Here is a 144,179-nt window from a genome sequence, read left to right on the forward strand (position 1 = left end):
TGCATGCCTCCAAACACCTTTGTGGCGGGTCTGCGTCCCAAATGGCCCCCTATTCCATTTATAGTGCACTGTTGTGCACTTCTTTCAACCAGAGCCCTATGGGGCCTGGTTAAATATAGTGCACCATAAAGGGAATAGGGTGCCATTTGGGACGTAACATATAAGTGGACCATGACTGAAATATACATGAACCTCAGTTGTTGCGCCGTAGCCTTGTCTTATTACCCAGGATCCCTTGTGTCTGTGCCAGGGGACAGCCTCCCCCGCTCCCCATTGTGTCACTCAGGCTGCCACCACCCCCTCCTCCATGTCAGCTGGAAAATGTCTCCACTAATAGAGAGTCCCTCTCTGGGCCTGGCCTCTGGCCCTTCGGCCCCCTACTAGCCTCCACACACATGCCACAGCTGCAGAGAGAGAGAGAGAGAGAGTCCACCTCGCAAACTACGCCACAACAACATAGTACTCTCTCCTCACCCTCCTCTGCTTTAGTGCTGAACACTATATTCACACAGCACAGGCCCCACTCGAGCAGATCACACTGCATGTTGTTCTCTTTAGCCTTTCTCTTTTACAGGGATAAGTCTAGCTTTTTATGTAATTGCATTGCTCAAATGCCTGTATGTTTCTTTTTCTGTTTTTGTGCTGCTATAAAAGATTTGGGTTAGCTGGTAGGTGGGGAGAGCCTGTATGGTGGGCGGCGTTAAAGAAAATACAATTATGAGTTCAAGAGTCAGAGATATAGGCCTACAGCATGAATATAGAACATTTTCTCCGAGTGTGTTGCTGAGTGCATACGGTTGTTGGAGAATATGTAAATTGTTGCTAACATGGGCCAAAGCATTGGACTTTCCCTCTTTGTAATTTGCAGAGCGGTCTGGCTCTGATCAGTGTCAGAAATGCTCTTGCGCACACTAGCACACACATGCATGCAGGGTTGGTAGGTTACTTTCTAAATGTAATCCGTTACAGTTACTAGTTACCTGTCCAAAATTGTAATCGCTAACGTAACTTTGGGATTGCCCAAACTCAGTAATGTAGTCTGATTACATTCAGTTACTTTTAGATTATTTTCCCCTTAAGAGGCATTGGAAGAAGACACAATATATGTTACCAATTGAACAACATCTATTAAAGGCTAAATCAATGTTAAAGTTTACATAGCTGGCCCTATTAATGTAACATTTTACTTTATGGGTTGGTTATGTAGGCTTCTTCTAACCCATCACTTTCTACTACATATAATAATATGATTAAATGATGTCTTTACATTTAAAACCAAAGTCTATCAGGATTCCAGTCATTCCAATAAATGTTATACCCCTTGATCTTCAAGAAATATGGAAGTATAGATCAGCCAAATTGTTTTACCTGAGCATAACCCCAAAACTAAGGATTTATAGGCCAGCCCTACTCTGTTGATTGATTTTCTTGTCACGGAGGACTGATTGGGCTCATTGATTCGAGTTGAAAAATAAATGCTGTGCTCATGGAATGGCAGTCACCGAACACTCCGGAAAAGTGCTATTTACGGTGCCTTGCAAAAGTATTCACCCCCTTTGGCGTTTTTCCTATTTTGTTTAGAAATAGAAAAACTAACCTAGACAACCCACCAACTCACGCCCTGACCATACTAAAACAAAGACATAACAAAAGAACTAAGGTCAGAATGTGACACATACTGTATGTACTGTACAGTATTCACCCCTTTGCTATGAAGCCCCTAAATAAGATCTGGTGCAACCAATTACCTTCAGAAGTCACGTAATTATGTTAAATAAAGTCCACCTGTGTGCAATCTAAGTGTCACATGATTTGTCACATGATCTCAGTATGTACAGTTGAAGACGGAGGTTTACATACACCTTAGCCAAATACATTTAAACTCAGTTTTTCACAAATCCTGATATTTAATCCAAGTAAAAATTCCCTGTCTTAGGTCTGTTAGGATTACCACTTTATTTTAAGAATGAGAAATGTCAGAATAATAGTAGAATGAATGATTTATTTCAGCTTTTATTTATTTTATCACATTCCCAGTGGGTCAGAAGTTTACATACTCTCAATAAGTATTAGGTAGCATTGCCTTTAAATTGTTTAACTTGGGTCAAACGTTTCGGGTGGCCTTCCACAAGCTTCCCACAATAAGTTGGGTGAATTTTGGCCCGTTCCTCCTGACAGAGCTGCTGTAACTGAGTCAGGTTTGTAGGCCTCCTTGCTCGCACACGCTTTTTCAGTTCTGCCCACAAATTTTCTATAGGATTGAGGTCAGGGCCTTGTGACGGCCACTCCAATACCTTGACTTTGTTGTCCTTAAGCAATTTTGACACAACTTTGGAAGTATGCTTGGGATCATTGTCCATTTGGAAGACCCATTTGCGACCAAGCTTTAATGTCTTGAGATGTTGCTTCAATATATATCCACATAATTTGCAGTTGCAAATTGTAGTCTGGCCTTTTTATGGCGGTTTTGGAGCAGTGGCTTCTTCCTTGCTGAGCGGCCTTTCAGGTTGACTGGTACTATATAAGTCCACAAAAGTCTATCAAAAGTGTGCTCCTTTGAGCATGTGTCCATTAGGCCTATGGATTTCTATTTTTTACCAGCATGAATTAGATTGAGCAATAAAAGCCCCACTTCTATTCCATAGGCTGGGATCTGCACTTTGCAGCTGTTGCAAGAGTGCATTTTTCACTGGCTGTCCACTGGTTTCAAAGACAATGATTGATAGGCAGCTTAACATTCTTGAATTAAACCATTATTGGTTTCAAATACACATTTAGATTTGTGAACAGCCATCCACAACAACCACAATCCGTAAGGTGCAAATAGCTCAATGAGAGCAGTAGTGTGATTCACATCAATGCGCATTATAGATATCATTAATAAGTGATATCCGTATTGCCGTAGACTACACCACCGCTGTCATCCTTACCTCAGAGTGTTTATTCAAGGTGGATAATCTTTGGATGCCGACAGCAGTCGTACCATTGGAAGACATAGCCTGGACTGTAGCCTACAAAAGCTGATTCCTGCTCTTTTCCCGCGATCCATCAAACACATTTGGTGTGTCATCATAGTGGTCTCTGACTTGTGGTTAGACTCACTCAGATGGAACAAACTTAAACTTGTGCCTTTTTTGTCAATGCTGATTTGAATGTCATTGAGAAGACAGAGAAGTGTCAACGGTTGTTTTAAAAGTAATCCTTCGAAGTAATCATCTCGTTTCTCAAAAGTATCTGTAATCTGATTACAATATTTTTGCTGGTAACGTAATGGATTACAGTTACTGTTTTTTGTTGTTCTGATCCCTCACATGTAATCCGTTACTCTCCAACCCTGCATGCATGCACGGATGCACGCACACACACGCATACACACACACACATTCTATCGGTTGTTCATCCATACACTTCCTTTACCGGTCTCATGGGCTTTGGGGACAGATTTTACTACAGTGCTTTGCTCCCATTTTCCAGTTTTGCATCCTATTAAGCTTTTATGGTCCTCCGGCCCAGCTTGAGCCCTTAGAATTACTTTATAAAGTGCGAGAGACCGGCTAGGCCGTTAGGCCTCTGACACACACACAGTTTCACACACACACACACACACACACACACACACACACACACACACACACACACACACACAGAGAGAGAGAACAAGGAGGTATATTATGGGTCCGTATTCTGCCTTTACATCTGTTGCCTCTAGTAGGCTATAACCTTGTCCAGTACTATTGGCCATCAATCAGTTGCACAAGCGTCTCTGGACTTTGGCAGGAGACGCTTCCTCCTTAGTCATTTTGTTCCATCGTCTTTGCAAAGCTGAATGCGTGGACTTGGATAGAATGGCAGCGAAGCAATTTTTCCTAGCTAGACTGGGAAACCGCTACTCTAGCCTCTGAAGGTTAATTAAAAGGGTTTTCGGCTATACTATACTGTATTCTCCCTTTGGCACCATCCACAACCTGTACCACAGGCAGCCTACTTACTGCATCATGTGTTAAAAATGTATCAAACTAAAAGTTTATAAAAAGAGGGGAGAAAGAGAGATGAGGAATGAGCCCAAACCTTTAGAGAAACACACAGAACACAGAGTCCTATCAGCCTATCAGGCTACGGAGTTCTACGTTTGCCAAACAGTTATTGCTTATCAGGCTTCTTTTTATGTGACTAGCCCTATTTGGGTTTTAACGAGCAGCTAGCAGAGAGGTGAGAACAGAAAGATTGAGGAAAAAGAAAAGGGGGAGAGAGGGAGTGAGAGAAGGCTTTTCAGAGCTTCTCTTCAGTCCTAATTGGGCTTGTGAGCGAGGGGCACGAGGGGTCCCACTTGAAACGGGAAGAACAGGCAGGTAGGCTTCCTCTCTCTCTCTCTTTCTTGTTTTCGTTCTCTCGCTCACTCTCAGGTGGAGTGCCTATCTCTTTCAGTGTCTAGTGTGAGGTCAATGTGTTCCCATGATATTTCTATATGTTCTGAATCACAAATCACTCCTGTCTACATCAAATACTGAAACTCTCCCTTCTGCCACGACAAAGGGAGGGATACCTGCAGTGTGTGTGTGTGTGTGTGTGTGTGTGTGTGTGTGTGTGTGTGTGTGTGTGTGTGTGTGTGTGTGTGTGTGTGTGTGTGTGTGTGTGTGTGTGTGTGTGTGAGACTGTGTGTTTGCCTTTGTGAGTGCATACTTGCGTGTTAAAGAACAACTCTCCAAATGTCTTTTGGCAAGTGAAACGTGAAACGTTCGTGAATCCTTGTACCATATCATTTGCCTACAACCAACCACCAGAGACTGATTGTATCTGTCTGTGTGGGTTTCATTCCTTCCTGATTGAACTCCCTTCGAAAAGCTCTGCTCAGTGTCTCATGCGGCAGCAGGAGATTGGCAGTTTGCAGTGGCCTGATAAAGTTACAGTATCAATCAGAGGCTGTTTTGGGGGAGGGGGGGGGGGGATGGGAGCATCTGGGGGTGGAAGGACACTTCAGGAAGGTTTTTGACAACAAGTTTCCGCTCTTTTCTGGTAGACAGCAAGGTGTGTGTGTGTGTGTGTGTGTGTGTGTGTGTGTAGCTCTACCATTTGCAGTAATAGCAGTCAGGCTCCAGTGTAATGTACTGTAGCTAGTCCCTGTTTTTTTGTGTCAGTGGGCTGCGTGTGTTTTATATTCTCTATCCCCTGTCTACCCCGACAACACAACACACACACACACACACACACACACACACATCTTCCTCAGGGACAGTTTTATGGCTGTGCTCTTTGGCCTCCTTGTCACTGGACCACAATGGGCCTTACATATATACAAGGAGGGTGAGAGATTGTGGTAGTGCTGTCGCTCCTCTGCTGACTCCCAGTTGAATCTGACAGAGACAGAGAGAGAGAGATAAACAGACATACAGGCAATGCGGGCTCACCTTATATTCACACACACACACGCGCTCGGCTGCCTTGGGAACACCACTATGCCTCAGGTCACTGAGCATGCCCAGTTTGGAACAAAATCACGAGAGATAAATAACCTTTAACAAAGGACAATTGGTTTGCGAAAACATCACGCACATGTGCTTTACATTGCTGTACGCTACAGGTTCATCATGCCTTCGGTCATGGTGTTACATTTGTGCTAGAGAGCCAGCGCAGGAGAGAGAGAGAGAGAGTGTGTGTGTGTGTGTGTGTGTGTGTGTGTGTGTGTGTGTGTGTGTGTGTGTGTGTGTGTGTGTGTGTGTGTGTGTGTGTGTGTGTGTGTGTGTGTGTGTGTGTGTGTGAGAGAGAGAGAGAGAGAGAGAGAGATAGGTGGAAAGAAATGCAAATTGAATTCAGTGGGCAGCATTGTGTTTGAAACATCTCATTAGCTTCGGCATCAGATTTAGCGTGGCCTGGTGAAATGTATTTCTGTAGCACTCTCTTAGAGGGAGTCCTGCTGCCGTGACAACAATGCTCACTGTTTCTCCCCTCTCAGCCCATAACACCTACTGTATCTCTCTCTGTGTGTGTGTGTGTGTGTGTGTGTGTGTGTGTGTGTGTGTGTGTGTGTGTGTGTGTGTGTGTGTGTGTGTGTGTGTGTGTGTGTGTGTGTGTGTGTGTGTGTGTGTGTGTGTACATGCATAGATCTCAGACAATGACCTAACACCTGGCCTCCCTCTCTATCTCCACAGTCAACTCAGGAGACGGCATCGACTACAGCCAGCAGAAGAGGGAGAACATCGGAGACCTGATCCAGGAGACCTTGGAGGTGTTTGAGCGCTACGGGGGTGAGGACGCCTTCATCAACATCAAATACATGGTGCCCACCTACGAGTCCTGCATGCTCAACTAGCTGGATGGACACCGCCGCGAAGACCCAACATCACTAACTCACCCCCCCAACCCTTTCTTCCCCCTCCCCAACTCATCCTAACTTGAGCCAACCTCTCTCTACGCTACCTTTTTTTTGACCCATTAAATGACTAACCGCAAGTCATTATTATTTTTTCACCTGTCTGTGTCATTTGGGAATGTGCACCGTATATTTCTACAACTGTCATACGCTTCTTTTGTCCGTTTCTTTGTCACTTCACTTGTGAACGGGGGTTCAGGTACGAAAACGGAACAAAAGAACAGTCGCTCAAATGAATTCTCATTAAAAAGCAATATTGTCAGATGCATCTTCCTACGTGTTGCTGTATTTGAATGGGTTTCTCGTTGGTGTAGACTAGACACTAAACGACCTACTCTTTTCTACTAGTTCCAGCTACTAGTTTTTGTTTTGTTCCTGTGAATGAGAGTACCTCTATGTACATGTACATTTGACCCTTTGGGCACAACTCAAAAAGACCTTTACATAACAGCTGCTGAAATAATATGCAGCTGGACCCAATTATTACAAAATAATCTTACAATATATCCCTGGAATTCAAATCCGAACCTCGAAACCAGTTCCACAGCTTTTTTTTCCCCCAGGTGGGTGCAATTAATTATCAGGTAGAACAGAGAACCAGGGGTAGTCCGGACTTTGTACGGTAAGATTTGAATACCCCTGCCATATATCATAGCAACGGGTTATGAATGTAATAACAATAATAATAGTAATACTTCTAATAATAGTGTTATTGTGTAGAACGGAAGGCAGACGGACCCCTACTACGACAGCTGCTGGAAAATCTCCACCCTCCTTCCCATGCTGGAGCGTGCCCAAACATGTTGGGAAATGCCTGGTGGAATGAGGGCTAGCAGCATTCCTAGGTGCCGCTCACTCGTTGTCACAGAACACAGTAACCTGCTTTTTTTGTGCCTTTGAACCGTATCCCAGACACACGCAGCGTGTGTGTTTCTGTGAGTGTGAGACTGTGTGAATGCGTACTTATGCATGCGTGTACTCATACCTGTGTGTACATGTGCACGTACGTGTGCATGGTGTTTACCTCCGACACACTCCGCCGTGACCCAGTAGGGAAGCAACACAAGTCCGTTTATTCTACAGCCTTGCCTCTCACACCAACCCAGTCACACCATCATTGTGTCTCGTCAGTCCTCTCTCTTAGGCTTGCCTTGTTGTAGCCTAGAGTACAGTACTTAATTAGATAGCTCACTCAATAAGAGCCTCTCCCCGACAACAATGGCCGAATTAGTCCCGACTGCTGCTCACATCACACCACGCCGACTCACCGGAGAAAGACACTCACAAAGACACTCGCCCCAGCTCTCGTTGTAACTGAGGTCCACCACCAAGCATCTTTACAGCTGCACAGAGAAAATAAGTTTGACACGAGACAACTTCATAACACCTTATTGCTCATGTGTTTGGGTGCTTTGTGTGTCTCTGCCAAAGGTTTATATGTTGTTGATGCTTAATACAGTAAGTCTATCATTCATGGTTTAAAAATATATCCCTTCCCATAACAGAATGTTTTCTCCACTACTCCATGACTGGATCAATTCACTGTGTACCCTGCAGCTCAGTGCTACAACTTCTTAATTTGAGTCCGACTCCACTTCTGTTCTCCACACAAAGGGTCTGTTTTGAGCTCGATTAGGTCACATCAAAGGAACTAATATGTGTCAAATAGAGTCTGTATTGTGTGTCGATCACTCTGGACCAATGCTCATTTAGGTAGGTGAGAGTGCAGAAGCGGAAATTGACATTGGCCTCCAGCTGGGCTGATCAGTAATGTAGACACACACACAAGTACACACACACACGCACACACACACGCACACACACACACACACACACACACATGTACACACACACACACACACACACTGGCATCCAATAGATCAGAGTAGTAACACACACATAAACCCTACTAGCATCAAATCTAGGCAGTCTATTGGCCTTCTACATCCAAACGTTTGTCAGGTGTGTGCGTACTGGGAGCGGAGTCAGGTGCAGGAGAGCAGAGAGTTGTGAACAGGCACACACTTTATTTAGGCAGGAGAAACCAACAGACGGACGCCACTGTGTCTAAAACCTCCAGCCCACAGGCAAAAGTGCAAAACACGCAAAACAGTCACAATAATTTATGTTTAACAATAAACACCTTCGTGAACAACACGGTATAAGCAAACCAGTCTGGCACGTCAACAATTAACACATAACACAAACAATTTCACACAAAGGCATGAGGGGGAACAGAGGAATAAATACGTGCAGTGTGATTGGGGAATGAAAACCAGGTGTGCAGGGAACAAGACAAAACAAATGGATCAATGAAAAATGGAGCGGCGATGGCTAGAAAGCCGGTGACGTCGACCACCGAATGCCGCCCAAACAAGGAGAGGAGCCGACTTCGGCGGAAGTCTTGACAACGTTAGAGCCAAGCAACAGAGCAGGAGCTGTTCATGCAAGGGGAATGCAAACTGAAACGACCACGAAAAGAGAGCATATAAGGCATTATTTGACCTCATCTGAAGCCTTGCACTAGACTGCGTCTGATTTGCCTCAGACCGGATCACTGGTGTGGAAGGCCCAGCTTGAAATGAAATGAGTTGAATTTTTGTTTTTGTGTTCTCGAAATGAAATGGGTCACCTTAAAAGAGCAACATTCATTTCCGAGACCACTGCTGCTGATCATAGTCTAACTTCCCTCTTGAAGTATAATGAGCTATTTTTCACTTTGTCACCCTGTGTGCCAATCCAAAAACCTAGAAGCGCTTTGTTCCCAAAACTGAGAAAATCGTTTGAAGCTGCAAGACATTGTCCTCTACAACTGATAGAAAAAAGGATTTGAATGTTTTTTATTACAGATGATTTTAGAGGGTTCGTTTTTATTCACTCACTGCCTATTGTGAAATTTCGGTCTGTTGGGTGTTTTGAAGTTTAATATTGATCACACTTCATTCAAACGTTTTGCAATATCTCTGTATTTGGGTGTTCAGGTTTTCATGATACCTTATATGTGTGTTGAGAATATTAAGGAAATTCTCTGGCTTTGCTAAAATAGCACAAGCCCCAAATCCAAGGTATGAAGTTTCTGATAGTATTTGTGCCGTGTAAGGTTTCCTATAATGTTAGCATTGTAAAGCTGTGTGTGTGTGTGTGTGTGTGTGTGTGTGTGTGTGTGTGTGTGTGTGTGTGTGTGTGTGTGTGTGTGTGTGTGTGTGTGTGTGTGTGTGTGTGCAAGAAAAGAAACACTGAAAAATGTGGGAGAGAAACTACAGTACTGTAAAGAAAGTACAGTACTGTAAAGAAAGCACTGATCTGGTTTGACAGACTTCAATATTTATGATTTATGTGTACAAACATTCAGCACAACCATGGAAAGAATTCAGAGCAAGGATCTGACACCTATGCAATGTGAGTGAAAGCCTTCCCATTGGGTCCTAATGTAACCGTCCCTCGAGTCCTACAACAACCCACTATAGGCATGCCCATTGCCCAATGAGTGCCCCGCCATTTCTGCTCTCTGGCCCTCTTCCACCTTTGGGACAGGGTTGTTAATGGAAGAGGGACGTTTTTTTATTTTTTTTTATTTTTTATTTCACCTTTATTTAACCAGGTAGGCAAAGTTGAGAACAAGTTCTCATTTACAATGCGACCTGGCCAAGATAAAGCAAAGCAGTTCGACATGTACAACAACACAGAGTTACACATGGAGTAAAACAAACATACAGTCAATAATACAGTAGAAAAATGAGTCTATATACAATGTGAGCAAATGAGGTAAAGGCAAAAAAAAGGCCATGGTGGTGAAGTAAATACAATATAGCAAGTAAAAAATTGCTTTCCCTAATCCCCAACCTGGCCTTATCCTTACTCTGTGCTGCAATGTGAGCCCCTGGAGGGTCACCCCAGACCCTGGGCATTCCTGGTGGGTGCAGTCACTCAGCGCTACCAACTTTGCCCTCGACAGCTGCCTCCGCGGATCACTGAGTGGCAATAAACCCTCTCTACAACTGGCCCAGCTAGAGCTAATGCCATGCTACGCTAGCCCTTCTGTTAACGCTTGTTCCATTAGCTCGCTGGCCGCTCTGCTGCAGAAGGTCACTTTCACAGAGCTCAAGTGTGTCCTTGGTGTGTCTCCGTCTTGCCGCATCATAGCGGTGGCAGGCGAACAAAGGCTTTTGTAACGGTGAGTCAACAGAGCGATGGAAATAGCCCAGTTGTGCGCTGTGAACGAATAGCAGTGTCTGAGAGAGAGAAAGAAGGGGGGAAAGAGAGCGCAAGATATGGAAAGAAGAGAGAAAGAATGAAAGGGGGAGAAACAGATAGAGAGACAAAGAAACTGTGAGGGAAAGAGAGCGAGAGAGAGAGAGAGCAAGAGACAGAGAGATTGCGGCAGAGTGTGTGTGTGTGTGTGTGTAAAGGCAGAGGTATAGAGACAGTGGCGAGGAGGACTCCTGGAAAGAGAGAAATGGATCCCGAAAGAGGGGGACAGGGTCTGTTGTGTCACCTGGTGGGGAGTGAGCTGTCTAGTCAGTCAGCTGCAGAATAGGACCGCAGGTTGCGCCCGGCCAGCTCCTCTCACACACTCAACCAGACGGGAAAATAGAACTAAGGTAGAGGAACGCTGACAACTGGACCTTTACGACACAAACTGTGTCTCACTTCTCTGCGCAAACAAACGGTGTGTGATTGAACCTGTTTCTGTCTGTATCTTTCTCCCTCTCTCTATTCATCTCATTGTTTGTTCTACACCATATTATAGAAACTTTTTTGCAATATCGCTAGGAGACAGGTAGCCTAGTGGTTAGAGCGTTGGGCCAGTAACTGAAAGGTTGCTGGCTTGAATCCCTGAGCTGACAAGGTAAAAATCTGATATTCTGCCCCTGAACAAGGCAGTTAACCCACTGTCCCCTAGTAGGCTGTCATTGTAAATAAGAATTTGTTGTTAACTGACTTGCCTAGTTAAATAAAAAAATGTTTAGTTGTGCTTACAAAGGTTTACCTACAATGACTACTGGCTGGTATTGTGGTGGTCCTAGCCAGTTGTGGCACACTCAAAACCCACTGACCTCCTTAATGCAGTTCAGTGCAGCAATGTGTCTCAGATAGCTGGTCTCAAAAGGCAGATAGAAATAACAATGACGGAAGGGGAGGGCGGCGCAATTGAAATAAACAGCCCACTGGGAAGAATTCATCTTGTTCAAGTAAGTCTGGCAGAGGCCACATGCTACGAGCAGAGCCTCTGAGCACGTGGACGTTTTTTCGTGGGCACAATGGAGATTTATTTATCTCCGGTGCCAATGCACCAGGTGTCAGATCTGCGGTTTAATTCAGTTCAAGAGTAGGATAAGGGGGAACACTTTCAAAGGAGGCTCGTATTACGTTCGCCTCCTAGTACATTCTGAAATGCCTCCTAAATATTAATAAACAGAGACGCCGCTATAACCAATACAATCTCTCCATCCTATTTATTTTTTGACCGACGTGTGTAGCAATATAGTGTGTTTTTCTTATCGGTGTAGAACAGTCTGTATGCAAATCTCACAGGAGACTTTACTACACGTTCAAACCTTCTTCTCCTTGGAAGGACGTGATCAATGAGGAGGCTCTCACTCCAGGTGCCCTCTCCCTCACCCGCAGGTCTTGTTAAATTTGGCACCTTGGCATTGGCCCCTAAGACTCTCATGAACTTCTACAGATGCACCATTGAGAGCATCCTGTCGGGCTATATCACCGCTTGGAACGGCAATTGCTCTGTCCGCAACCACAGGGCTCTCCAGAGGGTGGTGGGGTCAGCCTAGCGCATCACCGGGGGCACACTGCCTGCCATCCAGAACATCAGCACCTGGTGTCACAGGAAGGCCAAGAAGATCATCAAGGACCTCAGCCACCCGAGCCACAGTCTGTTCACCCTGCTACCATCTAGAAGGCGGAGACAACATAGGTGCATCAAAGCTGGGACGAAGAGACGAGAAAACAGCTTCTATCTCCAGGCCATCAGACTGTTAAATAGTCACCACTAGCTGGCCAGCAGCTAGTACCCTGCCCTGAACTTAGCCACTGTTACCACCCGGTATTCTACCCTGCAGCTGAGAGACTGCTGCCCTATGTACATAACCATTGAACACGGGTCACTTCAACAATGTTTACATATTGTTTTAACCACTTCATATGTATATACTGTATTCTAATCAAGCCTCATCCTATATAACTACTGCTGTACAAATCAAATGTACATGTATATATAGCACTTTTTACATCAGCAGATGTCACAAAATGCTGATACAGAAACCCAGCCTAAAACCCTAAACAACAAGCATTGCAGATGTAGAAAACAGTGGCTAGAAAAAACTCCCTAGAAAGGCAGGAGCCTAGGAAGAAACCTTGAAATCTAGCCTCTGAGGAGTTGCCAGTCCTCTTCTGGCTGTGCCAGGTGGAGATTAAGGCCATTAAGGCTAGATTGTTCTTCAAGATGTACACACCTTTTCTATTCATATACTGTCCATAATGTTTATACACACCACTATATACAGACACATACAGTTGAAGTCAGAACACACCTCAGCCAAATATATTTAAACTCAGTTTTTCACCATTTCTGGCATTTAATCCTAGTAAAAATTCCCTGTTTTAGGTCAGTTAGGATCACCACTTTATTTTAAGAATGTGAAATGTCAGAATAATAGTAGAGAGAATGATTTATTTCAGCTTTTATTTCTTTCATCACATTCCCAGTGGGTCAGAAGTTTACATCCACTCAATTAGAATGTGGTAGCATTGCCTTTAAATTGTTTAACTTGGGTGAATTTTGGCCCATTCCACCTGACAGAGCTGGTGTAGGCCTCCTTGCTCGAACACGCTTTTTCAGTTCTGCCCACAAATTTTCTATAGGATTGAGATCAGGGCTTTGTGATGGCCACTCCAATACCTTGCCTTTGTTGTCCTTAAGCCATTTTGCCACAACTTTGGAAGTATGCTTGGAGTCATTGTCCATTTGGAAGACCCATTTGCGACCAAGCTTTAACTTCCTGACTGATGTCTTGAGATGTTGCTTCAATATATCCACATAATTTTCCATCCTCATGATACCATCTATTTTGTGAAGTGCACCAGTACCTCCTGCAGCAAAGCACCCCCACAACATGATGCTGCCACCCCCGTGCTTCACGGTTGGGATGGTGTTATTCGGCATGCAAGCCTCCTCCTTTTTTCCTCCAAATTTAACGATGGTCATTATGGCCAGTTCAATTTTTGTTTCATCAGACCAGAGGACATTTCTCCAAAAAGTACGATCTTTGTGGAGGTCTACAATGTTTTTCTCTGTGTCATGCACAAAGAAGATGTCCTAACCGACTTGCCAAAACTATAGTTTGATAATTAGAAATTTGTGGAGTGGTTGATGGTTTAATGACTCCAACATAGGTATATGTAAACCTCCGACTTCAACTGTACATACAGTACCAGTCAATAGTTAGAACACACCTACTCATTCAAGGGGTTCTTTATTTTTACTATTTTCTACATTGTAGACTAATTGTGAAGACATCAAAACTATGAAATTAAACATGGAATCATGTAGTATCCAAAAAAGTTTTAACCACATCAAAATATATTTGAGATGTCACGATCGTCGTAAAGACGAGACCAAGGCGCAGCGTGAGTAGAGTTCCACATAATTGTAATCAACTGAAACTCACCTAACAAAAACAACAACCAAACAAACGTGAAGCTACAGGTGTGCACTCAGGCAACTCAATGTAGACAAGATCCCAAAAAAGGGCTGCCTAAACATGATCCCCAATCAGAGACAACGATAAATGGCTGTCTCCGATTGGGAACCATATCAGGCCAACATAGACATACAAAAAACCTAGAGTACCCACCCTAGTCACACCCTGACCTAACCAAAATATACAGAAAACAGAGATATCTAAGGTCAGGGCGGGACAGTACCCCCCCCAAAAGGTGCGGACTCCCGGTCGCAAACCTGAACCTATAGGGGAGGGTCCGGGTGGGCATCCACCCTCGGTGGCGGCTCCGGTTCTGGACGCAGTCCCCGCTCCCTACACTGATCCCTCCGTTTCTGTGAAACAGGACCGTGGATCGTTGTCGGAGGAACCGGACCGTGGAACATCGCCTGAGGCTCAGAACTGGGAACCACCGCTGGAGGATCTGGACTGCAGCTCGTCGCTGGCGACCCCGGACTGGGAACCGTCGTCGGAGGTTCCGGACTGGGGACTGTGGCCGGAGGTTCCGCACAGTGGAACTGTCGCCGGAGGTTCCGGACTGTGGAACTGTCTGTATTATTTTGTATTGTTTGGTGTTACTGCACTGTTGGAGTTAGAAACATAAGCTTTTTGCTGCACCTACGATAACATCTGCAAAATATGTCTACGCAACTAATACATTTTGATATGACTCACAAGCATTCTCCATACTCCTCTGCCTCATACAAACACACACACGCATGCATGCATGGACAACATACATACACACACACACACTCTCTCTTTCTTATCTGCTGTGGGGCTAGGAGTACCCCCACCCTGTTTACAATCATGATTACAGTTGTAGCATTGGCAGGATTTCCACCTGAGCTCTAGCCACTCGTAGACTTTTCAGATGTGCAACGAAAAGTTGTACGTGTTTCTCACAGTTTGTCAGAGTGACCCATGGTTTAGGATGCTGTAAGTCATTGGAGTGGCATTGGGCTGACTTTTGTCCCGCTGACTGATGAATGGCAGGCAGGTTGGGGGGAAATTTGTCCTATCAATGCTGTCCCTCAGAGGTGGCTGCAGCTGTTCTAGTTCTATCAACCTCCCTCCCTCCTCCCCCTGTGACAACAGCCACGCATGCCATTCCACCGAGTGGACGAACCACTAATAGAAAAAGGCACTGCGTCAAGGTGACCTTCAACAGAAGCGCTATTCCATGTAACATCTGAGGACTTTGGAACAATAACACTTGTTACACTTGCAAACCAAGCTTGCCACCTCTTCACCAAATCCTTCCATTCATCCAATGCCATGTCGGGATCAGCCCTGCTTTAGGGTGAAAAGGTGAAAAGACTCAAATATATCATTGAGAAGGTGCCAAGGAGGTTATGGCAAATCTTGCCTTAGAAAACAAAATAAACAGTCCTTGGCTTTACCCCTCCACTCTCAGCGACCAGCTGCGCCTGTGACCTGTGGCCTATGGCATTTACGGACAGACAGCGCCTGCCCGGGGGCTTGATTAGAGCGCTGCATTGGTGCCGGGGTAACCACATCCATCATGTGATATCTGTCGCCACGCTGCTGACTGGATTAGAGTCCTAATCCACCACCACCCAGGCTGACGGAGCTGCTGATTGCTGAGGATGGGTAAAAAACGAGAGGGTAAAAAAGAAAGGAAAGGAGCCGCTCCACTTTGAGCCTCCTCTGACCCCCCGACCTGTGGAGAATGGAGGAATACTATTGACCCCCATGCACTAACACACACTGCATCTAACCCCCTCCCCACCAAACATACAACCACACAGGCACACACTTGTAATCATCTCAGGTACTCAGAGGTCTTCTGGGGTTCATTTGTGTGTGTGTATTATGTACAGTATGCCTTGTTAAACCACCGCCAGCCTCTCAAACAATGTGCTCACTTCTCTTTTCTATTTCACCCTCTCTCTCTCTCCCATGGATTTGTCTGTAATTGACCCAGATTCAGGCAGCATATTTGCCTGTAGGTATCCAGTAGTAGGCTATAGAACACAAGAACACAAATGGGAAAGAAAATGTGTTTTGTTACGCACATTTTGTACTGTGTGTATGTTTGTTAACAGGGCCTTTGGGCCTCAGCATCACTACTGCTGTGATAGAGAATGTTACAACAGCTTTATCACAGTGTTATCTCAACCTAGCTGGAATAATTTCCTTGACTTGCTTGTGGCAGTGGCCTCTGATGCCAGGAACTGTGGCCCCTCAGTGGCCCTTTAACACCCTCTTCAAAAGGAGCTAAACGAACGCATGTTCACAAAATAATCCGGAGCCTCAATAATTGGATTAATTGTTAAAAGGAGCCTGTGTTATTAAATAAAATACAAAAACACAGGGGTTGGGGGTGCAATGGGGGTGATTAACACTATATCTCAGCTCTACACTAGCTCGCTGCCAAGACAGTCAATCTCTCTCATACACACACACACACACACATCCACACCACAAGCATGTGACCCAACTTAGAAACAAAGCCAGGCGCAAGGTACAAATTACCAGTGGAGATAAAAAAAATAAACACATTTTCAAAGCTTGAAATAAATGCCAGATCTTTTTGATTCCCGAAATCTGTGACTTTTCTCGATCACTTATGTTCAAATAGGGGAGGGGGTGAAAAAGGGAAACATAAAGCAAACACCATGAACAATTTGGCTATCTCTGAGTCACAGAAAATAAGGGTTTCTTTTTCTATCTTCCTAGTTTCCCCCCCTGTATTGCTCAGTGTGTTATCGCTCCTTTAAGTAAAAGGGACCTGATCCAGTTATCTATCCTTTAAAAATAAAAATCCAGATATTTGTGATGTGTTTTCACCGCCGGTATTGCGTACATTCACAGCAGTTCTTTGGTAATTGGAAGAGAGGGGGCACACATATCTTACCCCAGGCGTAAATTGCATGGTGGAGGCTTTTTTTCCCTCTGACGGATGGCAACACAATCATGTGGATAAATGTCTTAAGATCTGGTATGTCAGTGTTAATGATATTTCTACTTTGTTGTCTTCTTCGATGTACCACAGCTTGAGATGGCTAATTGTAGCAGCTTAGTGTGAGGGACAGATATAACAACAACACAATGTTTTAGAATTACAGGACATGTTTTGGAACATTCATATAGAAATATGTAATGTAGAACAAACAATGCTCTCCAACATGTAGAACAAGGAATTATGTCGGTGCTATTCACTGCATTTCTATCTGCAACGTTTGACAACGTTTAACAAACTGAACGTGGCCCTGGAAGGAAGTGTATCACTGAGGGCTGACACGATGGCTAAAGCAGGTCACAGTGCAGCTGGTTACTATTCATATGCCAAAGCAGAGGGACTACTTCCACAAAGGCCGATAGACTACAGTGAACCAATTGAATAGGGGCCCAGGTCAAATTTGCAGATTTAGGTGGGCCCCGCTCAGTCGACAGCTGCCAAAATTAGAACATGACAGGGTTTCTTTGAATTAGACAATTAGGGAACGACCCAGGTGGCTCCATTGTGTGGGCTATTGATCATCTGCATTGAGTTCGGCTTCAATGGATATGGAAAGGTCTGTCCAAGGAAGGGGTAGGCCTGTTATAATAGCCTAGGCATATACTGATTATTGTCACATTGATTAATTCATCCAATGCGGACCTTGAGAGGTATTTTAGGGAGCTGTTTTCGGTTTTAAATGTCATGACCCGTGTCTATTTTGGTCACACAACTAATAATACAACTGTTGGTTGTATGTCCAATATTAATAATTGTATTTATATCATATCACAGTTGAAGATGCAAGGGGGTGTACCATAATATTGAATATAATTATCTCCATCAAATTAAAACATGAATCATTATCTAAGTGTTTAGATGTAACAATGCTTAATTTGCAATATATAAAATAAAATAAAAGCATTACTATGCTTTTGATTTAGCTGTAAACTACCGAAATATCCTATTTAGGGCTCTGAATAGCACATATCGGTAGTTACAGAGAAACGTTAAAGAGAAACGACAAGGTACAACCTGTGTATGAAATCTGTAAATAAACGTCCACTGTATTGCATGCACTGTATTGGTTCTAATCTCTGTGTAGCTCGTGATACCTATTGGCACGTCACCGCCTTCATGGTGCAGTACCTTGTCATTATTGGTTATATCATCAGTCCCTTGAAAGCGATTCTGGCCAATAGGTGAAGAGGAGGACGAACGCTTTCGGTTAATACTCGCTCGCACTGACAGTGGTTAAATTGGTACGTCCCTGGGCGCACAGAGTAGAGGAGAGTACATCGCGAACGAACTCTTTGGGAGGAGATAGTGGTTATTTTTTCCCCCATCGAACAACAACAACTTCATTCATATATTGCACACAGGGTCGTCAAACTACAGCGATCGAAACTTGGGGGGGACCAAAGGATTTGATCTGCAAGTTTTTTTTTTTCTTGAGCCTTTTTATTTTTTAAACATTATTTTCATAAGAAAGGATTCTGTTGGAGGCTCGCTCGCACTCTCGACGCAAATATGATGGTCGGGGAGATCGAAGTGAAGGAGAGGCCGAGGCCGAGTCCCGACTATTTGATGCAATTGTTGAACGAAAAGAAGTTGATGACCAGCTTGCCAAATCTGTGCGGCATCTTTACACACCTTGAGAGGCTTCTCGATGAAGGTAAATGCCGCCTTGAGAAATGGAGGTTGGGAGGGAAAGCTTATTTCTCGAGCTCGGTGGGCATTGCTACAAAGAGCGCAGGCATGGTCGCTAAGCTACATAGCCCGGCTAACATGGCAGGCTAGCGAGTTACAGTATCGCAGAGCGCCACACAACTTCTTCTTTTAACTTTACAAATTGATAACTTCGAGGAAGTGAAACTAGTTTCGTGCACCAATCAACCAGGGTTTTTCTCTCCAACCAAACCTCAATTTATTTGTAGCTAAACATGTCGTTTGGCTATACATGTGACGACGAAGTAAAAGTTTTTAGCCCGCTAACTAGCTAGCCAGGACCGACACAACTAGCTCGACATTTTCTTACCAGTGTATATTCTATTGTAGCCTATCCTGTCAAGTTTGATTTACGGGTGAATAAGAGTTTGTTTTTAGAGAGCCAGTCTCCACTCATCGAACTCGTGTGAAATGGATTGGTTAAAAAAAAAAAGTCAGGATAAAACGTGCCAGCCTTCGTGGACAACCTTACGATAAAAGTTGCCTATCAAACACAATGCATCTGCCTGTATTCGCTCCATAACAGCTAGTTTTTGTTGGGATAAACACGCATACGCTACTTGTTTATCAGCTGCCTGATGGAATTGCGCCACATCGGAATGTTCCTCCACTGTTGCGGTTCGGATTTCGAAACAATGGCTCGGCAGTGGTTGTTTTCCCGTGAAAATATTTCTAGGTTCTTTAGATTTGCAGCTAATTGTGGTCTTTACGCTTTAAAAAAAATGGTTTTATTAACCGCGAAAAAATATTGACTGCCTAGGTAGGAATTGTGTCGTTTGTTCATTCTATGGTCGTGTTTTGTTACATGCCTTTGTCAGTGCCATCGTCTCAGCCACGTTGTCGCATGATATTTTCTAGTCTGCCACTTCAGATGCATAGTTTACATAACTATCTACTGCTATTGCGGCCTATTCCTGTTATATACAATCATGCAGTTTTGCCCTAACTACATTGCTGACTCAAATAACCATCTCATTTGAATAGGCTGTGTAGCAAAAAAAAACAACGTGCAAGACCGAGTTTGGGAAACCCTCCAATGTACTATTCATAACGGGAGTCGTGTGTGTTTTATGTAATTGAGTAGGTGACGCTAGAGAGCGCCACTTCCCCCTCACTGTCCTGCCCTTATCTATCTGATATGGACAGCTGACGTCTAGTCACTTTTCTGGAAATAAAGATTAGTGTGCGTTGATAATGCGAAAAGTATTCAGTTGAATCTAGTCTGGGAAAGTACGTTTTTGTAGACTTGAGTTTTATTCCAAATATAGAACCAAAATGTGTCATGTTTATCTCGTGGTGCACATTTTTACCAACCAGTTCAATCAAAGGAGTGTTGTCACCTGTAAAACAAGTTGTTTGCATTGTGACATCTGAAATACCTCCCCAGCCAGCTTCTACCCCTCCAGTCTACCATAAAGCCAGTTTAGATAAACTCACATCTTCCACTAAGCATTTCTAAACTGAATTCTGGAGAGGTTGTTTTGGAGGGAGAAAAAAAATCACAGGGAGTGGTTGGCAATGAGACATGTTTGCATATATTAGGCTGTCTGTTCTACCAACAACAAAAAATAATATATATATATATATATGGGATTTTTGTTGTTGCTTTAACCCCTGCTCACTCAACCCTTTCCTTCCCTCCCTGCTGTTTTTTTCAAGGGAGACAGGAAACTGTGGGGCCTCTTTTTTTCTCTCCTGAATTTCATCCTGCCTCCCTACCCCCACTATTGTACCCAAACTCCTCCATATAAAAGGGATCAGGCACCAGTCTCTCTTGCTGAATCGGTTTACCCAACCAGCTCTGGAAGCCTGGCTGCAGTGACCCCTTACCTAGCAGCCCAATGTGGCTGCACCACCCTGGGCTTGTTACTCAAAAGCATTGGGGGGAGGTTTAAGAGACTGGGGCTGAGCCCCCCCTACCCTGGCTGCACATGAGGTTTCACAATTCACATGTTGCCTACCTTCGTCTCTTTCCAGCTCTACAATTTACTGGGCTTACCAAAGCAGCCACCCAAATTTTACCCCACTGTCAAATGTTGAGTGTGTGAGGAAAATCACCCCAGAGCAGGAGGCTGTCTAGGAGCAGCCCTCTTTGCTCACTCTTTGGACTTGCACTTTCTGGTGTGAGCCCATCCCCATTTATAGTGCACTGCTGTAATATTGAGTACAAACGTCACCTGAGTGTAGGGAAATGCATTACCATGCCATAGCATGATGTTTATAGAGTAGACTGCTGCTATTAATCACAGTCGGAAGCTAGTTGTGTGGGGTACATTTGCGTGCCATTCAGGTTATGCAAATGCAGACCACGGTTTCAGTAGGTGGCGAGGATAAACGTTGCAGTTCATTATGATTTCTGTCTGAAAGGACAGCTTGCAGACTGCAGTGGTTTTGTTTATTTAACCTTGGGTTATTGTGTGAATAATTTGATTCCAATGAGGTGTCAGCAGATTTTTCCAGGAAGTAGTTTACAGCCTGGGATTCTATTTAGGTTGCATAGGAAGTGGCACTATAGGAATCACACCTGTCTAGTACATTTAGTCAAGGTGACCCTGGTACCTGCTGATGAGTGACTGAATGACAACGGGAGTTGGCTGAAGGACATACCCTTGAAAAACAAATGTTACATTTTTTAAAATGTTTCTGCAGCATTGTCTTTGTCAAGACTTATGGAGAAGTACACTGGAAAGTTCTCATATTGAGAATAATAATTTACTCACAGGTAGTGTTGCATGGTATGCTCAAACATCTGTACTTTTTGAATGCAAGAACATGTAAAATGGTTCTGTTGTAGAATTTTGCTACTTTTGTCAAATTTGTCTCGCTGATCAAGTCTGTATTAGAGCAGCCCATGTACTCTTTATAGCGCAAGTGCACCAAGTCTGCTCCAATTAACCTGCACTGGGAGTCTAGGCTGCATGTTAACTTTTGTTAAACATGAGTAGGGAGCTGAGGAAGAATGGGCTAGAACATTACAATGCAATGGGCCTTGGCTACATCTTGATTTACCCAGTCTGTCAATAGAATTTATATGAAGGGTAAATCTCTAACATAAATGCAGCTTTAGATTGGTAAAAGCAATGTATGCATGAATCAATTAAACTCTGCATAATGAATGTAAGTTTTTGAACGTAGTGATGTTAAACTTAGATGTCTGGTGATTGAATAGCATAGTAGCTGAGTTTGTCTGTATTAAGTGACTTGCTAATATGCTTTGTTTTACCATGATACGAAACCTGGTATTGAAGTCATTCTGGTATGCTGGCGCTACTCAACACTGTCTCATCTCACATACAAATGCACCGTGACCACATGACAAGATGCCCTCTGTCTAAATTGAACAGCTGAAGCAAAGTCGACTGGAAGGGAAAGGAAGTTAAGGTTCTCTCCTTCAGAGCTCTGCTGACAGCTGCGGACACACTCGTATACAACACACATTCCGGTGCCTTCAACTTGGTGTGTGTGCGTAGCTGTTTCCATGGCGAGGGAAAGCCAACATCATGAGCATTAGCCCCTGTGACCCCCTTGTGTAACAACTACTCCCGGTTCCCTGGTTTAGCTCGGCACCAAGATGCGTGTGTTGGCTAGGTCCTTTATATTGCTGGTGTGTATTGAGCCAGTCAAGGTCACTTGACAGGCATTTTTGAAAGCAGGTCATCTTTCTGTGGTGACACCTGCCATGTTTTTGTCTTTTATTATTATCATTTTTACATTGCTTGTTGGGGTGATGACAATGTAAACACTGCAATTTGTTTAAACAAGTTTTCTGTTGGCGTGGAGATCCTATAACATTTTCTAAGGCAGCTGAAGTACAGGCAATTGGTTTAGAGCGGGTAAGGGTAAGCACTAAATCAGTATAGACTGTTTAGTCATCTTTGGATGCCAAACCCGATGACTTTTTACTCAAACCGAATCTGTTTTGTTCAAAGGCCGTCTCTCTACAATCTCCATCTAACCCTTGTTGCTCAAGTCACGCGTTAGAGCAGACTGATTCCCCGCAAACTGAAGCACAATGGATAGAGTTTTGTGTTTACGGTTTGTTGCTGCTGTTTAATCAGATGCTTCCTTGTGATTTGTCATGTTTTTTTAGAGGAGTGAATCTGTTTAGGCACTGGAAGTCCCCTGGGACAGTTGGGGTTTAGAGTTGGCCCTTAATAAAGATTACAGGAGAGTATGCGGTTCTGTCGGTCTATACACAGTCCCTACCTGTTGCCGAGGCACTTCATTTCCTGCCGTAGGGTGACCCTTTGCAAGCACGGGGCAGGGCTAGATCTGCACTAACCTTCGACATGCAATCAATTTGCCATCAAACAAGATTGAGTGCTACTCGCAAAGTAAGACTGTGCCTGGGGCTTTCAGAGACAAAAGCTCTCAACTGGGGAGGGGGATCAGGGCATGGTTGTTGTGCAGGCTGAAACCTTTTATGGGTCTCTGTCACCCTCTCCTCCACACCCCTGCCTCTGATTCCCTCCCAAGGCACCACTTATAAGATAGAATTTAATTAACAAGACCATTCACTGAGCGACCAGTTGTAAAAGCTGAGTTGCAGGCCTGATTTTCTCAATTGCTCCCTTGTGCTCTCCGTGGGTAATAAAATGGGCAGCCAGAGGAGGCTGACAGGGTGAGTGCAAGGCTGTCCCAGGATCCATAGTGTCTCAGTCCCAGGAAGGGGGGGTATCTGATGCCCGCATGCTGTTGTCTGTGCTACAGCTGATGAAGTCATCCTCCAACAGGCCCTGCCTGCCCTGTTATCTCGGGGCCACAATCCCGTGAGTGCTGGGGCGGTCTTATCACAACCGCCTCTGCCCCAGTTGTCTGGCTTTTTCTGTCACCCAAGCCACTCTGCGTTTTGGCAGCCATTTATGGTATCTTACATTTTATTTTCTCTTTAATTTAAAATGGAGTTCAGTTTAGCTGTTCTCTGAACTTGAGCAACTCCAAGTTCCACAAGCAAGGTCACGGTACTTCCTGTCAGAAGGGAAATGGCACAGCATTTGGAACACTGGATAACAAATTATGCATGGTGCGAACAGGACATGACAGTTTAGAGACGTTGTAATCTGTAACGTAGCCAAGTTCGTTGTGTGTTTGGAAATTGGACCACTCAAATCATTGACTTATCATTAAATGCATAGGCTACTTTACTATTGCACTGCGCCACTTGATCGTACTCAAACCATTAACTTGATTTTTGAGGACCATATGTTTTTTTAGAATGTAAATTCATGGCTATGGTCTTAACTATATTTCAAATGATCAGAATAGCACAGAGTTTACTGTTCCAAAGGCGTGCATACACTAGGGCCCTAATAAAAACCCTGTTGTGTAAAGTGCAGGCCGATTCCAGACATTTAAAGCACAATGCAACTATTTTTCCATTTAATTTAGTTGGATAACCACTAAGTGTTTTGAACTTAATTTGCCAAACGTGATCATAAGACATTAACAGTATGCATCGGTGATGTTTTCATCTTTCCCGAAACGGAACAGGAATGCCTCTGCGCGTATGTCTGGTCTTCACTTTGTATAGAGTTTATAAAAATAAAGTTTAGTGTGAGAACCTGGAAAAAAATTAGAACGGACACCTGATAAAATGTAACAGAACTGAAAATAAATCGAACTGTTTTGATAGGACCCTAATACACCATCAGAATTCATAGCAGGCAGTGCACTGGGGGTATGTCGTTTTAGTGTATTTTTGGCTATCCGTAAGGTGAGTGTCAATGTCTTTCCAGTTACCCTGTTTTGTTATTTCATCAACTGACTAACCCAGTTTACTGCTAGCTATGGTTTCAATCAGATGGCGTGTGCATGTTTAGGTAAAGACAAATACTGTCCTGTTTGGAACACTGACAAGTAGTTATTTTTTTGCTCAATCTGATTTGATTGGGCCCATCCGTGCCTATGCGGCTGGTTGTAATACTTATGTCACAACAGCTGTCTTGGTTCTTTTGTTTTATTTTTGGAATGTTTTAGCTTGAGCTTATCCTCCCTAGACTTTGCCCTATCCCTTCTTCTGCTTAGTTTGTGCATGTGAGAAACGTGCCTAGCCAAAGGAAGTAACACCCATTTCAGGCAGAAAGGGTCGCCTAATTTTGGTTTTGTCTCTGGGAAAGACGACCAGCCTGTTTCGACGCTTCATAAAATGGCTGAAGGCAAAGCCCTGCTCCTTTATGTCCCTTTTCCTGTGTAATGGGTTTCACATGACTGGTTAGGGGAGCAGCAATAGGGGGGCATAGGCCCACCCACAGGGGAGCCAGGCCCAGCCAATCAGAATTAGTTTTTCCCCACAAGGACTTTATTACAGACAGAAATACTCAGCACGCCCCCGCAGACCATCCCGCAGGTGAAGAAGCCGGATGTAGAAGTCCTGGGCTGGCTACGTGTGGTCTGAGGTTGAGGCCCGTTGGATGCAACTGCCAAATTATCTCAAACAGAGGCGACTTCTAGTAACAGCTCTGACAATTGCACGCTCCCTCAACTTGAGACATCTGAGGCATTGTGTTTTGACAACACATTTTAGTGGCCTTTTGTCCCGAGCACAAGGTGTACCTGTTATGATCATGCTGTTTAACCCTCTAGAGCCAGGGATGGGGGTTCTAAGCTAAGACATGGAATTGTTTTAAGATGGTATGACCAAGAATCAGTTAGCTATTTTGAATTTTAAGACTCCCGGAGGCATCAAAATATAGAGGCATTTCTGCTATTAACCAATGGGTGCATTGAATAACAGATTCACTACATGGAACAACCAGCTGGCCAAACTAAATCTGTCCTAGTGTGTATCCTATATCTGAGAGATCAGTAAAGTTTTTTTTTTGCCTAGTTTAGTGTCTAAAAGGGATGTATCTCCATACTTTCATAGAAATAAACTGTTACTGGGAACCTTGATAAGAACCCTAGAGCAGAATCGAGAACGGCATTGTTCATGAGTCATCTTTCAGTAGAATGGTCGTAATACTTTGTAGGCCAAACCGTTGAGACACTAGACATTTTTGTGAATGCCTTTAGGGATGTCTCATGGTCTGACAAATACGGCTCTAGCTCTGCCACCTTTCACTGCAGATGCGGGGGGTTGAGATGCAGCCCATGCAAAAACTCTAGCTATGTTAATTTGATATCCGGGGGGGTTGCGGAAATTGTCGATTAAGGGTTAATCAGCTTCTCGATATGCCAAACCTGTCAGGTGGATGGATTATCTTGGCGAAGGAGAAATGCTCACTAATTGGGATGTGACAAAATTTCACAAGTTTTTTTTTTTTTTTTTTTGTGCATATCATTTATCTTTTTCAACACTTGGAACCAACATTTACATGTTATGTTTTTGTTCAGTATTGTTTCTCAGGGTGCTTCTGTGTCTCCCGTTTCCTGTGAGTTGTGAGAGTCCACCTGCGACTGCTAAAAAAATTAATCTCCATTCACTCCTCCCTCGTCCACACGACTCCTTCGAATAGCTCCCATCCCACTCCTTCCAACACTCTTTGTCTCATTTGTTTTTGCTCTAGTCTGAGTCAATTGAGTCAGATGCTCCTTCATCTGTTTCTACTGCCATACAGCTCCAGCAACCTGTTAACATTCTCCTTTCTATTGTCTGTGGAAGGGTGTGCCTGTCTTGTAAAGACTGACTTTACCTTGGTGGTTGAGTACGAATGTGGCTTAGTCCTCTCAATCTGTAAGCCTTAGCCTAGTTTCATCCTGGCAGTGAGTGTAGACCTCTGCTCAGCTGACAAAGGTGTTTTTTATTTTTTTATTCAGGTTTGTGTAAATCGAGACTTGCGGTTGAGGGTAAATGCAAGCGGTCAGGGTACCTTGAAGCAATTTGTGGTGATAGTTGCTGAATTCCACACTGCAGTTGCTCAAGTCAGTGCATCCTTGTCCCGTCTCCTACCCTGAACTTGCCCCCCCCCTCACAGCATCCGGTAATACCGGCAGAGCACCAGGAGGTTGACGGTAGCAGTGTTCTGCAAGTTTGCCTTCCTCTGCTCTCAATGTTGCCGACTGACAACTACAGTAGGGCCGTGAGCGCCTGTATGAAATTATAGAATTGCATATGGGCAGGTTGAATGATGGCTCTTTTTCTAGAAGTATTTGTTCTGATATTTTGCTGCTAGTTTGTTTTGCTGAAGGATTAGCCTGATTTATCAGTTTGAGATTTGACTAGATTACAAGCAAACACAATGGCTTTTTTTTTTTAGGTTTTAATTGGGGAAACAAAAGCTTATTTAACACCATTACACAAAATGAAAGCATAAACAACATTCCCAGGGGGAAAATAATGGGAAATCATTGTGGCCCTAATGAAAGGGTTAGTGTGTTTTCTAGGCACAGAGAATTGATTGTGTGCACTGAATGGAAAGGGGAGCAAGGCCGAGAGGGTGTGGGCGATAAAGAGAATGCATATGTGCTCTGAATGAGGTCTTCTCCCAGGCTGAGGGGAAGGTCAGTTGCCCTCCCTCCCCCCTCAGTTCCACACAATGATCCCTTGTGTTGTAGGGCCAACAACCCACTGTCACCAATGGTACTACCGTGCTAGTATCCACTACAACAGTTGTCCACTCTAAGTAGGGGCCGATGAAAGCAGTGGCCCTTCATAAAGATTACTAGGGAGGAGGGGAGAAAATGTGTTAGATAAGATTACTATAATGGGATATCTGTATACGATGCTCTTGCTGTGTGCAGCAGGCCAGAGTCCATATCCTCTGGGCGTCTGAATCGATGCAGAGGCACTGGCTGTACTGTCACATTCAGGTGAGGTATCGTCTTTGGGCCCTAATCTGCAGCGATAGACTGCTCCCTGTTTCTCCAGCTCGCCTGGTAGACTGTTTTTTTTTTTTTTTTTTTCCTTCCACCTTCATTTTCTCCTCTCGGAAGTTCACGGATTGCGCTTGACACTGGTTCAAACTGTCGGTGGTGTGAGTATTTCCTCAACCCTTTTCCTTAAATTTTTATTGACCATCTGACACACTCGATGAGCGGCTCTGGTTCCTTTTTCCTCCTCCCCTCACCACATGCCTCTGCTAGAATGAGTATTATTGCATTGTTTTGTGATCTGGTAAATTATGCACTTTTTTCCTCTCAAGAGGCATAACATGAATGTATCATACACTGATTTCTTATTGTGCAAAACACTAACATGCTGACTACACTGGACATGTGCATGTTGATTTTTGTCCATCCACACCAGATGTGATAATGACACGCAGGTTGAAATGTCAAAATGAACTCTGAACCATCTATTAATTTGGGGACTGGTCAAAACAAACATTCAGACATTTAGCTAGCTAGCTTGCTATTAGATAATTTGTTCTGGGATATAGACATTAAGTTATTTTACCAAAAATGCATACGGATTTCTAAATCTTTCTAGAATTGAGTCGCACAATTTTCTTTACGGACAATTAATCCACCGATACTGGAAACTAACTAGGTTTCCTTTTAATCTCTCCTCCAGCCTTCTTCTGTGGACTTTATATGACGGTTGGCAACTAAGTTTAAGGTGCGTTACTGTCACTAACTCGACTCGAGTGTGGTCCTCGTTTCATCTTTCAATCACCCACACGGGTATCTACTTGACGTGCGCAACAGGTTTGTATTAAATGATTGGATAACATTTGTGTGCGGTGCAAAATAAATGCGCACAACGCGGGCGGTGTGATCAGCATTTACGAATGCTCAGACCAGTGTCTAGTTTTCCATGGGAATTGTGAATGACTCCCATGTCCCTGACGCTGTCCTAAGCCGTTTTACATCGGCGTGGGGAGAAGTCCGTAACACTAACTTGCCAGCCTACCTTCTCCGCTCTGTCGAAGTCTGGCACATATAGAATGCTGCTTGCTATTTCCTCCTAGTGCTCTCTCTCTCCCTCTGTTTTCTCCTGTCTCTTGCATGGTAGTAATTCTGCCTGAGGGGTACATTTCCTCTTATCTGAAGACCAGTGCTGACATTAAAGGCCTGTTACGGGGCCTGTCTATTTGCATTAGCCCTGGGTCACCCATTCTTCAAACCAGCCTCCCCTGCTCTGGGTTTCTCTAGACAAACCAGACTGCCCTGCTTCTCTCTCATCCCTCCCATCCTCATCAGACAGCCAGCACTCTGAAAACAATCAATGCCTAAACCCTTAAGCATGCCCAGGGACTCTGATGGCTTTCCTGGCTCACTGCTGACTGATCAGGGTGGAAGTTGTTTGCTTGATACTATGATATCCTGACCCACTTCTGCACCCCCCCCCCCTTCCAAAACCTGATGAGTGCCTTGTTTCAGCGTCAACACGAACTGGTAGTTATGCTTACTAGGGGATGACCAGGCAAAGATCTGAGGCTGGTTTTCCATTCCACAATCCCCCATCACAGCCTGTTCATATACAGCCACTGTTGAGCCACAAGTTTTGGCAGGTTCAACCAGAGCTGCACAGTGATGTTACCACCTTGCACGCAGCATGTTATTCTGTGAAGTTGTCTAGCTTCCCCATGCCCCAAGGCATCATCACATATCACATTGCGGCCATTATGTCACTACCGGCATTTAGTCTGTTTCTCTCCGGCCCTGGTGTAAACCCTCCCTGTCATAGCATGACCTCTATCCCTGCTAATTGAAGCCAAAGAAATGCTGTTGTGCGTCATTGTCTCTTACCCTTCCCACCAATGTATGTGATGGAGAGAGCCCTCTGCTCCTCTACCCTTCACCATAACAGTAAGTCACAAGGCCGCCTTAATGACCGTTCGACTAACGACATCCAATGGGAAAGGCACAGATTGCTTTTGCCCGGCTCTATGGCGGGGGGAAAGCCCCATCGAGACAGTGACAATACGTGCCCTGCTCTGACCTCTGAGTGACTTCATTTTTTTTTCTATAGTGCTGCCTTTGAAGGTTTGTAAGAATGCAAGGTGCAAGCATCCTTCACTCTAGGGTAATATGAAGGATTGGTTACGGGGAGGTCTTGTGTAAAAAAAAAATGGGGTCCAGGAATAATTAGCCATCTGAGTGACAGGATGGCATAACCCCCCTTAGGATGTTATGAGGGTGCTTCAGGCTCGGCGGAAGCAGGACGGTTATCTTTTCTTCACACATTCCTTCCTCTTCTGACAGCTGGACACTTCCTGTCATTGTGGTGTGGCTGCTGTCTTCCTTGTTCTGTGTGTTTGTTTTCAGCCTGCTACTCTGCCCTGGCAAGCACCGAAAGGAAATTCTTCCTCTGGCTATCGTTACAGGCCTTCCAGTGGAAACATGTGGCCATGGCCTCTGTCTGCCTCTGTTCCCCTCAACAGACACATAATCAGCCCAACATCCCAGTCCTTTCCTGTTATTCCCCCCTGTTAACTCACATCCTAGAATGCTTAGCAGATGGCTTGTATTCTCTAAAGCAGTGTGGGTGAGCGCCTAAGGGCCAGACTGAAGGTGGGTGGTGCTTGCGTCTCCTGCTGGATCAGCCATCGCGATGAGGAAGTGGGTTAACATAAACAGGGGGTGAGTCGAGCACACAGCACGTGTTTATTTTTTTATTTGCTCACATTCCGTGGTATGTGAAGTCTGAAATGAGCTCCCTTGAAAAGAGAGAATAAAAGGGTGTGTGATTAATACCCCACTTTAAGTCTGCAGAGACACAATCTTACCATTTGTCTCTACAGAGTGGTTTGTTGGCTCTTTTGTTATGCTGCTGAAGGGTGGAGTTTCCCTCTTAACACCGCAGCCAAATGTAATGTTTTTTGGGAGTTTCTTTATCCCCCCCAGACCCCAATCCTCTTTCCAAGAAGTATCCCCAAAGATGGATGGAAACATTTTAAAGCACTTTCCAATTTAACACTACATAACCCATCCCCTTTTTGTGATGGTAGAAAAGCAGCAATAATGTTTCTTTATTTTGGTTTTATTAAACTGGTGGGTGCATTAGAATTACTAATTGGTGAATTGCATCATTTGCAGGATTTGCTGAGTGGACCATTGACATCAAGCACTACCCTTTTCTCCTTACATTACTGTTATGCTACATGAATGTTGGCATGTGGTTGCCAATGGGAGGGATCCAATGGTGTTAAGAGCAGCGTGAGTTTGTGTATTTTCCGTTACCCTGTGTCGCTGGCTTGTGGTGCTAAGGGCAACATGGCTAGTGAGCACCCTGGGGGTGTCTTCCTAATGTACCTCCACGTGTAGAGTACTGAGAGCCCCGCGGCGGCCATTAAGAGGGAAGCCATTATGGCTCTGAATTGGCCAGGCCCTCGTGAGTGCGCTGTCCTCTAACAGCAGACCTCTCCCTGTGCAGCAAACAAGCACTCCCATGCCTCATTGAGCTGATACCGTACCCCCGTTCGCACCCAGACCATAAAGCAGTTCCACTTGCGGTGATCCCCTGTTCTAATTTTAGTAGCAGTGCTTAATAGCTCTGCAGAGATCCAGAGGTCTCTTCGTTTTCAGATCTGATAATGGTTAGGAGGCTTTGGCACTAGGAGAGCTAGTCTTTGGGAATGCTCGCAAATGTTCAGGTTTCACTTTTTTGTTCAATCATTTGGAGTCGGGGGGGGCGGGGGGGGGGGTTCCTCCCTTGCGACAACCATTGGCTGAGATGTTGGCTAGCAATATTGCCAAATTAGCACTTCAGTTCTGCATTAGTCAGTTGAGTCAGGCCTATACGCCTACCTTCTACTCACTGGCTGTCCAGTCAGACATCCACAGCCATGCCGAATTTCCATTTCACTGCCTGTTCTTTTCTTGCCAACAGTATAGGAAATGATGACTACAGCAGCCTGCTTTGGTCTGTGGCACTGTACACGGACCCAGAGATTCGCCAAAGCTGTGGGACCCAAATGTATGACTGTGTTCCTCCTGTGTGAAGGTCTGTTTTAATTGACACGCTGACCAGCTATGACACATCCTATTGGAGTCGTCATGCTGCCGCAACCCGCTGCCAAGAGGCACATGAAGCCACGTTTTTCAGATTTTCGGCTGCTAGCGCCGGCAACCTCCGAAGCACTGCTATTATTGTCTCTTTTGCTGACAGATGTTGGCTTCCGTCAGAACACCAACACACTGAATCTACCCAATCCCTGGCTAACTGCCGGAATGCTTCAACTAGCAGGCAGGGAAGAAGTTTGTAGCGATCAGAGGAAAAGGGATTTTAAAATAATTCCCCTCAACCAGAAAGCTATAAGCAGCTCATAGTCAAGTTTGGCTTGATACTGGTAAAGGGTCTATTTGCTGTTTCTGCACTGAGGCGATTCACCCCTTTTTAAAAAATATTTTATTGTTGTGGAAATGATCCACAAAGGACCTGCACAGTGCATGTAGCGGTCACTTCGATATCCTTTTCCTGCCATTAGAAGCAGCTCTGCGCCTGCTCATTGACTGCTATCGAGCAGAACGCGCTGCTTTTCAGAAATGTGTTCTCTACACCATGCAGCCTTACACTTTGTCCCTACCCAATTTATGCAGCCAACTGTGTTTGGGAAGTACTGTGAAGCATCGAACGACCAAACCAAATTTGTGCTGTTGTATTTCCTATCTTGGCTCACATCAGGCCCAGTGGAGAGATGGAGGATTGAGAGGCCTTGTTACTCCAGTCGTTTATTGAGTAGCATATCTGCTCAAAGAACTGGCGCCAGAGGTTTTTACTTCGACTGCTTAGCAGAGTCCTGCAAACATAAATCGTTCACTGGCTCGCCTTGGAAACCGCAGTGTCGTTCCTTTCAATGGCAGTTTAGTGCTTTCATTTTGTTTTGGCCCAGCAATTACATCGGCCCCTGAGAATATTGAGGCCTGCCTAGGATTTGCCACAGTCATCATCCCTCTCACTGGTCAATGCACGTCTTGGCCGCTAACTCAGATTATAGAGAAGCTAACGCTGAAACTCAAGTGTTTTAATTGACGAGACTGCTGTTTGTCCTCTAAGAGCAGAAATGAATTTTCATGGCCCAATCGCCCGCATATTAGATTTTTGTTCACCTTTTAAGAGCCCTTTTCTCATACCTTCTGCCGCAAAGCCTTAACTGTTGAAGTGGAGTGTCGCTTTGGATAAAATCGTCTGGGACTGTAAGGGAATGCATTAAGCCCAAATATATGTTCGCTCATGAGCTTTGTGATAGCTAAAGTGCGCCGCTACAAAGTGGATAAACGTGTACCTTTGCGAATGCTCTTCTCCACCACCGTGGGGGTGTATTTAAAAAAATATATATATTTTTAAGCGGCCGTCCTTCTTACCCTTTCCTCATCTGACGTCATGGGATGGAGAACAGCATTATGGCGGACTGAATCCCTACCTGGATTTGGCTTGGCTTTCGCCTGTCCCAGTTCTTTCTTATCCTTTCTCCTGTTATGTGGTGTGCTGGACACCAGTTTTTATTCCCTGACGTAAGGGCTCAGGGTTGTCAAGAGGACGGCCTCTTCCAGAGAGCTGCAGCAGGAAAAGGACGAAGCAGTTAATGTCTCTACGGAACTCTTTATTTTTAGACTTACTAATGATCCATTGTCCCAGACCTCATGGATCTTGTTTAGATTGCCGCTCTCTGCCCTTAAACCTGATTAGATTATTCCCCTCTGCTGTTTCCACTGGTTCCTTTCTAGGGCAATTGGAGACCCATGACTCTTCGCAGTTGACTGTAAAATCATGTTTGACTGCAGCCCTATGTCATCTTTGCATTGCTACCAAATAAAATGTTCCTTCCATCTTTTCTCCTTTCCATTCCTGAATCGTCCCCCCTGCTTCAAGCCTGAGTCTCGCCTACCCTAGAACATGACTACTATAACTTGATTGTTTACACCGAGTAGATGAACACGTCACCGCGGTCTGCTCTGTGCGCAGAAATGCACGCTCTCACGCCATCAGATCCCTTTAGTAAAAGCCTACCTTTCCAGGACCTACACCCCAGGGGTGTACAGCCATGTGGGTGAGAATTTGATCTCTTACTGCTGATTTTTAGCTCTGGTTGACATGAGGAATTGGCCTGCTAGGAGCCAAAGACGGCATTGGGAGAAAAGCATCAGCTCTGAGTCACTGGGATGGGGATTTTGGAGGAGTGCCCTGGTCCTCTTATAGGACAAGTGAAAATCAATTTAGCTCTTTATTTAGCCATCTTACATAAAAACGTATTTGTTAATTGAAAATTGTGAATAATTCACCACAGTTTAAGGAGGGTGTGTTTGAAAGGATGCACATAACTGCAATTTTCTATTGGAGAGTCTGTCTTAAATTATTTTCCTCAGTCTGTGCCTGTATTTAGTTTTCTTGCTAGTGAGGTCAGAGAATCCACTCTCACATAGGTACGTGGTTGCAAAGGGCATCGTGTCTTAATTAACAGCGCGATTTGCCAAGCCAGGATACTCAGAAATCTGGCAGTGGCTTCTGATTTTAAATTCAATTTTCACAGAACCGCTTGTTGCAATTTCGATGAGGCTCTCTTGTTCAGATATCGGTAAGTGGACTGGAGGCAGGGCATGAAAGGGATAACAAATCCAGTTTGTCATCTGTTTCGGGAAAGTACCTGTGTAATGGCGCATCCAACTCACTCCGGTGCTTCGCTAAATCACATTTGACATTGTCTGTAAGCTTGAGTTAATTTGCCCACAAAATCATATGATGGAAAGACCTGTTGTCCTTGTTAATACAGACAGAAGAGCTCCACATTCTTAGCCTCAATTTTGTCCTGCACATTGTACATAGTTGCAGAGTCCCTGTAATCCTAGATTCACATCATTCAGGGGAGAAAACATCACCCAGGTAGGACAGTCGTGAGAAACTCCTCATGCAAGAGGTCAGACAAGTAAAAACAACTTTAAGCTCGTCTCAAAAACAAGTGTAAATACTTTGCCCCTTGATAACAGTGCACTTCTGTATGTTGTGAAAGCATTACATGGGTACTGCCCATATCATTGCATAGTGCAGAAAATACACGTCAGTTCAGAGGCCTTGCGTTGACAACATTAACCATTTTCACCGTAGTGTCCTAAAAGTCTTTCAAGCTGTCAGGCATTCCCTTGGCAGCAAGAGCCTCTTGGTGGGTGCTACAGTGTACCCAAGTGGCGTCAGGAGCAACTGTTTATATGCGCATTACCACTCCACTATGTCTCCCTGTCATGGCTTTTGTGCCATCCGTACAGATGTCAATATGAGCAGCAGCTACATACAGACTGTTAGTGGAATTCCCGGTTAATGTGATTGGATGTTAATTATTTGACTAGGCTACCTGTATTTGACATTGTTATTTCGCTGAACACTAATGGTTTAAATGTATTTTTGCCAGTGAAACGAGGCTTGTCAGACGGGACTCACCTAAATGTATAGCCCTGTTGGAAATATAAATGGACTGTTTAAAAATGTGAATTATTGTTTGGTGTACCCCGACAGCGTTGTTTACCCCAGTTTGTAATACCTGATCTAGCTGAATCCATTCATAGAGATGGATACAGTACTTACTCTGTTATGTAGGCTATTTCTATGCCACAGAAGAGGGAGTTGAAAGGAAGGCAGCCAGACCAAGGACTTAATTTAGGCCTGTTTCTAGACGGTCTGAATTTTTTTGCCTTTGCTTGACCAGTTCTTTGTTGGCCTACTGCGGGAATGGGCTTGAAAACAGGGTTAGTATATATTGGCCTAGTTATTGACTTCACAGTATTGGCGGTTAAGCATGAGCTGGGCTATGCTTGACCGTCAGTGACGTTAGTAGGCTTGAGTGGTATACTGGGGTATTTGGAAAGTCCTGGGATGGATTTTCAATATCCTTAACTACTTTAAGTTTAAATATTTGTAGCTACTTAAGTAAATACCTGTAGTCAACTCGTTTGTTCTAGATAAAGAACATTGCGTTCATTTCAGCAGTCACATTATTGTGTAGCTTAGTCATCCCAGTCATGTGGTTTACTTGAGTCACTCACTGTTGTGCAGCATGCTCCAGGTGATAATTACAGTATGAAATTCACATCTAAATATTTGCCAGTTATAAGAAATCTAAGTTAATTGTCTACAATGTGCTAAATGCTCTGTCGTTGGGCATTTGGTTTGCTTATTTAGTAGCTAGTTAGTGTCTTCCCAAATCATGCATTCGGTTGGTAATCCCCTCCTGGCTCAAGAGCCTTGCTGACTATTTGTTTTGTGCATGCAGCAAACTTCGTAGTTCCCCCCCTTCTATAGTTTAGGCCCACCTACAAGATGTTCACAATGTGCTCGTTAGCATTCTCAATGTCGTTGTACATGTTAGCATTGCAAACCTTCATATTACAGCGCATCAGTGTGGTTTTGAAACGGTCCCCCCCAGTGTTCAGTGCTGGTATTGCCGAATAGCCCAAAGTCGTTGTGACAATCTGGGTACCGCCCAAGCCTAGTTGTCTGTATGCTCTCATTCTAAATAGCGCTATCCTAATGCTGTTGAACTGCTTTGTCACTGCGTTTAGGCAGAGTTCTCAAACTGTTTTCCATCCCTATAACAGTAGAAATCCAATTGTATTTTTATTGTAGTTCATGGAGGGCTGCCTGTGCTAAGACTCGGACTGACATTTTCTTGGCACCGACTGGGCTCTGGAGTGGCGCAGTGGTCTAAGGCACCACCTCAGTGCAAGAGGCGTGTGTCACCGCAGTCCCTGGTTTGAATCCAAGCTGCATCACATCTGGCTGTGATTGGGAGTCCCATAGGGTGGTGCACAATTGGCCCAGTATTGGCCGTTGTAGGCAGTCATTGTAAATAAGAATTTCTTAGCTGACTTGCCTAGTTACATAAAATAAAAACATAAGAGCAGGAACTAGAAGGTAGGAAAGAGATGAGACTGTTCTGAGCCAAGGGTGTTTTGGAAGGGGTGAAGTATCAAGTCAAATGCTGTGTCTCTTCTGCCTTTCAGCACAGTGCAGGTGATATATCCATCTCTCTCACTTTGACTGTCCTGACACTTTTTTGTTAATATCGGGAGTCCAGAGCAGAGTTCAATTCGGTTATGCAAAAGGCAGACCTGGCGATTTGGTGTGTGCACAGACCGAATGCTGACTCTGGCACTTTGAAACACAAACTAGGCTGAGTGGGGTGGGTGAAGGGAGGCCAGGGGATCTATTACTACCTCATTTAACCTTACAGACGTGATGCATGGACCCCCATACCTTTTCCTCTCCATTCATCCATGGTCTCCTAGAACTTCTATGCTAACATCAAAGTAGTTTCAGATGGCTGTGTGTGCTTCAAACAGCACTGGATAAAGTTGCATCACCTGAATTGCTGTCAGTTCTCCTTCAGTTCTACTCTCTGTTACTGCCCAAGTTATCCAGCTGGTCTTTCTCCATTTTGGATTAAATTATCCTTAGTCTCTACCTTATTTGACTAGCCACACGTCGCCAGGGTGGACAAGCACAAATGATTTCATCGCAAGTGCCCAGGCGGGGTCATTTTTAGGTTAGCCCAGCGTTTGGGAAAAGACTTGGTGCGAGGATTTCGATGCCGGTGAAATTAGATGTCAAGTGTTGTGCTTCTCAGGCTGATTGCCCGGCCTCTATGTTAATGTGACATTTTAGCAGGAGGAAATAAAATTAGGCCGGGGGAGAGCCTTTTGTAAAGAGACCGTGCTTGTCAGTGTAGAGGGAGGAACGTTACAAGTTGTTGGCTGTGTTGCCAATTTCTAAGCCTTTCAAACCTGATGAACCCGGTGCCTGGCCCTCCTACGAATCCCACCCTGGGAAGCTTGAGTCCACACACACACACACACACACACAACCTATGTTCTAGGCAGTATGAACCGCCTCTCCACAGCTTACCTTTTAGCATTTCATCACCACTAAGTCCTGTGACCATACGGCTGCAATAGCCAACCAAAGTCATCCCCATGGTCCCAGCCGGGCCAAATTCATTAGGTCACACCATAGCCAAACGTTTCACAATGGAAAACAAAAGTTTACCTTTTCTTATTGGACAAATTCCTGTCCCTCCCTGTTTTGGTCAGTTTTCTATCTATTTGAGCCCAATACTTTCCACTAAACCACATACACCCTTTTCTACTCAAACAGATCTGTGAGAATTGCATAGTTGAACTAAGTCCTGGCCCAAAAAAACGTCAACGTTTAATTATTAATTGATTTGGTCTGGCCTAAGAAGCTTTCAGTCCTTTATCCAGGGAAGGGCCTAGCTACTTAGCGATATTGTCTGCACTCCCCATCCCACTTAATTCATAGCTCGACAGCTGAATAGATGTCACCCTAATGGGGAGGACTTATGTCATCTCAGTGGTCTGCTCTGTAACCCTTCACGGTTTGGATCAAACAGATCTGAGATTCTCCTGAGCTGCTTGCCAGATGTGCCTTTGTCTATGGTCAGGAAATCCCTTTCAACAGCCACTTTTTTTTGTTGGTTTTCAGGTCCTATACGTGTGTTTTATAACACCCTCTCTTCACAAGCCCTGCTGCTCTGGGTGGTGCTACAGCACTTGAGGGACTGTGGCATTTGGTGTTAGCACTCAGGGTTACTTTGGCTATAGAGGTGATTTCCCTCCCCTGTCATTCGGGATCTGGTATTGATGTCTATGATGCAGATGTTTTAATTGAAGGGTTGCCCTTTGAGGACCACCTCAGGTTTCTTTCTACCACTCTCCCTCAGATGGCCTCTGTTTCCTCCACCTCGGTCGTTGTTGTGATCTCCCATTGGGTGTCACGTCCCCCCCCCCCCACCTCCCATTAGTCTAAAATAAACTCTTTCCGAACCACAGTTTGGATAAACCTCCTACAAAGGTGCGCTTCGGGATTTTACCTTAATTGAATTAGGCATTCCGTGAAAGCTAAACATTTACTGAAATGCTGTGTGGTCCATAATGGGGGGTGCCTAAATCTGAAAGAGGACATGGGCCTATCTAATTTGTCAGGACCAGGCTCGAACATAACAGGCACTTTGGTTGAGTGATGGTTTGTGAACATCAACTGGTGGTCGCGGAATACACTGTCATGGTTTAAGGGGCTGTGTGGTCAGGGATGTGGGATGCAGCGTGACCAATGGTTGTCCACCCTGTAGTTAAGCTACAGAACACTGTGCAGCCCGGTCCTTCGTTATTTGGCCCAACTGAACATCATAAATGAATCCCATGTCTCCACACCCCCCTGGGGAGACAGACTGCATGTCTCAGCTGTGTGTGTGACTTGATGTATATGGGATTCTAGTATTTCTGAGGCTGTATTTGCACTATGTAGGCAGTAATAGTGTATGTGTGACTGGAATTGTCTTGCTGTGGGTTGGTCCCTGCCTTTGGTCCATTTGTTTTACTGGACAGGCTGCTCTAAACTGAAGGCACATCTCCCCTTGAACGATTGGCTCTCTCCTATTCCCCATTCTCTGCTGCTGCCCCCTCAAACTCACTATTTCACTAGCTGTACCACCCAGCATGCTGTCTGAGCTAGCTTTAACCCCTCACACACCACAACTCCCTAGACCTCATCTAATAAGTCCTCAATGGTTTGATCGAACACACACAAAGCAATGGGTCGTACTCAATAGTGTACACTGTAGTGAAACATTTCCAAAAGTTGTGCAGTGGAAAATTAAAACGAGTTCTGATGGTAACTTTCCCATGTCACTCCGCTCTGGACCGACTCGTTGACTATTTTCTATAGCTTTAGTTTTGTTCTGCGTGCAATCCTCAAACTGCATGTTGCTTTTGTCTTTCAGAGATCAACAGAGTGAGGAAAGAAATGTACAGTGACACCGCGAACGGCCTGGTAGAGAAACACCCTCTGGATTTACCTGAGGCCCTGGGACCGATCATTCACCTGCAGGAGAAGCTCTTTGTGCCTGTAAAAGACTACCCTGACGTAAGTGATGACACACTAATATATATCTGCATGCACACTTAAACACTACGTGATCACACAGGCTACTTGTACACGTGCAATTTTGGATTTAGCCCCATCAGTGACTACACTGAAGGACAAAGGAGTCTTCTGTCCCTATTTTCTTCCAACTATGACTCCCTACTATCCTTCGTTACATAGTATACCATTGAATGCTACTTTGCCTCATAGCGTTGAACTACTCCAATGCCACATTTTCGCTCCACTAGTAGCCTGTTTAATGTTGCGGTATCATTAAAGGCTGCCTCCAAAAGGAAAAGCACACTCCCAGCTGTTTAGAGTTAGTTACCCAAATGGGCAGAGAAAGAAGGGAGAGGAGGGGGGTGTGATGTTAGACTACCTTTCTAAAAATACACGGGAAGTTGAAAATTTACGGCTTACCACCTGAGCCCTGAATAGCCCCTGGCAGCGTCCAGCATTGAGACTGGACGGGGTGGAGAGGATGGTTATAGCTGGATAGAGGGCACTGCAAAGACCGGTCTGGATAGGAGCAGACTGGCACTGTTACTCTAGCTGCAGATGTCATTGGGGGGGTTTGAGGGCCATGGTGAAGATGTCGGAGATGTGTGCTTGTGTGTACACTGACTGTGAGGAGTTTGACAAGTGGGGTCATGAGATGTGGGTGGGTATGCGTGCGTACCTTTCCCCGGTTAGCCACCATCTACCGGTGCCCGGTACTAATCGTACTGGGTGGCACAAAAGGATGCCCGTGTCACCTCTCTAAGAGCAACATTTCTCTTCTCCCCCCAGTTGCACGGATTTGGAGGGACAGGCAGTGGAGAGGCCCAGCCAGGCGTGAAATGCATTTTTCCCCCTGACAGAGCTGATAAAGGGACCCACTCTTCCCGCACCCCAAACTGTTCCAACCCAGTCTTCCTGCTAGTCCCTACATACCTCTCTGGCTCAGCCTAAAATCCAGGCCCCACAACAGCCCTAAATACGATTCCCAAAGCCATTAGTCGATCCTCCTAAATTGAATGGCTTCTTCTAGGAAAAACTGGCGCCGTGACATACTAATGTCTTGCCATTGTCCAGATATACAGTTGAAGTCAGAAGTTTACATACACACTTATGTTGGCGTTATTAACTCGTTTTTCAACCAGTCCGCAAATGTCTTAACTTCTTGATGCTACCATCCCTTTAGCGGGATAATTGTCATCTGCTGAATTGCATAGCGCCACATTCAAATAATATTACTAAAAATATTTATATTCATGAAATCACAAGTGCAATATAGCAAAACACAGCTTAACATTTTGTTAATCCACCTGTCATGTCAGATCTTGAAAATATGCTTAACAGCGAAAGCAATCCAAGCGTTTAAGTTTATCGATCACTAGACAAAACATTATGAACACCTAGCATCAAAGTACCTTGGTCACAAATCAGAAATGCAGTAAAATTAATCGCTGACCTTTTTGATTTTTGGATGTTTTCTCTCACGAGACTCCCAGTTACACATGTTCCATAAAGATTATTTTTTATATCCAAAATGCCGCTGTTTGTTTGTGTTATGTTCAGAAATCCCCAGGCTCGAGCGGTCACGACAACCCAAACAAATTCCAAATAGTATCTGTAATTTCCACAAACATGTCAAATGTTTTTTTTATCATCAATCCTTGGGTTTTTAAAATATATCATCTAATGTATCAACCGGCACGGTCTCTTTTTCAGGAGAGGGAGTCGATGGCTGCAAAACTCATGCGAACACCCAGCTATCCACCGACGCGATGTTATCTTTCTCGCTCATTTTTCAAAATAAAAGCCTGAAACTGTCAAGACTTTGAGGAAGCGATAGGAAAAGGAATCTGGTTGATATCCCTTTAAATGGAGCGAAGGCAGGCTATGGCGCTTTCAAAATAGAAGCCACTTCCTGGTTTGATTTTCCTCATGTTTCGCCTGCAATATGAGTTCTGTTATACTCGCAGACATCATTTTGACAGTTGTCAGATGTGTCATCTGTACACAATAGTACGCAAGTATAAACACCATAGGACCACACAGTCGTCATACCGCTCAGGAAGGAGATGTGTTCGGTCTCCAAGAGATGAATGTACTTTGGTGTCAAAGTGCAAATCACTCTCAGAACAACAGCAAGGACCTTGTGAAGATACTGGAGGAAACGTGTACAAAAGTATCTATTCACAGTAAAACAAGTCCTGTAATGACAACCTGAAAGGCTACTCAGCAAGGAGAAGCCACTGCTCCAAAACTGCAATAAAGCCAGACAACAGTTTGCAACTGCATATGGGGACAAAGATTGTTGTTTTGAGAAATGTTCTCTGGTCTGATGAAACAAAAATAGAGCTGTTTGGCCATAATGACCATCGTTATGTTTGGAGGAAAAAGGGATGCTTGCAAGCCGAAGAACACCATCCCAACTGTGAAGCACGGGGGTGGCAGCATAATGTTGTGGGGGTGCTTTGCTGCAGGAGGGTCTGATGCACTGCATAAAATAGATGGCATCATGAGGGAGGGAAATTGGATATATTAAAGTAACATCTCAAGTAGAGGTCGGCCAATTTTTATTTAGGGCCGATTTCAAGTTTTCATAACAATCGGAAAACGGTATTTGTGGGCTCCGATTTATTTAAAACATTTTAAAAAACATTTTTTATACCTTATTTAACTAGGCAAGTCGGTTAAGAACAAATTATTATTTTCAATGACTGCCTAGGAACTGTGGGTTAACTGCCTTGTTCAGGGGCAGAACGACAGATTTGTACCGTTTCAGCTCAGGGGTTCCAATCTTGCAACCGCACAGTTAACTAGTCCAATGCTCTAACCATTGCACTCCACGAGTAGCCTGCCTGTTACGTGAATGCAGTAGAAGCCAAGTTAAATTGCTAGCTAGCATTAAACTTATCTTTTAAAAAAAACAATCATCACAAGTTATAACTACTAATCCAGTTTAGCAGGCAATATTAACCAGGTGAAATTGTCATTTCTCTTGCGTTCATTGCATGCAGAGTCAGGGTATATGCAACAGTTTGGGCTGCCTGGCTCATTGCGAACTAATTTGCCCGAATGTTACGTAATTATGACGTACATTGAAGGTTGTGCAATGTACCAAGAATATTTAGACTTAGGGATGCCACTCGTTAGATAAAATACGGAACGGTTCCGTATTTCACTGAAATTATAGTTTCCGGATTCGATCATATTAATGACAAGGCTCGTATTTCTGTATTATTATTATTATGTTATAAAGTGTGATTTGATAGAGCAGTCTGACTGAGCAGCAGCAGGCCCGTAATCATTCATTCAAACGGCACTTTTTTGCGTTTTGCCAGCAGCTCTTCGCCAGCACAGCTCTGTTTAGGCTTGAAGTCATTATCAGCCTATGTGAAATGGATAGCTAGTTAGCTGGGTGTGTCCTAATACAGTTTCAAACGTCACTCGCTTTTAGATTTGGAGTAGTTATTCCCCTTGTGCTGCAAGGGCCGTGGCTTTTGTGGTGTGATGGGTAATGATGCTTCGAGTGTGGCTGTCTGAGTTCCTGGTTCGAGCCCAGGTAGTGGCGACGAGTGGGACGGAAGCTATACTATTACACTGGCAATACTAAAGTTCTCATAGGCACAAATCTTTGACTATTGGATATGAAATACAAACGGTATAGAGTCCTATAAATACTATATTAACTACACCCTAAAACTTCTTACCTTGGAATATTTATATATATATATATAAAAAAAAATATTTATATATATATATAAAAATATTGTCTCGTGTTAAAAGGAACCACCAGCTTTCATATGTTCTGAGCAAGGAACTTAAACGTTAGCTTTCTTACATTGGCACATTTTTTGGCATTATTTAAACCAATATTGTGTTAATTCAGTATTGTAATTGTCATTATTACAAATAAAAAATGTAAACAATCGGCCGGTTTTTAATCGGCATCGGCTTTTTTGGTCCCCCAATAATCGGTATCAATGTTGAAAAACCATAATCGGTCGACCTTTAATCAAGACATCAGTCAGGAAGTTAAAGCTTGGTCGCAAATTGGTCTTCCAAATTAACAAGGATCCCAAGCATACTTCCAAAGTTGTGGCAAAATGGCTTAAGGACAACAAAGGTATTGGAGTGGCCATCACAAACCCTTGACCTCAATCCTATAGAACATGTGTGGGCAGAACTGAAAAAGCATGTGTGATGAAAGAAATAAAAGCTGAAATAATTCTCTACTATTGACATTTCACATTCTTAAAATAGTGGTGATCCTAACTGACCTAAAACAGGGAATTGTTACTTTGTCAGGATTTGTGCGTCTGAGTTTAAATGAACTTGGCTCAGGTGTATGTAGACTTCTGACTTCAACTGTATATATACATTAACACGTTTGGTGTGTGTTCACCTTAGGTTTAACCGGTACCTGCATACATGGTGTACCCATCGGTTGTGTGTCACAGCGCTATAGGTATTGGTGGACTGCACCGTCTATAACACCTATGCAAGCTGACGTGGGGAGACTGAGTGGCAGCACTGCCTTTGGTACCGCGACCCGTCGAATGGTGGGACATGCCTCAAAGACACCCGTACACAGCAATGTTATCCCCCCTCCCTGTTTTCTTGGGCATGTTTTAGTTGCGCTTAGTCGGAGCACGGCAATGCCAGGGCTAAATTAATTTGAGTTCTCCCTTGTGAATAGGATGAGTCACCGTGTGGTCTGAGGAGCACTGTTCGACCACTCGTTCTTGTTCCGTTCATCCCTCTGTCTCTATTCGAGTGTTTCTGGGGAAAACTAAACCGATGGTAGTAAACAGAACAGCACATGGCCTTAGTCACTTGCTGACGTCAAACAAAAGCAGAAATATTCAAATATCCTGAAGCCTAAAGAGTAGCCAGCTATTTTTTTTTTATGACCACCTCCGCAGTTTCCCAGTCAATAGATATTCATTGTTTTTCCGACCAATAATCTTTTCATAGAGAAAGGGTGGATATGTTAGTCTAGCTTTTAGCTTAGCAGCTAAACTGATGAGGGGCAAGCTAGGTTGCCTTCTGTGACGCGAGGTCCTGGAAAAAGGGGGCCTACTTTATCCTAGGTCTGACGAGCAATCCCACTCCTGTCTAAACAATCGGTCTGCATTCAGACATCCCAGCTGTTCTGAGGTACAGAATAATAAAAACAGACCTTCGCTGGTCTGAGGTTACACTAATGATTATTAGCTGAGGGGAATTTTCTTCCTCACGTTTTTGAGTGATTTGCCGCAGGATGCATACTCTTACTGAGTCTCAAATGGCAACCCATTTCCTTCATAGTGCACTACTTTTGACCAGAGCCCATCAGGCTCTAGTCAAAAGTAGTGCACTGTAGAGGGAATAGGGTGCCACTTGGGATGCAGACTTGCACTTGTAGAGTGCGCTGAGCTCCCAAGACAATGGTTCTGCTTTCCAAGTCCACATATTGAGCTCTTGGCATGACAGTTGCCACTGAAGATTTATCTTTATAATCCTTACCTCTCCTCAATCTTCTTATTTCCCCCCTGTCCACTTCTGTCCCTTTTTGTCCTCTGCCACTCCTTCCCTTCACTTCTTTCTGCCACTTCCCTCATGCACGCTCTCCCTTCATCTGTCTCGTTACATCTTTCTCTCAGCCATTTTCTTCCTCTCGAACACTCCAGCCCCAATACCAAGTAATTAGATTGTCTTGGTCCCTTGCTGCACTGCAGCATGTCAATTTCACCGAAATAACTTGTCCTGCCAAGACGACCGTGTTATAATTCCCTTTGCATGGAATGTGCACGCTGAGGTGTGAGCTCTCTAGAGTATGTGTGTTTGCACACACAGATGTTTGCTGATGTCATCAGCACGGCACCGTCGAAGCCTGGCATCCCGTCACTCGTGGAGGCGACTGCAGGTCGTGACCGGAGGGGAGTGATTGTCCATCAAATTCAGTTTAGCTCCCTTGCAGTCTGGGATGGGCTGGAGAAACCCTCACCCTAATTTCTTCCTCTGACCTCCAAATGGAGTCACTTCACTCCCTTGTTCCTTTACTCACCACATTTCTGTCTCCCTTCCACACCCCTGAAGATCCCCAATGGGTTGTGTGTAGTGTAAGGGATTGTGGTTGTCTTTCTAGGCTGAGGTAAGCCTAGCCCCCACCTGCCTGAGGCTGCCTGCCGAGTGTATGAAATGGGACACCCTGTTGGACGTAGGCTGTTGTGCAACTGGTCTGGAAGACGGGTCAAACTGGAAAGGGTACTTTTTTTTTTGTTTTTTTTTTGAAGGAGCCGTTGGCCGCCTATAGGTCTTCTGGCTGTGTTGCCTAAGAATGCTTTGGCTGTGCATACCGTTGATTGACTAGGCTAGATTCCATCCAACATTAGATTGCCAACGGATTGCTAGTCCATTGTGCAGTCTTCAGATTCAGTAATGTTCTTCTGTGCTGCCAACTTAATTCTATGATGTTTGATGTCTGTTTTTATTATTCTGTATTCAAATAGGCCTCATCTCTTCCCCACCACCACTAGAATGTGCTGTCTATTGTGACTGTCCCTAACTTTACTATAGTCTACCACGGCTGTTGTGGGTTTACAAATAATTGTATTAGGCCTCGGTCTCCGCGGCTGCAACGGAACCTGTTGGCACTGTAACAGCTGTTTTGAACCCCCTCTCCCAGTCTTAATTTGCAGGTTATTACTGGGGATTTTGAAGCAAAATGACTCCAATTGAGCACCTCACATTACTTCCCAGTGTTTGTTGATAAATCGGTGCTTTAAAAAACAATCGCTGTGGGCTCTTATTAACCCGTTTAGAAAGTGGAAGGTGTTTATTTCCTCCCAGTTTGCTCAGATTATTTTGTCACTTTCGTGTTAGTCAGTTCATGTATATTTTTGGTTTCTTATTATCCCCCATTTGGAAGTAATTGAAGATTTTAGACCGCTGCCACCAAATGTAAGATTACATATGAAACACTTAAATTGCGTTGCGGAAGGTTAGGTTAGGAAAATCACAACAGACCCTATTTGTGGAGATGACACCTACCCTCCCATCCCTGTAACAACAGACTTTACAGTAAGCGACCGTGTCGTGAAAAGTAGTCTGAAATGTATTTTATTTTTTATAAGCGTGTCACAATTGATCTGCCTCAATAGAAAACTGCTCCCGTTCAGCATAAATCATTCTGTGAGATGGAGGGAAAGGCTCTGAGTGAGCCTGAGTGAAATAATGCAAAATAGAGTGCCAGTGTCGTATCTAGTTAATTTCTGTGTTGCAGAGCTGATTATTTATTTTTTTACACCTCAGCGATTGCCGCTGCTAGGGACATTAGAGGCCACTGTGGACACATTCTTTTGGCAGGTGGGCAAGAAGCCTGCAGCAACACCCACCCCCTGTGTGCCATTGGGTGAGCGCTGCGACAAGTAGGTGTCCTTTTTTTTACCCAGAGTGACGAGGGTAAAAGGAAATGCGTTCTTCTGGCGTACCACTCTCCCCGTCAGCCATAATGATCAGTCGAGGTCCCACTGACATTTCGGCTCCGTTGTCTTCTCTACAAACCAGCAGGTCTTCACAACCCAGCAGGGGCTAGTGGGATTGTATTACGCTCACCCCCATTTTTGGCCCGTGGGTATTTTTTATGTTCATAATGTGTAACTTCTATTAGCTGTAGTATAGGGTCTGAAGGCGACCTTTTCACTTAGACGTTTATTTGAGTCTTGGCCACAGTGTGTGGAAAAGGTGATTTCATCAGAGGTAAAGAAGTTGGGAAAGAAGGGAGCGTGTTGTAGACGGTCTAGTGCACTGACCCTGGGCCGGGTCCCTCCACAGAGAAAGTAATTAAGCAGGCCCCCGTGGGAAACATGTCATTAGACATGGCCCCACACCACACTAATGGAGCTGGAGATGGGCTGTTTTTTTCTGATGAGGATGGAAATGATTGAGGATTTCTGTACTCTACCTAAAGCCTATGATCTGTCACAGCCCAAACATGATTTAAGTCTGGTTGGAGTGGATTAGTTTGTTGATCAGAGAAGGCCTGATGAAAAGAGAGGGAAGAGTCAAAGGATGTTGCGATGAATGTGGATCCAGATCTGTGTATGCATTTTCCCTGTGGTGTAGACTAGTGAGAATGAAGTGTAAAACAAGCAGGTTCTTCATGAGGGATCAAACATCAGTAATTGACCTGTGGCGGGTGGATTAAACATCCGAACCGCGACTGCTGTCGGAAGGCGATCAGCAAGCACACTCATTCACTTACCCTTGGCCGACACACATACTCGTGTGCGCGCGCACACACACTTGGCCTTACATGCCCCATTCACATCCAACCTGTCTGTAACAATCTACATACAGAAATCATACCAGCGCAATATGCTTGTACAGTGTAATATTGCATTGATTGTCTGTTTTTTGTCTTCTGGAAAGAGTTTGAAATCCATTCAGGGGCATCCCAGATAGGATTTTTTATTTTTTTGGTTTTGCTCCGCAAACACAGTCTGAATTGAGTGTAACCCCAATTAAAGGAACTGACTAAACTAATTTGAATATGTGATTTGCTGACGGCGATTGGGCTGTATCGCCTGCACAGTATATGCTCTGCGACTTGACGCGCGTGCACTCAGCCTCGTCTGAGGGTTCGTGATTGACTTATGCTGATTAACTTGATGCTCTGAACAGTTATTGAGATTTTTCTGCCTCTTTGCATATTAGTCCATGAACTTTGCCTTCTGCGCCAATCCTCCATTTTCCTCCTCCCACCCACCCCCTTGCAACTTGGCCCATTTCCTCTGCTGCAACCCCAAATACCCCCCCCCCGCCCCAAACAAATGTATCAAAGGCAAGCTGATTAGGTGCTAAATGTGTGCTTTGATGTGAAAATTTCACAAGTCTAGTACCTGGTCACATTTTCCCTCTTGCTTGCTTCTCCAGCCATCCTCCCTCCAGACTGAGGGTACAATCTTATTCTGGGGATTAATCTCGGACCACTGCAACTGCTATCCCAGTACAATTACCCATCCCATCCTAGTCCCCCTTGCCCAGGGTTGTGTTCATTTAAAGTATGTGGTAGCAAAACTTTCTACAACCAAGCAAAGTTATTGGACAAGTTCAGATAGTTACCTCACTGCTTTTGGAAAGTTTTCTATTTTTGTGCCCTACAGAACATGACCCAGGTAGAGCAGAGGGGGCTAATTTGTTAGCCCTGGTGGCACCAGTCCTGTGTGAGACATGCCCTGGGTCTGGGTTGGAGAACGAGAACCCTCCAGATGTTCCCAGGCACTGCTATTTGACGGAGGTTAATTAGTAATGGGCAGGGACAGCGCAGTGCTCCAATCACTTGTTCTCCCCCTCGTCTGTCTGATTTTGGGGGGGGGCACGGAGCATAGCAAAGGTGAAAAACGGATTAATTGAATGATACGCCAGCTAGTGTTCAGCCACTGATGAATTAATGATAAACCCCAAATGTCACCTGGGAGACGGCATGTACAGTAGTAAGAGTATTGATTTATTCTAGTGAGGGATTGGGGGGAGGAGAGACAAATGCAAAGGGAAGTCGATGTGATGCGGCACAGGGAAGGAAGGTCTGAGTTGCAGACGCTGTCAGAACAGCAGGTGGGAGTGGACTTTGTTGGGGTTGAGTAGAGGTGAAAGTATACAGCCCTGTTTGTGGTGTGCTGCCATATATGCGCAGCAAATAGTGTGTTGTGTACCTGCAAGACCTCTGCTTGGTAGGGCTCATATGTACAAGGAGTGTTTTATTAGGAGAGCAGCAAAGGGGGGATATCCTCTGTGGTTTGAAGGTCACTTCTGCTCTGGGTTTGCCAGTCATGCCGCTGAGAGACATGTCTACAGTGAATGGGGAGAGGTTTCAGTCATGTTCTGCAATGTAAATGTGTTCCAACAGACCATACTCATCTCCCCTGGTAAAAGGAACCGGGCAATATGGATATGTGGCACAATATCCCAGGGAAACATGTCGCAACTCTGTGCGGCGCCTTAGATAGGCTAGAAAGGGTCGCTCATTTACACAATTGGCCTAAGAGAGTTATTTGTTCTCATCCCTGCTACCCCCCCCCAATACACTCAGTGAGGCACATTGCCACTAACAAGTAAAAAAGAAAATTATTATTTTAAACTTCCTTATCCAGAGCTGCGGTTGAGGCTGGCAAATATTTTTACATTGTATACGTCCTTAAATTGGTAACCCGCCTGCTCCCTGCTTTGGGGCCCAGGGGAGCCAGACTACTTCAGAGCGAAGAGCGGGGCGTAGGCAAGGAGTTTCTCTCCTCGCCCCGGTCAGCCCCCTCCGCCTGCCAAGTGCCGATAAGGGGGGGTAAACAAAGCCCCTTTTAATGTCACTCTAAGCCCCCGTCCTGGGAGGCCCTCGGAAGTGGGGGCCCAGGCAAGGGGGGAGGGCGGTGGCTGAGTGATTCGCAGGAGCTGGAGGAAACTGAGATGAAAGTCAGGGAGAGAAACTGGTGGCGAAAGGTCCCAGTGTCTAATCTCCTAATGCCTTAAATTAGGAAAGGGAATTGGCTGCTCTGAGAACGGCCTCTGCAGAGAGCCAGCGGAGTTCTTGTTGAGTTTGCAAAATAAATAGATCGCTTATGCATGCATTTCATTCAACAGATACAAAAAAGATGTGGAGGTGGCGGGATGGCGGTTCATAGCCTGCATTTGCAATTTGTACAGTCACTGCTGGAAATAAAATCGGTTTCTCTCCAGTGATTGACAGAATTGATGGATGCTGATTTATATGGTTGGTTAGTCAGCCTGGCTGTTGGAGCTGCTCATTTACCATGTGTTTTAACTAGATGGACGTTGTCTTGTTATAGTACCGCCCTGTGGCCATAGCTACCAGTTGTCAGCCATGTTTGATTGTTGAAAGGGATGACGTGACACCTGCACACATACTGACTTGTTTAGCCAAACGTTCCTTGCATGCCACCAAACCTTCGCCAGAGTTAAGTGCCCCTTTCTGACAATTCAGGGGGATGAAGCTGGTAGCGTGACCTTTGGCCAACATGACCCCCCCCCCACATACATGCTCACTCGTGTCTTTTTGGTTTAGAATGGCCGGATTTCCTGGCACAGCCTCTGACTAATTTTAGAACACAACCACTTTATTTTAGAAGGGAAGGGCGGGTAGTGACTTCCTGGCATGTCTTGGAACTGTAACCGCCTCTGATAGGTCACACATTTTAGCTTTTTGTATTTTATACATTCCAATGGCTTATGAGGGTGGTTACCTCAGTTGATAGAGCATGGTACTTGCAATGCCAGGGTAATGGGTTCGATTCCCACGGGGGACCAATATAAAGATGTATGCATTCATTATTGTAAGTCGCTCTGGATAAGTCTGCAAAATGACGACATTTTTAAATGTTACCACCTGAGGGAAAATGTAGAATCTTCGCTGCAGCATAGACTCTGTTCCACAATGAGCAATAAGGGGTGATTAAAAAGAGGGTTGTTTACAACTTCATATGGGGACAGTTCTTGCACATGTGGACTTTTGTTATCAAGTCCCCTGTTTGTCAAAGCACTGCTTTTTCCTCTATGCTGTTGAATTATGTGCTGCGTATTGTATTTCTGTCCTAGACGTTTGTGGCCCTGCGATTATGAGCAGCGCTGAATTTACCTGGAGTGGAGGGTGCGTTAACAGTTCGGCCAGACGCCTGCTCCCTCCTTTCTCGGTCACAACGGTTGCCCTCACCAAACATGGCTGCTGCTGGGGGGATACTGGAAAGACCCCATCCCTCAAGAATAGATCTGTCCCCCCAACCTCCTCCACAACCCTATGTCCTTGAACCACTTATCATGCATGTCAAAGGGGTGTCTTTTTAAAGCCATTAGATTTACTATCTCAACTTTGGGTGGGACCTGCCCTGCCCCTTGTGGTGGTAATTCCTGTCTTGTCCCAGTATTCAAAGTGCGCAATTCCCCCACTTTCCAGCAAGCCCCTGCTCTGTCATGTACAATCAACATATTCATAGCAAGGGAGAATTCACTTCTATCTTGAGAGCAGTTGCAGAGCGATCCATGGCAAAAAGGATCTTTCCTATCAGTATAGGAACTCCTTTCATAACCGACTCTCCTCACATGGGGATTAGAGCTGCTAGTGTGGGTTTCTCTGGCTATGTCTTCAAATAAACATATAGCAGAGTAATTGGTCAGTAATTTATAGTATACCACGCAAGCATTATTTGTGTCACTGTCTGGGGTTTGATAAACATGGAGCTCGTCTGACCTTAAATATCCATAGCCATGCTGACAGGCGGTGTGAATTATCATGCAGTGTGCACTGTCAAAGACATTAGCTCTAGCTATTTTCTTATCTTATGACAGAGTAAGCTTGGGCGCACTAGCTAGCTTTTAAAGGTTATGCTTCACCCAGGGACCTTGCTCCTGTCGCCTCTTGTCTATGAGCGTGTGCTCCTGATGCTAGACTGATGGGGGAAGGCCGTTGGTGGCCGACCGTGGGTCGAGGCTGTGCCTGGGTGCTAGTCCTCTTGTCGCCTTCTGCTTCCTGCGTGATGCAGACCGACATTTCGCTCCTCCGCTGCCTAAAGGAGCAGGGGGATCGGAACACAGCCAGAGTTTATCGCTATATTCTCTACTGGGTGACTAGAGGGAGCAGGCGCCCTGCCGTCACCACCCCCACACCAGTCTAGTGACTAGAGTTGGCAAACAGACTTTGGCCTAGCCTGCCCGCTTCTCTTTGTCAGCTCCACAGTAACGTAATCCACAGGGAAGCAAAGAGTCTGGTAAGGAAATGTTAGGCCTTTGTTAGTAGGTAACTCCTAGAATGACTACATGTCTCTCGTATGTGCACAATGCTGGCCTTGTGGACTTCATTTGATTTTAGGAATTAGTAAGCATGGATTTCATACCTAATAAAATTGTACCAACCATAACTTAGTGCTGATAGGACCATTGAACAGATCTAGGACTTTTGTATAATAAATGCCCCTCTGAATAGAGTTATGGATCTCATACCCGTCACGTTCTCAGCTTAGCACTGCATGTGGTAAACATGCCCAGTTTGTTTACCTTTTCAACTGTCTTGCCTCCTCTACCCATTCTTCTGTTTTTGTTTTGGCAAAAAATTGTTGTGGATTATTTTTGACATTGTTCCTTTATCCTAGTGGAAACCAGTTTCAAGTGGAGAGGATTACGTCTGTAAATACGTTCCCTTTGGTACAAAGCCGCAAAGCCACTCACGAGTGAAAGGGCCTCGATAAGAAAATTGTCGAGCAGAGCCTTCACCTCCTCACTCCCCCCCCCATAATTCCCTGAAAGTAGTTTCATTTCTATTTTCCCCTCAAATAATTCATTTTCAGCCTGCTTTCTGGCGAGCCCAGTGTGGTTCCGTAATATTTGCGAGGCAGCAGGGCGCACCATCGGGAACGTGAGACTTGTACCTGTGCTCTTGAATTTATTCCGTTTTTATATTAGGCCAGGAAAAAGAAGGGGGCCCTTAAGGTCACACTGTTTACTTGTTGTCTGGAAACTGCTGTCATGGTAGCAGTGAACTGATATCACATGTTGAGCGCTATGGAAGAGCAGAGCAAAAGAGATTGACTGAAGCTTATTAAATGAGGGTTTGAACAATTCTGTCTGCGTTTCGAACTCAAAAGTAGACGACCCTTGGCCATAAACCCTCAGCCCATGAATGACGTTTTACATAGTCCCATCCTTGCCCGAGCGAGGATCGGAGAGGAGACGTCCTTGGTGGAAATCTTGAATCTGAGCTTAAAAACAACCAACCAAAAGCTATTAATGTACCTAGAAAGCTAAAGTATCTAGCTAGCACTCCTGTCAGTTAGCTAGATAGTTTGGTGATTTATTGCAAAAAAAAATTATGAACCTAGCAATGTTGTATAGGCTCCTCACTACAAGACTAAGCCAATTTGCCAATGCTAAAATCTGTAGATTTTTGTTTTTTTGTTTAGGAAGCTAGCTTCATACTTTTCTGACATGCTGAAAATGCAGCCCTGTTGATTACATTTGACACTTCATCGTTACGAGTTTGACATGTCACTACAGTTTCCATCGCATTTTGGGTCATATCTGCCCCGCAAGTGACAAGTTGTTCACTCGCTCCTTTGAGCTAAATTGAGGGCCGAGGGGGGCAACATTGGTGAATTGGACCTCCACTTAAGATGCCAATAAAACTGCATCCGTTTTCGACGGGGATTCCCCCAAGGGAAAGTGGGTAGTGCAAGGGCTGAGGGGTTAAAACATTTTTGGTCTGCGGCCTATGAGTCCTAAGTATCACATGATTTCAGATAAGTAGGCTGTCACCTGACACGATTTATAGTGTGCAAGTGATTATCTACACTGCAGTCTAAATGTCAAATACTCTGTACCTGTAATGTCTTTCTTCCCCCTCTCTGCAGTACAACTTTGTGGGCAGAATCCTGGGGCCTCGCGGACTCACCGCCAAACAACTGGAAGCAGAAACTGGATGCAAAATCATGGTGCGAGGAAAGAGCTCCATGAGAGACAGAAAGAAGGTGAGCTCATTGGTTTATTTGCTCCCCCCCTTTTCCCCACTTAACTTTTTTTTGCAAGAACAGACTCAGATTTAAGATTCACTTCTAACCAGCTTGTCGTAGAACAGCCATTTTGAATAGTTACTCAATGCGTGAGGTGGTTAGCCATGCCCCCACAAGCTAACGCCCACAAGCTAACGATACAGCCTACATAAAGCGTGAAAGATACTTGACTCTAGGTTATGGAAAGGCTTCTCGATGGAAAGTGCCCTCTAAAGTGACAAGGGTAGGCCCGGGCAAAGTGCTGGGTCTATTCTGGGCTTGGCCACGGTGTGGTTCAGAGCTGTTTGGATTTCTGAAAGGGCACCAACGTCACGTGTCCTCTTCTCAAAAACCAGGGTTGCCCAACTGATGTTAATTACCCACCTCCCGCAAGTTTTCTGACAAACAAAATCATATTTTTTAATATGTTCGACATAATTCTGTAAAAACACCAGCAAATCGGCTCCGTTGTGGAAATCTGTTCCAAAGTTTTCCTGCGCATAAGAGGTAAACCGTAAACAAATGTAAGCAAGGTTTAAAAATATTTTTGTCAAATATGTTTTGTTTCTTGCTATCAATTTGTATTCTACAAATTATTGATAATTGTTTCTGCCCCCTGATCATACCCTTGCAAATTTGGCCCTCGGCTGAATATAGTTGATCTGCCATTTCCTGGATATATGGCAGCAACCCAACTAGAGGAAGGGTCAAACACAACGTTAGACTGATCTATCACTGTTACTACTTAGTTTTGATGTAACCACTGTGGAATTCTTCACTTTTCATATGTGACTTGACTTAGCTGCCTCCTTATAGTCTGAGACATTTCTGAGATATTTTGAAAGCAAATGCCAAACATTTCTACGACACCTTTCACAACATCGACAATGCAACAGCACATTATTTCGTAGCCAGATGTGTTCTTTTGGCTGATTTGGTTCCTTTCCCCCCTCTCTTCATCTGCCACCTCAGTGTAGTTAATTTGTTAGGCAGCAGGACTACATTATTTGCATAAGTAAGGCGGGAGAAGTGTCCTTTATCCCCTCCACGAAGGACCCCCCCGCCTGCCTGGAGGCTCTGCTTCGCTAGAAGAGGGGCAGCAGCAGAAGGCAACTATGGGAGAATGCACAAGGATTCCCACCGGAGCCTCACTCCTAGAAGCTCCAGTTTACAGCTCTAGGGGTGGATAACTTGCATCTTTCTTTAACACCACCCTCATTCTTGGCTTGTTTTCCATTTATTTTAATCTCCCTTGGCGTCTGTTCATTATCACAGCGCTGGTTAGTTTTTGTGTGTGCTAATTCTGATCTTTTTTCAGAATTCGATTTGTGCATTAGAGGTTTTACACGCAAATGCCAACGCACACCTCATTTAGATGACTGCTCCTCGCAGCTCATCTGATTACTTTTATAATCTTAAGCTACCATGGGTCATCAAACCTTATCTCCCTTCATTTGTCTTTCTATGGCCCTGAGACCTGTCTGATGCTCGCTGCAATTACAGGCCGATAAACGGACCAGCAGTTTTAACTGCCTCTAATAAATATGTTTCTGGAAAAGACAAGGGTGATGCTTTTAAGAGTGTAATATAAAATGGAGTAACAAAATATTAATATAGATTATGCCTCGTAAGTTTGATTTTATTTCTGTCCCAGAAATTGACAATTTCAGAGGTAAAAATTTACTGGGGCTCACACAGGGGTGAGAATGGGGTAGTAGGTATGGGAGGCAGAAGGCAACACTTCCCCTTGGTGTAACTATATGAAAATGTTTTCAATCAACTTACCTGAAAATAAGTGTTTAAATTAATTAGACCCTCTCCATCTCTTGTCACCCCTAGCACTGCCACTAACAGTACCACACGGGAGAGCATTCTTCCCTCATAACCAAGGACACCTTCCCTCTGTCAGCCAGCTGTAGTTTCCCCTCCCTGAACTGCCCTGTGTTCTCCTAAACTTCCCTGGAAACAGAGGCAGCAGGGGATAATGCGGTCTGTTTATTCAGGAGCCATTACCCCTCTGTTTTCAGCTCTCAATAATTCAGTTTGCAGCTCCCTCCAGGGGCAGGCCCAGCCCACCAGTGGCTGGAGCAATGGGGGGCAGTATGTGACAGAGCTAAGGGGGGGGTGGTGTGTGAGTTAATGTGAAAGAAATTGAGCCATGGATGCAGGGGACTGGAGCCCCAGGGATGCCGCTGGGCTGTTTGAGGTGGCAGGCTGTCGCTGGGGCTTATTCAAGAAACTCTGGTTCTGGTGGATGCCTATGCACGTAGGTCAACATCTATTTAAAGTTGTTCAAATGACAACTACTACAAGACCACATAAATACCACTGAAGTCAATTAGACGTGTGCACCAACTAGCTAAAATTCTAAGCTCCATGCATATTGACTTCCGCTCTGTTCGGTCCACCCCCACAGGCCTCTGATGTTAGAAATTGTACAGATTGGGTAATTGTGCACTTGATAGCCCAAACCTTTTAAAAAGGCAATGCAAAGTTTATCGCCCATTCACAATAATGAGACTACTCTGTCAGCTGTCTTAAGTCACCACCCTGCCCCCCCCCCACCTCCATGTCTCTGAGCCTTGATGTGGCAGTGCAGACAGGGGAGACAGAGGATAATAACCTGTCCCTCAGGCGACGCTCTGTCCTCTGATCAAACAAGGCCTAAATCACGGGGGACCTCTGCAAACACAGGGAAAAAAGATCTTATGTGCTGGAGACATCAACCACTGGAGACAATGTGTTCACGCTACTATGATCACAACCCAACTCCTGGAGAACTGCCTTTTTTGAAGGTGGTTGTGAAAATACCAACTTTGTGTTTTAAAATAACATTTCAGGGCTTAGATTGTAGTTGCCTCTAACCATGTCTTCAGATGCGGCTCACTGCAATGGCCTTTCTGTAGGAGGTGTTGCAATTCTCAGCAGAATGCTCTATTGAGTTCGAAGTTGGGAATAACGTCAGTGCAATGCCCAGAATTTCATGGGCAGAATTTCAACGCCTGGATTGGCATTTGATATGATTGGACATTTGGCACTGCAAGGACACTTGGACAGACTTTGAGGTGACTCTTCCCAGGTACATCTTGATTCAACCAATGCTTGCTCATGCTTTATGACGCTTGTATGAGAGCTTTTAGACTGCAGTTCCTTCTAGTGCTTTAGGTACAGGAGAATTGTTCTCTTGGGAAAGATGGAGGTGGAATTCAGAGGCGCTTGGACATGGCAAAAGCAGTCGGGACTGATTTATAAGCGCTTCAACTTAGTTCCCCTTTTGACAGGTTTTTAACTTCTTGCGTCGAGCAATCCTGTATCTGGGAGCGTAATCATAGCCTCAAGCTCATTACCATAACGCAACGTTAACTATTCATGAAAATTGCAAATGAAATTAAATAATATTGGCTCACAAGCTTTAGCCTTTTGTTAACAACACTGTCATCTCAGATTTTCAAAATATGCCTTACAACCATAGCTACACAAACATTTGTGTAAGAGTATTGATAGCTAGCATAGCATTAAGTCTAGCATTCAGCAGGCAACATTTTCACAAAAACAAGAAAAGCATTCAAATAAAATCATTTACCTTTGAAGAACTTCAGATGTTTTCAATGAGACTCTCAGATAGCAAATGTTCAGTTTTTCCAAAAAGATTATTTGTGTAGGAGAAATCGCTCTGTTTTGTTGATCACGTTTGGCTAAGAAAAAAACCAGAGAATTCAGTCATTACAACGCCAAACTTTTTTCCAAATTAACTCCATAATATCAACAAACATGGCAAACGTTGTTTAGAATCAATCCTCAAGGTGTTTTTCACATATCTATTCGATGATAAATCATTCGTGGCAGTTTGGTTTCTCCTGAACCAAATGGAAAAATGCACGCAGCTGGAGATTACGCAATAATTTCGACGGGGGACACCAAGCGGGCACCTGGTAAATGTAGTCTCTTATGGCCAATCTTCCAATGATATGCCTACAAATACGTCACAATGCTGCAGGCACCTTGGGGAAATGACAGTGTAGGCTCATTCCTTGCGCATTCACAGCCATATAAGGAGACATTGGAACAAAGCGCCTCCAAAATCTGGGGCATTTCCTGTTTGAAATTTCATCTTGGTTTCGCCTGTAGCATCAGTTCTGTGGCACTCACAGATAATATCTTTGCAGATTTGGAAACGCCAGTGTTTTCTTTCCAAAGCTGTCAATTATATGCATAGTCAAGCATCTTTTCGTGACAAAATATCTTGTTTAAAACAAACGTTTTTCATCCAAAAAATTTAATAGCGCCCCCTAATGCATAACTGGTTAAGAGGGCTCCTTAAACCTGTTAGGGCGCATGAACCGCTAGCGGGACACCTACGACAACATCCAGTGAAACTGCAGAGCGAAATACAAAAATCGTTATATATGTATGTGTATATGTATGTATATATCTATCCAAATTGTCCATTTATTTGTAGCGTTTGATCCAGAGAAACACTGGTTCCAACTTGCTCAACGTGACTAAAAAATATCTATAAACTTTGCCAATACATTTCAAACTACTTTTGTAAATACTATTTTAGGTATTTTTTTTTTTTTACGTGTAAAATTGAAGACTGGATGATCTGTGTTCAATACTGGAGGAAAACAATCTGAAGCATGCTTTCTGGTCACGTGCCTCTATCTAACGGTACACAGTGACCCTTGTTCAAGATGGCCGTACTTCTTCATTACACAAAGGAAAAACCTCAACCAATTTCTAAAGACTGTTGACGTCCAGTGGAAGCGATAGGAACTGCAAGAAAGTCCCTTAATCTGGATTGTCATTGAAAAGTGACCCCAAAAAATACATCTGAATGGTTTGTCCTCATGGTTTTGCCTGCTACATATTATATACACAGACATGATTCAAACAGTTTTAGATACTTCAGCGTGTTTTCTATCCAAATCTACTAATAATATGCATATCTTCTTGGGATGAGTAGCAGGCAGTTGAATTTGGTCATGCATTTCATCCGGACGTGAAAATACTGCCCCCTGTCACCAAGAGGTTAAACTTCTCAATGCAACTGCTGTCAGATTTCAAGAAAGCTTTACGGTAAAAGCACACCATGCTATTAATCTGAGTACAGCGCTCAGCCACCAAAACAAGCCATACAGATACATGCCATGTTGTGGAGTAAACAAAAGTCAGAAATAGCATTATAAATATTCACTTACCTTTGATCTTCATCAGAATGCACTCCCAGGAATCCCACTTCCACAAATGTTTGTTTTGTTCGAAAAAGTCCATTAAGTCCATATTTATGTCCAAATACCTCCTTTTGTTTGCGCATTTAGTACACCAAAGTCAAAGTTCCATTACAGTTTGTAGAAACATGCCAAACAATGTATATAATCAAACTTTAGGATGTTTTTATCAAACCTTCAATAATATTCCAACCGGACAATTGCTTAGGAAAGGAACGGGAACGGAGCTCGCGCTTACGGCCAACAACTAAAGGCTTTCAGCTGAGGCATCTACTGTGACTGGTATTATTCCCCCCTTCACAATAGAAGCCTGAAACAACCTAAAGACTGACATCTAGTGGAATCTGACCCCATTCACACTGTATATTGGACAGGCAATCACTTGAAAAACTACAAACCTCAGATTTCCCACTTCCTGGTTGGATTTTTCTCAGGTTTTCACCTGTCGTATGATTTCTGTTATACACACAGGCATCATTCAAACAGTTTTAGAAACATCAGAGTTTTCTATCCAAATATTTTAATAATATGCATATCCTAACTTCTGGGCCTGAGTAGCAGGCAGTTTACTCTGGGCACGCTTTTCATCCGGACGTGGTAAATACTGTCCCCTATCCCAAATAATTTAACCGGTAAGGATGTAGTTCACGAGCAAAGTTTGCTGAGGCAAGAGATATTTGGGAGAGACGTGAGTGATTTTAAATTAATGCAGTTTTGGTGACAATCGGTAAATTTTGTGTTTCTAACGAAGTTCTAGGGTAGTGAATTGAATCAAGCTTCAGCTGTAAGCGAGCATGGAAAGGTGGCGTACAAATCTGGAAGCTACTGGTACCTTCTTGCATTGTAAAGTGTTCTAGCCTGTATGGATATTTTGTTTGGTGAGCAGGTTCTACATGCCACGTCTTATTAGTGTTTTAACATGTTCAGCATGAATGGGGAGTGAACATGATGCGGCCCAGACCTAGGCTCCCCGTGCAGGCTAAGTGAAGCGGGCACGGTCCACTCATGCTATAAAGGGGGGTATCGGCTGGGCTGAGACTTGATCCTTGAGACACACATTCTAATACCGAGCAGTTTTTCATGCTCGAGTATCGGAAGAAGTTTCAGTATACAGCACAACACTAAATGGTGGTTGAAGAAATGTTGGGATTAAATGGGTGAAAATCTACCTAGAAGTGAGAGGGACGTCAAAATGCAGAATGTTGGCACTTACTAAGCCATTATTCATATAAAAAACACGTTTATAGAATTCTCCATGTGGTCTATATTAAATGGCACTTCATTTTATTTAACAGGCTTTTAAAATTCGGTATTGGTGCACAATTTGTACTTAAAATGTAATATCCCATTTCGTGGAACAACCCAAGTCCTTTGATCCAGGCATAGCTAGCCTTACTTTCTTCTGTCTTGCCCTCTGTTTCCAAGTCCCTTTTGGCCCGGTGGCATTTGCGACTGAAGTGCATCCACCCCATGGCTAAGAGGTGCCATCGAGGAGCCCTTGGGGACTGGGCGAGAGAGGGACAGCTGGTTTGAGACAGTCGCTTAGCTGTGAAATGTGCATTCTGGCACCGTGTTGATATAAATAGTAATTGTAGACTCGCCCAGATTAAATCTAGCACCAGCTGACCACGCGAGCTACCCCTGTCGGGCTGTGGAACTTTCCTCTTCCAATATAACAAACAAGAAGGGGCAGGTCAAATTACACTGGACATATGGTCAGCTATTTCTGTGGCATTTTTTCCATGTGGCGTTTTCAGTGTTGAGAGTATAACCTTGGTCGAGGATTTATTGAGTTCAAGCTTAGCCCCGCTAAGCTTGAGGTTCGGGGCACCACACAAGCAAGTAATTGTTTTTGTTTTTTTCATTCCCTTTTTAACGTTAATATTTTGGCCAACTCGATTACTTGGCAGTTCTCTCTCTCAGCCGGTTTCCGATGTCAGTAAACAGAATTTCGCCGCTCTTCAAAGGCCTTCCCAACATGCCCTGCCCCCTCCGTCCCACCACTCTTCCTCCCCCGTTTGTCATGCTGTCACTTTTTCCTCTTGAGGACACTGCGACCTTGTTCACAGCGAGCCACAGTGGGAGAGTGGCACTCCGCACCGCTCCCAGCCTTCCTTGCTTCCGCCCTTCCTGGGGTGTGACTGTGAATCCCCACGGTACTGGAGCTCTCTCTGGCTGTCTCTCTGTGTAGTGTTCACTTACTCACCATCTCTCTGCCGCAGTCACACACACGCTCCTCAAAATGACCAGTGCTCAGAAATGGGAGATTATGTTTGTGGCAGGTGCAGTTCCACAGGGGGTTCTGAGGAGGTTCTGGCGGTTCAACTGACAGTTAGGTCCTGTCTGTTTCTCCACAAACTCTTCACTCACCTCCACGCTGCCTGCAAAATAGGCCACAAGTAAACAGCCCATTGTGAAATAATTTTGGCTTCTGCCTGTTAAAACTATGCCCCCCTTCTCTTGTGGAATTGAAGGACACGAGCGGAATATTAAACTTAATTTTCCCACTGTGTTTGTTTGAGAGACAAAAGATTGTGAAAGTCATGGCAACGTCTCTCTCGGCAGAGGCGGGCAAGCGGCGGCATGCCACTCTACTCTGGCTTGGCACGGCGCGCGCCGAGCCGCATATTAGTAAGTGTCAGGTGGACCTCCCGCCGTGCCTCACAATGCATGGGTAGCAATTAGACACCTCAATTACCATGCCTAGTTCACAAATGAGCAGTGATCGGAGGAGCACCAGGGGTAACGTGTGTGTTGGAGGGGGGAAACTGACGACACCGCATTAACACATACTGCCTAATTTAAGCTTTTAGTCAGAGGGAAGCAAAGCTGGAAGCTAGATTTTTCCCTCTTCCTTGTACCGTGACCTAAATGCCTTGGAGATTTGGCGGTGGTGTTTTGATGCTGAAATGTGTTGTCATGATAGAGCTCGGGGAGAGATGATTCTCTGAGAGCTTAAGACTGCTGCTGCTTTTGTCATAACATGATTTGAAGCTATAGTGTTTCATATTCCTACTGAGGCTCTATTGTCTGCTGTTTGAGGTTAGTCTAGTCTTTGTTTGAATCGAATTGTGAACCTCAATTCATAGCCACAGAGGAAATGGTGAGCTCCGATATGTCTACATATAAGCACACACGACAGTAAGCTGCCATGGTGGTGTGACCCAAAGCTTTTAAGAGCCCTCTGTGCGGTGCAGTGCTGTCGGAAAACGTCTCAAAAGAAGCCAGGTAATGGGGGAGAGCGTGTCAGAATGGAGAGCCTTGCATTTTACTCCCGACATATTCCACTCTCCCTTCTCTCAAAATGCTAGGTGTGCGGGGATTTTGAGCCAGGTCTGAAGACTTACATTTTGAATTGACCTATTCCATTTCCCCACTCAGCCTCGCCAGTCAAATACTGGGCCCCATTGTGTGCACTTTAAAGTGGCCCTCTTTGGCCCTGTTGAAGGCCTCCTCGCGACTTGATCGTCGGTTTTTGAATAAAGGCCATTCTGACATTTCTAAGCTCACCAGCGTCTCAATTTAGCACCTCAAAGTGCATAGCGGCCCCCTTTCGGAGAGGGGTAAAATGGCTCTCTCGGGCCCTTTGTTAAAACACCCATGTTATTTTTTTTGTTCGACAGCACGCTAGGTCTCCTTTTGGATAGGTTGGTCAGATTAACTCCTGCTACGTACATAGTTGATGTCAGAAGTTTACATACACTTTAGATTGGAGTCATTAACTCATCTTTCAACCACTCCAAATTTCTTGTTAACTATAGTTTTGGCAAATCTACTTTGTGCATGACACAAGCAATTGTTGGAAAATTATTTCACTTATCATTCACTATCATAATTCCAGTGGATCAGAAGTTTACGTACAGTAAGTTGATTGTGCCTTTAAACAGCTTGGAAAATTCCAGAAAATGTCTTGGTTTTAGAAGCTTCTGATGGGCTAATTGACATTTCAGTCAATTGGAGGTGTACCTGTGGATGTATTTCAAGGCCTACCTTCAAACTCAGTGCCTCTTTGCTTGACATCATGGGAAATCAAAAGAAATCAGCCAAGACCTCAGGGGAAAAAATGGTATACCTCCAAGTCTGGTTCATCCTTGGGAGTGATTTCCAAATGCCTGAAGGTACCATGTTCATCTGTACAAACAATAGTATGCAATTATAAACACCATGGGACCACGCAGCTGTCATACCGCTCAGGAAGGAGATGCGTTCTGTCTCCTAGAGATGAACGTACTTTGGTGTGAAAAGTGCAAATCAATCCCAGGACAACAGCAAAGGACCTTGCAAATATGCTGGAGGAAACGGGTACAAACTATCTGTCCACAGTAAAACGTCCTATATCGACAACCTGAAAGGCTCTCCGCAAGGAAGAAGCCACTGCTCCAAAACCGCCATAAAGCCAGACTATGGTTTGCAACTGCACATGGGGACAAATGTTGTATTTTTTGGGGGAGAAATGTCCTCTGGTCTGATTAAACATTAGAACTGTTTGACCATAATGACCATCGTTATGTTTGGAGGAAAAAGGGTGAGGCTTGCAAGCCAAAGAACCCCATCCCAATCGTGAAGCACGTTGTTGGAAGTATTATGTTGTGGGGTGCTTTGCTGCAGGAGGGACTGGTGCACTTCACAAAATAGATGGCGTCATGAGGATGGAAAATGATGTGGATATGTTGAAGCAACATCTCAAGACATCAGTCAGGAACTTAAAGCTTGGTCGTGAATGGGTCTTCCAAATGGACAATGACTCCAAGCATACTTCCAAATTTGTGGCAAAATGGCTTAAGGACAACAAAGTCAAGGTATTGGAGTGGCCATCACAAAGCCCTGACCTCAAGCCTATAGAAAATGTGTGTGCTGAACTGAAAAGGCGTGTGCGAACAAGGAGGCCTACAAACTTGACTTAGTTACACCAGCTCTGTCAGGAGGAATGGGCCAAAATTCACCCAACTTGTTGTGGGAAGCTTGTGGAAGGCTACCCACAATGTTTGACACAAGCCTAAACAATTTAAAGTCAATGCTACCAAATACTGAGTGGATGTAAGCTTCTGACCCACTGGGAATGTGATGAAAGAAATAAAAGCTGAAATAAATCCTTCTCTCTACTATTATTCTGACATTTCACATTCTTAAAATAAAGTGGTGATCCTAACTGACCTAAGACAGGGAATTTCTACTGTGATTAAATGTCGAATTGTGAAACTGAGGTGTACGTAAACTTCCGACTTCAACTGTACATAATCATCGGATATTAATTGCTACAGGGATAGCCGTCACCCTTTTTGACGCCGGCATCAAATAAAGGGGGTTGTCCTGGAAAAAAGGGCATGTCGCTGCTGCCTAGTGTCCCGCCATGTCTTTCTTCAACGCATGAAAAATGTGTTATGTCATGTAAAACGGCAGCGCTCTAACCGAGCTTGTCACATCCACTCATGTCGCTCTTCTCTCACTTCTCTTTGTTTTACAGGAGGAACAGAACAGAGGCAAGCCCAACTGGGAGCATCTAAACGAGGAGCTTCACGTCCTGATCACGGTGGAGGACACACAGACTCGCTCCGAGATCAAGATGAAGAGAGCCTTGGAGGAGGTCAAGAAGCTTCTGGTGCCCGCGGTGAGTAGTACTGCCACGAGGGTTAATCAGTTGACTGACCTCCGCCCACAGTCAGTGTGTACATGATTTGAATAGGCCCAGCTTTCTCCAAAAGGGGAAAGGATGCAATATATTTTTGTATTTGTATACAGTGCCTTCGGAAGGTATTCGCACCCATTGACTTATTCTACTTTTTGTTACAGCCTGAATTTATGGATTCAATTTAGATTCCCCCCCACTGGCCTACAAACAATACCCCATAATGTCAAACTGGATTTTTTTTTAATGTTGGCATTTTTTAAATTAAAAGCTGAAATATCTTGTCAAGTATTCAACCGCTTTGTTAATGCAAGCATAAATACGTTCAGGAATAATGTGCTTAATAAGTTTCATGGACTCACTCAGTGAGCAATCAGTGTTTAACATGATTTTTGAATTACTGCCTGATATAATACTTATATCTGTACTCCACACATACTGATAATTGTAAGGTCCCTCAGTCGCGTAGTGAATTTAAAACACTGATTCAAAGACAAAGGAGGTTTTCCAATTGCCTCCCAAAGAAGGGCACCTATTGGTAGATGGGTTATAATTTGAAAAGCAGACATTGAATGTCCCTTTGATCATGGTGAAGTTATTAATTACACTTTGGATGGTGTATCAATACACCAAGTCACCACAAAGATACAGGGATCCTTCCCAGTTCAGTTGCCGGAGAGAATCTCGCAGGGATTTCACCGAGGCTAAAACATTACAGAATGTATTGGCTTTGCTAGAGCTGAGGATGGTAACTACATTGTAGTTACTGTGCAATAGTAACCTAATTGACAGATGGGCATCCTGTTCGCAACAAGGCACTAAAGGAATACTGCAAAAAAATGTGGCAGAGGAATTAACTTTTTGTCCTCAACGCAAAGTGTTATGTTTGGAGAAAATGCAATTCATCACATTACTGAATACCACAAATATCCATTTCAAACGTGGTGGTGGCTTGTAATCTTTAAGGACTAGGGAGCTTCAGGCTAAAAAATAAACAGAATGATGCTAAGCACAGGCAAAATCTGTGGAGAACATAGTTGTCTGCTTTCCACCAGACACTGGGAGGAGTTAAATTCACTTTTTCAGCAGGACAATAACCTAAAACACAAGGCCAAATCTACACTGGCGTTGCTTACCAAGAAGACGTTAATGTTCCTGAGTGGCCGAGTTACACTTTTGACTTAAATCTATGGCAAGACCTGAAAATGGTTGTCTAGCAATGATCAACAACCAATTTGGCAGAGCATATGTCGAACTGCAGTCCGGTTAAGACTCTGGTGAACCTTCAGATGAGCTTCCCTTGAAACTGTTTCTGACAGTTTGTGCAGAAATTCTTCGATTGTGCAAACCTGCAGTTTCAGCCGCTGTCCGTGTGGCTGGTCTCAGACGATTCTGCAGGTGAAGAAGTCGGATATGGAGGTCTTGCGCTGCAGTGGTTGAGAAGCCAAATACTGCCAAATTCTATAAAATGACTTGATGTGGCTTATGGTAGAGAAATTAACATTTAAATTCTAAGGCAACAGCTCTGGTGGATATTCTTGCGGTTAACAATTGTACTCTCCCTCAACTTGTGACATCTGTGGCATAGTTGTGACAAAATTGCACATTTTAGTGGCCTTTTATCTTCCCCAGCACAAGGTTCACCTGTAAGGATCATGCTGTTTAATCAGCCTCTTGATATGCCACGAGTGGATGGATGATCTTGGCAAAGAAAATGCTCACTAGCAGGGATGTAAACAATTTGTGTGCAAAATTGTAGCAAAATAAGCTATTGTTTTTTTTATTTGTGTTCATTGTATGTATGGTCTGTATAACAATGCGGTAGCTGTAAACATTAACGTTTGTGTAAACACAAACTGAAGCGTGTCTTTATAGCCGGTTTGCCTGGATATGACTAGAACAAGGCGTGTCACTTAATCTCAAACCAGTAGTAAAAACAGACAACGGTAAGTGACCTGTGAGTGTGAGCACCATATTTCCCCGTGTACACTTCCTCCCATGTGTCCGGAGATGGCCGTCAGGGAGGTGGGGACTGCGTGGCCGCAGTGCCTGGTTGCCTGTGGTGAACAGACCGGCCGGACAGCTGCACCTCCCGATTTCCCCCGGTCAGGAGGCGAGGTGGCTGGGGAGCTGACCCCCTGAAACTGGGCCAAGGCTGAGCAGGCCTGGCCTGCTCAATCATAATCTGGTTTATTTCAGAGGATGGACACGCCACCACGCAGGGGCCCTCTGGTGCAGTTTGATTGCACTCTCTACCAGAGCCCTGGCATCACTTGAATCGCTTCAGTCCAAAATGGCAACAGCGAATAAAGCCTCGGCTCAATAACTTTCTCCCTTGTTTTGAGATTAATCCTTTATCCTCCAGTTGTCACTGTTTCTGTTTCGAAGGGGCTTTTAAACCTCTCTCCCCGGCATACGCCACCAGAGGATATTGCGGCGAGTGACGGCAGTAACTGAAATGGGTGACTCAGCATAAGTCACGGTCAGCCAAAGTTTGAGGCAGATTAATAAACACCTGTATGCGCTGCTCACCCCTAACTTCCCCTCTGAAGTCATCGGCTGCGACGTGCCACGCTTATAGTCTAGCGGAGTGTCACCAGAAATATGATTCTATAGGAATGTATCCTACGTTATGCTCTCATGCGTAAGCGAGCAAAGTTCTAGTAGCAGGTTTTATAGCCCCTTCTGGCTTCCCAGGCTCATTGGGGTTTATCTCCCCATGAAGTCCCCCAGGGGCTCGCGCTCTCCTCTCTAGTGTTGTCACTGTGGGTGGGTGGGCAGCCTTGGCTGGCAGTAAATTCCCTTTATCGTGCTACCCTTAATTGGATTAAAGCTATGGCAATCTCAATCCTGCGACTCACTTTTTAATGAACGGTATCTTCTCCACATTTGACAGTGTGAAATCGTCTTTATTAAATCGCTTGGGAAACAAATGACGTCCTCCTTTTTAAGGAAAAGCTTTTCGTTCCACATCAGGCTGGCCTGGGGTCCTTGTCCAGACAGAAGGATGAGACGCAGACCACAGTTGTCAGTTTGACCTTGAGCCAATAGCTATTTTAGCCTTGTCTTGTTAGTGGTGAAATGTATGCTATATATTTTTTTATGGTAGTTTTTCATTTAAATGGTATCCAAACCCCACTTCTAGTTGATTTTGTTGGCTGATATTGAAAAGGTGTTACGGGTGTATGTCTCTTATGACCTCGTCCCTTGTCTCTAGACCACCCCACACGCCAGATACCTTGCCTAATGGCAAGGAGAGGGTGCTGATGGGAAGTGGCAAAGGTTCAGTGATTCTGCCTTGCGGCAGCTCCCTGATCCTGAACTTTTCAACATCCTGCAAACTGAGGAGATGAGACTACAAACGATGGGAGGTGGAGCTTCATTGAGCTGCTCTTTCAAGTGTGGATTTATACCACTGATCCAGCCCCCCCCCCCCAGTCTCTCCCCTCTCCCCTCCACCCCATATTGATGCTGAAGTGCCACAGAGCCTTGCTCTCATGTCATGACTACTGGGTATAAGTCCCTAAACACTGCCTGCTGCACTTGCTAACCCTGCAGAGCTTCAGCGCTAGTCCTGTGTGCCACCCTAGTCGAAGGCTACCTGGTTAGATTCACTGTGATCCTCCTGCCCCAGTGACCGAGGAATAGATTAATTGGCACTCGGGATGAAGGTTGTGGTGAGTACCTAAAAGCGGGCAGGGGATGATCAAAGCAGTGTTGCCCAAAAGAGATCAGAGAAACAGATTCTCCATTCGCTGAGAGAACCTAAAGCCAATTTTTTTGCTTGATCCAAAAATGTGGTCGGCGGCTTTGTATGAAGGGTGTGACGCAACTGCAGAGGCCGACTCATGCTCCGTTCCGCCTCACCGAGCGACGGTTGAGGGTGGGTGGTCCTGTATAAACACAAACTTCCTCCCTTGGCAACAGCTGATTTCTGCAGAGGTATCACCGTGAATGCTGCACGGCCAATGCAGATGCAGCGGCTTTCAGATCTGTCCTCAGCAGGTTAAACACGGGGCCTGCAATCCAATGCATTCTAATTGGGTTGCACTTACACAAGACGCGCGAGATGCCAATACGAGGTTGTATCCGCTGAGGGTTCAGAGTGCAATCGAGGGCAGGACCGCAGATGCCTCTGCACTCTGACCGGATGTGCTAGACTTGTGCCAGCCCAGGAGGCTGACAGTTGGCTGCATGTGGATTTTCCAGCAAGAAAATAACCCAGAGAGGACGTCAAAATCCACAAAGAAATTGTTAATTGACTGCAAAATGCCATTGCAAAATGCTTAATCTCGGTCTCTGGACTTGAACCACATTGAAAACCTGTGGTTTGAATTGGAGGGCAATACAGAAGAATGCATGCATTCACATTAAGCTACTGCCATGTAATGCCCTAATTTTATCAGTTTGCTTTACTTGACTGTTATATTTGTTTGCTTAATTGATGGATGGCGCTCAGCCCCTTAACGACCCTCTCCTCGCTGTACCCTCGCTGTAAAAGACTGGAGGCTTCGCTCTCAAATCGTCTGCTCAGATGCCCGACCGTGACGATCAATTAATGTCTCTCCCGGTCCCCCAGCACTCTGGCCATCTGCCTCCCATGGTAAGACCCACGCACGTAATGTCCCATGGAAAATCAGCTCCCCAGTATTGGATGTTAGCAGAGGTTATTTTCTTACCGCTCAGGGACGGCAAGGATTCGTAGGCTTACACATTTTTGGGCTAAAGCTGAGCTTGCCTATTTCTAGACTGGTGATTTTTGACTACAATGGTCTATTTTAGTTCACACACACAGTTTCTGATGTTTCTTTCAGCAGGACCTTCATGTTTAATACAGCACAGGTAGTGGTGGCGTAGTGTCATTTTCCAGTTTTTTTTGTGTGTTCAGAATTGGCCACGGCTGTCAGTGTGGCCATCGCCCAACAGAAGATGGTCCCTGGGCTTTTTTGAATATTGCGTGAGTCTAACTGCGGCAAAGGCCAAAGCCCTGTGTCAATTACTTTGGTGCCACTGGCAACACACTTGGTTAATCTCCGGTAGTAACGATGGCTGTGGGAGATGAGTCTAAACGACTTCTTGCTAATTGAATCCAGGAGCCCATGTTGGTCTGAATATTCCAGAGACCGATATGGAGGGAGAGAATAGGTAGCGTCTCGGATTCTTTCCAGCACAGTAATTAGCTTTTCACATCTGTTAATAACCTGATACGCTGTGGGAAACATTTTTTCTTCTTCTGTCCTCTGTGCCATCAACCCCATCATACAGTACAAACCAACACCCCTTCCCCTTAGCCACTCGCAAACAGCAGTAGTGGTGTTTACTGTGTTGGTTGACAGGCAGCTCATTTAGATCTATTGTAGATCCTCTTTTACTGGGAAGGAAGGGTTGGCAGATGATGGAAGCCAAGGTGACACTGTGGCACAGGCGGCAGGTTGAGTGATTGACAGAGCTGTCTGCTGGACGTTGTTATGGGTCTAATTAATCCTCATTGGCTCCCCAAACCGCTGGTGTCTATTTGAAGGGCTTCTCTTCATAGACGCGCTTAGCACACCACAGATAATTTCCCCAGAAATAAATGTTTGCTAGTATGTCATTTATTTATCATACCTCAAAGTCTGTGCAACTGTAGGCAACCCTCGCTGCCCTACCTACTTGTATGGTATTAAGAGAGAAATGGGCTACACTTGTTAGCACATTACACTGCATTGTTCAGTGTCTTTGAGCTTGAAGGGAAGCATCTGGGATAGTTATTTTGCATCCTCATTTGCATTTCAGTTTATTTGTCTGTTTGTTGTGAGGACCCTTGTCCTCGGGCATTTGAGATAAAACACGAGAGGGTTAGGAGTTTTCATTTGAAGTTGTGACTTGGGAGCTCAGCAAAGTTCAATCCATTGCGTAGGCGCGGTTAGCTGCCATCATTGTTAGCGCCTCGTTGTTTTGTTTCAATTCTGCCGCTGCTCGGAGGCACAAGTTTTAAGAGTCAGCCGGCTGCACTCTCTCCCCTGTCCTCCTGGATCCTCTGGAAAACCATGAAAGGCAAGGAAAGGAGGGGTAGAGAAGAGGGAGACAATGCACTGCGCCCCCACAAAGCTTGCGGCGTCGCTCCCTGAACAAAGTGACTGTATTAGCAACTTGAACAGAGCAGCCCCAACCTTATTCTACATTTGCTTCATGGCAGTGACTGTCTTCTCGCTGCCTCTTTTTTTTTCTCTCTCTCTGTCCCCTTCTTTGTTGGTCTTTTGGCCTTGTACATTGTTTTGTGTCAGATTAGTTTATTGTTAACCGCTATCTTCAGACACCATGTTGTCTTGCGTGATAGCACGCTTCTGCAGTTTCTCTTCACCGTAGGAGACTCAGAATTGCACAGTCGCACTAGCTCCAGACCCCAGTGCCAGATTTGACCTCCCTCTCGCTTAGTCTGCCTTCAGTCTTTCCACCGAGGAAAGATCGGGGACGTATTGCTTGGGTGACAGATGGTCTGTAATGTATGCCAGGCGGTGTGGTCAGCGGGTTGTCGTGTGCCACGTCCGCCAAGTTCTCGCCTCCAGCAGCTCTGCCAGGAACACACAGCACAGGTCGGCCTAGTGGAGCCTGTTCACGGCCAGCTCAGTTCTCCGTGATCGAATAAACACCTTTTCTTCCTTCTAGTGCATCATTGTTCGCACCTCCACATTAGCCATTGTATGACAAATGAGTATCAAATGCCATCTGGCTGTTTCCCGCCCACGGTGCCTCTCCTATTAATGATGTTTACTTGCATATAAGTATTGTCTTTTGGGTCAAATAAAAATAATTCCCTGCCTTGTATGGGATGTAAACCCGCAAGGACATGGCGGCTGGCATTCATGCGGTACACACAGTCTAGTGGTGTGTATTTGTTTGTTTGGAACTATAATGGTTTGAGAAGGCCCAGTAATGTACCCGCCTGGCCTCTCCTGGTAACTGGCCGGAGCACAGGTCAAAACCACCCCAGTTTTAGTGGCGTGTCACCCCGACTCAAACCGCTGTCTCAGGGCTTGGAGAAAAGGGATCATGGGAAATGAGAGCCTTCTAGTTCCCCAGCCTGTAAGCCCCCAACCCTCCACTCAGTGGCTGACACGATATTCGCCTGACCGACGGAAGCAGCTAAATGTGTTTTCTCCAGGTCTGCCCATGGCAACATCTTGTATCAGGAAACACCGTGTAGATGTCTCAAGTGTGGCTTAAAGCTCTATCGCCAAGTAGATTTTCAATTCCACCTTCCACCCTGGCTCTTAATGCAACCGCTGTGTCAGATTTCAAAAAGACTTTACGGAAAAAGCATACCAGGCAATAATCTGAGTACGGCGCTCAGATACCAAAACAGCCAAAGAGCTATCCGTCATGTTGTGGAGTCAACATTAGTCAGAAATAGCATTATAAATATTCACTTACCTTTGATCTTCATCAGAATGCACTCCCAGGAATCCCAGTTTCACAAATGTTTTATTTGTTCGGTAAAGTACATTTGTCCAAATACCTCCTTTTGTTAGTGCGTTTGGTAAACAAATCCAAACGCGCGTGCAAGTCTAGCTGAAAGGTCGGACAAGAAGTTATATTACAGGTCGTCGAAACATGTCAAACGAAGTATAGAATTAATCTTTAGGATGTTTCTTATCATAAATCTTCAATAATGTTCCAACCAGAATTCCTTTGTCTGTAGCTTGCATTCCATTGCTTTTCTAACTTTCACATCACCGCGTTACGAGCTCGTGGCAATCTGCCATACGCCTGGCTCAATCCCCTCTTTCGGCCCCACGTCACAGTTGAAGCATCAAACAAGGTTCTAAACTGACATCTGTGACTGGACAGAGCTGCCATGGGGGAAGGTCTGCCCTCTCCTCCACTGACTCTGGATCCCGTTATCATCCTGCTGGTTCCAGCAGTTTATCGGTTCTTGCACCCTGCTCCCTAGTCCTAGTTAGCAATTTGAGACTTACCGTGCCACACTTGGCATTAAGCACATTCCAATAAGTAGCTGTATGAAACATCCTTGTTAATTAACTCTAACCGCTAGGGTAATAGGAATGGATTGTTTTCCATTTTACCAGAGGAAACCGCTGGCCCCTTTTGACAAGTCTGCCAATATCATTGACCAATATCATTGAATATCATTGATCTGAGTTTCTTGAGTAATGGTAAACAGTGGTCAATCACATCAGGTGAGTTGTTACCCTTTAAATCTCTCATTTCCTCCCATTTAGCAGCTGTTCAACTCTCACACTGTGCCCAACCTTATTATAGAGATTTCTGGCACTGCAGCCCTAAAGCAAACAAAAGGAAATAACAATTGAAAGGGCCCATTTCTCTGGACTAGATGCTAATCTGTTGCTTGCTGGCAGAGACTTCAAACGCACGGTGGACGCCGGCTCAAGGCCCCTGTTTGGAGTCTCTTCACACCAGTAGAGAGCGAGAGAACAGCGTGAAAAATGCGTTCCCCGATTAGCCAGGGATTCTGTCCACACTTTACCTGGCCCTCTGCCTCCGTGCACTGGGATTGGTAGATGGCAGGGAAGAGGGAGGAACTATGTTGATGATCTCTGCTTATCACGAATGTGCAGCATTTATCACTACAGAATAGACACAACCTCCCTTCTGTGGGTCTAAATCGGTGGTCACCAACCTTTTTTTTAAACTCTAGATCAGTACCGCTCAGCCTATGCAATGTTAACCTGATAAAAATAGTACTGTAGAAATGAGTTTTGTGCAGATGGCTATAGTCCCAATACATCACCACTGCATCTTGGCTTGGTTTGAATTGCCCTGCCAATTCAAGCAAATTTTAGTTTACATTTACTTGATCACACTGATATTAAATCAGTTGTATTACTTGAGGCACAGCTGAGTGAGCATACGTTTAAATCCATTTTATTTTACAGTAGCTCTCTGCTGTATTTTAAGTCTCTAGTCATTGTTTTAAAAGTATCTCAGTATCAATTTTGCTTTAGCTTGCTTTTTAACCCTGTTATGTTACTGCAGACACGGTAGTCTATGCCATCCGATTGGACAGCGGTAGGCCTATAGTGCACTTGATTTGCTCTCCGGGCCTGCTGGGAAGTCAGTTTGAACCTTCAGACACGTGATATGGTTCAAAATGGGAACACTTCGCCTACCTGGCACACAGGGCAGCTGAATCTGGTGCACCTAGCACCAACCGCACGAGACATAGGAATGCGTTGAAGATCGATCAGTTGATCACTGGTCTAAACTAAAATAGGGGAGTAGCATATGTTGCGCTCCTTTCTCTCAAATTTGCACATGTATTTTTTCCAACCTTAATTAGTATTGCCTCTCCAAGCGGAGCATAGAGGAAAATATATATATTCCCGTGCAGCTCCATTTATCACGTTAGCTAGGGTGCCAGGATAACATTTGTACAATGTCGATGCATAACGTATAGCGACAGACTTCTCTTTGTTTACTGTGCTTTGGTTTTAATGGGACTTATCTTGGCTGGCAAACATGCCTGCTCGTTCACTCAATGTTCCATCTCACTCTCTGGGGTTTAAAAAGCCTGCCTTTCACCACTGTATCCTCCATTGAAGTACCTTGTCTCTGTGGCCCAGACACTTCAGCTTTCAGTTCATCACACCTTTGATACCACACGAGGCCCTCAAAGATTATGAACCTCTTTATCGGTTAGGGTTAAATTAGATTTCCTTGTGGAATTTAGCCTAACCTTTCTTTAACCTTATTGGAGCATGGATAACATTACTAACGCTATGGAACTTGTTTCATATCGCAAGAAACGGTTTAGTTGTATTCACACAGCCATGCCATCTCCATAGACCAACATTGTCAGCATGGCCTGAGTGAAGGGCTGTGACTTTCAATGTGTGACAAGATGCCACCTTTTCAAGGCAGTTTTTGAAACATTTCTGCCCTGCTCGATCGGCCCCGGTCAACTAAGTGCTGTTATTGTGGAGCGTAAACCTCTAGAAGCAACAACAGCTCAACCGCGAAGTGATAGGCCACAGAAGCTCAGAACATCACTGCCAAGTATTGAAGCACGTAGCTCATAAAAATTGTCTGTCCCCGGTTGCTACAGAGTTCAAACTGCCTCTGAGCGTAACGTCAGCACAAAAACTGTTTGTGGCCAACTTCATGAAGTGGGATTCCATGGCTGAGCAGCCACACACGAGCCTTAGATCACCATGCGCTATGCCAAGCGTCAGCTGGAGTGTTTTAAAGCTCTCCCCATTGGACTGTAGCAGTGGAAATGCGTTCTGTGGAGTGATAAATTACGCTTCACCATCTGGCAGTCCAACGGACTAATCTGCAGTTGGAGGATGCCAGAAGAACACTACCTGCCCCAATGTATGGTGCCAACTGTACAGTTTGCTGGAGGAGAGAATAATGTTCTGGGGCTGGTTTAAACTTTTTTTTTTTACTTTTTATGGTTCGGTCTAGGACCCTTTAGTACCAGTGAAGGGAAGTCTTAACGCCACAGCATAAAATGACATTCTAGACGATTCTGTGCTTTCAATTTTGTGGCAACAGTTTGGGGAAAACCCTTTCCAGTTTCAGCATGACAATGTCCCCGTGCACAAAGCGAGGTCCATACAGAAATGTTTTGAGATCAGTGTGGAAGAACTTGACTGGCCTCTACAGAGCCCTGACCTCAACCCCATCGAACACCGTTGGGATGAATTGGAAAGCTGACTGTGGGACAGGCCTGATCGCCCGACCTCACTAATGCTCTTGTTTCTGAATGGAAGCAAGTCCTCGCAGCAATGTTCCAACATATAATGGAAAGCTTTTCCAGATGAGTGGAGGCTGCTGCTATAACAAAGGGGAGACCAACACCGTATTAATGCCCAGGATTTTGGCATTAGGAGATCGAAGAGCAGGTGTCCACATACTTTTGATCGTGTGTCTCATTGACCCAGACATTTGCATGGTGCGGTCATAGGGTTGACGTTTCTGGGGCTAACGGCCAAATTTTCCTCGGTATCCGGAGTGTGCTTGTTCTAGTAAGCAGCGGAATCTATTTTTTTGGAGTAGTGTATTTATTTTCTGTCCCCAAATATTCCGATAATGGCCAAATTGGAAATGTACACCGCATTATTTGACGCAGTCCTGATTTTTTTGTAAATTATTCTGATGCATCAGTTATGAGCATAACCCGTTTTTCTACCTGTATCAGTGTTGTGATGGTTCCTTCTCTTACTGGAGATTTTCTAAACTGCAGACAGAAGGTGTTTGAGGAGCTGCTGGTATTTACATGATTGAGCCGGGAATCTGAGACATTTATGCAATGGAAGAGACAGAGCAGCCTTCATTTCCACCCTCCCCGCTGTTCCCGCATTGTTGGGATTCTGGTCACGAACTCTGAGTGAAAGGGAGGGAGGAAAAGAATGCAACGTTGGGGAAAGATTCATATCGCAATAATAACGTTGCTTTGCGGGGTCTTTCATGTGAGCGTTCCACCAACCTGCTAAAACTGAGGGATGGGGAGTGCAGTGAAAAAGCAGCTCTGTAGTCAATTAGGCGCGAGGCGGTGCAGCCGCCGAGCCAACTGGAAATTGACTGAAAGGGCCCAGTCAGGTTGAGTCTCCAGTCTGATGGAAACGGTATAAAAATCACAAACTGCAGCTTTGAAAAGTTAAGCATGCACCAGCCCAATTTGTCTACAGGTCACCAACTGTTCCCTTTGCATTTAGGTCTAGTGAGAAGTTTGGTCCCACATGAACCCCATTGACCTAAAAAAAAAAGGTATTTCTTAATCAATCTGATTGCGTACCACATCCTTTGGGGGTGGGTTGCAGGGTTTGGCGTGTTCCCCCGTCTCCTAGAGGCATTCATCCGCCGTGGTTCTCCAGAATGTGGCCCCTGTGGTCTTCTGGCCAATCGCCCCCTGTTTGAAGGTCCCCCCTAATCCTTTTAGTTGGAGAAGTAGGAAATGGAGTGTGAAGCTGCTGTTTGTGCTGCTGCTGGGTACAGTATTCCCCCCCCCTCTCTGGGCCCTACACAGACACACACTGGGGTATGAGTGGTAATTAGCCGTTCACACAGCTCTGGCCTGGCCAGGGGACTGCGAGGGCCAGGCTCAGGCAGCTGGGGGATGCCCTCAGACCTGGCTCAACAGAGAAACTGGGAGATGGAACTTCTTTCATCTCTGTCCCAGTGTTTAAGTAGGGAAATGGGAATGTGTATACCTCAGCGTTTGGAGGCCCCCAAGACACTTTTTTTTTTTTTTTCAGCCACCATACATGACGCCTCACTTTGTCAGCTGATGCTTCACAACTGCTTCAACACATGCAGCTTCCCAGCTCAGTCCCTCTCATCCTCCCCTTCAGTCTCGAGCGCTCTCCCCCTCGTTCACATCGATGCCTGGCAATGCATCCTGTTGTGCTGGCCATTTAAAAATTTGGCTTGGTATTTATTGTGACTTGAGGTCGCCCGATTATGATTTTTCAACGCCAATTCGGCCGATTTATTTTCAATTACAACAATACTGAATGAATTTATTTTACTTTAATATATTACATCAATAAAATCAATTTAACCTCAAATAAATAATGAAACATGTTCAATTTGGTTTAAATAATGCAAAAACAAAGTGTTGAAGAAAGTAAAAGTGCAATATGTGCCATGTAAGAAACTTTATGTTCCTTGCTCAGAACATGAGAACATATGAAAGCTGGTGGTTCCTTTTAACATGAGTCTTCGATATTCTCAGGTAAGAAGTTTTAGGTTGTAGTTATAGGAATTATAGGACTATTTCTCTCTACCATTTGTATTTCATATACCTTTGACTATTGGATGTTCTTATAGGCACTTTAGTATTGCCAGTGTAACAGTATAGCTTCCGTCCCTCTCCTCGCTCCTACCTGGGCTCGAACCAGGAACACATCAGAAAGCCACCCTCGAAGCAGTGTTACCCATGCAGAGCAAGGGGAACAACTACAAGTCTCAGAGCGAGTGAGGTCAGCGATTGAAACGCTATTAGCGCGCACCCCGCTAACTAGCTAGCCTTTTCACATCGGTTACACCAGCCTAAACTCAGGAGTTGATAGGCTTGAAGTCATAAACAGCGCAATGCTTGGAGCATTGCGAATAGCTGCTGGCAGGACGCACGAAAGTGCTGTTTGAATGAATGCCTTCCATCGCTTAGTCAGACTGCTCTATCAAATCATAAACTTAATTATAACGTAACACACAGAAATACGAGCCTTGGGTCATTAATATGGTTGAATCCGGAAACTATCATCGCAAACAGTTTATTCTTTCAGTTAAATACGGAACCGTTCCATATTTTATCTAACGGGTGGCATCCATAAATCTAAATATTCCTGTTACATTGCACAACCTTCAATGTTAATTCATAATTACGTAAAATTCTGGCAAATTAGTTCGCAACGAGCCAGGCGGCCCAAACTGCTGCATATACCCTGACTCTGTTGCAAGAGAAGTGACACCATTTCCCTAACTAAATATGCACATTTAAAAAATATATACTTGTATATTGATTTTAAGGCATTGATGTTTATGGTTAGGTACACGTTGGCGCAACGACAGTCCTTTTTCGCGAATGCGCACCGCATCAATTATATGCAACGCCGGACACGCTAGGTAATATCATCAACCATGAGTGGTTAACTAGTGATTGTTTTTTATAAGATCAGTTTAATGCTAGCTAGCAACTTGACTTCTTACTGCATTCGCGTAACAGGCAGGCTCCTCGTGGAGTGCAAGGCAGGTGGTTAGAGTGTTGGACCAGTTAACTGTAAGTTTGCTAGATCGAATCCCTGAGCCGACAAGGTAAAACTCTGTCGTTCTGCCCCTGAACAAGACAGTTAACCCACCGTTCCTAGGCAGTCATTGAAAATGTGTTCTTCACTGACTTGCCTAGTTAAATAAAGGTGTAAATTACCGATTTCCGATTGTTATGGAAACTTGAAATCGGCCCTAATTAATCGGCCGACCTCTAATTGTGACTGCGTAATAAATTCTGCAAATGCCGCTCCTCGGGGGTAATACACCAAGTGTTCCACTTCCCGTTGTCTAATAAGCTTGTTTTACACAATTTATTTTTGTCTGAGTGACTCTTAGCATTTCAGGAGGAGAATCCAGTGTAAACATTAGCATCAGCCATTGAAACAGTGACTGATTGTGGTAATGTTCAATACATTGACTCACAGCCTTCCCCCTTGACTGCTGAGGGATCCCTGCCTCGGTGGTTCGTTCCTGGGTCATTCCTTTGATGGGGGGATTTTGCCTGGCAACCAGCCTCCCTGCTGAAACGTGTGCTACCAGCTGATCCCCTTCGGCTCATGGTCGAGGCTCAGCCCAACAGATCAAACAGTTGCTGATGTCTTTTCCACCCTTGTCATGTGACTACTGTTCACCCCGATCCACCATCACAATTTCCCCCACTGAAGCATCTGCCCCATCTTCCCCAGTCAAGAGGGCAGAAGCCTGTCATGGGGTTGAGGGTTAGGGGAGGGCTCTGATCAGCTTTGACTCAATCTCGGAATCTGATGCAAATCCGACATTATTTAAACCTCCCCAAATCAGCCGTGGCCAAATCCCTTCAAGATAGTCCGGGCTCGATTGGACAGCATTAAAGGATCACAGGGACGGAACAATACAACGCCTGTTAATGGGAAGAGCGAGAGAATCATACTCTGCCAGCTGTCTCAAGGGGGTTTACAGCATGTTATGCCAGTGACAACTGTAGATCGCTTTAATGTTCGCTCTGTCCTTGTTTTTAGATATATATTTTTCAATACATCCTGCTGTTAGGCGGTAATATCTTGTTTGTCAAGGCTAGCACAGGCAAATGCACATAATGTATACATTCAATTGACCCTTATTAAATCTGTTTTCCCAGTTTTTTTAAAAGTTTTTTTTTAATATGTTCCCTTTTAGTTAACTCTGATGTAGCCAAACTTTTGTTTCCTGTCCAGTGTGTACTTTAATGGTACCCACATTGGGAGTGTTGCTAGTGGCCGAGACCATGTGAGAAATGCTGTCTCGTGTGTTTAGGAAGGACAGTAAGGGGAGAAACACATTTTCTCGCATCACATTTTTCCTCAGTAATGACCCGCTGTCTTTCTGGCAGCCCTGAGCACGGCAGAATATTGATAGGGCTACTGCTGAGCACCAAGGCTGCCCACTCGGGCCCAATAAAAGCTCCTAACAAGCCCCATACAGCCAGCCAGCACAGTGTCAGGCCCTGCTATGCTAATTCTACTCCACCACAACTTTCCCTACAAAGTTAGTCACCACTGTAACCTATGACAAAATATGTGACTGGAGTCTGCATTGTCAGCGGAGGGGTGGAACACTTCGGGTTTGAGTTCCTAATCTGGCTGTTTTGGGTCGACGCTGATGTCTGAGGGGGTTTAGCATGGCTAATGAGGATAGCGCTAGGCTAGTTAACTGACGTGTCTTAAGTGAGGGAGCTTTCTAGGAGTGAAGGGAGGGTTTGGTTTAGACAGGCTTGTGTAGTGTTGCAGGAGATTGCGTTTTTAAATCTACTGGGAGATGAACAGTGCTTGGTGGAGGCTGCTGCTTATTCTCCAGATGGTGAAAACAAAAGAAAGTTGCCTTCGAAAAGTGCGGCGAGATTTGAAATGACTTCTGCACTTGCGCTCTACTATTCTTTCAAAGAATTGAAGTAGAAGTTTTAAAGGGGGCTAAACTTCATGATTGTGACTGAAATTTAGGTTTTGTCTCGTGTTTTTTTCTCAAACCAGAGTATGTGAGCGGAGTGTGTCCAATTTGACTGGAGCGCCTAGTGAGTTTTCCAAAGGCTGGAGCATTGGCCTTCTCGCCTGCTCCAGTAGCGCTCACTTCACAAGCTCGGCATGCCCGGCCCAGCGTGCATTTCCTTTAGCTACGGTCATGGAGTTTGCTAAATATTTAAGATCACCAAGACCTGCTCAGTTAATCTGTACCATTGTTGCGGAGTTGTCATAATGCCGCAGCAAATGTACATTATCCCAGGGGTGTTGGCAGACACAATGTAAGTAACTTAATTTATGTCCCTAACTTCCCTGAATGCCTCTGATTCTACAGCTATTTTATGCAGTAATCATGTGTTTATGAACCAATGTTATATTGTTAGCACTGAGGCAGTGTGCCCTGGGAGGAAGTTGACAAAGAGGCAAGTCAAAGGAACTTTAATCGCTTTTATTACGAATTCTGTATTGTAAAAAGTGAATATTGTTCATACCATGAGGTACCGGATCCGGCCAAATAGGGTCTGGAACGAAAGTCTAAAACGGGAGAGGTGTCAGGTCTTGTTCCGGTGGGATCTGGCTCAAATTAAGCACTGGGAAAGACTAGATTAAATAGAAAATTGTCTGAATGGTGTGAACATAATCACTTGTGAATGATGCATTTTTCTTTGCAAAATGTTCAAATGATATGCCGATATGTTTTGCATCACAACTAAAGTGGCCAAATAACTCTACTAATGTAGCCTATAGGCCCAAGACTCCTGGAACGTGGTTAAAAGATGAAAGCCCTTAAATGAAGCACAGCCTAGCCAGCAGGGTTCTATTCCACAGGTGGGATTATTATCACTAAAAACTAAAGTTAAAGCAGGTAAATAACTGTACAATAGCATATAGGAGGACCTGTTTCTTTAAGCCGCATGTGGCCACTCAAATCATTTGGCGAAAACAGCTATGTTAAATTGTATTGTTCTTACTATAACATACAAAATACCACGGTATTTATTCGCAAAGCTTGCCTACTAATTGAACTAGTGTAGCCCACAGAGATGCGTGAGACGCATTCACTTGTGAATGATGCATAGCGCACTGATCACCAGCTGACAATGTCATGGCTAGTCAAAGGAACTGCACACCAGATACTTAATGGTTTTCTGATCCAGGCCCTGTGACTAACAGATTTATTTGTATTTTATTTCACCTTTTTATTTAACTAGGCAAGTCAGTTAAGAAAACATCTTATTTTCAATGACTGCCTAGGAACAGTGTTTTTTAACTGCCTGTTGAAGGGCAGAACGACAGATTTGTACCTTGTCAGCTCGGGGATTTGAACTTGCAACCTTCCGGTTACTAGTACAACACTCTAACCACTAGGCTACCCTGCCGCCCCAGATGCATGTCTGTGTTCCCAGTCATGTGAAATCTATAGTTTAGGGCCTAGTTAATTTATATTAATTGACTGATTTCCTTATGAACTGTAACTCTGTAAAATCTTTGAAATTGTTGCATGTTTGTTTTTTGTTCAGTGTAGATACTTTTTGGGTGTTCAACTTTTAACATGTAATTTTCACATCCTCCCCCGCTCTCTCCCTGGCGAGTTCTTGATACGTCTTGGCACGGTGGCGGGTAATCACTTTTCTCCAGATGTTAGTTTAGGAGTAAAACTAAGGGAGGAGAGTATGATGAGAACAACAGCTGGCTGTATTCAGGCACCCCCACCCCCTTGTTGCTCAACGTGAAGTCATCAGTCTTTTACCACACCCTTTACCATTCCTCTACTTTATTTCCCCTTTCATTCCTCACCCCTTACATTCTCTGCCTCATGGCCGTGCCGACCAGTCTGAGTCGTTTGGAAAGCAACCTGACCTGCTCCCAGCCTCTCCCCTCTTGTTATGACTGGCAGCTTAGACCAGTGAAGAAAAACAGAGGAAACAGCATGTCAGGCCACTGGGGATTGTTCTCCCTACATTCCCTGTGTCTCGCTCTCCCCTCTCACGCCCCCTCTCCTCTATGGTACAAAAGCAGGGGCCCCTGCCAGACTTGAGCAAACATTTTCGCGTCGGCACGGCAGATTCTTCGTGTGACCTCATCCGTAGGGCTGTCAGGTAGGCAGAGGGACAACTTCTTTGCTTCCCCCACCACCACTCTTCCCCTCTGATAGCTATTACTGCTCCTCTGATTTCACAAACAGGTCTTATTGATTGAATCTGATTCCTGTGGATAGAGCAGTTTTATTGAGTGGCTTTCGCTGATAGACTATGTGTGACGGTAAAGGGGGAAACCTTCACTCCTTGTCCTCAAGGCTTGTAATCCAGGCCACATTTCTCCCAGGAATTGGGCAGCCCATTGCCTCTCTGAGATTTCCCCCCACACTCTGCATCTCCTGTCCTGAATGTTTGAGGAGACAGGAGTGTGAGGAGTGCCCACTCAAGAGCGTGTATTGTGATGGCACTACGGTCACAAGGACATCAAACATGTAGTCCCTTCAGCATGGCACATGAAACATTCATTCAGGAAACTGAGTGCTTTCTTAGTCAACCCACTGCTAGATAGTAGCAGCCAGTAGACACCCACTTTCTGTAGCTTTAGTGTGACCAAGTTCCAACTCACAAATCACTCCATACAACCGGTGTTATAGTAGTAAGTCATATTTATAATAGCCTTGTTATGTTGACTAATGCAGTGGCGTACATGTATATGTTTCCTTGTGGCCATTAGGGCATTTTTAGTAACAGCCTGCTGTGGTATGACGAAAGCTGTGCCAGCAGGATTCCTGAGGTGTGCCCGCCCGCCCAGAGTTTCACATTCTGTTTGCCTCCGCTCTCGGCGCGCACACACACTAGGCATACTTCGTTTTCCTCTCTGCCACACATGCACCCCCCCCCTCCCAAGCAGGATCTGTATACCCTTGCCTCTGATGCCCTCTAGTTTCCTTTGCGCCCCTCAAAACAGCACCTGCAATGCTATGCAGAGCTGGATATATGAGGATGGTGACACCCCTGCCCCGGTAGCCTTTTTAACTCTCCCAACCTTCAGGTCAATCATCCGTTGGCTCTTTCCTGTCCCTGTCTGCCTGCAACTCTCACAGCCCTCTACCAACTACACACGCCTAAAAACCAGCCAGCCCCCCTGAAAGGGAAAACGACTTTCTAACGTTCATTATGCCGCCCTGCATTTTAAAAGTTTAACCGCGTCAGCGAGCATTCAGGTGTGCTGTGAGGGGAAACCACCCAATGGTTATTCAATCTCACGCTCCAACATCTGTCCGCTCTCCAGTTTGCACATTAAACAGAACATTGTAGCAGTGTTCTAAATGAGTTACCGGGCAACTCACAGTAGGCATTTATGTTTGGGACAGAGGGTAGAGTAAAGACTTAGTGACCTTGCAGACACCTGAGGCGGAGACTTTTGTCGGTCTCAACACTGACTCAGTTCTCTAACCACGGTCGGATTCTACCGCCAGTCTTGCTCTGTGTAAAGGCCTTTGAACTATTTTTCTCTCAAAGAGAATCAGAAGAGCCATCTTGATTCATGCCACGTTTTTGTCACCGAAAACCACATGTGCAACTGAACACACTCAACCTCACCATGACTGCTTCTCAGTTTTTTGGGGGAGGGCTCATTAGTTTAGTCTTAAAATCACCATTGGCTCAGATCCAAACAGGCTGACACAGTTTGAGGCCAAAAAAGGAGCAGAGAAAGAAAACAAGCTGTCTCGTTCCTGGGGCTCATTTCTGAAAATTCTTCCGGACTGGAGAAGCTGTGTAGAAGGTCAGCGGGGGGTCACAATTTGATTTAATCTGTGATGGTAAAAAGGGAAAGAAGGCAGACGACGGAGAATCTTAACAGAATGGGTAGATAAAGATGTCCACGCTACCGCAACCACCTCTGATTGGCAACTAAAAATGGGCAGACTGGGCACTGTGGTGATTTCTAACAGCTATTTAGCAGTGTTTTGAGGTCATTTCCAGGTTGAAGGGTTAGCGTTAGCCATTCTCTGTGAACATGTCTAATTAGGCCAGCAGGCCTGGTGTAGAAAATGTGAAGTGGCCTCTCGCTCCCCAACTCTGAGGTTGTTGAAATGGGCTCGGATCCTTCTAGGCTCAATGTGCTTCTTGTGCCTTTTTTATGCTTTCAGTGGCCTAGAATATTCTTGGTTAGCGCTAGCTGCTCCCTCTTATGTTTTAGAAATATACAGTATAGAGGGGTGGGAATGATATACTCTGTGTTCGGGAAAGTATTTGGACCCCTTCACTTTTCAACTTGTTACAGCCTTATGCTAAAATGAATTAAATTTGTTTTCCCCCCTCATCAATCTACATCCAATACCCCACAAGGGTGAAGCAAAAACAGTTATTTTTTTATTTGGGTGGGGGGGGGGGCAAATGTATAAAATTAAATGATTATCACATTTACGTAAGTATGCTGACCCTTTACTCAGGCTTTTCCACATTTTGGCATTGATTACAGCTTCTCGTCTTCTTGGAAATGACGCTACAAGTTTGGCACACCTGTAGTTGGAGTTTCTCCCATCCACTGCTGATACACTCACGCTCAGTCAGGTCTCCCCAAAGATGTTTGATCGGGTTCAAGTCCGGGCTCTGGCTGGGCCACTCAAGGATAGTGTGCTTAGAGTCGCTGTCCTGTTGGAAGGTGAACCTTCGCCCCACCTCCGGAAGGTGAACCTCCTTGAGCGCTCTGGAGCAGGTTTTCAGCAAGGATCTCTATGTACTTTTCTCCTTTCATATTTCCCCCGATCCTGACCAGTCTCCCTCTCCCTGCTGCTGAAATACATAGGGATGGTGCCAGGTTTCCTCCAGACCTGACGCTTGGCATTCAGGCAAAATAGTTCAATCTTGGTTTCATCAGACCAGAGAATCTTGTTTCTTATGGTTTGAGAGTCCTTTAGGTGACTTCTGGCAAACTCCTCCAGTTGGCCTGTCGTGACTTACTGAGGAGTGGCTTCTGTCTGGCAACTCTACCATAAAGGCCTGGTTGGTAGAGTGCTGCAGAGATAGTTGTCCTTCTGGCAGGCTCTCCCATCTCCACAGATGAATTCTGGTGCTCTGTCAGTCACCATCGGGTTCTTGGTCACACCTCCCTGACCAGGCCCTCCTCCCCCACATGCGTAGTTTGGCCGGGCGGCCAGATTTGGGAGTCTTGGTGGTTCCAAATTTCTTCCATTTAAGAATGAAGGCCACTGTGTTCTTGGGGACCTTCAATGCTGCAGACAGTTATTTTTACCCTTCCCCAAATCTGTGCCTCGACTCAATCCTGTCTCGGCGCTCTACTGACAATTTATTCAACCTCATGGCTGGGTTTTTGCTCTGACATGTTTTGTCAACTGTTGGACCTTATATAGTCAGGTGTGCCTTTCCAAATCATGACCAAGCAATTGAATTTACCACAGGTGGACTCCAAGTTGTATAAACATCTCTGGAAACCGGATGCACCAGAGCTCAATTTCGAGTTTCATAGCAGTGTCTGAATTCTTATGTAAATAAGGCATTTCAGTTTGGTATTTGTTATGACATTCTTAACCTGTTTTTTACTTTGTCATTGTGTAGATTGAGGATATTTTTTATCCATTTTAAAATAAGGCTGTAACGTAACAAAACGTGTGAAGTGAAGAGGTCTGAATACTTTCCAAATGCATTGTAGGCCTATTCACCAATTGATTATATTTATTATTTATTTAATTAGGGAAGTCAATTAAGAACATTCTTATTTACAATGACGGCCTAGGAGCAGTGGGTTAACTGCCTTGTTCTACCCCTGAACGACAGATTTCTACCTTGTCGGCTCGGGGATTCGATCTAGCAACCTTTCGGTTACTGGCCCAACGCTCTAACCACGAGGCTACCCGCCTCCCTTATACATGGTACTCGTCATGTCATTTGTCCACCTTCCATGAAAATGTGCCTGTTGGCAAAAAGCTGTTGCATTGTCACATTTTCTCATTTATGAACTCCAGTTCCCTTTCTGACGTGTAATAGTATAATCAGATATTGTACAAATTCTATTTATGTACAGCAGTTCAATCTGACATCAGCACTATGGCTTTCCAGGACTGAATTGGTACTCTGGCACTCCCAGTTCACCACTCTGCTGTCAGAGCGAGTGGAAGAGAACGAGGCAAAAAGGGAGAGACTTCCTTTCCTTGTTAATTGCCACCAGTACAGCCAACGGCTATTGCAGACCGTAGCGCACAACCTTGTGTGTAGTCTGAAACCACGGTCCCCTCTCTGGGGAGGTCTTTACTTTGAGCCTTGCTATCTGCTGCATTTTTTTGTCTCCCCACCTTAGCCTGATTTTCAACCGGCTATTTACTCCAAAGAAAAGCGTATGATATTGAATCGTGCGCCAACATGTCAGTCAGGCCCCCGTCTTTATTGCTCCGCCGTTAACAGCCTTGTCCTCCTTTTATCGAGTCTGAACAACCCGGCCAAAACGTAATCCTGTCATGACAATGGAGCTCTCGAGTCTGCTTTCTGAGACGTAGAGGCCTTCACGGGTCAAAGTTGGACCTGTTCCAAAAGGGACATGGGGCTATCCCACCCGGACCCAATATGCGTTAATCCTTTTTTTTTTTTTTTAAATAGACCCGTTCCAAACGGACCAGAGGACAACTAGACCCGTTCCGTATAGACCTGGTTGTATCCAGACCCGATCCAAGTGAGGGAAGCAGCAGAAATGCGTGTTTAAGCTACTTTATTAACCGGAGACAATAAAGCTTGTGGGAGGGAGGTGAAGTGACGCTCTAGCAGGGGTTGTCTGTGGGCTAGTGTGAGCAAGTGACATGGTGAAGGAGAGACTGCAACCAACCAAGCCGGCTCACGCTATAGTAGATTAATAGCTCGTTTATCATCCAATATGATTACGTAGTATCGGTCTTGACTGCGTCAAACTGGGAGACGCTAGCTAGGCTACTCAAGGCATGCACTTTCTCATCCTACACTTTAAAACTTTGTATTTAACTAGACAAGTCGGCTAAGAACAAGTTCTTAATTTCAATGACGGCCTAGGAACAGTGGGTTAAACTGTCTTGTTCATGGGCAGAAGGACAGAGTTTTGATCTCAGCGGCTCAGGGATTCGATCCACCAACCTTTCAGTTACTGGCCCAACGCTCTAACCACTAGGCTACCTGCTGCCAAACAACTCCATTCAAATTTTAAGTAGCAGCCTACCTGTTGTCTCTTGGTCATTGTAACCTATCTCCTTTTTCATTTTAACTCCTTCTTCCATTGATTTGATATCTTAACTTTGGCCACACATGGAGTCTCCAACTGTAGCCTATTGCCACTTTGACTTATGATTGGCCAACAAGCTACACACCCCACTCTCGTGAAAGCAAGCGCAGCAGCATAACTTATACAATTTCTCTACTGCAGCAGTCACATTCACATCTGAAATGTTCCTTTTGGACAAATCCGTTAATTACACATAACCATGACAATCATATCAGATCCGACCCAGACCCGTGACATTTAGTTCTGGATCCGGACCAGCTTGGGTCTGAGATCGGGTCTCGAGTATTCCGGTACAGGTGTATCCATGAAGCACTTGTCTTTCTAAAGCACAGAGCAGATGTGAAGTCTGGGGGGGTGGGGGCTTTCCTGTCTGCAGCCTTAGATATCTTGTCTGTCTAATGAAATCACACTGGTCCTACTTTTATTACGCTCCACTACCTGGAAAATCACTGCATTTTCATGGTTATGAAGGGTTTAGTCACTTCAGGGGGGAAATGGCAGGTTCAGGAAGGGGGGGTGGGCGCTAACTTAATTGCTCTACATGAATAATTTCACTTGACTAATTTGGGTGATAATGACAGAGGCAGCGCTTTTGTATTTATTTATCCAAACATTAATTGACAGGACTGACATTAACTGGGCTGTTATTGCGCATTTGAGTTCGCACGAGAACCCCAAAAAATACAGTAATTATCTTGCTGATTGGGTGGTTTATGCGTACGTTTTCCCTGCCTAATGTCTGTCAGCGATTTTAGCATGAGATGCAGCAACGTGACAATGGTGTTGAAGCTCATCTGTGCCTTCCACCCCCATGCAACTTGTGCTTATGGAGAACGAACTGGGGCGTATTCACTAGGAAGCAAACGAAACAGGAAGGGGACCTGCCTGAGTTTGTCCAATAACTTGTTTTCATTGCAAACCAGTGTTCCGTTTACAGATTGCTACAGAGTGCACTAATGATTTTGTGACCCAAGTGGTTTTTCTGTCCCCATGTCCCTCTTGCAATAGTGGCACAGTGAAGTGACTTGTCACTTGAAATGACTCGATTTGTTTGTTCCAGGCGGAAGGAGAGGATAATCTGAAGAAGATGCAGCTGATGGAGCTGGCCATTCTCAACGGGACGTACCGTGACACCAACATCAAGACACGTAAGCGTTACAACCACATTCACTAAAGGTCCTGTTTTGATCCACATTGACTAACGTGACACGCAAAGTTGATCATAATCAATCTTTATTTTATTGACGTGTAAGAATCTCTAATGACCACGGTGAAGAAGAAACGTAACATGCTCATGATATACTGTGTGCCTCTACTAGGTTCACGTATGTCGTCATTGCAGTGTCATGGGTCTTGACCAAATTTCTTTTGTAAACTGCACTTTTCCTCTGAAGTGTTGTCCAACCAGTGTCTACCTACCTCACAAACCACCTGTATCAAAGTAGAGCAGTGTCCCCTCCCTCTCGCCGCTCCCCCCTCTGTGCTCCTTTCCCTCCCTCCCAATATGGATGCAATCACAATTTGTTGCAATCTCGAGGTGGTTTCTATATGCCTTCAGCGCATCGCAGAAATCACTCATCTCTGCATGATGAAGTTCACGCGTCTGTTACAGTTTTGATTTCCAATCACCAGTGTTACTTTCTGTGGAGTTCATCCCACCCAGTGCTCTTGCAGTTTCTGCAGTTTCATGCCTGTGATTTTAAATTAATGCATTGCAATGTTTTTATTTTGGGGGGGGTGGCTGCTTTCAATTGACCATTTACTGTTTACATTATCATTTGTTACTGAATGTTATTAGTAATGGTGATAAATGTATTTGTTTTGCACATTTGGTCAGTTCAAAAGGCTTAAAGTGTTGAAAAATAATTTTATATATTTTACAAACTAATGTCAAATGCCAAGACATTCATATATATATATATATAATGAATGACTTGGCATTTGACATTGGTTTGTAAAACCTGGACCAGTGGCTGTCAACACAATGGTGATAACCAGACTAGTGCTACTTAGTGTGAATTAGCCCAGACAGCCACCAAATCACGGGCCGAAGAGATACATGTAAAACATTGATTCAGTCGCCCCGGCCGTCAGTGATTTAACTGTTGTGTGGTACGACGTTGGAACATATGCAAAGCCATTTGGACAATCTTTTATTGGTTTTGTCAGCCAACCAAAATGGTCTCAGGGTCATGTAGAGGAGTGGAGTGAATCTGAACTGTACTTATATATCCAGTATTGGCCAATATCAACTAGTCGGTCCCACTCAAGGCCTCATAGGCCCAGAGTCGTACAATAGTCTCAATTGTCTTTTCTGGGGATTGACCTAATCCTATTGGTCCATATCAGAAACTGGCACTCCTAGTCTCCTCTGTGGCCAGTGGCTTAATTTCTGTTGCGTTGTGTGTTTGTTTTGATCACTTGTGCCGTCCGCAGTACGTTAATTTGTGGTTGTCATGGTGATTGGTATGCTTAATATGCTCTGTGCATTGGGGTAATGGAATAATTTTTTTAGCAACTTATCTTTTTTTATTTTGGTATGGGTTTCTTATTTTCTTTACTAAATTTTTGGTGTGCTGGTTCACCTTGATCATTGCATGGACTAATTTTCCTTTTTTTTCGCCCCTCCCCTCCTTTCCCCCCCCACCCCCTTTTCCTGCTGTTTTATATTTTCCAACCTGCTTCTCGACCTGTGATTTTGGTCACCCACACCACATCTTTACCCCCTTGTCTTGTATCTCTGTCTCTCCATCTTTCTCTTTCACTCTTTTTGCTTATGGCAGACCCCCTTGCGTTCTCTCTTGCAGCGGCGGCAGCCGCCGCTCAGGGCCCCCGCCTAATACAGGCACCCCAGGGGCATATGATGGCCCCCCATCAGCAAATGAGGCCCCCCACACCGGGAGGCACCCCCATCATGAACATCATCCGACAACCCCAAATGCAGGGCATGTTGCACAATGGCACCCCCACCCTGGTGCCTCCCTCACCGGACGGCGGCATCATCTACGCCTCCCCATACGACTACCCGTACGCCCTGGCACCCACCTCCCTGCTGGAGTACCCTATCGACCACAGTGGGGTTCTAGGTAAGCGGCCCTGGGGCCTGGGCGGCGGCCCCTTTAGCCCCGGACAGGAAGGCAGCTTGTTTTACCCTGGGTTTTTGGACGCGGCTTCGATGAGCCACAGTCAGGACTTAAAAGGTAAATATGTCGTATCCAGCTGAAAGAAAATAGGGTTGTTATTGGTGTGACCTTATGACCTAATGGCTGTACATGGCTAATAAAGGGCAAGGGGGACAGGGATTTTTTTCTTCCAGTTAGACATTTTTCATATCTCCCCACCAAATCCTTTTCCTGGCTCAGGTTTTGTTGCCTTGTCTGAGAATACACCACACACACTCTCTCTCTGACAGGTACATGCATGATTGCACACACCCGCGTTCTCGCCTTTTTATGTACTCGCAAGAGGCAGATTCAGTCTGGCGGTGGCTCCCCCTGGATTTCAACAGCTTTTGAAATAATTCCGTATTTCCCAGCTAACTCTGCAGCTCTGGCCTTGATGCCAGTAGAAAGTCCCCTTTGTCCCGGCGGGGAAGTTCATTAAATTTACTGTTCTCATTTTTCCATTTGTCTCAGTTTTCACCTTCTTGAACTTCAACTTAGTACAAGCCACAGACATTCCCCAGTCATTACGTCAGCTGTGGGAATTACATTCTGTAGGTGCGGGTGTGTATGCAATATGCTGCCAAAGAAACATTTTCAACAAAATATACGACAATGACTAACATTTGTAACTAACCGCCTTCATTCGGTCTTATGTCGTTTTTTTAGTTTTTATTATTATTTTTTTACATTGGATAAAAGTAGACTCAGAGCTAGAAAATTGTATATCATAAGTTGAAGAACAACGAGCAAGTAATTCTGCTTTGAAAGTTGATTAACTTGTAACCCCACCTTTTGAGAAAATGGTCCGTGAATATTTTTGGTATACCTACTGGAGAGCTCTTTGTCTACACCCATTCAGTGTTCACACCCTCTTAATCCTTAGCCCCACACATCTCTTTTAGGGATTTACATGAGGCATTAGCTGAACAGAGTGATTTAGTTTAGTAAACAACCAAAGATTTCAAGACAGTGATGAAAGTGGTAGCCTACAATAAGGGAAAAGTGCAGGTAGAAATATACTAACTAGTCCTTGGCCTATATACTAATCTGACTTTGGTGCAGGTAATGTTCTTCACATTACCATGTGTGGTAAACACACATTATATCAATGTTGATTTTGTCACATGCACAGGATACAGGTGTAAACATTAGTGAAATGGTTACAAGTAACAATATAAAAAACAGACAAACGGGATACCTAGTCAGTTGTACAACTGAATGCCTTCAACTGAAATGTCTTCCACATTTAACCCAACCCATCTGAATCTGAGGTGCGGGGGGCTGCCTTAATCGACAAAGCATTCAGATACAAAATATTTGTAATTGTTAGATTAGTCTAAATTGATGGGTCATTTGAAGGAAATGCTATGACCAACCCCCAGCTACATCTCGCTAAGTAAATGGGTCACTATTGTCAAGCCATGTTCATGAAGTACAATTGGTGGCCGTAATCACCCCCAGACACACCTGGCTAACTTGATGGGTCATGTAATGCACACATCTGGCGAAGTGTGTGTGTGTATATATATATATATTTTCGCTCTCGCTCGCTAAACAATGAACAGCTATAATCCCAACTCAAACTACCAACCAATACAAACATTATCATAGCTGTAGTATGAATCTACAGGTAGCTAACCAGGTTTGATGTTAGTTATAGCCTAATGTTAGCTAGCTAAGAATGCACATGGATTTCTGATTAGAATAATATTACTACACAGATCACATTTTTCAATAAACGACTTTCAGACCAAATTAGAAATTTATCAGAATCTAGCGAGACTCTTACCCGTATACATGGATGAACGCTTCACGGCAGACGAACCATTTAACTTGTTTCTAGCTGTTTGGCCAGTGTTGTCCAGTCACTCCGGTTCACACTGACCGTGGCATGTGCAGGAAGTAGCTAATCATTTTTTCCAACTTATCTGTCGCTAGCACCTGCTAAATTCAGGGCATCAAAGTTGACAAGTAGCAACTTTTGTAGTTAGCCATCGATAACGTTGTACATTTCAAAAAGGGCAGAGTAGAAAGTACTATCAACACATACCGAGCTGCTCATGTTATAAACCGAAGTATGTTACATGACAGACCAATCCAAACTCATCTCCCGGCATATTCAGCTCATCTCTAGCGGGAAGGTTCCTTACTTTTTCCGTGTCTAAACCAACTGGGCTCGTAATTTAACAATTTAAAAACATTTTTTTTTAGATATATAGTTTTTTTATTAAGGCACGTGAAAGTTCACATTCCCCAGAATGCATTTCTGCCCAAACATGTATTTTAGTTGATGTTAAAATGCCTCTCCTGTGAAGTAGTGACCTGCGACATACGTTTAGTTTCCTGAAGTCATATTTTATGGAGGCTGTTAAACTCTTAATTTGTCCAAATAATGAGTGTGCCACAGCATACCTCATTGAGTTTCGACAGAGGACTTTCCTGTTTCTGCCGCTGCCTTAATTCATTAATCTAAGATGTCGGGCGAGGTGCTAAACTGACATCTGGAATTATTTTAAAATGGTCATACCATGGATTATTTGGCTATTTGATTTAGGATTTCAGGACCCCCTTTAGGTATCAATTTAATTATTTGATAAAATATTGATTTAGGCCTTTACTACTAAAGTCCATAGAAATGCATTGAATAACACTTTCATAAATGGCAAAAAGGAGAGTTGAAAAATGTATAATAAATTGTCTGCCCTAAATCAACAAGATCTGTTTAAAAAATAAAATTAAAAAATATCTTCATACTTCCATTAATTTAAAAAAACGAGTACCGGTTAACTTCAGACGAGTCCCGTGACAATTGTGGAGGTCGTAAAGCAAAATGTATAATCTCTCCCCTTTCCATAGTGATCATAATAGTCAAACCATTCGTAAGCTACAGACGTGTGTAAGAACACTTATTTTCGGTATGTCTCATGGTCTGACACACACCTTTTCCAGCTCTGCCACCTTTCACCACAGATGCGGATGTGCGACACTGGCTGATGCGGAAGTGCGGCGTATTTAATGCTGAAAACGATATATTTCGCTTGAACTGACTGATTTTGTTGGATTTTTAATGCATCTTAAATTTGACTATACGGGGTAAATTAGGTGTTGATCCTGACATCACAAGACTGCTATGTTAGCTGACCTGTGTCAGTGCGTGTGTGAGGGATGTCTCTGGGAGCTGTTGTGTAGGACAGAGCCTACTGGCTTTTCTCTCTTTAACTTGGAGGGCACAGCAGCTTAGTGTGTTTTTATTTACTTGCCGTATTGATCGGTGCCTTCAAAGGAGACCCATTGGAACACCACCAATTCTCTCTACAAGCGCTGCTCAGGCCTTAGCGTTAGGAAACCTCAGAACATCTGGTGCTACAGATTGGAATGTGGGCGGGCTGGCATAGCCATCAACCATCCCTGTGAACCATTGCCGTTTTCCTACCTGCCAGGGCTGTTTGGCTGTTTTCAAATGTGATGTAACCATCACTGGCCCATTCCAGCATCAAAACCTCCCCAAGCCTTCTGATCCTAGAGATAACATTCTGAGTTAAGTCTCCTTTAGTGTTCACTTGATGACTGCAGCTAAGAGCTTTTAGTAGTATGCGATTTGACTGGGTGCCCAGGTGGTTGTCATGGTGACCCATTCTGTGGGGACAGCCACCATTTAGCCAATTGAAGGCCTCTGTCACAAATCTCTTTAAACGCTCTCTGGGTAATGAAGAGCAGAGAAATATGGCCACCCCAGCATCACGCGGTTTCTCTCTCGCCCCTGAAATCTGGGAGGCCATCCTTCCCCGGCTCAAACTAAATCAGAAATATTGACAGTCAGATAAAAGCCCAAGAAATACGACCCCTGAGTCCTGAAATTGTGTTTTGCTGACTGCACCTCGCTCTAGCTAGGCTTTTAGAGCAACTTAAGGATTTACCTTTCACACACACACAATTATCTCTAAGCACAGTCACAGTTCCTATGCAACCATACAACAACCTTACTGAGACGTATAGTATTTTACTATATTTCCATGCATGATATCCAGACCAACCATGCACTAGGATAATTGAAAGGTCTGTCTTCATTTGTGACGTGAGAGAGCCAGGTAGTGTCTAGCACTATCCAGTTAGGATCTGAGCTGCTTTGGATTTTCACACCTGACAAAAATCACATTTTTCTCATTCCAACTCCTGGGCCATGTTTATCTTCTAGATAGCCTTAGTCCCCTGTCCCCCTGCCTGCCGGTTTCAAAGAATCCTCTAACACTGTGTGCTATGGAATTGTATTACCTAAGTTGTACTTTTATAGATATCAAGTTAAAGCAAATGTATTTTTTTATACATGTCTGTGTATTTTATGTATGTGTTACTGTAAGACTTGTTTTCCCTTCCTGAAGTGAATGGTTTCTAACCTTGTGGACTTGTTGCAATCTAGGTGCAATGGCTACTAAAGTGAGACGGCATGACTCGCGGGTCCGTCCTTACCAAAGGATTGTGACCGCAGACAGAGGTTAGTTTAGTCTCTAAGATACTTAACTTTGACTGTTGATTGCATTGCTGTAAATTTGAGTTGATTTTTTATTTTTCACCACATTCCTTTCTTACACACCTACACACACACCACCTAAATGGTTGACTGTGGTATGCACATTGTTTACATAGTTCTATTGAGTACTGTGAGAACTCTTTCAATGCTCAGGCAAAAGCGATCTTGATTGCTTTGGTTTACATGAACTGTGACCCTTGGTGACAGAACAGGTAGTACACGCAGTGTTCAAGCTACATTTTCTTAACATTCCTCTGAGATTAGATCCTAAAATAGGTCAGACTTGTTCCATACATAACCATTTATGTTCTACTTGAGGAACAGTGGAAAGTGACTAAACGGTAACTGGGAAAAGTAGACAACACTACAAGTAGCCTCGTTGCTACCATGCACCATTTTTTTTCCCCCTCTTGAATTGTCTTGATTTGTCTTGTTTATGTAAAACTGACCTACTTAATCTAAGCTAGTTTACATTCTTTCTCCGGTGTATTTTAAGTATTGAAATAAAATTAAAAAAATAAATTTCAGTTGTACACGAGGTACTGTAATTTTATATTTGTTTTATTTAACAAATGTGTTTATGGCTACTGTATATAAATAAAGACAAGGGATCGGAAATGGTGATTCATCGATTCATTACATAAACTAGTGTTAAGTCTTACCACTAATCACACTGTTTAACTTGCATTCCAACCGCGAAAACTAAAACACTTATTTTATTTGTTTACTTTGTACGTGTATGTTTTCTTTGCTTCTGTGTGTGGGGACTGGGGGCAATGTTGCGTTTTGATTTAGGTTGGGGGCTTAGTAGTTGTGATCATGATGTAACAACGTCATGATTATAACAAGATTAGCTGGGTTTGTTTCTTGGCGGGAAATTAGGGGAATAAAAGATTGCATTCATTTTATTGTTAAAATGATGTCATTAGTCTCTTCTTGCTGACACTAATATCCTTTCTATCTTTTTTTTTTCTTTTTGTTTTTTGTTTCTAACCACCTAGCCGCCACCGGCAACTAACACATGACCTTCTGACCTCTGAACTCTTCACCCAATGACGAGCCGCCCCAAGCCTGCCTGCTGATCAGTTAACTGGTAATTGCCTTTTGCTAGCTTCTCGGATGCAGTGAGAGGGGCTCCTGTCCGTACAGTTACCCTAACATGTTTTTGATAAAAACCATTTGGTTTTTAACACTATCTATCATACAAACCCAACAGTTGGTTTTTATTTCTTTCTGTTCATTGAGTTGAATTCCCATTTCTTTTTCTTCATGAATCACAAACTGGGTGGATGTGTATGTATTGTTACTAATGAATCTGCACTGAATTTATATAGCAATAAAGATCCCACCCTCCGTGTCCACAACCCCACCCATACCTGCTCTGATTCGGTGATCTCACTAGTATTCACTAAACGACGCTAAATGGGAACTGAACCCAGGCGGTCTCTCCAAAACATGGCCTCATTCTCCATCCAACATGCAATGCCAAGTCCCTCATTCCCTTAACCCCACCAACCCATTCCACACCTACTTGCTGGCAATGAAAGAAATGAAAGGAAAGAAGCTACACTCCAACTTGTTCATGTAGTCCTGTATTTTGAAACTCTGAGACTTAATGGTATGCTGACACATTCTGGGTGTGCCCTGAACAGCTGTCTGTTAAAAGCATGGCTAAATTGATTGCGAATTGAGCTTATTATAATTTTGTTTATTTGGTTTTTACTTGATTTTGTTTTCTCGTTTTCTCTCCAGACGAAGCAGGTTGTAAGAACTCAAAATGCAGCTTTTGTGGTGGCAGGCCTATCATGGGCAGTTAGAGGAAGCTAGGAGGGGCACTGGGGACGAATTGGGATGAGGGAGAGGTCTTTTAGTACTATAATGAAAGTAGGATGTGTTGAGGGTTAGGGCACAGTGGAGCAATGGATATATAGTTGACTAGCTACTGACCTTAACTATGCTCCTCCACACTTCCAAGTGTATGTACAGTGCCTGATGCATTTGGAGAATCCCATTGAATTATACGAGCTGTGATCTAACAGACAAAAAAAAGTATTAAGTGTGTTTGTGTAATTAGCCAAAGGGGTTCCAGTTGAATTATATCTATATAAATATGTATCTAACTGCAGAGAGCGTGCTGTAATTTTAGAGCTTGAAAGGATATGATTTCGTGCATGTTTAAGTGCGAGTTGACAGCCAATCAAAAAGATCAAGGTTGTTTATCACACAAAGCTCTAGTTTCCCATGAGAAAAAGCCGATTGACACTAAAGGGGGCTTTCTGGGGGGTCCTTTATAGTGACGTTTTGTAAATATACATTTTGTTTTCTTTGTTTGATTTTTGCCTTTTATTTTTGGTTATATTTACACCCCTGCCGAAAAATCCATTTTCATATTGTGTGTCAGGATTTGGCCAATTCTCTTTGCTAGAATATTTTGTAGTTTTCTTTAATCTCTTTCAAATTTGATACCAATCAATTCTTTATGGGGTCATGATACTTGCTCTCATGCAAATAAGAATCTATTTGATTTGGGGAGGGGGGGTGTATTTATTTCTAACTCTCGCCATACCATTTTGAAGTCCCCCAATTAGCACATCCACAATGTGTCTCCATAAAGGTATGGTCCAGATCCTTAGCCCATGACAGTTTCTCATTCTTTCTCAAGAGAAGAAAAAAAAAATAGGATGTGAAAGCCATGCCTGCCTGTTCAGATTGCTTTATTTACATACCTGTTATATATGTAGATACCTGTCATTGCATATTAAAGATAGAGAACACAATTGGATACTTTTACAGGGTGCTGGAGAAGAGAAATATATTTTTGGCGATTTTAGCTTTTTATACTTCACTTGCAGTTACAAAATATAAAAAATGCAACAAAAAATAGTGTAGAGGAAAAAAGGTGGCGATGAAGATGCTGTTACTTTGGATATTATTGGCTAGGAAAATAAAGACCAAAATAGTCATACCTACAAGCGTTGCAAGGATGTAAGGGTTACGAAGCGAGGGAGAGACATTCAGAGAAGATAGAAAAAGTGCCTTATCGACGGTCGTTTCTTTTTCCGAGTGTTAACATTCTGTTCGATAATATCCAGCACCAACGAGGAATGTGCAGAGAGGAACGGCTTCTGTGATAAGCTCTTAGGAGTTGCGCAGGGTAGCTCCTGTCGTTATTGCTGAGCTACTGAAGTTATTCTATGCAAAAAGAATAGCAGTCGTATGACCAGCTAAAATATGTGCCATGGTTCGTCTTCCCAAGTATAAGTTAAGGTTTTTGTTTTATGATGATTTTTTTCCCTCTGCCATCCGAACAAGTTGTATTTCTTATTTCTCTTCGTTTTGAATTAGGTTATCGCTATTGTTGCATTGATTTCTGGTTACTGTGATTATTCTACCAAGAACAAACTGCCAATAGCAATGCAGAAGTCTGCCAGGACATCTTATTAATGCGAAATAAATGAGGGACATATAAAATGAGTGTGTAACAGGAGAAGAGGCATTTGCGTGTATACCAATTTGTTTTTTTTTTAAACATGCTAATGCTTTCCCACTACAGTTCGGTAATGAAGCCAAGTCATGACTTCAAGCCTCAAGATGCTTTTTCCAGATAGTAGTCCAGAGGTGTTTTCTATTGGAAGGGGAGGCACTGATGATGGGGCTTGAGCTGGGTGAAGTTTATTTTTTACTAGGTCTTAGTCAAATGTTCCCGCCACAACGTGCGTACGTGCCAATTCTGGAAGTGATCAACATGCCGTATACAGACTAGAAAAGGGGCCTTAGCCATAAAGAGGTAACACATTTGACTTCACAACTAAGCAGTTTTCAGTTACTCAAACTAAATGGGGTATATCTAATTACAAAGAAAATAAAGTATATAAAATCGACATTATGGATTATTAAATATTTCACCTTCCCTGGCAGTCTGACACTTTATTTTTCTCATACATGCTGTCACACAACATGTTAATGCATTTGTTTTCAGTGTTATGAATTCTTCTATTTAAAAAAAAAAATGCAATATTAAAGTGGAACAAGAGATGACAATTCAGCATTTTGACAGTATTAAGACATATTCCCTCTGCAATGTTACGCTGTGTCATCGTGTAAGGTTGGTTTAGTCCATGTGTATGGTGAACTGTACCGTATTCACTCTGGCCTGTCTACTACATGTATGATAATGTAATTTACAGCCATTGTTACAGGTTTATAATGTATTTTTCTAATCTCATTTTATATGTATATTATACAATCTTTTTTCTGACTTTTTCTTTTGATGCCCACTGCAACTTGTTTTTTAACTCCCCCCCATCTTGAAATCTGTCTCTAGTGGGGAGTGTTGACTTTACTAGAGTTAAATTTGGTTTTCTTGCCAAATCCTAGCTTGTTTAACTCATTAGCGACTTTATTCGTTCTTGTCATAAGTATTTTTACATGCTTGCATTTAGTTTTGATGGTGTATGCTGTTATTTTTCTTATTAACCCCTTGGCATTTATTTTAATAAAACATTCTTAGTAAGAATTTTACTAACTTGCTGATTTTTTTTTTTTGTTGTCTTGTGTTTTTAACCAGTTTTATGAATGTACTACCTTGGTCTGGTTCACGGACTAACACAATTAAAACTGGTGTCTGGCCACAACACGTGCACACATGCATATTTGTACACGGCAGCATTCATATCTGCACGCACATACACAAGGCGAATACTCATCAAAAAACACTGTCTAACTGGAACCTGTGCACCTGCTATACTCTTCATGCTCACAATTCCAACACTGCTGCTCTGTCTCGTCTGTCCTTTCTGTTTATCGCGACTCTTGTGGTTACGCGTAGTGTTGGAGAACCCCGGGAGCTGCCTCCTGTAGGTGTAACTGGAAGGGCCGGCTGCAGGTGAAACACTAGGGTCCGAAACAAAGGTACAACTCCAACCTAGTAGGCAGCTCATCATACAGTACTATGCCTTGTCAAGGAGTCACTCATCTGATTCACTACCAATGTGGTCTGTAAAATGATCACCCTACATCGGCGGTGGAGCTATACAGCACCAGTCAAGTTTGGACGCAGCTACTCCTGCCAGTGATTTTTTTTTAATTTATTTTTTATGTATACTAATTTCTACGTTGTAGAATAATGGTGGCGACAATAACTACGAAATAACACATGGAATAATGTAGTAACCAAAAAAGTCAAACAAATCAATATTTTTATTCTTCAAAGTAGCCACCCTTTTCCTTGACAGCTTCATGAGGTAGTCACCTGGAATTTGTTTAAATTAACAGGTGTGCCTTAAATTAATTTTTAAATGTCCTTAACTGATTGGCTCAAATGCATTGTTACAAGGTAAGGATGGGATACAGAAGAGAGCCCTATTTGGGCCATATTGCAAGAACAGCTCAAATAAGCCAAGAGAAACATTCATGAAGGTCAGTCCATCTGGAAAATAAGACAGTTTCTTCAAATGCAGTCGCAAAAACCAAGCACTATGATGAAACCGGCTCTCATGAGGACCGCCACAGGAAATTAAGTCTGGGTTGCCTCTGCTGCGGAGGAGTAACCAGCCTCAGAAATTGCAGCCCAAATAAATTCTACAGAGCTCAAGTAACAGACACATCTCAACATCAACTGTTCAGAGGGGACTGCGTGAATCAGGCCTTCAGTCGAATTGCTGCAAAGAAACCACTACAAAATGACACCAATAAGAAGGGCCAAGAAACATGAGCAATGGACATTAGACCAGTGAATCTGTCTGAGTCCAAATTTGAGATTTTTGGTTCCAAACGCCATGTCTTTGTGATGCTGAGTAGGTGAACGGATGACCTCTGCATGTGTGGTTCCCATCATGAAGCATGGAGGAGGTGTGATGGTGCTTTGCTGGTGACACATTTAGAATTCAAGGCACACTTAACCAGCATGGCTACCACAGCATTCTACAGCTATACGGCATCCCATCTGGTTTGTGCTTAGTCCCACTGTCATTTGTTTTCCAACAGGACAATGACCCAACACACCTCCAGGCTGTGTAAGGGCTATTTGGCCAAGGAGCGTGATGGAGTGCTGCATCAGATCTGGCCTCCACAATCACCTGACCTCAACCCAATTGAGATGGTTTGGGGTGAGTTGGACCACAGAGTGAAGAAAGAGGAGCCAGCAAGTGCTCAGTATATGTGAGAACTCCTGCAAGACAGTTGGAAAAGCATTCCAGTTGAAGCTGGTTGAGAGAATGCCATGTGTGCAAAGCAGTCAAGGCAAAGGGTGGCTACTTTGAAGAATCTCAAATGTAAAATATATATTTATTTAACACAGACACTTGGTATCTTCACTATTCTACAATGTAGAAAATAGTAAAAATAAAGAAACCCTTTAATGAGTAGGGGTTTTCAGACTTTTGACTGTTACTGTGTGTATATATTTATATATACCCACTGTAGAGCAGGAGATACGAATGCACATATTCATAAAACTTAAAACGTGTTACTACGACCCATTCAAACTGAACTGTTCCTGCATGCGACTGTTTAATTGGACTGTCATCTGATGCATAGAGTCACTATACAATCCTTGAAAAGGCTATGCATTAATATAAAAATAACAGGGTTTCTATACTATAATTATTCTATTGATTGTAATGCTTGCATAGGGCTGTTCACTCGGCACCAGCCATTCTCCATAGGGTAAACTCATTTGTTTGCTTTATTGGGGTCATTGTGCCTTTTGACCATTGTTGGGTATTACCAGTGTGAATTGTAGATTCATAGACTAGATCAGACATGACGTAATACTAGAAGGAAGTACCCGTAATGCTGATACAAAGTATTCTGCCTTTTCCCAAAAGTGTAATCTTAGGTGTTGACAATGCAAACACTTTGATGAATTCTTCAGGAATAGATGTGTTAGCTTTTATTTGTCGCTTTGAAATCCGACTACGCACGGTACTGTCTCATTTCTGTCTGGGTGTTCTCCTGCAGTTCTTTCCTCTTGTTTTTGTGCTCTTCACTAATTTTAGATGTTCAGACTGACACACGAGCCAAGATGAACTTTATTAATCTCTTTTGATGACTATACTTTAACCCACTCTGTTGCTTCCAAGATTTCAAAGTATTTCTGCACAAACAACTTCGGCATTAACCACCTAATTCCATCATTTCGGCATACCAAACAGGCGAGTAAAGAGTGTCAATCAAAAAATGTGACATATTTCTATTAGGAGCAATGTTTAAGTAGTTATTGTTGGGTCTTAGGACCTTACTCTGTGCCACAAAACAATTGCCATAACTGGAATCCATCTTTTAGCTGTGGGTATCTTGATGCTGTCTGAAGTGTAAGTGATGCTTTTATTTTTCTGTTGTATTGGCTTGTTTCCGGAGTTGAGCGGCTGAAAAGAATTTGGCAAGTGGCATGTTATTTGTCTGGTGCACAATACATTGCAAACACTGCCCGGCAGATTGCACCTGGAAATAAGTGCCTATGTATGTATGTATGTATGTATGTATGTATGTATGTATGTATGTACTTCTACTTTGAAGTACCAATTACTACTATCTCTCTAGCCCAATGCCTTTTTGTTGAGCACTAAAAAACGAAATTCCTGCACACTGTAGATTGCTGGTTTTTGTGTGCTATTTAACTAGAATATTTGACTATCGATTTTGTTTTTTTAAATATAATTCTCCCCCATTTAAATCATGTTTTAATGGCTGCAACTCTAGATTAGTTTGTACGAAGTAAAGGCCTACATCGTTCTAACCCTTCCCTTTCTCTGTTATGTCGTAATTGGACTACAATATTCATATAATAGCTGTGAAGGGAAGTAGTCATATGTGGTCTGAATTGTAATGCCCTGTGTTAGACCTGGTATCTAAGTACTACCTTTTGCCTGTATTGTCAAGTATCTTTTTTTTTTTTTTTCTCTTTTCAACCAATTAACGTGGTCTCGATGTAGCATTTGGGATTAAAGGGCAATGCTACCAAGAATTGTAATGACAGCCCCACTGGAGGTTTTTCTTCCTCTGTTTTGTTTGTCACCACTGTGCATTGAAAACTAAGAATAAAAAAATTAAAATAAAAAAAAATTCAGTGATCTACCGTAGACGTTCCTTGGACAAATAAGGGTGCACTAAATCTGAGATTTTGTTTTGTGGAGTTGTACGATTTTGTGAAGTAGTTTGTTTTGTTACCTTTTTTTGAGGACTGTAATGTGAATCTAAGTAGGATATAAAACATGTATTGGCAGTTATGTTGCTCACACCAAAAATGGAAGATGTCATGTGTGCAATAAAGTACCGCATTTACAAATGGCCTTTTGATTGCTCTACCTGGCCGTCTGCCTTCTTTCTGCTCTGCCGATGTCATCCTGGAATTCTGGGCCAGCATTTCGAGGTACGTTTAGCACACAGGAACACAAATGACATACAAAAGTATAATCTCTTGAAGCAAGAAGTCTGGAAATGGAAGTGTTGACATTTGGAAAGGGTCCATTTACAGGAAGTTCCATAGGTGGCATTTTGAAGGTCAAATCAATCGATCAAAAATCCTTTCCGACCGGGGTAGTTTTTACATTTTAACTGCCTCTACTGTGTGGTGCGACTCGGGTTTAATGGCTTTTCTTCTGATTGTGTTTCATGACAGAATATAACATCAAAAAATGGATACTCATCTTCTCATAACCCTAATTCGTTCAGACTTTCGATAGTTATCAAGTCCCAACACAACGGCAATTCCAATCATACATATATTTTACTGAGTTGTATTTTCTGTGCCATGAATTAATCATCATCAGTACAGAAATCAGTGATACCACCCTGACCACTGACTAAAAGCATAGCAACCCACTTGCTACTGATTGAGATGGGCGTTCAGACTAAATGTGCCGTAAGCCTTTGGAGGTCATGATGCTTGATTAAACATTGCAAGTACAGCCCATTGACATATTAGAGTTGGTGTATGTCCCCATGAGGCTTTTGATTAGTCATTACTATGTGCTAGCAGGTTATCAGGGCCCACTGCTTATCATGCTGGCAGCAGCCTTGTACTATTGTAAAGTCAATTAAAACAGTGCAGTGTTCCTTTTAACCTTCATTAGACTAAACTTTTTTTTTTAAAGGCCACTCAATTAGACTCATTTGGACAAATGGACAATGGGAAGTAAGTATGCATACGGGCCAAATTTAAAGGATTAGAGCTAGAAGCAATCTCTGTAGAAAAGGATGGAGATGGAGCTCTTTAATAGGGCAGTGGGGAGTTGTCTCATGGCGGGGCTTGTTGAAGTGACTTATGTTTCTTGCAGAAAGGGGGGTGGGGGTTGGTTGCTGGTAAGATGCATCAAAGAAGCAGTTGTCGGGACCAGCTGGGAGTACAATCAGAGAGGGAAGGGGGTAGAGGGGAAGGGTTGCGTCAGGAGTGACAGATGATCCCGGTTTCTGTGGAATGAATGTGGGGCATTCATCAACAGTGCAGCTGTTTTGTTTTTTTTAGCTGTGAGAGAGAGTTGTTTCACAGTTGTTGAGTACACAGTTGTTGTGGGTTTCAAGTCCAGTTTGATGAATGAAGCCCTCTAGTTCTCTGGGAACGTGGGCCTTGTGACACAATCTAGCAGCTGGAGTGAGTGTGGATGTAGGTCTGTGTTTCAATTGTTAATGAGAAAACGGTCAAAGCTATGAGTTTCATTCACGCAGAATCATGTTGGCCTGTAACGTAACTTTTGTATCATGTATGAAACACTATGTACAAAAGTATGTGGCCACCCCTTCAAATTAGTGGATTTGTCTATTTCAGTGACACCTGTTGCTGACAGGTATATAAAATCGAACACACAGCCATGCAATCTCCATAGACAAACAATGGCAGTAGAATGGCCTTACTGAAGAGCTTAGTGACTATCAATGTGGCACCGTCATAGGATGCCACCTTTCCAACAAGTCAGTTAGTCAAATTTCTGCCCAGCTGGAGCTGCCCTGGTCAACTGTAAGTGCTGTTATTGTGAAGTGGAAATATTTCTGGAAGCAACAATGGCTCAGCAGCAAAGTGGAAGGCCACACAAGCTCACAAAACAGGACGGCCGAGTACTGAAGTGCGTAGCTCGTTTCTGTCATCGGTGGAACAAGAACTGTTTGTCGGGAACTTCATGAAATGAGTTTCTATAGCTGAGCAGCCGCACGCACACAAGTTTAAGATCACCGTACACAATGGCGGCTAGCTTTACACCACTCCAGCCAACATTGTGCACAATGATCTTAAGACTGGAGCAGTAGAAACGCATTCTCTGGAGTGATGAATCACGCTTCACCATCTGGCAGTCTGATGGACTAATCTGTGTTTGGCAGATGCCAGGAGAACACTACCTGCCCCAATGCATAGTGCCAACTGTAAAGTTTGGTGTAGGAGGAATAATGGCCTGGGGCTGTTTTTCATGGTTCAGGCTAGGCCTCTTAGTTCCAGTGAAGGGAAATCTTAATGCTACAGCATACAATGACATTCTTCCAACTTTGTGGCGACAGTTTGAAGAAGGCCCTTTCCTGTTTCAGCATGGTTTGACAAGATCGGTGTGGAAGAACTGGTCTGCACAGAGCCCTGACCTCAAACCCATCGAACACCTTTGTGATTAATTGGAACGCCGACTGCAAGCCAGGCCTAATCGCCCAACGTCAATGCCGACCTCACAAATGCTCTTGTGGCTGAATGGAAGCAAGCAAGTCCCCGCAGTAATATTCCAACATCCTAGTGGAAAGCCATCCCAGAAGAGTTGAAAAAAGGACAACTCCATATTAATACCCATGATTTTGGAATGAGATGTTCGAGCAGGTGTCCACATACACTACATGACCAAAAGTATCATTTAGATGTAACCTACTTCCTTTATTAATATCATGCTTTGTTTTGGCCATCCAAAAAAAGTACCACTTTTTTGTGATTGTTAGTAAATAATATACCATTTTATATTTTCAGATAAGATCAATGTATTTATGCATCACTTCTGAATGACACCTATATGTGATGGTAATGCTAACCGATCAAACAATCACATTTTACTGTTAGCAGTTGATGGAACAACAGCGATTTACAAAGACAAACAGCTAACACAGACTTTAAAAATAAAAAAAGAAATGCCCTTATGTTGATCAGTTTTCCATGATGATCCAATGTCGTCATGGGTTGGGCCTGCTCACAAATGCTTATTGTTCCAGGGGTTGACTGATTGGGGTAGCTGTAGAAAGGATTAGCCGACTGTGTGCTAACTAGTGAGCTAACCCGATAGTTAACCCGAACAGGTGGGTGGAGGGCTTTGTCCCTCACAGGAGCGACACTTTAATCAAGCTCAGTTACTTCAGATGAGACCAGCCCAATGCAACTCCGCAATCACCTCACCCCCTCCCCATTTTTTTTTTTTTGCTGCTCTGCTCATTTCAACCTTGTCTAGATGCCAGCCGAGTGACCTTTATACTTACTGCTTGTCTACACAGTAACTGAATGGCTGATCTCAGTGCGTGCGAGAGAGCTGATCCAATTTAATACACCTGTCTCCATGCACTCTGCCCCTCTCTCATTCACACACATTTCACACCATCTACAGTATATAGGAGAACAGCCCTCCACAGCAGTCCAACAGTAGATTCCAATGGAATATGAAGATCACCACGAATGTTCTTTGTTTATTTGACAATCACACCTACGCATTTGTTGTGTTACCAATTTCACTCAAGTAATATTTACTCCAATATTTCTCACTAAGATTTAGCATCCCACATTCAGGTGAATCATGAGATAGTTATAGTACATCTTCCATGACATCTGAGGCTCCAGTGACATATCCAGGGGGGATTTTGGCTTGGCTAGGATAAAGTGGGTTGCCATGGCGAAAAGGGCAGTGCGGTGCTAATCAGCTTCTCCACAATTAACACCGTGTCACATCAAGTGGAGATGGGCCTTTTCTCAATTGGATTTGCTCAACTCCTCCGTCCTCTCTGGCATCCTTTTGAAAGAGGTCAAAGGTAATCGAGAAGGGGCGGCGAGGGAATGTGAATGACAATATGCTTATGAAATGACTCCTCCAATTGCGCGTCATCAGGCAAATGGAGTTTACAGGCCGGAATCCCCAAATAAATGTATACAATTATAAAAACAAATTAACACTCCTCCACCACTTATTGGTTTCCAGGTAAAGGAGGAGAGAGGGCAGAGGACAGACTTTTGCCCAAATTAGAAAAGGCCCTAGTTTCCGCATTAACATGGATGTACAACCCTTTTTTTTTTTTTTTTTTTCAACCCTACATTTTCCCTGGATGTGTACTTCTTCTTTGGGTGTAATTAATCTTGGCGCAGCGGGTGTAAACATTAAGACGCGCTTTTGTCTCCGATAAATCTTTCCTGTCAGATTTACATCCCGTGCTAAATCACGACGTAGCGCGGCGGGGTCCCTCTGAGTCATTGCTGCAGTCAGCAGAGAGACACACGATAACACGGAGAGCTCAGCCGCTGACGTTGCCGACACCCAGTAACAGAGGAAAAACCTGTCCCATCGCTCACACTTCAGCTAGGCCAGGCCATAAGATAGACTAGCCGCTAGACAGAACAACTTGGGGCATGTCGGAAATAACACCCTATTCTGAATATGGCTTAACGTTGGACCAGTCAGGCCATCTGGACTATAAAAGCCTGGTGCCGACGGAGAAGGCCGAAATTTTATGAGTTCCCACCCAACTTTTTTTCATGTTTATCTTTTACTTTTTTTGTACAGAAATACTATTATTACACATGACTGCCAAGTGTTTTTGGACATCAGATCAATAGTTACTAACCTTGATTTCGACTTCAACTCCAACTCAGCTGTTCCCTTCACACCGGACACTGGTCCTTTGTTTTATGGGCTACCAAAACACTACAGGCGTAGATGCTGTAGACGGTCTGGCATCCTTGTGAGACCGAGACGTGGAGAAAATCGACCAGCACTCCCCTACGTTTTATTGGAAAAGGTCCAGTCACTCGAGAATAAGATGGATGAGCTTCGTTCGAGAGTCACCTATTGGAGAGACTTGGAAAAACTGCAATATTATATGACTTGCAGAAACTTGGCTGGCTCAATCTATGGCGATAGAACTCAGTGGTTTCTCCATGCAGCGGCACGATCGGACGATAGCAGCCTCAGGCAAGTCCAAAGGAGGAGGTGTGTGCCTCTTCATAAACAACAACTGGTGCTCTGCTTCAAGTGTGAAGGAAATCTTGAGCTTTTGTTCACCTGATATAGAATACCCCATGGTAAGCTGCAGACCTTTTTATCTACCAAGAAAGTTCTTCTCCATAATTATCACGGCTGTCTACATCCCTCCACAAGCCAACAACACTTTGTTGAGTGCCAAACTGTATGGGACCATAAACATGAAAACGCACACCCAGAGGCAGTGTTTTTGGTGGGTGGAGATTTAAAGCAGGGAGACATAACCGTTCTACTTCACTTCTACAAACACGTCTCCTGCGCCACAGGGGTGGGGCTAACTTTTATTCTACCCACTGAACACATACAAGTTCCGCCCCCGTCCTCCTTTCGGCAAATAAGACCATGACTATCTTCCTGCTTCCTGTTTACAAACGAAAGCTCAAACAGGAAGTACCAGTGACACGCTCAATACCGGAGTGGTCTGATAAAGCAGACGCAAGGCTACAAGACTGTTTTACTAGTATAGACTGGGATATGTTGAGGAGTTTACCACATCAGTCACAGGCTTCATTAAGTGCATAGATGCCCAGTGACGCATAACTCCCAAATGAGTTAAATGCCTTTTATGCTTGCTTCGAGGAAAACAAGTCCTGCATGAAAGCCCCTGTTTCAGATGACTGTGATCTCACTCCCCGTGGCCGATGTGCCAGGCCAGACGGAATACCAGGGAGTGTTTTCAGAGCATGCGCAGACCAGCTGGCAAGTGTCTTCACAGACATTTCCAATCTCTCCTTGTCCCAGTTGGTAATCCTAACATGTTTCAAGCTGACCACCATTGTCCCTGTTCCCAAGAACTCCAAGGTAACCTGCCTAGATAGTTATCACCATGTGATAGTGTAATTATATATGTAATTATGAAGTGCTTTGAAAGGGTGGTCATGGCCGGATAGCACATAATCTTCTGAGAACCATATGTTTCGTCGGTGGGGATTTTAGTACTTCAGAATAACATTTCCATGGTTCTATTTAAAGTAATGTTCTCATTGTTCCGAGAACAATATTCTGTGGGAATTTCAATACTTCAGCATAACGTTTTTTTGCAGGTTTCCTCATGGTTCTATTTCAAGTCATGTTCTCAGACCATTTGGAGAACGTTAAGAAACAACATTCTTCTGTGGGAATTTCAGTACTTAAAGCGTAACGTTTCCTCAATATTGAATTTAAAGTCATGTTCTTATATACATTTCGTTCGCAGCATCAACAAAACTCTCCATTCTCCAGCTTGTTAAGTGTGTTCAGGTGTGTGGGCCGTGCCCACTAATTGGCCAGACCTGATCTTAATGAGTGCTTGTTTCCTTTGAAATGGGGTCTGCTTGAATAGACGAATGTCCCCAGGAAACTTATGGCTTTGTTTTAAGAAGCATTGGGAAAGCAAAAATGGACGTTCCTACAACATCCAAGAAACCAAATATGCTAGCTGGGGACACACATCATCCAAGACACCCTGAACCCACTCCAATTCGCATAACGCCCCAATAGATCCACAGATGACGCAATCTCAATTGCACTTGACACTGCCCTCTTCCACCTGGACAACAGGGGAAATAACTGTGAGAATGCTGTTCCTAGAATATAGCTCAGCTTTCAACACCATAGTCATTTCCAAGCTCGGGACCCTGGAAGTTGAACACCTCCCTCTTTCCATAACGCCGGCCCTGAACTTGCCTACGAATTGGCACATCGAAACAACCTCTAGTCCCAGACAACTGGTAAAGAAATGGAAGGGTAAGTAATATTGAACAGATAGCTCTATATCTGAATGAAGGCATACATTTTAAGATGTATAACATATCACACCCCCATTTCATGAATTAAACTTTGACCTACCAGCACCGTCACCCACTCACAGCAACTAGCTCTGTCACACGTCAGAATTAGATGTCCATCCATGTTTCAAACGTCAAATTTCGAAGTTTTTGCAAACGTTACATTAAGTGTTTTAAGGTTAAGTTTAGGCATTTACTCTGACTTTTTTAAAGTTACGGTCTGGGATGGGCTTAAAACAAAAATCTTGACTTTCTGTCGCTCGATTTGAACTTGCAACATTTGGAATCGGATGCTTACGCCCATCCACCATCTCCATTCACAAAGCCCCAGCAAAAACATAATTGAAGGTAACAGCGCTCACTGTTGCCCTTAGTGGTTGGTTTAAACGCCATCGCCCAACATCCTCAGACACGGATGGATGTCGAATACTGAATCACCGGGGACCATGCTGCTCTCAGGACAACACTACCCACTTACCCCAAGGCGGCTCAACTTAACCCAGTTGTGCCAAGCGACCACTTTTTTTTGGACTAGCTATGTTTTCAAAACTTATGTTTAGATGAATTCTGATATTCCCAGGGATACATAACATCCTGAAATGGACTGTGTGTAGATATTTGTTAGGAGTAGTATATTCCCTTGACATAGTGATGCTGAATTACATGTCTGTATTCGTATACACTTCAGAATTGAGCATGCAGGGTATACAAAACAAACAATTATGTATTGTTGATAGTGATAGTTGATAGTGTTTTACTGAACAGGATGAGAAGCATTTAGATATTCCAAGGTTATGAAATACTGAGTGAAGAATGTACTTTGATGTTTCATGACAATACAAACACAGATAAGTGTCAGAGTACAAGCTGAAAATGAAAATAATAAAGTAAAGAATGAATACATATAGATCTCAACAAAAACTGTCTACTGTGAATTGTGTGGGGGGGGTTTGTTGGCACGGGGGAAGTGTGAGAGGGAGGAGGTTACCGTGCCAATGGAGGAGGAAGGGGAGTCAGAGGGGGAGGAGGATGAAGAGGCCTCTTTGTCAGACTGCTCAACTCCGCATACAGCAGTGAGGTGGGAGATATTTTAAAGTAAAACTGTCTAAGTTCCTGAGGGAAACCAAGAAGTTTTGGATTGAGTCCTAGTTTTGTGATTTTTGGAAAATGCTTTAAGGTCAGTAGGCCTACAACACGGAATGAGGAATAAGTGGTTTAGAGTTCTCTCACCCAAGACTGCTGAGGGCTTTCTCCCCATCCTATTGCCATGGCTCAGCTCACTCTTTCTCCAGGGCCCCGTCAGGCATCCTATTGGAAATTTCAAGGTGGGGACAGTGGAAAGGGGAGTATGAGTCTCTCAGTCAGTGGTGGGACGTAGAAGATTCTCCTGATACTGTGAAAAGGGTATAGGTGTAGCAGTGGGGAGATGGAAGATCATTTAACCAGTCTGTTATTCCATTATGCAGTATGCCATACATGTGTCCTTTTGATCTTTTCCACATTTTGTTGTGTTACAGACATATTTTTTTGTTATTGGCTTAAACATAATACCCCTTAATGTCAAAGTGGAATTGTGTTTTTTGAAATGTTTGCAAATTCATTAAAAATTCAAAGCTGAAATGTCTTGAGTCAATTATTCAACCTCTTTATCGCTTATCAAGTCACATAAGTTGCATGGATAGCAATAGTGTTTTAACATGAAAATGAATCATTTTTGGTTCCATGTATAACCCTTTCCACAGAGGACAGCCGAAGAAGTTTGGGACAGTCGAAGATCCCATTTAGAACCCTTTTTTTCTAAGTGTACATAATAAAACATTTCAAGACATGCGTCCTGTTTGCAACAAGGCACTAAAATAATACTGCAAAGCAATTTACATTTGTCCTGAATACAAAGTGTTATGTTTGTGGCAAATCCCAAAAATCCACAAATTTCTGAGTACTTCTCCTCCTATTTTCAAGCATAGTGTTCGCTGCATCATGTCATGGGTATGCTTGTCATTTTTAAAGACTGGGGAGTTTTTCAGGATGACAACAAAACTGAATGGAGCTATGCACAGGCAAAATCCTAGAGGAAAACCTGGTTCAGTCTGCTTTCCCCAGACACAGAGATGAATTCCCAACTAAATCTACACTTTAGTTGCTTACCAAGAAGACAGTGAATGTTCCTGAGTGGCCGAGTTACACTTTTGACTTTTATGGCAAGACCTGAAAATGGTTGTCTAGCAATGATCAACAACTGGTTTTCCATGATCAACAACCTATTTGAGAGAGCTTGAAGAATTTGGAAAGGAATAATGGGCAAATAAGTTGCGCAATCCAGGTGCGGAAAGCTCTTAGAGACTTACCCAGAAAGACTTAACTCAACTTAACTTAATCGCTTCCAAAGGTGTTTCTACAAAGTATATTTCTGTATTTCATTTTTTTTTATTAACAAAAATATCCAAAACATGTTTTCACTGTCATTATGGAGTATTGTGTGTAGTTGGGTGAATAAAAAAAAAAAGAATCAATTTTGAATTCAGGCAGTAACACAACAAAATGTGGAATAAGTCGAGGGGTATGAATACTTTTTTAAGGCACTGTACAAAGCATTTGGCAAGTATTCAGACCCCTCGACTCTTTCCATATTTTGTTACGTTACAGCCTTACTCTGAAATGGATTAAATAGTTTTTCCCTCATAAATCTACTGAACACACAATACCCCATAATGACAAAGCAAAAAAAATTTTTTTTGAATTGTTGCAAATGTATAAAATGAAATATCCCATTTACAGAAGTATTCAGACCCTTTACTCAGTACTTTTTTTAAAGAACTTATGGCAGTGGTTACAGTCTCGAGTCTTCTTGTGTATGATGCTACAAGCTTGGCACACTTGTATTTGGGGAGTTTCTCCCATACTTCTCTGTAGATCCTCTCATGCCAGGTTGGATGGGGAGCATCTCTGCACAGCTATTTTCAGGTCTCTTCAGAGATGTTTGAGGTTCAAGTCCGGGCTCTGGCTGGGCCGCTCAAGGACATTCAGAGACTTGTCCCCAAGCCACTCTTGCGTTGTCTTGGCTGTGTGATTGTGGTCATTGTCCTGTTGGAAGTTGAAGCTTTGCCCCAGTCTGACGTCCTGATTTCTCTGGAGCAGGTTTTCATATCTCTGTGCTTTGCTCCGTTCATCTTTTCATCGATCCTGACTAGTTTCCCAGTCCCTGCCACAGAAAAACATCCCCACAGCATGATGCTACCACCACCATGCTTCACCGTAGGGAGGGTGCCAGGTTTCCTACAGTCGTGACGCTTGGCATTCAGGCCAAATAGTTCAATCTTGGTTTCATCAGACCAGAGAATCTTGTTTCTCATGGTATGAGAGTCCTTTAGGTACCTTTTTGGCAAACGCTGAGCTGACTGTCAAGTGCCTTTTACTGAGGAGTGGCTTCCGTTGGGCCAGTCTACCATAAAGGCCTGATTGGTGGAGTGCTGCAGAGATGGTTGTCCTTCTGGAAGGTTCTCCCATCTCCACAGAGGAACTCTGGAGCTCTGTCAGAGTGACCATCGGATTCTTAGTCACCTCCCTGACGATGACCCTTCTCCCCGATTGCTTAGTTTGGGCAGGCGGACAGCTCTAGGAAGAGTATTGGTGGTTCCAAACTACTTCCATTTAATAATGATGAAGGCCACTGTGTTTTTGGGGACCTTCAATGCTGCAGAATTCTTTTTGGTACCCTTCCCCAGATCTGTGCCTCGACACAATCCTGCCTCGGAGTACTACAGACAATTCCTTTGACCTCATGGCTTGGTTTTTGCTCTGGCATGCACTGTCAACTGTGCTCCTTTTCAAATCATGTCCAATCTATTTAATTTACCACAGGTGGACTCCAATCAAGTTGTAGAAACATCTCAAGGATTATCAATGGAAACAGGATGCACCCGAGCACAATTTCGAGTCTCATAGCAAGGGGTCTGAATACTTATGTAAATAAGGTATTCATGTTTTTTTATTTGTAATACATTTGCTAAAAAAATTTTTTTAAACTTCTCTTTGACATGGGGTATTGTGTGTGTATATTGATGAGAAAAATGTTTAATTTAATCCATTTTAGGAAAAGGCTGTAACAAAATGTGGAAAAAGGAAAGGGGTCTGAATACTTTTCAAATGCACTGTACATGGTATCTGCATTCGTATGTACTTTAGAATTGAACATGCAGAGAAGAAAAATAGGTACAAGTGATGCATCGTTGATAGTATGCATTTTGCTTAGCAGGATGAAAAGCATGCAGAAGTTGCAACGTTATGAAAAACTGAGTGAAGAATGTACTTTGTTTCATGGCAACACAAACAAACGTTTGGTACAGATACAAGTGTCTGAGTACAAACTGAAAATGAAAATAATAAATTAAAAGGTTAAAAACAGGCCATTCTTGCGAACATAAGCAACCATTTTAAATGGTGTTTTTCAAGCTCAAAATGCGTATCAGCCAATTACAATCTATGATTTACTTTCACGTGACAGAACGTTAAATTGTAGCTGGTCACATAAGATGATAACATGGCAGACGTTAGCCCTATGCTTACCTCACCAAGTGGTAGTGATTATATCCTGGAAGTTGTTCATGGAAGCAGCCTTAGTCTAATAGCATGTTCTCATCATCAAAGCAACTTTCATGTATATTTGACTGACCAGTCAAATTGTTTTCTGTGTAAGTGCCTAGTCCATCTAATTGTCGCAGATTGTGGACTATTGTGACTATATTGTAGATTATTATTGTGTATATGTGTACTGTGAATTGTGCACACACTAATACCCACCTACTGCAACTCATGCATGCACAAACACACACACTGTAAATGTCCAGTGTGCATTTTCTACACTGGCAAGTTTCTATATACTCAGCACTCACCGTAGAAGCAGTAACAGTTCATGGTATTTCACTCTTCTCTCTGATTGGTGTAGTTGCGTTGGGTTATAGGCCGTACCCTCGTACCCTCATCCTACTCCCCCTCTGTTCCTCGGGTGATGTGGAGGTAAACCCAGGCCCTGCGCGTCCCCAGGCACCCTCATTTGTTGACTTCTGTGATTGAAAAAATCTTGGTTTCATGCATGTCAACATCAGAAGCCTCCTCTCTAAGTTTGTTTTACTCACTGCTTTAGCACACTCCGCCAACCCTGATGTCCTTGCCGTGTCTGAATCCTGGTTTAGGAAGGCCACCAACAATTCTGAGATTTCCATACCCAGGTTCAGCATTTACCGCCAAGATAGAACTGCCAAAGGAGGAGGAGTTGCAATCTACTGCAGAGATCTGTCATACTTTCCAGGTCTATACCCAAACAGTTTGAACTTCTAATTTAAAAAATTAACCTCTCCAGAAAAAAGTCTCTCACTGTTGCCGCCTGCTATCGACCCCCCCTCCGCTCCCAGCTGTGCCCTGGACACCATTTGTGAATTGATCGCCCCCCCATCTAGCTTCAGAGTTCGTTCTGTTAGGTGACCTAAACTGGGATATGCTTAACACCCCGGCAGTCCTACAATCTAAGCTAGATGCCCTCAATCTCACACAAATCATCAAGGAACCCACCAAGTGCAACCCTAAATCCGTAAACATAGGCACCCTCATAGACATTATCCTGACCAACTTGCCCTCCAAATACACCGCTGTTGTTTTCAATCAGGATCTCAGCGATCACTGCCTAATTGCCTGTGTCCGCTATGGGCCCGCGGTCAAACGACCACCCCTCTTCACTGTCAAACGCTCCCTAAAACAATTCTGCGAGCAGGCCTTTCTAATCGACCTGGCCCAGGTATCCTGGAAGGATATTGACCTCATCCCGTCAGTCGAGGATGCCTCGTCATTCTTTAAAAGTAATTTCCTCACCATCACCATGCCCTGTTCAAAAAATGCAGATCCAAGAACAGATACAGCCCTTGGTTCACTCCAGACCTGACTGCCCTCGACCAGCACAAAAATATCCTGTGGTGGACTGCAATAGCATCGAATAGTCCCCACGATATGCAACTGTTCAGGGAAGTCAGGAACCAATACACGCAGTCAGTCAGGAAAGCAAAGGCTAGCTTTTTCAAGCAGAAATGTGCATCCTGTAGCTCTAACTCCAAAAAGTTTTGGGACACTGTAAAGTCCATGGAGAACAAGAGCACCTCCTCCCAGCTGCCCACTGCACTGAGGCTAGGTAACACGGTCACCACTGCTAAATCCATGATAATTGAACATTTCAATAAGCATTTCTCAACGGCTGGCCATGCCTTCCTCCTGGCTACTCCAACCTTGGCCAACAGCTCCGCCTCCCCCGCAGCTACTCGCCCAAGCCTCCCCAGCTTCTCCGTCACCCAAATCAAGACAGCAGATGTTCTGAAAGAGCTGCAAAAACTGAACCCATACAAATCAGCTGGGCTAGACAATCTGGGCCCTCTCTTTCTAAAACTATCCACCGCCATTGTTGCAACCACTATTACCAGCCTGTTCAACCTCTCTTTCGTATCGTCCGAGATCCCTAAAGATTGGAAAGCTGCCTCGGTCATCCCCCTCTTCAAAAGGGGTGACACCCTAGACCCAAACTGTTACAGACATACATGTATATCCATCCTGCCCTGCCTATCTAAAGTCTTCGAAAGCCAAGTTAATAAACAGATCACTGACCCTTTCGATTCCCACCGTACCTTCTCCGCTGTGCAATCCGGCTTCCGAGCCGGTCACGGGTGCACCTCAGCCACGCTCAAGGTACTAAACGATATCATAACCGCCATCGATAAAAGACAGTACTGTGCAGCAGTCTTCATCGACCTGGCCAAGGCTTTCGACTCTGTCAATCACCGTATTCTTATCCGTAGACTCAATAGCCTTGGTTTTTCTAATGACTGCCTCGCCTGGTTCATCAACTACTTCTCAGATAGAGTTCAGTGTGTCAAATTGGAGGGCATGTTGTCCGGACCTCTGGCAGTCTCTATGGGGGTACCACAGGGTTCAATTCTCGGGCCGACTCTTTTCTCTGTATATATCAATGATGTCGCTCTTGCTGCAGGCAATTCCCTGATCCACCTCTACGCAGACGACACAATTCTGTATACTTCTGGCCCTTCCTTGGACACTGTGCTAACTAACCCCCAAACGAGTTTCAATGCCATACAGCACTCCTTCCGTGGCCTCCAACTGCTCTTAGACGCCAGTAAAACCAAATGCAGGCTTTTCAACCGTTCGCTGCCCGCACCCGCCCGCCCGACTAGCATCACCACCCTGGACTGTTCCGACCTAGAAAATGTGGACAACTATAAATACCTAGGTGTTTGGCTAGACTGTAAACTCTCCTTCCATACTCATATTAAACATCTCCAATCCTAAATCAAATCTAGAATCGGCTTTCTATTTCGCAACAAAGCCTCCATTACTCACGCCGCCAGACTTACCCTAGTAAAACTGACCATCCGACCGATCCTTGACTTCGGCGATGTCATCTACAAAATAGCTTCCAACACTCTACTCAGCAAAAAGGATATCGTCTATCGCAGTGCCATCCGTTTTGTTACCAAATCACCTTATACCACCCACCACTGCGACCTGTATGCTCTAGTCGGCTGGCCCTCATTACATATTCGTCGCCAGACCCACTGGCTCCAGGTCATCTATAAGTCTATGCTAGGTAAAGCTCCGCCTTATCTCAGTTCACTGGTCACGATAACAACAAAATCGCTGAAGTTGGAGACTTTTATTTCCCTCACCAACTTTAAAACATCAACTATCTGAGCAGCTAACCAATCGCTGCAGCTGTACATAGTCCATCTGTAAATAGCCCACCCAATCTACCTACCTCATCCCCATACTGTTTTTGCTTTATTTACTTTTCTGCTCTTTTGCACACCAGTATCTACTTGCACATCATCTGCTCATTTATCACTCCAGTGTTAATCTGCTAAATTGTAATTATTCGCTCCTATGGCCTATTTATTGCCTACCTCCTCATGCCTTTTGCACACACTGTATATACACTTTCTTTTTTCTACTGTGTCATTGACTTGATTATTGTGTTATTGGCTCGTTTATTGTTTACACCATGCGTAACTCTGTGTTGTTGTCTGTGTCACACTGCTTTGCTTTATCTTGGCCAGGTCACAGTTGCAAATGAGAACTTCTCAACTAGCCTACCTGGTTAAATAAAGGTGAAATATATATATTTTTTAAAAGTCTTGCTGTAGAGCGGGAACATGCTGACCACACCATTCGCGTCGCAAAATAAATGTACACATACATGTTATTCAATCATTGCATCCACAATGCTTGTGCGCGTTAGCGAGCGTCTGTGTGGCCAGGCGCTAAAATAGAACTTTGTTCTATTTGTGACGCTCAACACGCTGCAAGTCCGGCATCTGACATCTCCTCATTGGTTTTTAGGAGCATATACCCACGTGGGTGATTGAAAGATAAACTAATGCACCAAAAGTTGGTTTCCAACCACCATATAAAGTCCAAAATTATAATAAGAAGCCACAAGGAAGGAGGAGAGATGAATTCAGTTTATCGTTTTGCTGCGAGATACATTTTTGCCGTTTCAAAGCTAATTTCCTGCCATTCTACACATTTTGCTATGACTTATGCCATGTTAGTCACTCTCAATCAGATATCACTAACAAAATAAATGGGGGCCCCCTGGAGGTCAGGGCCCCTGGGCACGTACCCCGAGTGCCCGATTGGTATTTGGCCATGATTACGACGTTTAGATAACTGTCTAGAATAATTTACCAATCTAAAAATTGTTAGCTGACATGGCTAATTGAGTGACTGTCAGTGACTGACAATACAAGAGAAACTGCTAATGCACAACCACATTTCTAACTTACACCTTGTGTATTCTAACTCTCAACAGTAAATTGACTAAGTTCCAAAAAATAAATAATAATAATGTTGCTTATGCTTGGAGCACGCACGCAAACACACACACACACACACACACACACACACACACACACACACACACACAGGCAGCAGCATGCACTCTCTCCCAGCAGTAGACCTTTGTTGCATCAGCAGGGTAACACATGGCCAGCATGGGTCGGCCTGCTGTCGACCGCTCCCCCTTCTATTCATTCATGTCGGGTATTACTCCAAACCCATTAAAAAAGGCTCCTCTTAATCTCAATCCAATAATTTGCTCACATCTCCCTCCCCAGATCAGCGTCATGCCTTTCTCAATGTATCTTCTTCGCCAAAAGAGAATATTCATTATCTGTTGTTTGGGCGGGGATTATGCTGATCGCAGCAGATTAAGGCGGAAGACATAAAGAGTCTTAATAAAATTATTGAACTGTGCCGCAATGTCCCGTCTAATTTAAAGCTGCCAAGCCCACCCTCTCCCCAACCTCACACCTCCAATCCCGTCCCCCTACCCGTTCAGATGTTCATTATTCCCTTTTGTTGTTACTGTTACCCCATTTAAAAATAAGCCATTTTAACTTTTCACCCTACGCAGAATTAGGGTCACTGATTCCAATTGGCTATCTTGTCTATAGTTTTGACTTCAGTCCTTTTTGAAGCCACCAGAAGTCTGTGCAAAACAAACATCAAGTAATCATCATCTGAGACGCCATGTTGTCTCTTTTCTCCCCAGCTCATCTATTTCCGCGGTGTGATGCCCAAGTTCTGATCAATTTATCATTCATAACAGCTATTAACCTTCTCATCATGCAGGCTGTCTGACATGCTAAGAAGGTATGGATGCTCTGTGTGTGCGCGTTGGTGCATGTGTTGTGTTGCATTGATGACCAATAAGAGCATGTGAAAGAGGAGGCATAATAAGAGTGATTTCTCATCTTAATAGGCGACGATAAAGGCAGTGTCCCTCTCCTCTGATTCCCACGCTTATTTCAGGAGTTCCAAGTAGAGCTGTGGCGGTCACGAAATTTCGTCAGCCGGTGATTGTCAAGAAAATAACTGTTGGTCTAACGGTAATTGACCATTAATGAACATAAACACATTTAGCCACTGATGCTGACCTTTGGAACATCTACAGTTGAAAAAAATCTTATAAATCCATGTAATATAGCCTACACTTTCACAATAAATCCATTATTTTAGACAGGTCTAAAGAAGCATGATATGAAGAAAATGTAGTCTATTCAGAAGAACAGAATAGCATACTGTGAGTTGTCCTTATGTTTGGTCCTGATCTGGCTATGCCAAATGGCTGTGGGCTACACTAGTTAATTTAGCAGACAAGATTTGCTTAGATTTCCCTGGCATTATTTTATATTATTATATAGTATAAAGAACACAATTGAACAAAGCTGAATAAAATAGAAAGGATATTTTCTCCAAATGATTTGAGGGAGTGCGCACATGTGGCTATTCTGTGTTGAGCGGTTAACAAATAAACAGGTCCTTCTATATGCTTCATTTAGAGTTATTAATGTAACTTTAGTTGTTCTACAAACGTTGGGCTATATATATTTAGATTTTTGTTATACATTGTAAGGCTGCATGATCCAACTCTAATGATGATTTGAAAATAGTTGCTTGAAAGGCATTAGCTCTGCTTTGTTTTTTTTTGCGCAGGCTGTACCCACTTCATCAGTCTCTCATTCACAATTTGAGAAGCACTTGATAGTACCTCGAATTTCCAGGGCGGCATCCCCTTTTGTGTGGCCATAATGCACCCTTAAAAAAATCCATGCCTTTTGCACCCCTTTTCTCTAAATGCTGCCCGCTCTGAAGCACCTCTCATCTCACTCAGGCAGTTCTCCATCACTTGATCGGGTCTTTCTCAAAGGCCACAAGTGAAGACAGACACATCCGGGACGCAACTGCACGTGTCCTTATCCAATTCTGAGGTGCATATTGAAGATATTGGAAGAACTATCCACATTTACTTTTCGTCTGCCAACAAGATGAGTAGGTCTAACGAACAACAAAAGCACGAGCCTATGTCAACCTACTATCCCCCATAGTACAAAAGTTGCAAGATGTTTCTGTGCAAGAAATATGTATTCCAAACATAGTCTGGGACAGCTGTGGGATGTGATAGGTCCCAAATTAATACAATCACTAGTGCCAAAAAAATGTTTTTACGCAATGAGACTAATGCAACAGATCCGAGCTTTTAGCTTAAAATGTTGATAAACCATTAGGCTATTTCTTCATATTATAAGCACAGCAATGCTCACACTATAAGTGTGTTTGTTCCATTAGCAGGAAAAACCCATTATCAAAAGTGACCACAAATGCAATTACGCATGCAATGCTTTTATTATAAAAGTGCATTTTATGGTAAATTCTCTTCCCCAAACTTGAAACTCACGTGCTGCTTACATGTATATATGCCTCTTGTAAAGCTGATAACTTCTTAAAATTTAGCACAGTAATTTGGCCACTTTAATTGTGATACAAATCTTATTAAAACAACTATGATTCGATAAAATTCGCCAAAACAAAGGCTTTGTTTCTAATGCTGGTCATCATTCACAAGTGATAATATATAATTCAATTAGTGATAGGCTAATATTGTCACCCATCAGTCTATTCTTGATTTAATCTGGTCTTTACATATTCTAAATAATGTATGTGTCAAATTTGTTTTGATTTAGAATGGACCATTATCATACACCTGTATTGAAACGGGGGCAGCGGGAAAAATATACATGTCATCTATGCACTTAAATAGCAAATGGAGGACGCTTTTCCTGTGGTTCATTTTCATGCCAGCCAGGTAGGCTATACTCCTGTTGTAAATATAAGCAATGTGCTTAGTAAACTCAGCAAAAAAAGAAACATCCCTTTTTCAGGACCTTGTCTTTCGAAGATAATTCGTAAAAATCCAAATAACTTCACAGATCTTCATTGTAAAGGGTTTAAACACTGTTTTCCATGCTTGTTCAATGAACCTTAAACCATTAATGAACATGCACCTGTGGAATGGTCGTTAAGACACTAACAGCTTAGAGACAGTAGGCAATTAAGGTCACAGTTATGAAAATTTAGGACACTAAAGAGGCCTTTCTACTCACTCTGAAAAACACCAAAAGAAAGATGCCCAGGGTCCCTGCTCATCTGCGTGAACGTGCCTTAGGCATGCTGCAAGGAGGCATGAGGACTGCAGATGTGGCCAGGGCAATAAATTGCAATGTCCATACTGTGAGACGCCTAAGACAGCACTACAGGGAGACAGGACCGACAGGTGATCATCCTCACAGTGGCAGAAGACGTGCACAGTATCGATACATCACACCTGCGGGACAGTTACAGGATGGCAACAACAATTGCAACAACAACTGCCCGAGTTACACCAGGAATGCCCAATCCATCCATCAGTGCTCAGACTGTCCGCAATAGGCTGAGAGAGGCTGGACTGAGGCTTGTAGGCCTGTTGTAAGGCAGGTCCTCACCAGACATCACCGGCAACCACATCACCTATGGGCACAAACCCACCGTTGCTAGACCAGACAGGACTGGCTAAAAGTGCTCTTCACTGACGAGTCGCGGTTTTGTCTCACCAGGGGTGATGGTCAGATTCGCGTTTATCATCGAAGGAATGAGTGTTACACTGAGTCCTGTACTCAGTGCGGGATCGATTTGGAGGAGGAGGGTCCGTTATGGACTGGGGCGGTGTGTCACAGAATCATCGGAATGAGCCTGTTGTCATTGCAGGCAATCTCAACGCTGTGCATTACAGGGAAGACATCCTCCTCCCTCACGTGTTACCCTTCCTGCAGGCTCATCCTGATATGACCCTCCAGCATGACAATGCCACCAGCCATACTGCTCGTTCTGCGTGTGATTTCCTCCAAGACAGGAATGTCAGTGTTCTGCATTGGCCAGCAAAGGGCCCAGATCTCAATCACATTGAACACGTCTGGGACCTGTTGGATCGGAGGGTGAGGGCTAGGGCCATTCCCACCAGAAATGTCCGGGAACTTGCAGGTGCCTTGGTGGAAGAATGGGGTACATCTCACAGCAAGAACTGGCAAATCTGGTGCAGTCCATGAGGAGATGCACTGCAGTTCTTAAACCAGATACTGACTGTTACTTTAGATTCTGACCCCCCCCCCCTTTGTTCATGGACACATTATTCCATTTCCGTTAGTCACACGTCTGCGGAACTTGTTCAGTTTATGTCTCAGTTGTTGAGTCTTGTTGTGTAAATATTTGTATGAACATATGTTGTTTGCTGAAAATAAACGCAGTTGACAGTGAGAGGACATTTCTTTTTTTGCTGAGTTTATTAGGAAAATTGAAAAAATAAATATAGTAGGCCTAGCCTATAGAAAGCTGATCCTCCTCTTTTCAGTCGAGACCATCACACTGTTGTCTCGCGCAATTGCCTAGCCTTTTGAAATGTTGAGCAACATGAGCTCATGTGCTCTCATTAATTGTTTGATTCGATTTTCAAATACATTTGCCTTGATGTCAGAGTGATAAGAGGGACAATAGAGTCCTGAGTAACAAGCAGTTAGCAAGTTTGGGAGGCTACTAATGACCAGCAGCAGCATCAGAGCTTGGCGAAGCCTAATTACCGGTGACTAAGTGGTCACATGGAATTTGACTGCCGTCATGACTCGTGACCCCCGGTGTGGCGGTAATATGGTCACAGCAGCAGCCCTAGTTCCAAGTGTACTTCCTTTACTCAGGCCAAGATGGGATTATTGCATTTGATGTAGAGTCCATGGATAAGAGATGAGGATTGGTAAATGAGGGAGAGGCTTTAAGACAAAACACCACCAGAGCACTTTAAATGCTGCTGGCCTGCAAATGTCTCTTCCCAGTCCTGACTCCTGCCCATTCATCCAATATACATGCAACAATGGCTGCAACAGATATGCATAATACATATCTGACTATATTCTGCCAGTCTAGAATAGTCTGCCGGTAGAAAACCACACACACTCATCTAGTTCTTCAATTGGTTAAAGCCCCCCCCATGCAGTCTTTTTCATTTTCAAATCCTCACTATATAAATCACTGTGTGTGTTTTATTTCATAAAAATAGCTCCTAATGTGTACATGCAATTAGTTTGTTCAGGTGTGCTAACAATAGGGCTGGGGGAGGACTGGAGTTGGCCATCCCTGGTCATTTGGTCGCTATCAATAACATGTCACAATAGCGTTCGATTTTGCAGCTGGGGGGGGCGGCAAGGAGACACCCAGCTCTGCTAAAACCATAAACTACATGGTGTTTTTAATGGATTGTTAAATAAATGTTTCACTATTTGGTTTTAATATCATCGCCTCTTGAAGAGAATAGTTCGAACTACACATTTCTGATTATTCCACATTTAGCTCGATCATGGAAAGAGCTTGACATTGTCCTGGTAAAAGTTGTCAGTCAGACTACTGTCTTCAGCACTATAGATGGCAAGCAAAATAAATATTTGGATATAGACATCTTGTTTACCCACTGAAAGTTAGCTTGTTAACTAGCCATATTGACATGATCCGTTATTCGCTAGCTAGGCAATTTGATGGGGTCCATCAATCAATGTAGCCTGTCATGTTTTAGCGGAGCTGGGGGTCTCCTTGCCCCACATTAGGCAAATCGAATGCTCTGCACCTTATTATGAAGTTTTATTGATAACAAATTGTTATCAGAACACATTTTGATATCATGATCTGGGTCATCCCACCTGAACAGGCTGAAATTCCAGGCATTTAAAAAAAAAAACAGCTCTTTCACAAAAAAAAGGGCGTTATTATAATTTTCACAATTTCAGAGTTTTATTTTCACCTCGCAGTGTGGAAATATAAATATATATATACGTTTTAAACTGCACTGCTTCTTTAATGATATAGGCTGATATTGCCATCCAAATTCATTCCAATTCAATTCTCACTCCATTTTCCTATTTGTGCGGTGCTTTATATGAAGACATTTGTCATTTCGATATGTGTATGTGTGTTATTTCACCTCTGTGAAATAGGAATTGTGAAAAGGCAATTGTCAATTGAATTGGTTCACAACCACAGAGAAGTCTTGCCTGTAATAGTATTCACCCCCCTTGGATTTTTTTCACATTTTGTGACGTGACAAAGTGGGATTGAAGTGGATTGAATTGTGTTGTTTTGCCAATGATCTACAGAAGATATTCCATAATGCCAAAGCTAAAAGAAAATTCTATAGATTAACAAATGAATACAAATGGAACAACCATATTAGGTCAGGAATAAAAATGTACTTAACAAATCACATAAGTTACAATGACTCACTCTGTGTGGAAAAAATAGGAGTTGACATGTTTTTTTGACTATCCATTCCTCTGTCAAGTATTGAATTTCAAGCACATATTCAACAACAACAAAAAACACGGCAAAGGAATACAATTTTTGGCCTAAATGCTAATTATATTTGGAGCAAATATAACACAACACATCACTGAGTAATTGGCTCCTTATTTTCAAGCATGTTGGTGGTTGCAGCATCATGGTATGGGTATGCTTGACATCGGCAAAGACATTGGCAAAAACAAAACGGGCACAGGCAAAATCCTACAGGAAAACCTGCTTTAGTCTACTTTCCACCAGACACTGGGAGAGGAATTCACCTTTCAGCAAGACAATAATCTTCAACATAAGGCCAGATCTAAACTGGAGTTGCTTACCAGAAGACTGTGAATGTTCCTGAGTGTCCAAGTTATAGTTTTGACTTAAATCTGCTTGAAACTCTATGGCAAGGCTTGAAAATGGCTGTCTCTGTATCTGGTAGAAAGGAGACTGAACCAGGTTTTTCTCTAGGATTTTGCCTGTGCTTAGCTCCATTCCGTTTAGTTTTTATCCTGAACCTCCCCAGTTCTTAATGATTACAAGCATACCCATAACATGAAGCAGTCACCACTATGCTTGAAAATATGGAGACTGGTACTCCGTAATATTAGATTTGCCCCAAACATAACACTTTCTATTCAGGACCAAAAGTTAATTTCTTTGAAGTATTATTTTAGTGCCATGTAGAACCCTATGTGGAAAGGGTTATACAGTGCCTTTGGAAAGTATACACATTTTGTTACGTTGCAGCCTTATTCTAAAATGGATAAATAAAATACAACATCCTCAGCAATCTACACACAATAGCCCATAATGACAAAGTGAAAACAGGTTTTTAGAATTTTTTGCAAAAGTGTTATTATTATTTTTTTTTTTTAAAGATGCGTTATTTATATATATGTATTCAGACCCTTTTCTATGAGACTTTAAATTGAGCTCAGGTGCATCCTGTTTCCATTGAGCATCTTTGAGATGTTTTTACAACTTGATTGGAGTCCACCTGTGATAAATTCAATTGATTGGACATGATTTGGAAAGGCACACACACACCTGTGTGTATATACACTGCTCAAAAAAATAAAGGGAACACTAAAATAACACATCCTAGATCTGAATGAATGAAATATTCTTATTAAATACTTTTTTCTTTACATAGATGAATGCGCTGACAACAAAATCACACAAAAATTATCAATGAAAATCAAATTTATCAACCCATGGAGGTCTGGATTTGGAGTCAAAATTAAAGTGGAAAACCACACTACAGGCTGATCCAAATTTGATGTAATGTCCTTAAAACAAGTCAAAAATTCGGCTCAGTAGTTTGTGTGGCCTCCACGTGCCTGTATGACCTCCCTACAACGCCTTGGCATGCTCCTGATGAGGTGGCAGATGGTTTCCTGAGGGATCTCCTCCCAGACCTGAACTAAAGCATCCGCCATCTCCTGGACAGTCTGTGGTGCAACGTGGCGTTGGTGGATGGAGCGAGACATGATGTCCCAGATGTGCTCAATTGGATTCAGGTCTGGGGAATGGGCAGGCCAGTCCATAGCATCAATGCCTTCCTCTTGCAGGAACTGCTGACACACTGCAGCCACATGAGGTCTAGCATTGTCTTGCATTAGGAGGAACCCAGGGCCAACCGCACCAGCATATGGTCTGGAACCACTCCTTTATTGGGGGTGTCTTGCTAATTGCTTATAATTTCCACCTGTTGTCTATTCCATTTGCACAACAGCATGTGGAATTTATTGTCAATCAGTGTTGCTTCCTAGGTGGACAGTTTGATTTTACAGACGTGTGATTGACTTGGAGTTACATTGTGTTGTTTAAGTGTTCCCTTTATTTTTTAGAGCAGTGTATACGTTCCCACAGTTTACAGTGCATGTCAGAGCAAAATGTTAGCTATGTTACATAGCAAAATGTGTAAAAAGTCAAGGGTTCTGAATACTTTCCGAAGGCACTGTACATGTAACCCAAAAGGGTTCTACCTGGAACCAAATATTGTTCTCCTATGGGGACAGCCCAAAAAACGTTTTATGTTCTAGATGGCACCTTTTTTCCTAAGAATGTACAGGCTTCCTTCTTTTCACTCTGTCAATTAGGTTAGTATTTATGAAGTATCTACAATGTTGATCCATCCTCAGTTTTATCCTATCACAGCCATTAAACCCTGTAACTGTTTTAAAGTCACCACTGGCTTCCGAGTGAAATCCCTGAATGGTTTCTTTCCTCTCCGGCAACTGAGTTAGGAAGTACGCCTGTATCTTTGTAGTGACTGCGTGTATTGATAAACCATCAAAATCGTGATTAACTTCACCATGCTTAAAGGGATATTCAATGTTACATTACATTATTTTTTATTTTTTTTACACATCTACCAATATGTGCCCTTTGCGAGGCATTGGAAAACCTCCCTTTGTGGTTCAATCCGTGTTTGAAATTCAATGCTCGACTGAGGCACCTTACAATTATATGTATGTATAGAGATGAGGTAGTCATTCAAAAATCATGCTAAACACTATTATTGTAGACAGAGTGAGTCCATGCAACTTATTATGTGACTTGTTAAGCACATTTCTGCTCTTGGACTTATTTAAGCTTCCCATAACAAAGGAGTTGAATACTTATTGACTCAAGACATTTCAGCTTTTCATTTTTAATTACGTTAATAACATTTCAAAAAATATAATTCCACTTTGACATTATGGGGTATTGTGTGTAGGCCAGTGACACAAAAATCACTATTTAATTCATTTTCATTTGAGGCTGTAACACAACAAAATGTGGAGAAAAATCCAAGAGGATTGAATATTTATGATACCTACTTCAGGCCTTTTATATAGTGCATTTCGAAAACCCAAAGATGCTTTACAATAAGTTACCATTATGAAACAAAACCAACAGCAAACAAAAATGTTAAACAAGAAAGGGCTTGTTCACTCTCTTCACTAAAAGCTACAATCATCATGCACTTACTTCTTACCAACTTCCATTCGAAATGAATGTACAACGATGCAATATTTGGCTTAGACATTTTCCTTGATAATTCTGAATGAACTGAGAATAAGTAGTGAAGAAAGTGCAGATTGAAGTAAACAAAAGCCATTGTTTGGCCATAGCTAAGACGTGTGCAGTGGTGCTTAGACACCAGGCTATGGGGAAATATATATGCATGGAGCAGGGCTGAGAGGCTTGTGGTCGCTGGACAAACACACACAGCCAAGTCACCTAGGGAATCCACAGCCAATTATTCTGAGGTAGCTGAAATTCTGTGTATGTGTGTACACACACACACGCACACACTCACCATACAGTATTATTATTCATCAGGTGTTTTGTCCAAGGAACAAGCACACGCACAATATTCCTTCTGGTAACACAAAACACATTCTCTAGCTATCTAATCTAGAAAGCATCAGCATCGCCAGCATACTATCAACATGTTTAAAACAAATACGTTAAATATGACCCTTAAGGAACAGAACCGATAAGTGCATGTTTGTCTGGTGAACACAGTGTGAATTTCTTGTGCTAACTGTTCAATCCCTTACATCAGAGATGACCCTCACCTTTTCATTTTGATCTAAATAATTGTATTCAATCTCTTACTGATGCCTTAAGGCTCAACGAAACGGGGGGGAAGAATGAATTGAGAGACAAGAGTTATTTAAATCAGCTCAGCAGTATGACGTGGAAGTGTTTTTTTGGTTGAGATTTGCTGGAGCAGTTATATGAGTTTTGGGGGCTGGGATGTGCTGTGCTGTCACGGTGTTTTAGGATCTATTTTAGGGGGAGAAAATGTGTAAACAGTCTGGTCCCACATAGTCAATAGTCAGTTTGGGGCAAGTGTATGAGGGTTGAGGTGGTGGCTTAGTTTTTTTTTTTGGAACTACCTGTTCCCCCTGAACAATTAAGCCACGCCTCTTTTATCTTGTCTTAAATTAATTGTAATATTTAAGACAGCCACGATGAGACTTCTGAACTGACTAACGGGAGATTAGAATAAACCTAATTAAATATTGATGCCTATAAATAAACCGTCTAATTTGGTATGCCGCCATAGTTTGCAAGAAAGAAGGGAAAAAAAAGAACAAATATTTTTGCTCATTAGTTCTGCAAATGTTGAACTTCGGATGGAGGGAGGGGAGAGCAACAGAAGAATATGGGTGGTTGTTTTGCCCTTGTGGTAATACCGATTCCTTAAAAGTGCCCATTGAACAAGTGTTATAACTCAGTCCAATGCAGGTCACCAGTTCCAAGTTACAGTGAAATGCTTACGTACAACTCTTAACCAACCATGCTTTTAAGAAGTTAAGAAAAAAAATGTAAATAAGTGTTAAGTAGAAAATAGAAAATAAAAGTAACAAATAAATAAACAGCAGCAGTAAAATAACAAGCGAGGCTCTATACAGGAGGTAGCGTACATTGTCAATGTGTGGGGGCACCGGTTAGTTGAGGTAATATGTACATGTAGGTAGAGTTAAAGTGATTGCATAAATAATAGAGAGTAGCAGCAGCGTAAAAGTTTGTGGGGGGGGGGGTGCAAATAGTTAGCTTTAGGATTAGCTGTTCATGAGTCTTATGGCTTGGAGGTAGAAGCTGTTAAGTAGCAGAGAGAACAGTCTATGACTAGGATGGCTGGAGTCTTTGACAATTTTTAGGGCCTTCCTCTGACACCACCTGTTATAGAGGTCCAGGATGGCAGGAAGCTTGGCCCCAGTGACGTACTGGGACGCACGCACTACCCTCTATAGTGCCTTGCGGTCGAAGGTCGAGCAGTTGCCATTGCAGGCAGTGATGCAACCAGTCAGGAAGCTTGCTTTGCATACTCTAGTTTAATGCACATAGTCACGACAGTATACAGTGGGGAGAACAAGTATTTGATACACTGTCAATTTTGCAGGTTTTCCTACTTACAAAGCATGTAGAGGTCTGTCATTTTTATCATAGGTACACTTCAACTGTGAGAGACGGAATCTAAAACAAAACTCCAGAAAATCACATTGTATGATTTTTAAGTAATTAATTAGCATTTTATTGCAAGACATAAGTATTTGATCACTAACCAACCAGTAAGAATTCCGGGTCTCACAGACCTGTTAGTTTTTCTTTAAGAATCCCTCCTGTTTTCCACTTATTACCTGTATTAACTGCACCTGTTTGAACTCGTTACCTGTATAAAAGACACCTGTCCACACACTCAATCAAACAGACTCCAACCTCTCCACAATGTCCAAGACCAGGGAGCTGTGTAAGGACATCAGGGATAAAATTGTAGACCTGCACAAGGCTGGGATGGGCTACAGGACAAAAGGCAAGCAGCTTGGTGAGAAGGCAACAACTGTTGGCGCAATTATTAGAAAATGGAAGAAGTTCAAGATGACGGTCAATCACCCACAGTCTGGGGCTCCATGCAAGATCTCACCTCGTGGGGCATCAATGATCATGAGGAAGGTGAGGGATCAGCCCAGAACTACACGGCAGGACCTGGTCAATGACCTGAAGAGAGCTGAGACCACAGTCTCAAAGAAAACCATTAGTAACACACTACGCCGTCATGGATTAAAATCCTGCAGCGCACGCAAGGTTCCCCTGCTCAAGCCAGCGCATTTCCAGGCCCGTCTGAAGTTTGCCAATGACCATCTGGATGATCCAGAGGAGGAATTGGAGAAGGTCATGTGGTCTGATGAGACAAAAATAGAGCTTTTTGGTCTAAACTCCAATCGCTGTGTTTGGAGGAAGAAGAAGGAGAAGAACATCCTATGGCGTTCTGCATTAGCATTGAACAGCCCCCGTGATATGCAGCTGTTCAGGGAAGCTAGAAACCATTGGTTAGAAAAAGTTAGAAAAGCCAAGGCTAGCTTTTTCAAGCAGAAATTTGCTTCCTGCAACACTAACTCAAAAAGTTCTAGGACACTGTAAAGTCCATGGAGAATAAGAACACCTCCTCCCAGCTGCCCACTGCACTGAAGATAGGAAACACTGTCACCACTGATAAATCCACCATCATTGAGAATTTCAAGAAGCATTTTTCTACGGCTGGCCATGCTTTCCACCTGGCTACTCCTACCCCGGTCAACAGCACTGCACCCCCAACAGCAACTCACCAAGCCTTCCCCATTTCTCCTTCTCCCAAATCCGTTCAGCTGATGTTCTGAAAGAGCTGCAAAATCTGGACCCCTACAAATCAGCCGGGCTAGACAATCTGGACCCTTTCTTTCTAAAATTATCTGCCGAAATTGTTGCCACCCCTATTACTAGCCTGTTCAACCTCTCTTTCGTGTCGTCTGAGATTCCCAAAGATTGGAAAGCAGCTGCGATCATCCCCCTCTTCAAAGGGGGGGACACTCTTGACCCAAACTGCTACAGACCTATATCTATCCTACCATGCCTTTCTAAGGTCTTCGAAAGCCAAGTCAACAAACAGATTACCAACCATTTCGAATCTCACCATACCTTCTCTGCTATGCAATCTGGATTCAGAGCTGGTCATGGGTGCACCTCAGCCATGCTCAAGGTCCTAAACGATATCTTAACCGCCATCGATAAGAAACATCAATGAATACGGCTGCACAGTAATCTGGCCAAGGCTTTCGACTCTGTCAATCACCACATCCTCATCGGCAGACTCGACAGCCTTGGTTTCTCAAATGATTGCCTCGCCTGGTTCACCAACTACTTCTCTGATAGAGTTCAGTGTGTCAAATCAGAGGGTCTACTGTCCGGGCAGTCTCTATGGGGGTGCCACAGGGTTCAATTCTTGGACCGACTCTCTTCTCTGTATACATTAATGAGGTCGCTCTTGCTGCTGGTGAGTCTCTGATCCACCTCTACGCAGACGACACCATTCTGTATACTTCTGGCCCTTCTTTGGACACTGTGTTAACAACCCTCCAGGCAAGCTTCAATGCCATACAACTCTCCTTCCGTGGCCTCCAATTGCTCTTAAATACAAGTAAAACTAAATGCATGCTCTTCAACCGATCGCTACCTGCACCTACCCGCCTGTCCAACATCACTACTCTGGACGGCTCTGACTTAGAATACGTGGACAACTACAAATACTTAGGTGTCTGGTTAGACTGTAAACTCTCCTTCCAGACCCATATCAAACATCTCCAATCCAAAGTTAAATCTAGAATTGGCTTCCTACTTCGCAACAAAGCATCCTTCACTCATGCTGCCAAACATACCCTTGTAAAACTGACCATCCTACCAATCCTCGACTTTGGCGATGTCATTTACAAAATAGCCTCCAATACCCTACTCAACAAATTGGATGCAGTCTATCACAGTGCAATCCGTTTTGTCACCAAAGCCCCATATCCTACCCACCATTGCGACCTGTACGCTCTCGTTGGCTGGCCCTCGCTTCATACTCGTCGCCAAACCCACTGGCTCCATGTCATCTACAAGACCCTGCTAGGTAAAGTCCCCCCTTATCTCAGCTCGCTGGTCACCATAGCATCTCCCACCTGTAGCACATCTCTCTAGTCACCCCCAAAACCAATTCTTTCTTTGGCCGCCTCTCCTTCCAGTTCTCTGCTGCCAATGACTGGAACGAACTACAAAAATCTCTGAAACTGGAAACACTTATCTCCCTCACTAGCTTTAAGCACCAACTGTCAGAGCAGCTCACAGATTACTACACCTGTACATAGCCCACCTATAATTTAGCCCAAACAACTACCTCTTTCCCAACTGTATTTAATTAATTTATTTATTTTCCTCCTTTGCACCCCATTATTTTTATTTCTACTTTGCACATTCTTCCATTGCAAAACTACCATTCCAGTGTTTTACTTGCTATATTGTATTTACTTTGCCACCATGGCCTTTTTTGCCTTTACCTCCCTTCTCACCTCATTTGCTCACATTGTATATAGACTTGTTTATACTGTATCATTGACTGTATGTTTGTTTTACTCCATGTGTAACTCTGTGTCGTTGTATCTGTCGAACTGCTTTGCTTAATCTTGGCCAGGTCGCAATTGTAAATGAGAACTTGTTCTCAACTTGCCTACCTGGTTAAATAAAGGTGAAATAATAAATAAATAAAAAATTTAAAAAAGGAGGAGTACAACCCCAAGAACACCATCCCAACCGTGAAGCATGGAGGTGGAAACATCATTCTTTGGGGATGCTTTTCTGCAAAGGGTACAGGATGACTGCAGCGTATTGAGGGGAGGATGGATGGGGCCATGTATCGCGAGATCTTGGCCAACAACCTCCTTCCCTCAGTAAGGCATTGAAGATGGGTCGTGGCTGGGTCTTCCAGCATGACAACGACCTGAAACACACAGCCAGGGCAACTAAGGAATGGCTCCGTAAGAAGCATCTCAAGGTCCTGGAGTGGCCTAGCCTGTCTCCAGACCTGAACCCAATAGAAAATCTTTGGAGGCAGCTGAAAGTCCGTATTGCCCAGCGACAGCCCCGAAACCTGAAGGATCTGGAGAAGGTCTGTATGGAGGAGTGGGCCAAAATCCCTGCTGCAGTGTGTGCAAACCTGGTCAAGAACTACAGGAAACGTATGATCTCTGTAATTGCAAACAAAGGTTTCTGTACCAAATATTAAGTTCTGCTTTACCTCATCCCCATACTGTTTATATTTATTTACTTTCTGCTATTTTGCACACCAATATCTCTACCTGTACATGACCATCTGATCATTTATCACTCCAGTGTTAATCTGCAAAATTGTAATTATTCGCCTTCCTCCTCATGCCTTTTGCCTTTTGCACACAATGTATATAGACTCTCTTTGTTTTTTCTTTTTTTTCTGCTTTTTTTCTACTGTGTTATTGACTTGTTAATTGTTTACTCCATGTGTAACTCTGTGTTGTCTGTTCACACTGCCATGCTTTATCTTGGCCAGGTCGCAGTTGCAAATGAGAACTTGTTCTCAACTAGCCTACCTGGTTAAATAAAGGTGAAATAAAAATAAATAAAAATGTAATCAAATACTTATGTCATGCAATAAAATGCAAATTAATTACTTAAAAATCATACAATGTGATTTTCTGGATTTTTGTTTTAGATTCCGTCTCTCACAGTTGAAGTGTACCTATGATAAAAATTACAGACCTCTACATGCTTTGTAAGTAGGAAAACCTGCAAAATCGGCAGTGTCTCAAATACTTGTTCTCCCCACTGTATATATGTTGAATATTGATATTGCGTATATGAGGAGTAGACTACATAAGAAATTAGGTTTGTAACTATTACTCATCACATTAGGGCCTATGTGGTCCTAATATGGATATTGAATAATAATAATAAGGGACGCTATGGTGACACATAAGCAACATGGCTGTCTTGTATCCTCCTGGATATTTCAGAGGAACACACACCAAAATATGTGGCCAAAACCCCAGACATCCCCTCTTCCCAGTTTCAAAGTGGAAAACAAGTGTTTTACAGGCACGCCACGCACACAACCTGACTGACAGTAAATCATTCATAACCCTGAGAAGAAATGATGAGCAGTTGATTAAAGACAAGGAGGGAAGGCCTCCAATGTTAAATCAGTCAAAACCCGAAGACTGATTGCTCAACAATTTTCAATCATAGAGTCATTGAAATGAATGAACGAACGTAACACTTTTACTGGTGCACAGCATTTAGTTCCTGTAAAGAATATTGTATGCTCTAACGTTGTATATTATACGAACACTGATTTTTTTTTTTAGCTCCCCTGCCCTGACTATCGTTGCAAAATGAATCCAAGATGCGGTAAGGAAAAAGTAGACCAACGACAACACCAACATACAATACACTGTACATACTGTATAAGTCGCTTCTAATAATGAGCTCCCCAAAACTCATAAAAATAAAAATAAATGTAAGCCGGTATCTCTTTCATTGCGATACCATACAGGAACATTTCACTTTAAGCTCATGAATTCATAACACACTGTGTATGCCAAGCTAGGCGGTGTAACATGACAGCCGCTTTGACAGCTCCCATACACAGGCGTTATTTTCTATATATATTTGAAACTTATGAAAAAAAAAGGATACATGAATAAATAAAATCAAACATTCTCCGGCGGTGGTTTTGGCACTTTGAGTGGAGATATGGGGAGAGTGTCAGCCACATGGTTACAGGGTTTGACAACGGGGGCGCCACCACCGACAGACGCTGTCAGCCCGCAAGGTGATGATGCGTGAATTGGGGCCTAGTGAGGAGCTGCTACTCGGCACCAGAATTCATAGCTGCCGCAGGGGGGCCGGTGATTGACGAAACTTTCGAGAAGGGGGCCGGTTCACACTCTCACACACATACTGTCCACCTGTTAGAGCTTTGGCCAAGCTTCGGACACTCCCACGTACACACGCACGTATCGCTGGGAGCCAGGTCAGGCCTCGATATTAGTATGGATGTTGAAATTCAGATCAGCAATAGCGAAACAGAAACGGTTGTTGTTGGTGATGCTTTTCTTGTCTGGGCACCTGTTGTTGTCTTTTGACAGCGAATCTACATACTACTACATATGAAATGTTAAACTTTTTTATTTATTAGATTGTCATCTTTTTAACATCTTAGACTACTTAAGCCAATGTCAAATATCATATACCTCTTTGTGAAATTCCTTAATAATGGTCATGACGGGTGGACAAAAGCAATGCTCTACTGGCTATTCAGTTCCTCTAAGACTTTGGCTCTGTATACTGTATGTCTTTACCCATTGCAGTCTATTCATCACTCCACATGTAAATGGCTCTGTGAATACCTAGACATATTATGTCTGTTTCCTGTTCTTTGTGACCACTTGTTTACAGGCCCAAGTTGGGTTGAGGTCATCTCTCTCTCTCTCTCTCTCTCTCTCTCTCTCTCTCTCTCTCTCTCTCTCTCTCTCTCTCTCTCCTCTCTCTCTCTCTCTCTCTCTCCCCTCTCTCTCTCTCTCTCTCTCTCTCTCTCTCTCTCTCCCCTCTCTCTCTCTCTCTCTTACTCTCTCTCTCTCACTCTCTCTCTCTCTCTCTCTCTCTCTCTCTCTCTCTCTCTCTCTCTCTCTCTCTCTCTCTCTCTCCCTCTCTCTCTTCCCCCTCTCTCTCTCTCTCTCTCTCTCCTCTCTCCCTCTCTCTCTCCCCCCTCTCTCTCTCTCTCTTCTCTCTCTCTCTCTCTCTCTCTCTCTCTCTCTCTCTCTCTCTCTCTCTCTCTCTCTCTCTCTCTCTCTCTCTCTCTCTCTCTCTCTCTCTCTCTCTCTCTCTTACTCTCTCTCTCTCACTCTCTCTCTCTCTCTCTCTCTCTCTCTCTCTCTCTCTCTCTCTCTCTCTAATTATGTCCGTCTGTGTCTCTTTGGATTTCCTGTGGGAAAAGGTGGACAGTGGGGAGAGTGTTTAGAAAGAGGAATGTGGCAGGCGAAGAAAAGCACCATTCAAAGCCCCCATAATACACTATTCATAACGTCCATGTGCTTTTATCATTTAAACATTCTCCCAAGAGCACAAAAATCTCCTCCATTATTGTGAAGTCATCTTCTGAAGAAGCCATTTCCCAGAAGCAGAAAATAGCCCTATTTATAAAATACTGCTTATCTGCAATGGAACCCTTGGACAGTCAATGGAGTTAGATGTGTTTAGTGTGCAGTTATTCATATCCCAACTGGTGGGAGAAGGCTATTTCAGAGGGGTTGGGTTAAATGCGGAATTTCAGTTGAAGGCATTCAGTTGTACAACTGACTAGGTATCACCTTTCCCTTTATTTTTGCTCTACTTAATCTGACTTCATTTAAGTCCTGGAGAACAACCTTCAGCGTAAATACTGTACCGGAGCCTTGGCTATAAACTGACAAAAGAAAATACAGAATTGGCATTCTATTATCATCTTGCATAAATAATTATGCAGAAATCCGAGAAGTCCTCAAAGGCTAAACTGAGGTAATGTTTCTTATGTGAACGGTAATCTTGAGACATATTCAGTGGTACTTGAAAGAACCTGCAGATTTGCTGGTTTTGTCGCCGCTTTGCTCGAAAACCACTACATCGACCGCAAAAACATGAAAAGCAGCCGGTTTAATTAATTTATGATTGTTTTTTTGTCTCCATTGTTTGTTTCGCTAATTTTCTCCTCGTTCGCTAGTTTGCCACCCGGCCCTATTGTTGCAAAATCAGAACCACATCAAAGACGGTTTAATTGAACATGCGATGATCCGGCGTTCACGGTGAGCACCGCCCTCTGAAGTTCTCTCTTAGCAACCCCGGAACTGTCAGCACTTGCCATCAACCCGATGACTGGAGCGCCGCTTCTACTATAAATAGAATGCGAAGGCGCTTTCCAGGCACCACGCGAGCAATCAGTGATGGGAGAGAAATAGAGAGGGCTGTGGAGAGAGAAAATGATGAGAAATACCTGTCACGTGCTAGGCTGATCAAGGCGAAGTCGCTAAATACTGGCAATCAAGGCAAATTCATCCGTTTTTTTCTTCCTGGTTGGGAGAACGAAATGGGAGACGGCAGCACTGTAATTACAGAGACATCAGGCTCAGCGACAGGCACCCATGCTGTAATTTTGGCCAATTTAGGTAGGAGGCTTCGAGGGGTCTATCATTTTAATCCCTTCAGCTTTATGCTAATGCTTTGGCAACGATTGTGACACAACGACGCGTGATGTGGTGGCTGGCGGGAGGAAGGTGGCCGTATTTGTCCTCATATCTCTCCCAAGTCTTTCTGCCCGCTAGATGCTTTAGAGCCATGTTTGTAGCGGTCAGGTTGTTTAAGGTGTAAAGTACAGTAGTTTGAGAAACTCAGAATAGCTTATAGTCATGGAAGGAGAGACTCTCAAGGTTGTCCAGTCTCACAAAGTCATACATTATAGCTGTACCCAAGCTCCTTGAGTTCTCAATCACTCAATATACTTTCTCAATTAGCCCGTGAAAAATATTGAGACTGTGTCTTTTTCTGTATGTGGGTAGTAGGAGTAAGTTCATGTTGTTGTTAACATGCCTGCTTTTCTGTAGTCCTTACTGAGTGTAACAACATCAAAGCTGTCTGGTCAGAGGACAAGAAGGCGCAGGTCAACAGCCTTAAAGAACCCTTTGAAATCCACACAATGGCTTACATTCACCGTCAAAGCAGGAAGTGAAACTAAGCCAGGTCAAAGGTTAGAAAGGTCAGTCAGCCTCACCATGCATCTGATGTGTAATGGCCGGGGATTAACGAGCCTAGCGTCCTCTCTCTAAGGCTACCTCTTACTGACTAAAACATAATGGATTAGCATCGCTCCCTATTTCACACGACCATTTACACAGTCGTTTTCATCTTTGGCCGTCGAGAAGTGTCGCGTCTCCATTTTGGTCTCATCAAGCCCTCATCTCTTTTCACCCCAGCTTCCGCTCGTTAGGACATCTCAGTTAATCTCAGTAGAATCCTAATAAATGGAGCAGACGAACGAGCATTGATCCCTGGAGGGGCTGAGGTTAGATTAGACGTTGATTTGAAAGGCTAATTTGATGCCACATTACAGCTGTGAAATTGCAGTATGCATTGCGTCACTGGGCAGACACTGGTTGAATCAACATGGTTTCCACATAATTTCAATGAAATTAAACATTGCATTGGTGTCTGTGCCCAGTGGGATGTTGCAGCCCAACCACTCAATCCTCGCAATCCAACTATTGAAGAAAAAAAAAATCCAGAAACAACAAGGCTAACGGTTTGTGTGAGAGTGGTTCGAGTGACTGTGATTTGCTACAGCGTGCTACCACACTAGGCAGTATACTCCTGTGTATATACTGAAGTTGTTAATTACCTTTTATTGCCGTTCCGTCAACAGGGGAAATATAAGGAAACCAAACATGCCAATTGTTTTTAAGAACAGCTATTCAGTTGATCAGTCTTGCACATATCATTGTCAGATCTATATTTCAAGCGTAACACCAGCTTATATACAATATTGTAACAGTCATCCAAATGATACAATGTAATAAACATGTAGTAAGCATGCATTAGGCATTTTATAACCAGTCTGTTTATCTAGGGCTGTTATATACAGTCATGAACAGGGTTCTCTAATGGCAGTATTATGTGGAGGATTGTGGGTATTGTATTTTGCCCAAATATCCATCTGTAGCTTAAGCTTTAAGGCGTTTCCAAGGTTACTTTGCCCTAGTTGAACACTGAGAGAGATGCCGGTACAGTTATAAGACACTTCCCGTCTCTCTGATCCTGATCCATGGAACAGAGAACACACAATGGAGTGTGTGAGTGAAATCCCCCCAAAAAACACACACACACACACACGCATGCACTCACTCCCGCAGGCGCCTGCACACACACACACACACACACACACACACACGCATGCACTCACTCCCGCAGGCGCCTGCACACACACACACACACACACACACACACACACACACACACACACACACACACACACACACACACACACACGCATGCACTAACGCCCGCAGGCGCCTGCACACACACACACACGCACACGCACGCACGCACGCACACACACACACACACACACACACGCATGCACTCACTCCCGCAGGCGCCTGCACACACACACACACACACACACACACACACACACACACACACACACACACACGCATGCACTCACTCCCGCAGGCGCCTGCACACACACACACACACACACACACACATGCACTCACTGCACTCACTCCCGCAGGCGCCTGCACACACACACACACACACACACGCACGCACACACACACACGCACACACACACACGCACACACACACACACACACGCATCCATTGTAAAGTGCTCTCTGACTCTCTTGCATGCCCCAGTGATCTCTCTCTCTTTCTCTCTGATTCCCTCTTCCTCTCTCCCTCCCTCTCTTCCCCTCTTTCTGTTTGCGATTTATTCTCCAGGATTAGGCTAGGGGGCATGTGTGTGTGCCTCCATGGTTGGCTGTATTAAAGATAAGCAGCTTTTCTTGATAGGGCTCTGTCCAGCTTTAATTACCACAACTCAGAGTCTGTGGACAGCGCTAGCTCCCACCGTTTGCAAGAACAAAGGGGGAAAAGCCACTGCTGTAATCCCGGGACTAGTAGAGAGAGGAAGAGGGGAAGAGAGGCCTGTTTCCGACTGTAGGGAGAGAGTTGTCACTCAAAGTAAACCCTATACACTACTGCTACGGCTCCACTAGAGATGGGTATACTTGTAACATCCGTTACCATGAAAACAATTAAATAGTGTGTTAAGCAGTGACGACCTGCCATTCAGGGCAGAGCCCCACCTGTTTTGGATGTTATTTTGGCATTAATAAGTGTCACATATCAGTTTGCAAACAATGTTTCAGCCTAGCTCAGTGGTGATGGGGCAGCCAGTGGAAAATATCGAGCATAGGGTTTAGTAATGTTCTCTAGTTGCGCCGTGATTGGCTCAGTGTTCTGTCACTCATGGGGACACTACGTCACCGCAAAATCTACGGGGAGAGCTCAAAAATTCAAGCCCCCTGGGTGCTGCCACAGAGTTACATTAGAAGTGCCCATCCAAGAAGGCTCAGGGTCATTGGCCACAGATAAAATTATGTCAAATTATGTTATATCTACCGCAGGTTTGATTGGACTGATCATGTCAACATCATACTTTCAAAATCTTCGCTAGCTAGCTAGACAAGCAGTTATCATCATGAATCATGTTGACAATCTACTGGCAAAAATTTTTCAGTCCTTGTCATCTGAAGAGAAATTATAGACAAAACATATCGGTGCTCATCAGCCATTGGACATAAACATTACACAACAAGTTGGAAATTGCAAATTTAACAATGAGTGGTTTGGAAGGAATCAGTGGCTAACTCCAAGTGTCGCAAAGCAATCACTGGCCTGCTATTCAGTGGTGTGGGTGTGTGGTCCAAGTCTTGTAGGGTCTGGTTTCCAAGCTTAAAAGGATAAACATTCAACCCCATGGGCCAGAAAAGGTTGAATACATTGGCCATACTGTCAATCCAGCATGACTTCTGCCGTGTTCAAAACAACTGGAAACTCGGAACTGGGAAATCTCAGACATCAGTGAGTTCAAGACAACTGGGAACTCACGTTTTGAACAGACATCCAACTCAACAAGCATTTCGCTACACTACAAGCATTTCGCTACACTACAAGCATTTCGCTACACTCGCATTAACATCTGCTAACCATGTGTATGTGACAAATAAAATTTGATTTGATTTGATTTGGAACTCAGAATTCCAAGTCGGGAACTCGGGCCTCTTCCTAGAGCTCTGACCTGAAGACATCTTGATTCGACCTGTTGTCTTGAAATAAATCCAGAGAATGCCAGACTGATGACAAAGTTTGATGACAATGTTCCCATAAGGACCGCCACGCCACCTTCCTGTTCAAGTGAGCACAGCACAACAAGGTGAGTCCAAAAATGTCTTGTAGGCTGCTGCATAAATTATGTATTATGCCATGGAGATATGTGTACTGTAGCTAAGAAAGTAATACTAAGTGTATGTTGTGTAGTAAGCTGTTAGTAGCCCATGTGCCTCACCCTCCCAATAATTTGGTCCCTTTCCCCCTCATAACTTAGCCTACTGTTGACTTGGTGGTGCACATGAAGCCTATAGTCTTTTTTAGAGAAATGTAATCATTGAATATTGTAAGAGATTTCATTGTCTGCTTATATGCATGGTTCTGGCTTGGTGTACAGGGAGAATACTGTAAGAATGGCCCACGTTCTGAATTCTGTCGCTGTACACTTCAAAAGTGCTGAACAAATAGCTATACTGACCACGTCCATCCTAGCTCGCTCATTGATGTCTTAATCGAAATTACGGATGGCCTGTTATCCAGTCGTCGTCCCCTTATACCATAGTTTGTACATCTCAATTGTCAGTAGAAAGCACATTTGTTTAAAACTTTTTGGGGATAGGGGCAGCATTTGGAATTTTGGATGAAAAGCGTGCCCAAAGTAAAGTACATGCTACTCCGGCCGAGAAGCTAGGATATGCATATAATTGATCGATTTGGATAGAAAACTCTCTATAGTTTCCAAAACGGTTAAAATACTCTGAGTATAACAGAACTGAAATGGCTGGTGAAAACCTGAGGAAAATCCATCCAGGAAGTGCTATTATTTTGAAATGGGTGTTTTTCCATTGAAAGCCTATCTACTATTTAAAGGGATAGGACCCAGATTCCGTTCCCTATGGCTTCCACTAGCTGTGAACAGTCTTTAGACATTGTTTCAGGCCTTTAGTCTGAAAAATGAGGGAGAATGAGCAGGTTCAATGAGAGGCCAGTGGAAAGTCCCCAACCTGTTTGGTGCACAATCCCGAGAGCGTGCCTTTCTTGTTTTTCTTTCATATTGATGACGCTATTGTCCGGTTGAAATATTATCGATTTATTTTGAGGATTGATTCTAAACATCGTTTGACATGTTTCTACGAACTTTACGGATACTATTTGGAATTTTTGTCTGCCTCTTGTGACCGCATTTGAGCCATTGGATTACTGAACAAAATGCGCCAACAAAATTGAGGTTTTTGGATATAAAGAGGAACTGTATTGAACAAAACTAACATTTATTGTGTAACTGGGAGTCTTGTGAGTGCAACCATATGAAGATCATCAAAGGTAAGTGATACATTTTATTGCTATTTCTGACTTTCGTGATTAATTTACTTTGCTGCTAACTGTTTGTAATGTTTTGTGTGCTGAGCGCTGTCATCAGGTAATCGCATGGTTTGCTTTCGCCATAAAGCCTTTTTGAAATCTGACACGGCAGCTGGATTAACAACAAGTTAAGCTTTATTTTGATGTATTGCATTTGTGATTTCATGAAAGTTAAATATTTATTGTAATTTAATTTGAATTTGACGCTCAGAGGTGGGACTCTTGCGTCCCACTGATCCATTAGAAGTTTTAAGCAAGTCAGCCATATCAGCTATGCTTTTTTAAAGGCAGTAAATGAGGCTAAATTAACTGTTTCGCTGCCAGACAAGGCTCTGCTGATAGCCAGGTGTGGCAGTGGTAAGGAGTAACTCCAAGGTGCTGAAAAGAAAGCTCTGCTGTTGGGACAGCTTTATGTAGGGCCTAACAGTTTGTGGGCACTTTTGTCACCGTTATAGTGCAATAAATGTATTGTTTAGTGTTGTGGTGTGTGGTGGCTTTGCTGGCATGCATCCCAATAATTTTTTGGTTTGTTTGCACCACCAAGATTGACATGCTAAAATCGCCAGTGGTGTTAAGGTATGTTCTATGCAAGCACACTGTGTTGTGATGATAATTGCCTATTTTGCAGTAGGCCTTTAAGGCTGAAGGCATGGGTGTGGTTAAAGGCGTGTCCAACCCACAGCTACCATCTTGAATTGGAGGTTGACATTTATTGTCATGAGTCATGCCCTGGAGGCAGAACTGAGTGGTTTCTGGTAGATGGGCCAGCTGCAAATTCAAAATTGGC

General features: G+C 43.6%; 2 protein-coding genes across 6 annotated transcripts in view; both read left to right on the forward strand.

Annotated features, from left to right (window-relative positions):
• The window catches only part of pacrg (PARK2 co-regulated), a 239,738-nt gene extending 233,109 nt beyond the window's left edge, over positions 1-6,629 (forward strand). Inside the window, exon 5 of the mRNA XM_024429738.2 lies at positions 6,147-6,629. Coding sequence (XP_024285506.2) covers positions 6,147-6,307 — 161 coding nt within the window. The 3' untranslated portion in view covers positions 6,308-6,629. The remainder of the gene's footprint in view (positions 1-6,146) is intronic.
• An 11,679-nt stretch (positions 6,630-18,308) lies between these two features.
• qkia (QKI, KH domain containing, RNA binding a) lies at positions 18,309-100,092 on the forward strand. 5 transcript variants are annotated; one of them, XM_024429735.2, is made up of 8 exons: positions 18,309-18,743; positions 39,406-39,548; positions 53,930-54,046; positions 64,763-64,906; positions 88,940-89,027; positions 90,687-91,079; positions 95,461-95,535; positions 96,573-100,092. In XM_024429735.2, exons 1-8 carry the CDS (start codon positions 18,599-18,601, stop codon positions 96,587-96,589), a joined length of 1,122 nt encoding a protein of 373 aa, XP_024285503.1. In that variant the 5' UTR covers positions 18,309-18,598; the 3' UTR covers positions 96,590-100,092. The 5 variants fall into 5 exon arrangements, with proteins under 5 accessions (XP_024285503.1, XP_024285505.1, XP_042181487.1 ...); XM_024429737.2 differs by having other exon boundaries at positions 90,687-90,965; XM_024429733.2 differs by having other exon boundaries at positions 18,310-18,743; positions 90,663-91,079.
• The last annotated feature ends 44,087 nt before the right edge of the window (positions 100,093-144,179 follow it).

This window comes from Oncorhynchus tshawytscha, linkage group LG08, assembly GCF_018296145.1.
Source record: "Oncorhynchus tshawytscha isolate Ot180627B linkage group LG08, Otsh_v2.0, whole genome shotgun sequence".
In the NCBI taxonomy this organism is placed as follows: Eukaryota; Metazoa; Chordata; class Actinopteri; order Salmoniformes; family Salmonidae; genus Oncorhynchus; species Oncorhynchus tshawytscha.

Excerpts from the sequence above, each read along its gene's own strand:
- qkia (XM_024429733.2), top strand. The coding sequence starts at position 18,599 with ATGATGGTCGGGGAGATCGAAGTGAAGGAGAGGCCGAGGCCGAGTCCC. Across the intron at positions 18,744-39,405 it reads TGAGAGGCTTCTCGATGAAG|AGATCAACAGAGTGAGGAAA; the intron begins GTAAATGCCGCC and ends TTTGTCTTTCAG. Across the intron at positions 54,047-64,762 it reads CCATGAGAGACAGAAAGAAG|GAGGAACAGAACAGAGGCAA; the intron begins GTGAGCTCATTG and ends TTTGTTTTACAG.